The 142,769-nt window shown below is 40.7% G+C and overlaps 10 protein-coding genes across 10 annotated transcripts in view; 5 read left to right on the forward strand and 5 right to left on the reverse strand.

Moving 5' to 3' along the window:
- Positions 1-8,750: 8,750 nt before the first annotated feature.
- Positions 8,751-12,948, reverse strand: LOC116047578 (extracellular calcium-sensing receptor-like). Its single transcript, XM_031296466.1, has 7 exons — positions 12,676-12,948; positions 12,283-12,572; positions 11,721-12,013; positions 10,724-10,929; positions 10,368-10,589; positions 9,859-9,982; positions 8,751-9,765 (listed from the first exon to the last, which is right to left on the reverse strand). Exons 1-7 carry the CDS (start codon positions 12,934-12,936, stop codon positions 8,867-8,869), a joined length of 2,295 nt encoding a protein of 764 aa, XP_031152326.1. The 5' UTR covers positions 12,937-12,948; the 3' UTR covers positions 8,751-8,866.
- Positions 12,949-13,954: 1,006 nt separating this feature from the next.
- LOC116047601 (extracellular calcium-sensing receptor-like) lies at positions 13,955-28,927 on the reverse strand. The gene is made up of 8 exons (XM_031296488.2): positions 28,469-28,927; positions 27,626-27,920; positions 27,240-27,529; positions 26,652-26,947; positions 25,107-25,312; positions 24,750-24,971; positions 18,825-18,948; positions 13,955-14,879 (listed from the first exon to the last, which is right to left on the reverse strand). Exons 1-8 carry the CDS (start codon positions 28,777-28,779, stop codon positions 13,975-13,977), a joined length of 2,649 nt encoding a protein of 882 aa, XP_031152348.1. The 5' UTR covers positions 28,780-28,927; the 3' UTR covers positions 13,955-13,974.
- Positions 28,928-29,421: 494 nt separating this feature from the next.
- LOC116047576 (extracellular calcium-sensing receptor-like) lies at positions 29,422-36,644 on the reverse strand. Its single transcript, XM_031296464.2, has 7 exons — positions 36,362-36,644; positions 35,976-36,265; positions 35,360-35,655; positions 34,246-34,451; positions 33,887-34,108; positions 30,523-30,646; positions 29,422-30,429 (listed from the first exon to the last, which is right to left on the reverse strand). Exons 1-7 carry the CDS (start codon positions 36,620-36,622, stop codon positions 29,525-29,527), a joined length of 2,304 nt encoding a protein of 767 aa, XP_031152324.1. The 5' UTR covers positions 36,623-36,644; the 3' UTR covers positions 29,422-29,524.
- Positions 36,645-38,114: 1,470 nt separating this feature from the next.
- LOC116047575 (extracellular calcium-sensing receptor-like) lies at positions 38,115-51,365 on the reverse strand. The gene is made up of 8 exons (XM_036001678.1): positions 51,244-51,365; positions 50,397-50,691; positions 49,998-50,287; positions 49,473-49,768; positions 48,775-48,977; positions 48,427-48,648; positions 39,197-39,320; positions 38,115-39,113 (listed from the first exon to the last, which is right to left on the reverse strand). Exons 1-8 carry the CDS (start codon positions 51,348-51,350, stop codon positions 38,209-38,211), a joined length of 2,442 nt encoding a protein of 813 aa, XP_035857571.1. The 5' UTR covers positions 51,351-51,365; the 3' UTR covers positions 38,115-38,208.
- A 6,164-nt stretch (positions 51,366-57,529) lies between these two features.
- LOC116047595 (extracellular calcium-sensing receptor-like) lies at positions 57,530-64,333 on the forward strand. Its single transcript, XM_031296483.1, has 9 exons — positions 57,530-57,777; positions 57,984-58,278; positions 58,415-58,501; positions 59,472-59,741; positions 60,089-60,298; positions 60,385-60,660; positions 62,348-62,572; positions 62,665-62,788; positions 63,420-64,333. The coding sequence occupies exons 1-9, from the start codon at positions 57,530-57,532 to the stop codon at positions 64,331-64,333; spliced, it is 2,649 nt and encodes an 882-aa protein (XP_031152343.1).
- Positions 64,334-81,883: 17,550 nt separating this feature from the next.
- On the reverse strand, positions 81,884-92,440 carry LOC116047600 (extracellular calcium-sensing receptor-like). Its single transcript, XM_031296487.2, has 8 exons — positions 92,319-92,440; positions 91,475-91,769; positions 91,076-91,365; positions 90,557-90,852; positions 89,862-90,064; positions 89,514-89,735; positions 82,925-83,048; positions 81,884-82,842 (listed from the first exon to the last, which is right to left on the reverse strand). The coding sequence occupies exons 1-8, from the start codon at positions 92,423-92,425 to the stop codon at positions 81,944-81,946; spliced, it is 2,436 nt and encodes an 811-aa protein (XP_031152347.1). The 5' UTR covers positions 92,426-92,440; the 3' UTR covers positions 81,884-81,943.
- A 6,115-nt stretch (positions 92,441-98,555) lies between these two features.
- On the forward strand, positions 98,556-100,616 carry LOC116047594 (extracellular calcium-sensing receptor-like). The gene is made up of 2 exons (XM_036001522.1): positions 98,556-98,567; positions 99,804-100,616. Exons 1-2 carry the CDS (start codon positions 98,556-98,558, stop codon positions 100,542-100,544), a joined length of 753 nt encoding a protein of 250 aa, XP_035857415.1. The 3' UTR covers positions 100,545-100,616.
- A 2,505-nt stretch (positions 100,617-103,121) lies between these two features.
- LOC116047593 (extracellular calcium-sensing receptor-like) lies at positions 103,122-107,334 on the forward strand. Its single transcript, XM_031296481.1, has 9 exons — positions 103,122-103,333; positions 103,428-103,722; positions 103,988-104,074; positions 104,342-104,611; positions 104,759-104,962; positions 105,047-105,322; positions 105,744-105,971; positions 106,075-106,198; positions 106,421-107,334. The coding sequence occupies exons 1-9, from the start codon at positions 103,224-103,226 to the stop codon at positions 107,332-107,334; spliced, it is 2,508 nt and encodes an 835-aa protein (XP_031152341.1). The 5' UTR covers positions 103,122-103,223.
- A 7,116-nt stretch (positions 107,335-114,450) lies between these two features.
- LOC116047574 (extracellular calcium-sensing receptor-like) lies at positions 114,451-123,136 on the forward strand. Its single transcript, XM_036001674.1, has 9 exons — positions 114,451-114,596; positions 114,854-115,148; positions 115,311-115,397; positions 115,639-115,908; positions 116,555-116,758; positions 116,859-117,128; positions 121,127-121,351; positions 121,455-121,578; positions 122,161-123,136. The coding sequence occupies exons 1-9, from the start codon at positions 114,520-114,522 to the stop codon at positions 123,072-123,074; spliced, it is 2,466 nt and encodes an 821-aa protein (XP_035857567.1). The 5' UTR covers positions 114,451-114,519; the 3' UTR covers positions 123,075-123,136.
- Positions 123,137-140,281: 17,145 nt separating this feature from the next.
- The window catches only part of LOC116047572 (extracellular calcium-sensing receptor-like), a 5,049-nt gene continuing 2,561 nt past the window's right edge, over positions 140,282-142,769 (forward strand). Inside the window, exons 1-6 of the mRNA XM_036001566.1 lie at positions 140,282-140,421; positions 140,516-140,810; positions 140,962-141,048; positions 141,311-141,580; positions 142,118-142,324; positions 142,418-142,693. Of these exons, the coding sequence (XP_035857459.1) occupies positions 140,312-140,421; positions 140,516-140,810; positions 140,962-141,048; positions 141,311-141,580; positions 142,118-142,324; positions 142,418-142,693 (1,245 nt within the window). The 5' untranslated portion in view covers positions 140,282-140,311. The remainder of the gene's footprint in view (positions 140,422-140,515; positions 140,811-140,961; positions 141,049-141,310; positions 141,581-142,117; positions 142,325-142,417; positions 142,694-142,769) is intronic.

Below are 142,769 nucleotides of genomic sequence, written 5' to 3' on the forward strand. Positions count from 1 at the left end.
TGTGGGTTACATCCCTGAATTCAGCATGGTTGCTGAAGAATGGCTTTTTTGGTGCTGAGTTATGCTCAGATGGTCTGTTATGGGTTTCAACCTCTTCTTGCTCTTCCTGTAACTGTAAGTTGCGTTCTGATGGAGGATTCCATGTGACGTAGCTCCCTTCTGACAACCGTCTGCATTTCTAATGCGTTTCTAACGTGGTGAATTCTAACGTGGTTTCCTACTTCCGGTTTTAGTCTGCATGAAATTGAAAGTATGCCAAATTAAATGCATAAAAATAAACTTAAATGCCTGAAGGGCAGAACATTGAGTGTACACAAGGTACGCGAGCAGTACAATGGTCCACATAACGCACCATATGCTCAGAGACTGGACTTAGGTTAGGTAATTGTGGGTGAAGTCTGTCTTGGAAGCGCTCACAAGCCATCCAAGGTGAACACCTTCAGAACACTGTGTGCTGCAAAATGGACGCAGCTCATTTCTTATGCCATGCACAGGGACGATCCATGTAAAGGAGAAGTTCAATGCTCCTATACCGCAACATTATTTGAGCCCTTCTTTCTGTCTCGAAGTCGTAGCTCCTGCCAACAACATAGACAACCTTGGAAGCAAGGTTTTTCAAAGAAACCCAGATGATGACAAACCTGCTCTGTCTGTCGAAGATGGCATTTTCCTTGACATAATGGACAGAGAAGTCTACATTGATGAAGAAAACCACTGGTTGGCACCCATGCCATTTCGCTCACCAAGAAGTTCTCTTACAAGCAACAGAAACCAAGCTTTGAGACGTCTAGGTACCCTGCAGCGCACACTTCAGAAGAAGGTAGATATGAGAGAACATTTTGTTGATTTTATGCAAACGATGTTCGACAATGATCAAGCAGAACCACCACCACCACTGAAGCAAGGTGAAGAGTGTTGGTACTTGCCCATATTTGGGGTGTACCACCCCCAAAAACCGGGAAAGATTTGAGTACTATTTGATTCAAGTGCACAGTTTGAAGGCGTCTCCTTGAATGACACACTCCTTAGGGGACCAGACCTAAATAACACGCTGCTTGGCGTCCTACTGCGCTTTCGTAGAGAACAAGTAGCTGTTACTGTGGATGTTGAGCAGCTTTACTGCTTTAAAGTCAGAGATCATCGGAATTATCTCAGATTCCTGTGGTTCCAGGATAATGACTTTAGCAAGGACATCAATGAGTTCCACATGGATGTGCATGTTTTTGGAAACCTTCACCAGCTGTGGCCATCTATGGCTTGAGAAAAGCAGCTGCACAGGGTGAGAAGGAACATGGTCCAGACGCAAAACAGTTTGTCTTTCGAAACTTTTACGTGGATGATGGACTTGCCTCTGTGTCCAGTGAAGGGGAAGCTACTGACGTACTGAAACGCTTAAAAAACATGATGGCAGAGTCAAACATAAGACTTGACAAAATAGCTTCAAACAGCGACCAGGTAATGGATGCCTTCCCGCCAGAGGAGAGAGCCAAGGACCTCAAAGATCTGGATCTGAGTGTTGAACCTCTGCCTCTCCAAGTCTTGGGGTGAGTTGGAACTTACAGACAGACAGTTTTACGTTCCAAGTGGCACAGGATGTAAAGCCATTCATACGGAGAGGAATACTTTCTGTGGTGAATAGCCTGTATGACTCCCTGGGATTTGTTGCCCCCATTACAATGCACAATGGGACAAACCTTTACCGGCAGATAGGGAAGCACAGTGGAGAACTTGGCATGATTCACTCACTGATCTCAAACAACTCCAAATTCATAGGCCCTACGTACTAGTTTCATTGTCATGTACTCAAAAGAGAGAGATATGCATCTTTTCAGACGCATCAACAACGGCAATAGCAGCTGTTGCTTACCTCAGGGTCAGACACTAATGGCCAGTGCCATGTGGGATTCATCATGGGCAAAGCAAAGCTGGCACCATACCCTGCTCACACTGTCCCACGCTTAGAACTCTGTGCTGCTGTTTTAGCAGTTGAACTAGCAGAACTGATTACAGAATAGAGTGACATCAAACTGCATGGAGTCAAGTTCTACACAGACTGTCTAGGACAGAATAGTCCTAGGTTATATTCACAACACCTCTCTGCAATTCTATGTGTATGTGGCACATAGAGTGACCCGGATCAGGAAGTCCACGAAACCAGAACAGTGGCATCATGTCAGCACAGATCAGAATCCAGCTGATCACAGGAACAGGTTCATTCCAGCATTACCACCACCAAGTAGCTCACCAAGGTCGTCAGTTTAATGAGGGTGCATTTCGCACAGCAGGACTTTGGATTGTTGGAGGCAAGAGTCTCGTTTCCAGGGACTGCCAAAACGTACCTCAGGCCTGTTAAAGAGGTTATTGTACTCCTTTCTGAGAGTGAACAGACTAAGTAGAGAAAGAAGGACTAAATAATAGTGGCACACTTGTTAATATACCAGGCGGGGAGTATTCTGTTATCCCTGTTTATGCTTGGCATATACTGATCTCCACGGACCCAAACGGCAGGACTCAGATTCAACAAAAGGTTTATTTGGGGATCAAAAAGGAGAGAGTAAGGGAGAGGGGACTCAGGGAGAACGGGGAGCTCGAGGGCGAGGAACCCTAGGAAGGAGCACTGGAAGCGGGGAAGCCGAGACGCAGAAGAGGGGAAGGCTGGAAGCAGGCGTGGAGGCAGAGTGGAGCAGGGAGCCGCGAGGAGGGGACCGGTTGGTGAGGCCAGCTGACTGGAGGCAGAATGATGGAGGTAATGACTGCAGAGAATAGACAAACACAGAGAGTTAGGCAGAGGAACGGACAAAGGGAAACATGCAGGATTTCTGGAGAGCTTGGGTGACAGAAACAACGATCAAGCGAAGATGGTGAGTAGATTCAGGGTTTAAATACAGGTCTTGATTGAAGTTGACGACTGGCAGGTGTGTGCGGCAGGAGAGGTGATGACGAGACAATGAGCAGGTGTGTTTGTAGTCAGCTGGCTGGTGCAGGCAGGGGGGAAGGGGAAAAACAGAGAGAGGCAGAGCCAACAGAAAAAACAGCAGGAGACACAGTAGAAGGCAGAGTAGGAAACAAAACAGAAACTCACAGCCAGCTGACCCCAAACATCACAAGAGCTAAGGTATTCTGAAGTTTCGCTTTCCATTCTCCATTTTGTTTTCAGTTGAACAAAGAGTCTAAGCCTAAGCCTTGGAGATGATATGTCCATAAGTAAAGATGCAAACTGTTAGAATGAGTATTTTCATGGTGAAATGAATATGTGAAAAGGAACGTTGTCAGTTGCTAAATGAATATATAATACACATGCTGTTTTTTTGCTTCACTTTTCGGCTTAGCAGCTAGCTTGAAGGAGCATTCCTATTGAGGTCTGTGCTAAGTTAGCTGTACATTCCTATGTTAATACTTACTTGAGTTACTTACCATACTGTATACTTATGCTAGATCAGATTAAAAAAAGACTTAACTTCTATGTTACCTGTGGAGAGAAGTTAAAATACATGTACTGGAAAATGCATGGGCATTCAAGTATAATGTTAATTGCATGAAGTTAAATGTAATTTCATACATGGACCTATTTACAGGTCATTATTTCATATGCATGTGTGCAGTATATTGATACATGCTTTGTATTGTATCTTTCAGTTTTATAGAAACGGCCATCAATAAAGCCACACATCTTCTAAAACACGGTTTATTGGAGTTTCTGTTCGCTATCTGTCTAGCCTTGCCCAGACACGCAATCGTGAGGACAGAATATTATCATATAGGTCTGGTATATCGAAGCTGTCCCTGAGTGCTGTAATGCCTGCCGTTTTGGACGTATTATTAATATAGGTAGTCTATACATCAGGTTTCCCTACACTGTGCGAGAACAGGCCGGAATTATAATTCAATTTGCAGCAATTTCTGAGCGTCTGAGAAGTTTTTTGCTCTTTCCCAGCCTGTCGTCACGTAACGAAAGAACAACTGCCAGGGTCATTAACATACTGATCAGCAATCATGAGGTGCTTTGCATTGACTATTTATGGTTAAAAATGGCCGTGTACAGGGCGGGATAAGAGACTGATTCACGTACGCACACTTGTGGGTAATCTGTGATTCATAAAGGGAATACTGCTTACAGATGTGCGTATGCACAGTTTTATGAATCTGAATTGTTTTTGGTGTACGCCATTTTTGGCTTTTGGGTGTACGTACACTTTTAGTAAGGATCCTATGCACAGTTTTATAAATGAGACCCCAGATCTCTATTCTTGCACCCTTTACAAACCGTACAACCTGCTTTTCCATTATTTCAGTTATATTGCACATATTTGTTATGGTTATATCTTTTTACATACTTTTTATCTTAATAAATCTGTGTTTATATTCTTGACTGCAGCAGTCCTTTGCCTTAATGTTTATTCTTTTTTTAATGGCAGAAGGGCAGGGGGTAAGTATAGTTCTAACAGTAACCGACTCCTTAATTTCATCTGGAAATCAAACAGGGAGGATGGGGAAAGGGGGAAATAGGGGGTGGTGAAGGAGATGGATCCGCAATGGAATTAGCTTTGGTGAGGGGGTAGGGAGGGGTTGAAGAAGGGTTGAGAGTCCTTGTCTCGGCTTCAAGGTGGTCATAGCTAGTAGTAATATACACCCCAGCAACCTATGTGCAAGTCTAACGGTAGGGGGCGCTGTTATGCGTATTGCTTTCTAGCGTTGTGATTGGCCGAGCGGCCGTAGCTGGGTGCGCAACTCATGTTCGTGATGTTTGTTTTTGCTTGTTTTAGTCTGTCCACGTTTCCTGCTGTTTTTTCGCTAGCTTGCTAGCTAACTTGTTAGCTCATTTTTCCCACAGCTATTTTTCCTCCACTAAAAAGATCTTCTCAACAACTACCGTTACTTTTTATTTAATTCTCTTGGCGGAATCAAGAGGAAACATCTTTCAGTCATGTCTACACAGGGTAAGTAAATTAAAAAAAATCAAATGTTGTGTTTTAAGTCTATTCTAAGATATTTCATTCATTCATTCATTCATGAATTAAAACGTTAAAGTGGCATATATGTTTATCTAGTCTGCCTCATTAGTCCTTATCCATGTGTTTTAGCTAACTTAATATATATTCTGGGTGTGTGCGCGTGTGTCCGTGTGTGCATGCGCGTATGGGTGTGTAACAATAAGTTACGGGAGTGAGAAATACAAGGCATCGTGGCTAACACTAATGTTACATAGTTTATGACAAATCGTTTCAGGATGTTCTGTGTGAAATAGTCCTTAACGTGTTTAAAAATGGATGGTTTGTGACTAAAACTTTATCATGAGCTGCTTTAGAGAAGAGTCCCGCACACTGGCCATTACGCAAGCAATAATTTATTTAGAAAAATACGTTTCGGTCTCAGACCTTCATCAGGTAAATCATGAGTAAATCATGAGCTGCTTTAACACATAAGCTCTCGCCATATGATCCATTTTCATCATGATCAGGATTAACAAATCTTAATGTAGCCTAATGTAAAATTTTCATTTTCTTTTGTGCTAACCTTATAAACCAATATGAGGAATAATTTTTATTGTTAGCTGCCATAGTCTGTCCTTGTTATAGTGTTGACTTCCTATATTACCTTCTAAAAGCTGTATTATCAGTAATGGAGCAATCTACTAGAAAAAGGTTGCTTTTAAATCACTAAAATAGGTGTGACAAACCCGTTTTGTGTGCTTCTTAATGCTTTTAGCATTGGGGCTAACACTAATGTTACTTTTACTTTATGACAAGTGTGTTCTGACTGATCTGTCACCTCCAAGCCCCCAGGAAGAGTGCCATGTCTAAAAGCCACCATTGGCTTAGCGGATAGGGGTGATACTGCACCCCATGGCCCAGAAAGACTTTTCACATAGACTTTGCATGGCAAAAGAAACGTCTATATTTCAGCGGATCATTTGTTTCGGGGTATATCAACTTACCAGCCCGAACAATTAAAGGGTCCTTGTTTAAAACGTCACGTTTTTAACATTTTTAACATTCACTAGTAGCGAATCCAGAATTATTAAATTAGGCTTGATGAACGTGCATAAAGGACGCGAGCAGAGCCGCGGGACTGCGCCCGCCCGCTCACATGACTGTTTTCCTGAGGTCATGTAGCTAGCTGTAATACTGGCTATAGCTAATGGGTGTTATATGCCATGTGTTCTATTAATACGTCCATGGTATTATCTTATGAAGTTATGATACATCCGAGGGATGTATGTATGCTGTAAAGCCTGTTAGCTACGTGGATGTAACGTCATTAGCATTTCCCAAACTGGTGGGCTATCGGCTAGCTAGCTAGTTGCTAACATCAGGGGTAGCTAGCATGGCTGTATTAAGATCTATAGCTACATAGCTAGCTATATGCCTACGTAACGTTACTACAGACATAGTGATTACATTGCCTTGGTTCTCTCTTATGATACATCCGAGGGCCGTATGCTGTAAAGCTTGTAACGTGGATGAGAGCTGAAGCCATGGATGAGCTTTGTTCACTAGCTCGCAAGGTTCGCTAGCTAGCTAGTAGCACGACATAATTATTAAATCTCAAACACATGTTAGAACAGTGAGCTGTTTTATTAGGGATTCAGTTCCAATATCACTTTTAACTAGCAAGAAGTAAACAAACAGGTAGTGATTTTGCGGAATAGCATCCGCTTACAATCAGAAGTAATCTATTTGTCAAAAACAACTAGTTACAAACTAACACAATCAATACTAATAATAATAAATTAAAATTGAAGTGCCCCCTCCATGTATTAGCTACCTCAGAGTACAACCACTTTATTTTTATGCGTTGGTAACTTTAGGGTCATCATTCGGCATGATTTCAAACAATAATTCAGAAAAATCTCCGATGAAATTCTTGTTGTATTTAGGAGGTCGATAGATAAGTGCATACAGAACGGGCTGAGATTTGCCTAATTCAAACATTGTTAATTCAAAACTCGAAAAGGTAGTCATTGACAACTGCCTACAGTTGTACTTATCCTTAAAAATAACGGCAAGTCCTCCTCCTCGACCAGTAGTCCTCGGGGGGTTAAAATATGTGCAGTCAAGCGGTAAAAGTTCAGAAAAAGACCTTAACTCACCAACATTAAACCAAGTTTCAGACACAAATAGGAAATCCAAGTTATGCCGGGAAAAGAGGTCCTTTAAAATAAAGGTCTTATTCGCCAGCGATCTAGCATTGACCAGGGCAGCTCTGACAGGAGCAGGGGAACTGGCCGTGCGGGTTACATGACTCAACGACCGAAGATGGCCATGGTTAACACCACATCTACGAGGATGAGGTGAACGCTAGTAGCCGATAATCGGTACCAGCCAGGTGCCGGCAGGATCCAAGGCACGCCAGGAAACATAGCGATCTTGAAGCGAACAAAAGTGACGACGGGTTCCAGGGGCAGGATAATCCGCTAGGTAGGCTTTCAGCTTCACTAGCTGGCCGATGCGTTTCCCACGGCGTCTAGAGCAACTTCTCTCTAGACGCAGGGAAGCCGGACTGCATATGAGGTGAGCAGGTATGTTCAATAGGAAGGGAGGGAGAAAAGTTTTCTGACCATCCCAATCACATTTGGGCGACTTCTCCAATGCGAGACAGTAGTCAAGCAGCGCTTGGCAATCATAAACCAGCAGAGAGTCAATATATTGCATAAACAGTGACACAAACAGTAAAATAACAAACAGTTTGCCCTGCACCAGACAGCCGGCCACATACACTGGTGCCATCTTGGTTTATCTAAGTTAATGGCCATGTATTTCCAACACCTCATCATTCAGAGAGCTAACTGTAAACAATAAAGTCCTGTTTCAGCACTTGAGATTGTTGCTTTACAAGATCATTTGACCATTTAATGTTCAGTATGATGTTTTTCACCGTTGGCTGTGCTGCCACCATGTGCAGTATTGTTTCTGCCAAGTCAGCGACTTTGTCCTTGGGAAAGCAGATTAGTTTTTTTTTGTTTTTTTTTACTGAAAATGCTTTTGACATCTCTTACAGCAGAGTCACCCACCATCAGAATTGAGGCCCAGTCGTTAGCTTTCCCGGTAGCCTTTTACTTTTTGAGTTACTCTCAGTCTTTACCCTGGGCAGCCTTACCCTCTGCAGCAGTGGTGCAAATCTGTTGTCCAGTTGCACACTCAATTTTTGGGGATGTTTTTGTTGCTAATTTTCTCTTTCCCAGCTGTTCACGGCTGTGTCCTACTAAGTACAGTGGTTGAAGAGGTGCTCTGCCTCGATGACAATGAAGGCAAGCTGGTCATATCACAAGTCTCAGGGTGCTGTGCTCTGCTTGTTACTCGTCCTCCCATTGCCCAGGGTTTACTCTGTGGCTTTGCTGTTAGGCTTTGCACAAAGAGAGTTCCAGGGATGACTACCATTTTTTTTTACCACTACCACACATTTATTACCCAGTACACAGCCTCTTTGCAGTGTTGCCGGTGCTACCTAGCCATGTGTTATTCTTTAAAATTAATTTTATATTGCATGATGCTATAACTGAGCTTTCTCATTCTAAATCAAACTTAGATTTGAGTGAACTTGTTTATTAATCCTACAAAAATATTAAAATAGTAATGATTTAATCAAAATGTTGAGAGAAAACTCAGTACCACACATTTTTGTTATGCATTTTGAATTTATTTATTCACAATATTTTATATTTTCAGTTAAATGATGAAAGACTATTTCTAAAATGAGACATATTAAAAGGACATTCACAAAATTGCATTACAATTTGGAAAATATATAATGTAAAAACTAACGTGAATATAAATATTTAAATCCACAAGGTAAAGACTATGCACAGTATAAGCTGTATAATGTATGTTGCCAACTTAACTATTTCCAAACCTCCGCAATCTTAGGATTAATTTTTGTTCATTAAATGTTTCTTGGTGTTCTTCTCGGGCTTAAACAATATGATGAAACACTTTGGAGCAAATATACACAGTATTAGTCCAAAACTGGAGGCCAGAATGGCAAATATCTCCACAGCCACAGTAAATTTTCCAGGAGAGCTGAGATATGCAGGAATAAATGTGATCCAGACTGCACAGAATATCAGCATGCTGAAGGTAATGAGCTTGGCTTCATTAAAATTATCAGGTAATTTCCGAGCTAGGACAGCTAACACAAAGCAAAAGACAGCCAGTAGGCCTATGTACCCGAGCACAGTCCAGAACCCAATAGGTGAGCCTAATGCACACTCCAGGATGATTCTCTCCTTGTATATGGTTAGGTTTTTCATTGGAAAAGGGGGACTAAGAACCAACCAAATAGTACATATTAGGACTTGAATAAGCGTGAAAGACATTACAGTTATTCTTTGCTGTGTAGGACCAAACCATTTCATGACATTACTACCTGGGAGTGTAGCTTTGAAGGCCATTAACACTACTATTGTTTTTCCAAGAACACAAGACATACAGAGGACGAAAGTGATTCCAAACGCTGTGTGGCGCAGCATGCAGGACCACTCAGAGGGTGCTCCAATGAAAGTTAATGAACATAAGAAACATAGAGTCAGGGAGAAGAGCAGCAGGAAACTCAGCTCAGAGTTGTTGGCCCTGACAATCGGGGATGTCCTGTGACGATAGAACACAGCCGCTGTTATAATGACCAGACTGGCGCCACCAACTGAGAATGCAGCCAGGATGATTCCAAGGACCTCGTTGTAGGAAAGAAACTCTACAGGTTTGGGGAGACAAGTGTCTCTCTCTGCATTAGGCCAGAACTCCTTGGGGCAAGGAAAACAATCAGGGGAATCTGAAAAAATAAAACAAAAAGGCCTTTTAGCAGTCGTACTGTGTATTGATCTTGTACAGTACATCGGCTATGGATTAGGAGATAAACAAATACCTGTAGCATTACTAATCTCTCCCTCAGGACACAGTACACAATCGTAACAGCAGATGGGTTTTCCTTTCTGCAGCACTTTACGAGTTCCTGGAGGACAGCTGTCAGTGCACACTGACACAGGAACCTGGCACATAGAGAGAAACAAATTCATACATATTCATGTATGCCCTCAAGCTCTGAGGATTAAAAGATAGGTATTTATTTATTGAACTACATTGACACATTTACATATTTATTTTACATTTATTTATATATTTATTGCCTCATTTATTTATTTTAGGATGTATTCTATAGCCATATTAATTTATTTATGAATTTATGAATTTATTTAATATTGAATAAACTGTAATTCTAAAGTAGATTACGTTGTCAGTAGCCTACTGGTTACAAGCAGGCTCGGTAGTGATTGGAGGAACAGTTACAGTGAACAAAAATTCTTTCAATGTACACATATCAGACCCTACAAGATCACCATATTTATGTAAAAGTATTGCTTTTGGGCTGCTTACTTGTGTGCCACCATCCACCCAGGTGAGGTTTCTGTTGATTTGGAACTTCTGGCCCACTGGCAGTGATGCATCGTATTGCCCTACTGTCACCATCTCAATGCTGCCACTCTCACTTTTTTGCCAGTTAACCACCTCGTATCTGGCCACAGGATCACCGTTGGCATCAAATGACACATCATAACCCTTTCGGGAAAAATTTACTTTTTTCAGCTGAGTAAGAACCTGTAAAGATGAAATAAAGGAAAACAGTGAGGGAGAGCAAGGAAATAACATCAAATAAAATAAATATTTTATGTCAGAAAAGGTACATTATGGAAAAAAAAGGGAATTGGCGTTTTCACTTATTCTCAACTGACCTCTTTGGATTCTATCCTGGTGAATTTGTCACACTGAGTTGTAGAATTTTTTTGCTGACACACTGCTTTATGAATGGCATGAGCTGTTGCATAAACAGCCTTGTATACCAAGTTAGTGATCCGGAGCTGAGATGTGTCAGTGTACGGGCTCTGGAGCGTCTTTATGTCTTCAGTTCCATCACATAATCTCTTGTCTACGGCTGCACCTAAAACACATGACAAAGGCTTTGACAATAATATGTGATATTACATTATTATTCTTCCCTATGTGTTTATTATTAGTCTACCTCCAGCAGGAGGGTTATGTTTTTGGTTCAGTTTGTTTGTATGTTTGTCAACAGGAGTACGGAAAACAACAGGCCTACTTTTCATGAAACTTGGTAGAAGGTTGTATCATGGGCCAGGGAAACCCCATTAAATTGTTGATCAGATCCTAATCACGGGGCAGATACGCTAATTAGTTTTCTCTTTTGTTAACATTGCGAGAAATGGTGGTCTGCATTCTCCAAGCATCCTTCTAGTTGTCTTTGATTTCTTTTTGTTTTTTTAACCTGCTAAACGTGCCTTGTAGAAATCCATATATCTACATTGTTACATTATTTTACAATACATTTCAAAGCACTGTTTTTCAGATTTGCCTTTTTGTTTTTGAATTGTTGCTATTTCAGTTTGTATCTGGATATATATATATATATTTGTTTTTTTTTTTTTTTTTTTAATCGTTATTTATGCTAGCTCACGTCAACATAAATCAGTCATCAGACATTTAAAAAAGGCAACAAATTAATTTAATTAAATACTGACATGATCTGCCTAATGTATTTAAAATAAATTAAATGATCTGATATCACTGTCAGTATGATAGCCTTAATAGAACTAGAAACACAGGAAGCTCCACTCAAACAATAAAAAAAAAAAAACACAAAAAAAACACACGACCACAAGGACACAACTGTGGGTGCCTCTCTTATGTTAAACATAAATACAAATGTCTCACTTTTTCCCAGCCTGCAGTTGAATGCATCCTCCCAGAACTCAGTAAGCACTGGAGAGGCAGCCACTTTAGAAGGAGAGAGATCCAGCAAGAAGTCTCTCAGACCTGGGATGACAGATTTCTGAATGCCAAATCCGATGGTTCCAGCACAGAAGCTGAACCTCAGTATGTCTGGGGCAGTTACCCATTCACTGCCTATCCACTGGCGAGGTGGAAAAGGCTCGAGTGACAGCTCTTCCAGCAGGATCCTCAGGTCTGCAGCGGATGTAAATGCCACAACAACCATAGCTGTTGACCTGGCGAGACATTCAAAATAAATACAGTATACATTTTAAAATAGCTGACAAGAAAGTTAACACAAACAAACATGAGATAGCCTATATGACACTTTAGCAGGCTATTTGGTCTGACTGACCATTTTTATAACAATATCAGTAATACATAAACGTGATGAAAAGAAGAAACATGAACTGAACGTAAAAAAAATCGTCCACCTTACATTTACAGAACATTTTTGTTGTGCTTTTGTGTGCAGAAGGTCAGTGTCAACAAAGGGAAATCATACCTGCGGATAACGTCAGCTACTTTCTGGATCCTGCTACGTGGGTGGGTCCGATAGAAAGATTCTGAGTATTCCACACAGATCCCCTCTCTGTGTGCTGCATCCAGAAAAGACGCCATACCATTATTGCCATAATCCGAATCTGACCGGACAGCACCTATCCAAGTCCAGCCAAAGTGTTTTACCAGCTTGGCCAGCGCGTCAGCCTGGAACTGATCACTAGGAATTGTTCTGAAGAAATTCGGGTACTGCTGCTTATCGGACAGACATGCACAAGTAGCAAAGTAGCTCACCTGAAGGAAAAGAACACGGTAAATATTAACGGGGGACACAAAAAAATCAGCACTGCATGGTCTCTATTCCAATTTTTTTTCTCCAGAAATTCAGAATATTTACTTGAGGAATGTTAAAGGGCCCGATGATGCGTGAGATGCTGATGGATGACGTGGACTCAGACTCACCGACGACAGCCATCACCATACCAGATTGTGAGCAATTGTCGCCGGTGTAAAACACCGGGTCCAGGCCATTTGAAAGCTGGAATGCCACATGCACCGCCACGGGCACAGAGCCACACGCGTCATAGATGTGATAACCGAGTTTGATTCCCGGCAGCAGCTCCGTGCTGTTGTTTATCTCCTCGATGGCGAAGATCATTGCATGTGAGAAGCGCAGTTGACGGCTGCCAATGCTGCACACAGACACTCAAGTCTCTTAATCAAGGACAATCACAAATTAAAGAGAAATAGTTGTAATAATAAAGGGAAATTGAACACCAAAATTCAAAAGATTAAATATGAGTCAAAAATGTACAAGAATCCTATTGCACGGTTAAAAAATAGTTATCGCCACACATTCTAACATCCTTTTATCCCCCACTTCACCCTCTTACTAACCTTCCTGTACATCTTAGTGGCTCAGGCATGCTGGCGTAGTTATTCTTCACTGTGTCTGTGTTGTAGTGTATAGAGAAAACACCCCCAATAACGTAGTCACCATCCATTGAGAACACAGGGAGACGAGTGGTACCCTGGAGCTTACATTTCACTGATGAAGCCTGTGTGCTGACCCCAGCACCAGTCCTATCCTCTGTAAGCCCAGCCCTTTGTTTAACACCATCCTCAGAACCATTCAAGGCAAGAGCTGAGTTCAGCTCACACAAACCCAGAGACAGGATCAGGCCAATACAGAGAGTGGAGAGCTCCATCCCTCAACTGTGAGCATGTGGGCATGTGTGTTTTATAGATTTTCAGACCAAACCTTCCCTCCTTCTACTGTACGTCAGTTTACTTTACATCAGAGAGAGGATGGCCCTATCCAGTCCTACCTTTTCATCTACTTGGCATTGATTTAGCTTATATTAGAGTTAAGCGTAACAAATGCGCGCCTTCAATCCCATTAAAAAAATATGCAGATACAGAAATAATATTTAAAAGGAAATTATTTTATAATAAATGAAAGTTTATTTTGTGAATTTAGACTTTATTTATTCACTTCATTTTTATATTTTCAGCCCATGATGAAAGAATATTTATGAAATACGTCAACATTAAAAGGACATTCACAAAATGACAATTAAGAAAATATTAAATGCAAAAATAACCTATTATAGACAACAAGGTGAAGACTTTGTTGGATGTGCACAGCATACATACTGTATGTTGCCATCTTAACTATTTCCAAACCTCAGATGTCTTAGGATTGATTTTTGGTCATTAAATGTTTCTTTGTGTTCTTCTCTGGCTTAAACAATATAATGAAACACTTTGGAGCAAATATACACAGTATTAGTCCAAAACTGGAGGCCAGAATGGCAAATATCTCCACAGCAACAGTAAATTTCCCAGGAGAGCTGAGATATGCAGGGATAAAGGTGATCCAGACTGCACAGAATATCAGCATGCTGAAGGTAATGAGCTTGGCTTCATTAAAGTTATCAGGTAATTTCCGAGCTAGGACAGCTAACACAAAGCAAAAGACAGCCACTAGGCCTATGTACCCGAGCACAGCCCAGAACCCAATAGCTGAGCCTAATGCACACTCCAGAATGATTCTCTCTTTGTATATGGTTAGGTTTTTCATTGGAAAAGGGGGACTAAGAACCAACCAAATAGTACATATTAAAACTTGAATAAGCGTGAAAGACACTACAGTCATTCTTTGCTGTGGAGGACCAAACCATTTCATCACATTACTACCTGGGAGTGTAGCTTTGAAGGCCATTAACACTACTATTGTTTTTCCAAGAACACAAGACATACAGAGGACGAAGGTGATCCCAAACGCTGTGTGGCGCAGCATGCAGGACCATTCGGAGGGTGCTCCAATGAAAGTTAATGAACATAAGAAACATAGAGTCAGGGAGAAGAGCAGCAGGAAGCTCAGCTCAGAGTTGTTGGCCCTGACAATGGGGGATGTCCTGTGACGATAGAACACAGCCGCTGTTATAATGGCCAGACAGGCACCACCAACTGAGAATGCAGCCAGGATGATTCCTAGGACCTCGTTGTAGGAAAGAAACTCTACAGGCTTGGGGAGACAAGTGTCTCTCTCTGCATTAGGCCAGAACTCCTTGGGGCAAGGAAAACAATCAGGGGAATCTGAAAAAAATAAAACAAAAAGGGTTTTTAGCAGTTAAATAATAACAATAACAATAATAATAATAATAATAATAATAATAATAATAATAATAATAATAATAATAATAATAATTAGGGCTGTCAATCGATTAAAAAATGTAATCTAATTAATTACATACTCTGTGATTAATTAATCGAAATGAATCGCATACATAATTAACGGTGCCTGAACTGATACTTTTTAAGAAAGTAAAAAAAGAAAAGAAAAAAAAAGGGTACTAAACAACAGTCGGTGACATTAAAGAACGGCTTGTTTATTGCTAAGGCCATATAGTCAAAATTAAATGATTTAATAATAATGTAATAACTATAACAATAACTTATTTCACTAGTAAATTGCTGTTGAACGACAAAAACAACCACCAGGTGGGAAAAGGACATTTACAATTACTTCAAATGCACCACGAGGCTGTAGTTTACCAGTTTCATTTTACGCACCATCTGTGTTGTTTCTCCGACCGGTGTTGAATCCTCTACAGTAAAACACAGTCAAACTTTACACCGTTTAGCGTTAGCTGTCAGCATTTTAACCATTTTTAATCCAGCTACTAGCTAGCGGTAGGCTAACGTTAGCTGCTGTCAAGTATAGTGTTAACTAGCGTCACGTGCAGCGGTGTTTGTGTTGCCTGTATCGTCTTCAGAGCATCAGAGAGAAGCGCAGACATATCAGTGGCACCAGATTTTGGTAGCCAGGATTGGCAGGAAGAAGATTTTTACAAGTAAATGTTCCAATTAATGATCCAGGCAGCACATTCTCGTCTCCCTCCTTCATTTTACAGTCGAATGGTGGCTAGAACGGCTCCGGGTCAAACGTCAATATGGAATGGATTAATCTGCGTTATTTTGACAGCCCTAATAATAATAATAATAATAATAATAATAATAATTGTTTTTGTATAGCACCTTTAAAGACAATAGTTTACAAACTGCTTTGACAGGAGAAACAAAAGCACATACAAATCAATTAACGATAGTTACGTATTGTAACTCCAGATTCTATGAGTCCATGCCATCCTCTAAGAGCTGTTGCTATTGGGTTTATCCTTTCGAGCATGCGCAGTCGTGAAGATTTCTTTCGCGCCTTTGTGCCCTGCACGGGCCTCTATTACGTCCACAGTTACTGTATATTACAGTTGCGTGACCATAGAACTGCTCCCAACTTCAGCATTTTTCTTCAGCCAACGTTGGTGAAGCAGGTGGCCTGAATCTTAGAGGGCTATGCCTATACTCATAGAATCTGGAGTTACAATACGTAACTACTGTTCTATTTCCTATAGGCTGAAGCTGATGTAGTCAATGCCACCTGCACCACAAGGTCCACAAGCAGAACATAGACTAATACTTCTTCCTATTTGCAGCATGTGGAATAGGCGCTTCATAATGCACCGATTGAATTGAGACAGGTCGAGAATGGGTAGCATTCCACCCGTCTTTTTCGGTGTGAGAAAGTAACAGGGATAGAAAGCGTCGTTCTCTTCTCCTGAAGGGATGCGGGGAAAAAAGCATCCTTTGCCTAGCCGGGTCTGACATCAGAGCGTATCTCCCCTGAGATGACACGGTTGTTTTCAACACACCAGCCAAACGAGGTGATAAGCTTTGACATCCATGCATTCCTGGGTAGCAAGTTTTCCCACACAGCTTCGACAACGGCGCTATGCTGGGGATGGCGGGGCAGTCATCGAGTCAGAGCTCACCCCATCCCGCTCAGACGGCCGGGGGTGAGGAGTGACTGTGTAGCACCGCACATTCTGAGTAGGCGCTCGCTCCCGCTGTTTACAAAGTGTGGGAGTGCCTGGGCTCCGCCTATGACACACATGTGTGCAAGGCGTCAAAGTCGTTATCTGAACTCGAGATAGCATGATCATTTTCACCACGCTGGTAAGAACCAGGGGAGGGCTGGCGAATTGAAGCGTATAGCCGTTTGTATGCTTCTCCCCACAGCACAGCGTCTTGAGAGGAGGCGCGCCCATATCCATGTGTTGTCTATTGCCATAGCAATAGAGAGCGCTGAGCCCTTCTCGCGCTGTGAGAAGCGAGTGCCCGGTCATCACGGCCCAAGGTAGGGCGTAACCGACCTCTCTCCATCCGCTCAGACGGCTGGGGGGAGCTGTGTGTGTGTGTGTGTTTACATAGCAGCGAGTATCATGCCCTCCCGCCGCTGTGAAAAAGCGGTAGTTCGATTCTCACAAGCTGTCCACTCAGCCCTCTCACCATTCCGCGTAATCAGCTGGGAGGTCGAGAAAGAAAACTGAGTAGGCTATAAACACGCACTCTGAGTGGGTGTTTGAGCTTGTTAGTTCTGCCACAGTGTGGCTGGCTCCAGCCGCGTACTGCATGTAGGCGTGGCAGCGAGCCTGTCTGCATGTGTGTGAGAGGAAACTTGTGGTTCAGTGGCCGCAAAATGTTCAAAAAGGCGGACTGACTAAGAGGGAAAACTGCTTTATTAAGGGAACTGTGTGGCCCTTAAAAGTGCCGTTATGTTTCCAACTCCAGCTGGAGTGAGACACGCGTTCCCGGCGTCCCGTCGCTGTCACTGCCGCCACCATTTGCGGATCGGCGAGTGGGACAATAGATTGAGCCGACATCTCGGTGCCGCTGTTGTGGCCCAAGTGCCGCTCTCCAGGAGGTGTGTTTCCGCATCCCCTCCACACTACCTACAGCTCGTGGCTGCCCCAGCCTTAGCGGGGAACCGCCAAAGCTTAACGGTCAGCAGAGCGATGTTGTTCTTTGTCGCAGTCACCCAGGCGGTACATAGGTACGTGCAGTCAGTGGAGCGAGCATGGACCTGGTTCGGGGAGACGGCGGTGTGGATTCCAGTTGGCCGAAAAAAGGGGCCATCGGAGGCAGGATGGAGGCCAAGCTCTACCGCAGTGGCGGGAACGCTAGGAACTTTGTTTTCGTGTCGCCTTGAGCCGTGGTGAACGGTGCTTAGCGAGACATCAGAGCCACCCGTCTCCCGGAATCAGGGAATGCTATTTAGCATTTACACAGGTCGAGAACAAGACCCTCAGCGCCCGCCGCGGAGGAGAAAAGCCACCAGTGCGGTGCTTCCCTTCTGGAAAATAAAAAGGACACAGTCGAGTGGTGGGCTCCGTAATCCTCTGCTGTTTCGAGCTCCAGTTCTCCCAACGGGGAGGAGAGAGAGCCGGCAAGAGAACCTTCTTCGGGGGGATTGAGTCAGTGAACTCGTGCCCGCCAAAGAGGTACCTTCCGGGATGTCCGGGTGTCGCCGCTGGTGGTATCCTTACTTTACCCGACTGTCCAGCCGGCTGCCATCATCTGTCGCTTCGGTTCCTCCGTCGGTAAGCGGGCACAGAACTGTTGGCGGCCAGCGGGGTGCCAGCCCGGGAAACGGGGCCGAGGTCCGTCTCGCAGCTCGGATGGAGATCTGGCGGCCGGATGTAGCCTGGGCACAAGGGCGCGAAAGAAATCTTCACGACTGCGCATGCGCGAAGGGATAAACCTAATAGCAACAGCTCTTAGAGGGCGAAGCCTATACGAAATAAAACATACACATCATTGTAATGTGAGAATAGAAGATGGGGCAGCTTTAAAGGACAGAAAGAGAATATGTTTTTTGATTTTGGAGATGGAGAAAACAGGACTAAACAGCTTTATTGATGTGTGGGATGAATGTGAAGTCTGAGTCAAAAATGACACCTAAATTGCTGGCAGTTGGCTTGACATTACTAGATAGTGGACCAAGGCTGTTGGGACTGGTGATGGTGTTGGGCGAATAGTATTATTTCAGATTTAGAGTTGTTCAGTTGGAGAAAGTGTTGGGCCATCCAGTGGTTTACATCTTTAAGGCAGCCTGAGACAGCATTCAGGCTTCAAATTCAAAAGGCAAATTGTTGTAATGTATATTTGATGATGTACTGTAGATATTTGGAGAAAAACAAATACCTGTAGCATTGCTAATCTCTCCTTCAGGACACGGTATACAATCATAACAGCAGATGGGTTTTCCTTTCTGCAGCACTTTACGAGTTCCTGGATGACAGCTGTCAGTGCACAATGACACAGGAACCTGGTACATAAAGACAAACAAACAAACATATTAATGTGTGCTACAAAGCTCTGAGAATGAATGGATAGGTTCACATTTTTTCAAGTCTGTCTGAAAACAATAAGATGTGTCCTGAAAATGTTAATCATCACTGTAACCAAACTGTAATTGAAAAAGACCACCACTTTGAGCAGACTGGATTTTACAGTGTCTCTCACTCTCCCGGTCAGCATTAGCTCGCTCTACCTGTACTAGTAACGTATCAGCATGCGGTAAGGTCTCTGCTCCTCGGCTTGGCTTGGACACAGCGGCCTTGAGCGAGAAGAAAGGCGATAACCTGAAACGCTCTCACACTTTCTGTTTTCTCCTCGTTGGATTACGTTTGTGGACACTACTGTATGCGTGCATCAATAAGTAAGTGTCCTGTGGGTACAATGTTATGTAGGATCTGTGAATGTACGTTAGCAACAGTATGCTAATTCACGAGTGTGCTATTCTATGTGTGAGCTAATATTGCGCATCTGTTCATGTGCGCTGCAAGAGTCACGTTTCTGTTTAGCATTGTTCAGTGCAACTATAACCTATAGTTTAATCTCAGTAACGATGGTATGTAAACTTATATACTGTCGAACGTCCCACTGTACTGCTATTACGCAGATCACGGAAAGCTGATTGAGTATCTACTTTACGGCACCGTAGTTAAGTGAATGTGGGTCAAGTTGTAATGTACAGCCCTACCAGCAGGCAGCAACATAGCCATGGTAATGCAGTCTGTTTACAGAGGGCATTCAAGTCAAGCCCCCAGGAACAGCGCCGTGTCTTAAAGCAACCATGGGCTTAACGGCCAACTGTGGAACTGCACTAGCCTGGCTCCGCCCTCCTACGTACTTCCGCTCAATTTTTATTTCCCTTCAGTACTCCGTCTGGGTTTGCGGTATATTCTTGGGTTTTCTCCAGCCAAATCTCTGGCGGTCCAATCAGTGAACAGAGGGAGTGGCTGAGAACGATGACGTTGAGGTCGTGACGTGTGCAGCTAGTTTGAGTTGTAGTAATGGCGGCGGAGAAAGATGTGGTCCGTTCCAGAAGTTAAAGCCTGAGCAAGATCAGTCTTTGCTGAGTTTTGTTGGTGACCATGATGTTGTGGCCCTCCTCCCCACGGGATTCGAGAAAAGTTTGATTTTCCAGCTCGCTCTGTTAGTAGTGAAGGAGTTAGCTAAGGCGAACGCTAGTGATGCTAAGCCGATAGTCTCCCCTCTTGTTAGTCTGGTCCTACCATAGACTGTATATAAGAATGGACCAACAGATCCCGTTGCTCTGGACGGAGACCAGCGAAGGCCTTTAGAAGCACTTTTCCGGTGAGCACTGAGCGTTACTGCGCAGCCTCCAACTGAGAGACGACGTAAATGTGACGTGAGCAACGTTTCTGAAAGTTGGAAGTCTTCTGGTAGCTGTGCCAAGAGAAATCTCAATCATTCTGAATATTGCAGAGACGGAGAGCGTAGGTATATGTAAGGAGATAACATGGACACAGGCTAATTCTTGCTAACTCAAATGCTAGTTAACATTAGTAATTAAACTTAAACAGCTAATGTAAGTCCAAACTGCCTGCGAGCTTCTCCTGTACTATACGGTAATTTCTCTACTATGAGACAGTAAGTCGCGTGGTTATGACACAATCGTTAGCCTATTTTTACAAAAACATCTACTACGGAGCCATAACGTGAGGTATAAGGTAATGGAGCCTTTTATACATTGTTGTGTTTCTTTAGAAGTAAACAATGGACAAATAGAGTCTTTAAAGGCTTCAGATGTAAAGTTATTCGCTGTCAAAGTGACGTCAAAATGAATGGCAGTCAATGGAATGCTAACGTCGGGTGATCGCTTTGTAGCATCAAAATGGCGCCATAGGAGGTTCGAGCTCTGAAGCGAAGCTTACCCCCTTGGGTCCTACCAGACAGTACGTAGGAGGGCGGAGCCAGGCTACCAGAGTGGCTCTGGGCAGATCCAATAGTTTTAAACTTCAACAGAGTACCCGCCTTCAAGGAAGTTAACACTTGTCAATGGAGAGTGGCCAGACTTTCTGTACAAATGAAATGTACGAGAGTCTGGTAGGAACAGGCTAGAACTGCACCCCTCTGGCCCAGAAAGACTTTTTCTATAGACTTTGCATGGCGAAAGAAACTTCTATATTTCAGCGGATAATGTTTTTGGGGGTACATCAACTTACCAGCCCGAATACTTAAAGGTTCCTTGTTTAAAACGTCATATTTTTTACATTTTTAACATTTACTAGTAGCCAAATGCAGAGTTATTAAACTAGGCATGATGAACGCGCATAATGAATGCGAGCAGACCCACAGGACTGCGCCCGCCTATGTCACCCTGCACTGCGCACGCTCATATGACGGTTCTCCTTAGGTCCTGTAGCTGTAATAATGGATATAGCTAATGGTTGTTAATTCACCATGTGTTCTATTAATACATCCATGGTATTATCTTATGATACATCCGAGGGCTGCATGCTGTAAAGCCTGTAACGTCGATGAGGGATGAAGCCATGGCTGTATTAAGAGAAGCTCTACTCACGAAACTGCAGGCTAACCTTAGTAGCTAGCGCTAGCTAGTAGCACGACATAATGATTACATCTCCTTGTTTGTCTAAATACATCCATCGTTTATGATCAGGAACAACGAAAACACATTGTTTAACGTTAGACAATGAAACTGTGAGTTCATGAGTTTGCCACGTATACCATGTATTAAGAGAACGAACTATACTTGTAAGAGACACGAGAGATAAGCTCATGAACGAGCATGTTGCTACCGGTTGCTACGACAACACAAACAAACTGTTGCTAGTGCGCATGTCCATCATGACGTCATGGGCCAGTCAACGCGGAAGATCTGAGCTCCATGATTGCTTTATGCGCTTTTGAGCAGTTTCGTTGGAATGAACGGGGCTTCCCACCAACTCCAGTTCTCTTAATACATCCATGATTCAACTATGTCTGATTTGTTTCTATGTTAACTGTTAGTGCATATGCCAATAGATGGCAAGGATTTAGATATACAGATATACTGAATGCTATCTATTTCATTTGGGATTTAAAGTGCTCATATTATGCTTTTTGGCTTTTTCTCTATGGCGTTATATATGTGTCACATTCCTGAGCGAGTAATTGTATGTTTTGAGCACAGAGAACTATATTTTGCAAGCGCATTACATTGCATTTTGAACAGAAATGTACACTCGCAAAAAACAATTCAGTTTGAGTAAACAAAAACCTATTTCGTGCACAATAAATGTATTTGCATGTCTTTCTCTGCTCGCAGGTAGACGCTGCTGCGCTCCGGTCATGTCTCCCTCGCTCTCAACCTCTTCTCTCTACGCGCTCAACTCTAGACACGCTCGCTCAGATTTTCACAGCGTTACAAGTGTGCCACAAAACCAACCAATCGCAGAATCAAAAGGTCAATTCTGATTGGCTGTTCGTCTCCAATTAGATCGCAAGTAGCAGGAAACAAAAATCTAGGAGGAACAGTCTTTTTCAGTTTACACCTGTTGGTACAGCAAATATTGACTACAGTGGAGCTGTTCGACTAATGTTACTGGATTAAAATACATTTCGGTCAGTATTTTGTATTATTGACTTATATCACAGAAATGTCTTAATATTTGTGTGTACTATAATGCCGTTGTTTTCTTTGACTTATATCTCCTTGTGTGTTTAACGTTAGTTTGACTCATCCTTCACAAGCAATCTAGCTAGCTCACACACTGCAGCCCGCATGTCCTCTGAACAGGCCTCGCAGCGCTAGGTCTCGCAATGCGAGACTGAACAGCAGTAGACCTGTCACACTATAGCCACATGTAGCTAAGTAGTTTTTAATACTTTGGTTACATTACTGTATTTTATTAACCTGAATTATGTTGCTATATTAGCTTGCGAAGGAGCTATCCGTTGCTAACGCTAATTTATCTCAAAAAGCAGAAACGTTAGCTAACTACTGCCAAGATATGATTTCACTAGAGACCAGAGAGGTGTTGTAAGACTCATCAAGTGTTGTCATGTGTTTACACTGTCTTACAATGAAACCATATCTTGGCAGTAACAATAGTTAGCTACTGCTTTTTGACATAAATTAGCTAGCTAACGTTAGCGTTAGCATCGGATAGCTACTTTGCAAGCCAATAAAATATATAGCCTTGGCAAACAGAATTAAGGTTAATAAAACACGATAACTATGTAACCAGTATTACAAACTTCTTACAAGTGGCTGGATTGTGACATTTTAGGTGTGTTCGGATGAATACGTTGGATGCATAGCTGGACTTTAGCCATGCTGGGCTAATGTTAGATTGCTTGTGAAGGATGACGTTAGTCACACACGGAGATATGTAATTCAAACAACGGTATTGTGATTAACACAACTATTAAGGCATGTCTGTAATATACCGGTCGGTCAATAATATAAAATACTATAGATCAGTGCTTTCCAACCCTTCTGGTCTGAGGTACCCCCACAACCCTGTCATATAAACTCACATACCCCGCCCTATCAATTCCCAATGTATTCACACTATTTATCATATTAAAGTGAATATTCTTACATTTTCATGCAATTGAACTGTAAACATTTAGGTTGGTTTGGTCAGAAATTCTACTAGCTAGCTAGGCCTTTTACTTGAAGTGTGGTTAATGTTTCAAAATTCATCCATTACTTTTAGCTAATCATTTCAACTGTTAGTTAAGTCAGTAGGCCACTTTTAGCTGTTTATTTCTACCATTGATTACTTCGCTATATGTTTAAACATGTGTTGAGCTGTTTTAGCTGATATATTGTTTTAAATCAATCATAATTCAATTATTTTAATTAGTTAAGCTGCTCCACAATCTTTCCAAGTACCCACTGGCTACAGCAGAGATACCCCTTGCTGGGGCATCACGGCAGGTGTTGCGTCAAAGACTGTTTCCCTGTAGATGTCTTTCCTGCTACTTGCGATCTAATTGGAGATGAACAGCCAATCAGAATTGACCTTTTGATTCTGCGATTGGTTGGTTTTGTGGCACACTTGTAACGCTGTGAAAATCTGAGCGAGCGTGTCTAGAGTTGAGCGCGTAGAGAGAAGAGGTTGAGAGCGAGGGAGACATGACCGGAGCGCAGCAGCGTCTACCTGCGAGCAGAGAAAGACATGCAAATACATTTATTGTGCACGAAATAGGTTTTTGTTTACTCAAACTGAATTGTTTTTTGCGAGTGTACATTTCTGTTCAAAATGCAATGTAATGCGCTTGCAAAATATAGTTCTCTGTGCTCAAAACATACAATTACTCGCTCAGGAATGTGACACATATATAACGCCATATTTCCCTTTCCTTTATTGTGTTATATATCTTTTTTATGCATGTAATAGGTTTACAAAGTGAAAAAGCCCAAATAACCTCTAAATACAATTATGAACCTGAAAATGAGCATAATATGAGCACTTTAAAAACGTTCAATGTACACATATCATACCCTTTCACTATCAAGGACCACACCATCAACCAAATATGTTATAATTTCATTGCAAGATTTTTATTGAAATGCCGAAAGAGGCACAGTTGAACTTTACTCCGAATAGATCATACTCTGATGGAGACCATGAAGTCTGTTTTTAAGATTAGTAGTACGAGCAGTACTCTTTTGCGAGCAATGCGATGTTGCGTGGTCTGCCGGAAAGGCGCGGTTGAGGTGTGGCCCTGCTCCCCAAATTCTGCTACGTAGCATTGATTAAGATCACCATTTTAATGTTAAATTATTGCTTTTGGGCTACTTACTTGTGTGGCACCGTCCACCCAGGTGAGGTTCCTGTTGATACAGAACTTCTGGCCCACTGGCAGTGATGCATCGTAGTGCCCTACTGTCACCAACTTAATGCTGCCACTCTCACTATTTTGCCAGTTAACCAGGTCGTATCTGGCCACAGGATCACCGTTGTCATCAAATGACACATCATAACCATTTTGGGAAAAATGTACTTCCTTCAGCTGAGTAAGAACCTGTGAGGATGAAGTAAAGGAAGACAGTGAAGGAGTGAATTGAAATAATATAAGATAAAATTAATATTTAATTTCTTAAAAGGTACATTATAGAAAAAAAGGCATTCGGGTTTTCACTTATTTGTTTCGACTGACCTCTTTGGACTCTATCCTGGTGAATTTGTCACACTGCGTTGTAGAATTTGTTTTCTGGCACACTGCTTTATGAATGGCATGAGCTATTGCATAAACAGCCTTGTATACCATGTTAGTGATCCGGAGCTGAGATGTGTCAGTGTACGGACTCTGGAGCGTCTGTATGTCTTCAGTTCCATCACATAATCTCTTGTCTGCGGCTGTACCTAAATACACATGAAAGAGGCTTTGACAATGATAATACATTATTTATCTGTATGTGTTGGTTATTAACTCCACCACGGCAGTTATGTTTTTGGTTTGTCTGTTTGTCAGCAGGAGTACGGAAAACAACAGACCTATTTTCATGAAACTTGGTGGAAGGTTGTAGCATGTTCCAGGTAAAAACATATTCAATCTGGAAGCCGATCAGAATTACAGGGCGGATACACAAATTATCTGTCACTTTCGTTAACATTGCAAGATAAGGTGGAGGTTTGCGCTCTCCAGGTGCCCTTCTAGTTCGTTTTGTTTTTGTTTTATTTTACCTGTCTAATTTATTAGTAGAACATTATTTTACATTACATTTCAAAGCACTGTTTTGCAGATATGTCTTTTTCTATTTAACTTTTTAAAAAGTTGCTGTTTGAGTTTGTATCTTGCCCTACTTTAGTTTTTTTTAACCTTTATGTATTGTAGCTCACAGTGACACAAATTAGTCTTCAGACAATAAGTAACATCTTTAAAAGTCAAAAAAATATGTTGCTTTAATTAAATACTCACATTATCTGTTTAAATGTTTTTTTAGATAAATAACTAATCTGAAATCAGTATAATAGCCTAATTAGAACTACATCCATACTTACATAGCCTATATAGTTTAAATTAAGACTAATTTGGGCAAGTTTGGCCAGTGTTCCCTTTGATTTAGCTGCAATGGCATTTCACATGCTCATGCGTATTCTCTTAATTTGAAAGTGCTGTAAAATCCTAACCGTAATGGCTACAAAAAGTATTTAATCTTAGTTTTACGGCAATATAAAGCACAGCGCTGGTAAACTTCGTTATTAAATTACATACGCAGTTAAGTTTTTATCTACGAAGAATTACAAGAATTACAGTTCTTCAACATCAACATTTACTCTTGGCCCGTGGCCTTCCATCCAGATACATTTTGGCCCTTCATCTGAAAGATTTTTGGCTCCTCTGCTGTAAATGATACATGCTGGCAAGTACAATTTGTAATCTTTATGTAGCTTGGTGGCCTGAAGACTGTATAAACTGTGTCCTTGTCTTCAGGGTAAAAATGTTGACATTGTGAAACTATTGCAGCCAAGTTCATACAAACAACAGAAAGCATCATATTAAGTGAAATGATTCACAGAGATGCACCTTATACCCATCAAATTTCTTTTGTTCAATATCAATACGTCTCCCTGTTAATCTGGGGTTTGGCCTAAAGGCAGCGGTGGACATTTAAACACAGGAAGCTCCACTCAGACAGACAATCAAAAAAACAAAACATGAGTGTCTATCCTCTGGTAAACATAAGAAACACTTTCTCACTTTTTTCCAGCCTGCAGTTGAATGCATCCTCCCAGAACTCTGTAAGCACTGGAGAGGCAGCCACTTTAGAAAGAGAGAGATCCAGCAAGAAGTCTCTCAGACCTGGGATGACAGATTTCTGAATGCCAAATCCGATGGCTCCAGCACAGAAACTAAACCTCAGCAATTCTGTGTCTGTTACCCAGGCTTCACTGCCTAGCCACTGGCGAGGTGGAGAAGGCTTTAGCGACAGCTCCTCCAGTAGAATCCTCAGGTCTCCAGAGGATGTAAATGCCACAACAACCATAGCTGTCGACCTGGAGATAAATGATATTGTATTGTATTATATTAGTAGACCTATTAATATAAAATTAACAGTTTTAAATACTTCAAACCTATATTTTACTGTTTGTGGTGTTTGAAATGTACAGTATTGATCTCACTAATTCTATTTTTATAACGATACCAATAAAAATAAATGTGATGAAAAAAAAGATACATTTCCAAATTGTCACTGAGATAATAAAACAACTGTCCATCTTATATTCAACTTCACATTTATGTGGTTTTGTGTGCAGAAGGTCAGTGTAAGCACAGGGAATATCAAACCTGCGGATAACATCAGCTACTCTCTGGATCCTGCTACGTGGGTGGTTCCGATAGAAAGATTCTGAGTATTCCACACAGATCCCCTCTCTGTGTGCTGCGTCCAGAAAAGACGCCATACCATTATTGCCATAGTCTGAATCTGACCGGACAGCACCTATCCAAGTCCAGCCAAAGTGTTTTACCAGTTTGGCCAGTGCATCAGCCTGGAACTGATCACTAGGGATTGTTCTGAAGAAATTTGGGTACTGTTGCTTATCGGACAGACATGCACAAGTGGCAAAGTGGCTCACCTAAAGGAAAACAAAAGTGTAGTTATTTAACAGAACATTCAAGAAAAACAGCACTGGTTATTTCAAAGAAAATTTAAAATATTTAGCTTAACCTACTTGAGGGATGTTAAAGGGCCCAGTGATGCGCGAGATGCTGATGGATGGCGAGGACCCAGACTCACCAACGACAGCCATCACCATACCAGATTTTGAGCAATTGTCACCGGTGTAAAACACCGGGTCCAGGCCATTTGAAAGCTGGAATGCCACATGCACCGCCACGGGCACCGAGGCGCACGAGTCGTAGATCTGATAACCGAGTTTGATTCCCGGCAGCAGCTCCGTGCTGTTGTTTATCTCCTCGATGGCGAAGATCATTGCGCGTGAGAAGCGCAGTCCACGGGTGTTAATGCTGCACACAGACACTCATGTCACTGTTTGAATTCAGACAAGGACAATTCACAATTTTAACAGAAATACATAATAAAGGAAAACTGCAATTCATAGTTATTGACAATAACTTATAGATACACATCTGTGAACCAAATACAGTATACTCAACAGTATACAATCAAAGAGCTGGAAAACCAAAAACACAGGATTAAATATCAGTCAATAATTCATAAGAATCTCAATGCACGGATTATTAATAATCAACTAAAGTTTTAATTTGTTTTAGGTCTCTTAAATATGTAGGCTATAAATCAATTGTTAAAACATTTTTCAGTTAATAAACAAAAATGCTTAATTTTGATACAGTCAAATTAATATTTTTGTGAATATAATACCTGCAATATATATATAGCTAAATACTGAATTGGCACTCAATGTGAAATTATTTTTTTTTTTTACGTTTTCAGTCCAACACAAAACCTGCAACACAATTGTAAGCACATCAAAACAATTATATTGCCACACAGTCTAACATCCTCTTATCCCCCACTTCTCCCTCTTACTAACCTTCCTGTACATCTTAGTGGCTCAGGCATGGTGGTGTAGTTATGCTTCACTGTGTACATGTAGTAGTGTATGGACAAAACACCACCAATAATGAAATCACCATCCATTGCGAATGCAGGAAGACGAGTGGTACCCTGGAGCTTACATTTCACAGATGAAGTCTGAGTGCTGACCCCAGCACCAGTCCTATCCTCTGTAAGCCCAGCCCTTTGTTTAACATCATCCTCAGAACCATTCAAGGCAACATCTGAGTTCAGCCCACACAAACCCAGAGACAAGATCAGGCCAACACAGAGAGCAGAGATCTCCATCCCTCAACTGTGAGCATGTGGGCATACTGTATGTGTGCTTTATATATTTTCTGACAAAAGCTTCCCTCCCTCTACTGTACCTCAGTTACTGTACATCAGAGAGAGGATGGCCTTATCCAGTGGCCTTTGATTAACTCTCGTCTAAGTTTTTTTTGTGGGCTGCATGTACAATATAATGTACATTTAGTGTCTATGTCTCTTTTCTACAATTGTAGAAGTTATCATAGTAAACACATATCTTCCTACACATATCTTCCTAATGCTGTTCAACCCTTAAACCTTTTCCTGCTTTGTTTTAGCTCATATTACAGTTCATTTTGTTATTTATCAACCTCGACCCTATTTTCCCATGCATTTGTGTCTAACTTATGTGTGTTTTGCTTTGTTTTATCTTATATTACAGTTAAGCCTAACAAATGTACACCTTTAATCCAATATTAATTATTGTGGATATGGAATATTATTAAAATACAAATTATTTTATAAAAGAAAAGAACCACACATTTATGTTATGAATTATTTACTTTATTTATCAACCTAATTTTATATGTATATCCTATGATAAAAAGAATATTTGTATGTAAGACAATAACATTTCAAAAGGACATTCATAAAATGACAATTAAAGAAAATTTTGAATGTAAAAATAAAAACAATTTAAGTCAGCAAGGTGAAGACTTTGTTGGATGTGCACAACATACATATTGTATGTTGCCATCTTACCTATTTCCGAGCCTGAGATGTCTTAGGATTGATTTTTGTTCATTAAATGTTTCTTGGTGTTCATCTCTGGCTTAACCAATATGATGAAACACTTTGGAGCAAATATACACAGTATTAGTCCAAAACTGGAGGCCAGAATGGCAAATATCTCCACAGCAACAGTAAATTTCCCAGGAGAGCTAAGATATGCAGGGATAAAGGTGATCCAGACTGTACAGAATATCAGCATGCTGAAGGTGATGAGCTTGGCTTCATTAAAATTATCAGGTAATTTCCGAGCTAGGACAGCTAACACAAAGCAAAAGACAGCCAGTAGGCCTATGTACCCAAGCACAGCCCAGAACCCAACAGCTGAGCCTAATGCACACTCCAGGATGATTCTCTCCTTGTATATGGTTAGGTTTTTCATTGGAAAAGGGGGACTACCAACCAACCAAATAGTACATATTAAGACTTGAATAAGCGTGAAAGACACTACAGTCATTCTTTGCTGTGGAGGACCAAACCATTTCATCACATTACTACCTGGGAGTGTAGATTTGAAGGCCATTAACACTACTATTGTTTTTCCAAGAACACAAGACATACAGAGGACAAAGGTGATCCCAAACGCTGTGTGGCGCAGCATGCAGGACCACTCAGAGGGTTCTCCAATGAAAGTTAATGAACATAAGAAACATAGAGTCAGGGAGAAGAGCAGCAGGAAGCTCAGCTCAGAGTTGTTGGCCCTGACAATCGGGGATGTCCTGTGACGATAGAACACAGCCGCTGTTATAATGGCCAGACAGGCACCACCAACTGAGAATGCAGCCAGGATGATTCCTAGGACCTCGTTGAAGGAAAGAAACTCTACAGGCTTGGGGAGACAAGTGTCTCTCTCTCCATTAGGCCAGAACTCCTTGGGGCAAGGAAAACAATAAGTAGAATCTGAAAAATAAAACAAAAAAGGGCTTTTAGCAATCGTAATGGATATTTAATCTTGTACAGTACATTGGCTTTGTATAGGAGAAAAACAAATACCTGTAGCATTATTAATCTCTCCCTCAGGACACAGTATACAATCATAACAGCAGATGGGTTTTCCTTTCTGCAGCACTTTACGAGTTCCTGGAGGACAGCTGTCAGTACACACTGACACAGGAACCTGGCACATAGAGAGAAACAAACTCACGCACATTCAGGTGTGCTCCAAAACTCAGGATTAATTTATAGGTTCACATTTTTTTCAAGTCTGTTTGAAAATAATACTCATACGTCAGCATATGTACTAAAATGTTACATTGTCACTGTAACCAAGCTGTAAGCCCTATTAAAGCCATTTCAGTGTAATTGCTGGGGGACAAAATATACAGTCTTCTGTGTAAACATCCAGCAATCCAGTTAGTTCTTTTAGCAAAAATTACTTCTTTGTGTTACTATCCCTCTGTTTCAGTTCAGCAATGGAACACTTTCCTAAAGGGGGAATTTCTTAGTAAAATGTCCTAATAAAAATACCCTTACATCATTTCTGACATTAAAATTGTATTACGATTAGATCTTTCTAGCCATTATGGACAGGAGGAACAATATCAGTAGCTGTCAATATACACATATCATACTATTTCACTAGCAAGGACTACATTTGAACAATTTATCAATAAAAGAGTATTCATTCGCGAAGCGTGATGCCGCTAGTTCCGTTTGCTGACGCGTTGTGGGGAAGCTTCGGTAGGGAATCTACGGAGAGGAGAAAGGTGATGAAGAAAGAAACAGCATAGGAGGGAGGGGCACAGAATGTGAGAGTAATTGAGAGAAGAGGGTTAGGTGGGTATTTATAAGAATGCCGGAAGAGGCGCGGTTAAGCTGTAGCCCTGCTCCCAAAATTCTGCTAGGTAGCTTCAATTCACTAGATCTTTGTGATCTGAACAAATGTAGCAGTGAAACGATGGGGGACCAACTGTTCATGATTTGTATTACAGTTAGCGCTTTGGGATGCCACTGCAGGAAACCGAGGTAGTGGCTCCAATCCTGAAGGAGTGTCCAGAGTAATGAACTGGAGAAATGCCAGCCGAGGACACTTGTGCAGACTCAGAGATGAAGAGAGGATCTGTCACCATTATGCTCTGGAGTAGCTGGTAGTTTGCAAGAGTCTCAAAAGGATTTAATGATGATAGGACTTTGGGTAAAGGCGAGTATAAGCTGACCGGATTGATTGGCTTAGTTTGCTTTTAAGTTAGCTTCAGTTTCAATGGTACTGATATGTGTTTTGCTGGGCATCACGGAATGGGCGTGGAAACAGTAATGGTGACGAGATCAAACAACAGAAAGTTTAAATTGTACTGGTCGTAAAAGTAGCAGAAGCGCTATCATGCTAATCAGTGAGACAAGAGGGTTGAGGGTAATAGGCTATTAGTGATGTAGTTTTGGGAGTCAACGATCAGGCACAATGGGCAAGATTTTCACGTTGAAAGTCAGTGTCAAATATGGAGGAACTGGTGTTGGGTGAGTGTCTGCAAGAAGGGACGAGATTCAGAACTTGCAAGCTCAGGTGTTTGTTCTGCTGGGAACTATCTTCCATTGTAGAAACCCCCAAAACTGGCAGAAGGAGCTGCATTTGTGTGCAGATGGATGTCGTGTGGGTGAGTCAGTTACAGTTTGTTTGTCATGGAAGAGGTTGTTGCATTCCAGATGGTAAGAAGGCTGAGCCAAGAATCAGATAGGCACAGCTTGAGCTGTCAGGGTAGATGAAATTCACAGGTGAGCCATGAAGCTTTCTTTGACTTTCTTTGTGAGCAGGTGGCTCATCTGGCTCGCTTATAGCTAATTGAAGACTTGCATTTAAGAAAGATGGATGGTTGTGCAGAGATTCCAGGGTGGAAACCTTCTGTAAACCACTTGATGAGGAACAAGTTTTGCAAAGTAGGGTTGTAGGGGCGTACAAGGCAGGCATGGCATCCAACAGAGAAAGAGTGAATGTGAAAGAAGCAGCATTGAAACATATTGCATGGTGGAAGTTAGTAGGGGAATGGGGGGCACTGGCAGCCCAGTCCTAGGAGTGGGCTGGTGGTGGGCGCTTACATCCTGGTACCAGGAGCGCCAGCTAAAGAGAGCTGCTGCAGTTACTGAAGGTTAGTCTGGATCAACAGAAGGCGAAAGGCGAAGCACTGCTACTTCTGCTACTTGGGCGGAGTGATATGCTTGCACCTGAGAAGCACCGAACAGAGTGTAGAAATGCTTCGCTTTTCTGAGACTATAGTTCCCAGTTTGTATACAGTTAGAAGATGGCTGTGTCTCATGTGACCTTGTTATTTGTACACGCTGTGACTATACAAATCACAACATGTAAATAGGAAAATGTTGGCGTTATTTTGTCACTTATTTGGAGCAGTAGACTAGTTGGAACCAATTACCTTCAGGATCCGTGCTAGGCTAAGCTACCGGTGGAGCCGTCAGAAAGAGCTACAACGCGCACGGAGATGAGAAGGGTATGTATGGACTTATCTAACTCTGGGGGTTACGGTGAATAAGCTAAAGTCCCAATAAGTCGGCGTGTTCCTTTAACACAACTTGATAGGGAAAAAGAAATCTTCGTCACGACACATCTCTCATCCAAACTCCGACTGTCTCAGTCTCTCAGTCCGTCTCTCATCAACTGCTCTCGATCTTTCTCTTAATCACTCCTGTGCTACCCCCACAGGTAAGCCACATTCACCTCAGCCTGGCAACCAATATAATTTCAATCGTGGTGGGAGCTCCGGTTATTTGTCACCACCTGCTGGCTTTATTGAAGTACTGACACTATGACCAAATATTCCTTCCTCTGATTCAGAGGAATATTAAGTCAGTACAATCAAAGCACAAAGGATTGGCATATGCTGAAGCTGTTAAAAAGAAATAAAAATGTATTAAAAGAATGGAGAGAAACGACGAAATGGCAGCAGTACAAGAGGAAGTGGAGCAGATGAGAAATAGAGATGGTCAGAATCTGCATAGACGAGAGGATTTTTGGCTAGTGTTGGGTGTTCAATAGTTGATGTATTGATAGTCTTGCTGGACATGGTAAGGAAAGATGAACTTGACCAGATATAGACCAAGGAAGAGACTTGTGGCTTGCTGTAATGGAGATGGAGGTGGCGGAGAAGTTTTCGACTTCTGTTGCTGGGACTGCCTAGCGTTTCGTCCGAATAGACCATCATCTGAGGGGGATCATGAAGTCTGTACTCAAGATGAGGTGAGTGGATGGTTGATATTGCTTGTAGGATTGAAGAAGTATGCTTTTATGAGCGAGGCGATGCATGGTCTGCTGGCGCGTTGAGTTGTGGCACCTGCTTCCGAAAATTCTGCTAGGTAACGTCAGTTAAGATCACCAAATTTTTTGTTAAATAATTGCTTTTGGGCTGCTTACGTGTGTGCCACCATCCACCCAAGTGAGGTTCCTGTTGATATGGAACTTCTGGCCCACTGGCAGTGATGCATCGTAGTGCCCTACTGTCACCAACTTAATGCTGCCACTTTCACTTTTTTGCCAGTTAACCAGGTCATATCTGGCCACAGGATCACCGTTGGCATCAAATGACACATCATAACCATTTTTGGAAAAATTCACTTTCTTCAGCTGAGTAAGAACCTGTGAAGATGAAATAAAGGAAAACAGTGAGGGAGAGAAATTAAATTATAATTTCAAATAAAATGAATATTAAATGTCATAAAAGGTACATTATAGGAAAAAAAGGACATTGGAGATTTCACTTATGTCCAACTGACCTCTTTGGACTCTATCCTGGTGAATTTGTCACACTGAGTTGTAGAATTTGTTTCCTGACACACTGTTTTATGAATGGCATGAGCTATTGCATAAACAGCCTTGTATACCATGTTAGTGATCCGGAGCTGAGATGTGTCAGTGTACGGACTCTGGAGCGTCTTTATGTCTTCAGTTCCATCACATAATCTCTTGTCTATGGCTACACCTAAAAACGCGACAGAGGCTTTGACAATGATATTACATTGTTATTCATGCAAATGTTTATCATTAGAGCAACCAAGGAGGTTATGTTTTTGGTTCAGTTTGGTTGTCTGTTTGTCAGCAGGAGTACGGAAAACTAATGGCCTGCTTTTAATGAAACTTGGTGAAAGATTGAAGCATAGGCCAGGAAAGAACCCATTCAATTCTGGAGTGGATCGGAATCATGGAGCAGATACACAAATTATTCATCACTTTCATTTATATTGCAAGATAGGGTGAAGATCTATGCTCTCTGAGTGCCCTTTTAGTTCTTTTGCCAAACGCGCCTTGCAAAAACTCATATCTACATTGTTCTAATGTATTAGTAAAACATTATTTTATATTGCATTTCAAAGCACTGTTTTGCAAATATACCTTTTTCTGTTTTTGTTTTAAAATAGTTTTTTAACCCTTTAAGTACTCCAGCTTATGTTAACACAAATAAGTTATCAGAAAATAAGCCACATTTATGAAAGGCAAACAAATAGATATTTTCCTTTAGTTAAATACTGACATGATTTTTTTTAAATGTGATTAAAATGAATGATGTGAAATCACTGTCAGTACTGTATAATAGCCTAATTAGAGCTACTTACCTACTTACATAGCCTATATACTGTAAATGATACATGCTGCAAGTACAATTTTTAACTTTTAGCTTGGTGGCCTAATATCATACAAACCACAAACATCCTGATATCAAGTGACAGTCTTTGTTCAATATCAATACTTTTCCCTGTTAATCTGGGGTTTGGCCTAAAAACAGCTGTAGACATTTTAACACAGGAAGCTCCTTTCAGACAATCAAAAACACAACACAACACAACCACAAGTGAGTGTCTCTTCTATATTAAACATGAACAACTTTCTCACTTTTTCCCAGCCTGCAGTTGAATGCATCCTCCCAGAACTCAGTAAGCACTGGAGAGGCAGCCACTTTAGAAGGAGAGAGATCCAGCAAGAAGTCTCTCAGACCTGGGATGACAGATTTCTGAATGCCAAATCCGATGGCTCCAGCACAGAAGCTGAACCTCCGCATGTCTGTGTCTGTTACCCAGGCTTCACTGCCTATCCACTGGCGAGGTGGAGATGGCTCAAGCGACAGCTCCTCCAGCAGAATCCTCAGGTCTCCAGGGGATGTAAATGCCACAACAACCATAGCTGTCGACCTGGAGAGAAATTATAGTGCATTGCATTACGTTAGTATAAATACAAAATGTACATTTTTAAAGAGGCATCGAGAAACTTAACACAAACATGAGATACTTTACTTTTTGTGGTGTGTTGAATATACACTATTTGTGTCAGTAATTCTATTTTTTATAATGATATCAATAAAAAAAGTGAAAACATACAGTACATTTCCAATTTGTCACTGAGATAATAAAATAATCTGCCATTTTATATTCAAGTTAACATTTGTGTGGTTTTATGCGCTGAATTTCAGTGTTAGCACAGGGAACAAAAGCACAATCAGTGCAGTAGAAACCTGCGGATAACGTCAGCTATTCTCTTGATCTTGCTGCATGGGTGGTTCCAATAGAAAGATTCAGAGTATTCCACACAGATCCCCTCTTTGTGTGCTGCGTCCAGGAAAGACGCCATACCATTATTGCCATAGTCTGAATCTGACCGGACAGCACCTATCCAAGTCCAGCCAAAGTGTTTTACCAGCTTGGCCAGCGCGTCAGCCTGGAACTGATCACTAGGAATTGTTCTGAAGAAACTCGGGTACTGCTGCTTATCGGACAGACATGCACAAGTGGCGAAGTGGCTCACCTGAAGGAAACAACAGTGTTACTATTTAACGGGAGAGACAAGCAAAAACAGCACTAGTCTATTAAACACAGTATAACAGAAATCCAAAATATTTACTTGAGGAATGTTAAAGGGCCCGATAATGCGCGACATGCTGATGGATGGCGTGGACCCAGTCTCACCAACGACAGCCATCACCATACCAGAATGCGAGCAATTGTCACCGGTGTAAAACACCGGGTCCAGGCCATTTGAAAGCTGGAATGCCACATGCACCGCCACGGGCACCGAGGCGCACGAGTCGTAGATTTGATAACCGAGTTTGATTCCCGGCAGCAGCTCCGTGCTGTTGTTTATCTCCTCGATGGCGAAGATCATTGCACGTGAGAAGCGCAGTTCACGGGAGTCAATGCTGCACACAGACACTCATGTCACTGTTTGAATTTTGACAAGTACAAGTCACAATTTTAACAGAAATACATAATAAAGGAGAACTGCAATTCATAGTTTTTCACAATAAGTTATAGCTGCACATCTGTGAACCAAGTACTATATATAGTACTATATAGTGATACTTTATCACACAGGTACAACACAAAAATTCAAAACACAGGATTAGATATCAGTCAAAAATTCACAATAATCTTAATGCACAGATTATCAATCAACTCAAACGTCTTGATTTGTCTTTATCCTCTTAAATATGTATACTGTACATCACTGCTTTTAGTTAATAAATAAAAAGGTTATAAAAATGTTATAGTTTGACTATTTCATATAGTCAAACTATAACATTTTTATAACCTTTATATATATATATATATATATATGGCTTAATATTGTGTCCAATACAAAGCTTTGCAACACAATTGTAAGTACTGTACATCATAGAGATCAATGTCTATCCCGACACAGTCTAACTCCTCTTATCCCCTACTTCTCCCTCTTACTAACCTTCCTGTGCATCTTGGAAGCTCAGGCACGGTGGTGTAGTTATGGTTCACTGTGTGCATGTAGTAGTGTATGGAGAAAACACCACCAATAACATAGTCACCATCCATTGCGAATGCAGGGAGACGAGTGGTACCCTGGAGCTTACATTTCACAGATGAATTCTGAGTGCTGACCCCAGCACCAGTCCTATCCTCTGTAAGCCCAGCCCTTTGTTTAACATCATCCTCAGAAGCATTCAAGGCAACATCTGAGTTCAGCCCACACAAACCCAAAGACAGGATCAGGCCAATACAGAGAGCGGAGATCTCCATCCCTCAACTATCTGGTTGTGGGCAGACTGTATGTGTGTTTTATAGATTTTCAGACAAAAGCTTCCCTCCTCCTACTCTACGTCAGGTAAATTTACATCAGAGAGAGGGTGTGCTTATTCAGTGGTCTTTGTTTAACTCACGTCTAAGTCTTTTCTGTGGGCTGCATGTACAATATAATCTGCATTCATGTCTCTTTTCTCCACTTGTTATTATTGTAAACACCAGATGTCTTCCTAATTCTGTTCTACCCTACATTTTTTTTGCTTTGTTTTAGGTCATATAACAAGGGTAATTTTGCTATTTATCAACCTGGACCCTTTTTTCCCATTCATTTGTGTCTAATTAATGTGTGTTTTGCTTTGTTTTATCTTATATTACAGTTAAGCCTAACACATGTGCACCTTTAATCCAATATTACATAATGTGGATATGGAAAATCTATTGAAATACAAATGATTTTATAAAAGAAAAAGAACCACACATTTATGTTGTAAATTTTTTACTTTATTTATTAATCTAAAATTGAAACATGATAAAATATTTTTACAGCAAGACAACATTTTAAAAGGAAATTCACAAGATGACAAAGAAAATGTATGTAAAAAGATAACAATTTGAATCAGCAAGGTGAAGACTGTTGGATGTGCACAGCATACATACGTATGTTGCCATCTTAACTATTTCCAATCTTCCGATTTCTTAAGATTGATTTTTGTTCATTAAATGTTTCTTGGTGTTCTTCTCTGGCTTTAACAATATTATGAAACACTTTGGAGCAAATATACACAGTATTAGTCCAAAACTGGAGGCCAGAATGGCAAATATCTCCACAGCAACAGTAAATTTCCCAGGAGAGCTGAGATATGCAGGGATAAAGGTGATCCAGACTGCACAGAATATCAGCATGCTGAAGGTAATGAGCTTGGCTTCATTAAAATTATCAGGTAATTTCCGAGCTAGGACAGCTAACACAAAGCAAAAGACAGCCAGTAGGCCTATGTACCCGAGCACAGCCCAGAACCCAATAGCTGAGCCTAATGCACACTCCAGGATGATTCTCTCCTTGTATATGGTTAGGTTTTTCATTGGAAAAGGGGGACTAAGAACTAACCAAATAGTACATATTAAAACTTGAATAAACGTGAAAGACACTACAGTCATTCTTTGCTGTGGAGGACCAAACCATTTCATCACATTACTACCTGGGAGTGTAGCTTTGAAGGCCATTAACACTACTATTGTTTTTCCAAGAACACAAGACATACAGAGGACGAAGGTGATTCCAAACGCTGTGTGGCGCAGCATGCAGGACCACTCAGAGGGTTCTCCAATGAAAGTTAATGAACATAAGAAACATAGAGTCAGGGAGAAGAGCAGCAGGAAGCTCAGCTCAGAGTTGTTGGCCCTGACAATCGGTGATGTCCTGTGACGATAGAACACAGTCGCTGTTATAATGGCCAGACAGGCGCCACCAACTGAGAATGCAGCCAGGATGATTCCTAGGACCTCGTTGTAGGAAAGAAACTCTACAGGCTTGGGGAGACAAGTGTCTCTCTCTGCATTAGGCCAGAACTCCTTGGGGCAAGGAAAACAATCAGGGGAATCTGAAAAAAATGAAACAAAAGGATTTTAGCTTTTAGCAGTTGCATATTTTATGTCGTAGATGTGCATTAGAAAAAGAAAATACCTGTAGCATTGCTAATCTCTCCCTCAGGACATAGTATACAATCATAACAGCAGATGGGCTTTCCTTTCTGCAGCACTTTACGAGTTCCTGGAGGACAGCTGTCAGAGCACACTGACACAGGAACCTGGCACATAAAGACAAACAAACTTACATGTATTCATGTGTGCTTTGAAGCTCTGAGGATTAAGAGATATAGCTTCACATTTTTTCAAGTATGTCCTAAAACAATACTCACATGTCAATATGTGTACTGAAAGTGTTATTAGTCAGTGTCCCTAAACTATAACCCCATCCTAAAGCCATTTCAGTCCAAAATCAAGCTTTACCTAAACAGAGTCTATATCCACGACGTTCTACTTCTGGGATTGCTCCGGTGCCGCAGGAAATTCCGTCGGATGCATGTCTTTTTGCCAATGTTCGTTTCCTTCCACTTTCTTTGTGTTGGAATTTTAAACTCCGGTGGATTTATGAGGACTGTGGTTAACTGCTCCTCAGATCTCTGCAGGGTAAATTGAGACAGCTAGCTAGACTGTCTGAGTTTTCTGTTGCACGACTAAAACAACTTTTGAACATTCACGTTCCACCAAAACAAGTTCCTTCCCGAGACTATTTAGCAGCGGCTCTGTGCGGAGCGCCCATGATGATTGCAATTGGTTTAAAGAAATGCCAATAGACCAGAGCATGTTTTTCTCCCATCCTGGAATGCTGTGTGGACTCGCCAACCCTCCTCCGCAGCGCTGTGGAGGAAGGTCTGGCAATGCGAGACTAGTCTAAACTCGACAAATTAAATGATTCATTCTAAGTTACAGTCTTTTAAAAATTCACTTTTTATGGCGTCAGGATTATGTCATATCTTGCGGGCATTATCAAACATGCTTATGAGCAAAATATATAATTTCACACCAAATCAACAATCAAGAGTTGTACAGGCAGCTGCGAGTAACAGAAACAGAAGTAATGTTCTTATGACGTGGTGTATGATATAGCCATAGACATAATGTGTGATTCCATTCTACCAACATGTTAAAAATGCCAAAAAACAATAGTATTTGGTTAGTTGACTTTATATTTCTGTAATGGATAAATCATACCGGCAGTTCAGCAAGGGAACACTTTTTTTGAAAAATATAAAGGGGTACTGTCATACAAAAAAATACTGTAACGTTGGACTGATCTCTACCTTGTATGGATAGTAGGAACATGGACCAAAAACACATATCACTAGGTTACGTTGTCATCTTGGTTCTCTCAGTGAAGAGGCTATCTCTCCACTGTTACATATTCAATATGTGCGGGAAATAATCCACTGTTGTCAGGTACATGGATACTCCTTTAAGACATCCCGGCTTGCCCGGCCATGCACCTGTGCTGGATTGGAATCACTGATAATCTGATTGGAACCTTCTCTGAGCGGCCTAAAAGCTAGAGAGATAGTCTCTTTACTCAGAGAACCAAGGTTACAACGTAACCAAGCTTTCTTTGTCGTATTGAGACTATTTCTCCACCATAATCTGTTACATAATCCATATGTACAGGGAACTCTTTACGTGAGGAGACAGTGCTTCCCAAGCCCAGTTAGTGAAACAAGTAATAGACAGACTAAATGTATCCTATTGTCTCCCTTCTTGTTGTAGGAGAGCCTGTGAGGGTGGAGGCAGGGTTTTTGCAGAGTGTGAGAGGTGCCAACACAGTCACTGATTTACGGAAGAAAAGGGTTATGTAACGCAACATCAGACTATAATGATATAAACGGTATTGTCTTATCCCATATCTTGTTTGAAATTATATCAATATACTGTGGTGACCCACAATATAGAGACATTCACTGGAGGTTGCTGCTCCTTTAAGTAGGGAGCTCACTGGGACGAGGGGGCGTTGTTGGGACACTTTCAGGCTGTGTAACCTGGCTGTGTGTGCTGGCTGTGTAACCTGGAAGTGTAACCTGAAGCTGTACGCTGTGAATTAAGAGTGGGAGTAAACAGACTCCTGAATTAAACTTCTCTGTCTCGTTTGTGCCACACTCCCACATTGGTGACCCTGACGTGAGCCGAGATCATGTCAACGGACAATATTGACAGCTTTGGGGCCGGGCCGGCTCCGGCACCAAGCGGAGCTAACGAGGAGGCTAATGTTGGCGCTAGAATGTATGCCGCAACGGTAAAGTTGCCGGAGTTTTGGCAGCATAGCCCCTGGCCCTGGTTTCAACACATCAAAGCCCAGTTCCAGCTGAGAGGAATAACACAGGACATAACGGCAGCATTGGATGCCTCTACGACGGCTCGAGCATGGGGCTGCTGGAGGCTCCACCGGCTGCGGGCAAGTACGATGAGCTGAAATTGAGAAAGCGGATCGTCTATTGACACTTAACGGCCTGGGAGATGGCAAACCGTCCGAGCTGATGGAGAGGATGTTGGCCGTTTTGGGGTCGGCAAACCCCGCTTTCCTGTTCACGCATGTTTTTCTATGACAACTCCCGGCTTCTGTGCGCACTGCCTTGGCCAGCTCTCCCCTCTCATCAACCAAGGATTACCGTGGCTTAGCTGTGGAGGTGGACAGCAAACCAGCAGCAGTTTGTGCATGTGCTGCTTCCTGCACAGACTTTCTCTCTGCCTTTGGAGGACACATTTGGCACCGCGGCTGCGGTTCGGCTGGGATTTTGTTATGGCCACTGTGAGTGTTCCTCTCCTGGGGGCGGATTTTCTGTGTGCATTTAGGCTGCTGGTGGATGTAACAAACTGCCGCTTAATTGATGCCTTCTCTTTTGCTACATACCCATGCATCCTAGAAGGGGCAGAGACACTCGGCCTGTCTAACATGCTTGCGGCAGGGATGTGTACCAACGCCTCCTTGCAAAGTTCCCTGACCTCACCACGCCCACGTTTTCAGCAGCTGTGGCCAAGCATGGGGTAGAGCACCATATTACTACCACCGGATCCCCAGTCTATGCGCGCGCTCGGCGCCTCGATTCAGCTAAGCTTGCAATCGCCAGGGAGGAGTTTGCAACCATGGAGTGCCTGGGCATTGTGCGCCGCTCCGACATGACCCACATGGTTACTAAGACGGATGGCAGTTGGCGCCCCTGTGGCGATTTTCGTCACCTGAACAACGCCACGACCCCCGACCAATACCCAGTTCCACATATTCAGGATTTCTCTGCTCACTTGGCAGGGACCAGCATTTTTTCCAAGGTGGACTTGGTGCACGGATACCACCAGTTAGCGGTCCACCTACAGAATGTGCCCAAGAGGGTGGTAATTACGCTGTTTGGACTTTTTGAGTTTCTGAGGATGCCGTTTGGACTTAAAGGCGGGACATGGCGTTCTTGTTTGTTTACTTGGACGATATTTTGGTGGCCATCGCATCTGCAGAGGACCACCTGGTACACCTCCAACAGTTGTTTGACAGACTCAGTACGCATGGACTCATTGTCAATCCGGCCAAGTGTCAGTTCGGCCTGTCGTCCATCGATTTCCTGGGACACCGTGTTTCCCCACAGGGGGCTGTTCCACTACCTGCCAGTGTGGACGCTGTCTCTAGTTTTCCACGCCCCTGTTCCATAAAGTCCCTACAGGAATTTTTGGGCATGGTGAACTTTTATAATAGGTTCATTCCCCACGCGGCTCACCTCATGCACCCTGTGTATGAGGCCCTGCGGGGCGGCGGGCCTAAGGATGAGGTGGACTGGACCCTGGGGAGGAACTCGGCTTTCAATTGCGCTAAGGCTGCATTGGCTGAGGCCGCTCGATTGGCGCACCCGTCTCCTGACGCCCCGGTTGCCCTTACGACTGATGCGTGGACTTCTTTGCTGTGGAGGACCAAACCATTTCATCACATTACTACCTGGGAGTGTAGCTTTGAAGGCCATTAACACTACTATTGTTTTTCCAAGAACACAAGACATACAGAGGACGAAGGTGATTCCAAACGCTGTGTGGCGCAGCATGCAGGACCACTCAGAGGGTTCTCCAATGAAAGTTAATGAACATAAGAAACATAGAGTCAGGGAAAAGAGCAGCAGGAAGCTCAGCTCAGAGTTGTTGGCCCTGACAATCGGTGATGTCCTGTGACGATACGACCCGTAAACACACGCACAAGCGCACTACCCAGTCACACTCTCCCATAAGCTCTCACTCCTTTACAAATAACTCTGCTAACCCACAGACCAGCTATATCATTCCAGTAAGAACCAATAATATCAGTAATCAGAGGTACAGCGCTACACGCTCCTCTGTGCTTCCTTTGGAGCAGCCACCCATTCATAATCCCATAACTACGGTGTCTGTCCCCTGACTGAGATCAGTAAAATCAAACGTAAACCAACGAGGTGCTATACTCAACAACCTAATTGGAATTAAAACAACCACTGCAACGATAGAACAGAATAGGAGAATCAAATGTGGACTATTAAATATTAGATCTCTGTCTTCTAAAGCAATATTGGCAAACAATTTGATATCAGATAATCAAATTGATCTATTCTGTCTTACCGAAACATGGCTAGGCCATGAAGATATGTTAGTCTAAATGAAGCCACTCCTCCCAGTCATAATAATACTCAAATTCCTAGAGACTCAGGCCGAGGAGGGGGAGTTGCAGCCATATTTGACTCAAGCCTGTTGTGCATTAAAGATATAAAAACTTGGATGACCTACAATTTTATGATGTTAAAGCCCATGTTTATTTTCTAATGAATTTGCGCAATTTGCTTGTTGGTAATAAACATTTAAACTGTTACCCAACAACATCAAATACAATGGATATCACAAAATGGAATAAAATACGAAAAAGTAGTACTATTTTACAGCGGTTTGCAATGATTCTCTTTTCCCCCACAATGCATTGCATTACGTCACGTTGGGGAGACGACAGACGAAAGCCCTGAAAAAGTTCTGTTCACTGTTTATGGTCTCGGTCTGTGCCACTGGTGTTGCAAAATATGGCTTTTGGTCTCGACCGAGTCCATGTGTCTTTATTATGTGTATAATAATATTGGAGGGAAAGTGAACCACAGCTTGGACGGGGATGCTGTTCGGCTTTTCACAAGTTTAGACAGCTAGCTACGCCGACGTTTGCTAACGTTAGCGCAACAGCGTTAGCCTAGACTGCTAGCTAGGTAAATATTACGACTGCCTTCGGAGTTTCCTATATCTGCATCCACGTTGTCAACATAAGATATGTGGCGTTAGTGCTCCTTTTGTACCATAATTTTATTGAATGAAATGTTAAGCTTCTCTCCTACGAGGTGGGTGGGTTTTTGTTACATACAAAGCTAACTGGCTATAGTTAGCCTGTATGCTAGCGGAATTAGCTAACGTTGCGTAACCAGCCAGCAACTTCGGCAATCAGCAGTAGTTTCGGTGAGCTAACCACGACAGTATTGTCGCCCACAATCAACCTCTGCTGCTAAAAGCAGTCAATTTGCAGTGCACTATAGCCAGTTAACTTTGTGTATAACGTAGCTAACAAAAATCCACCCATCTCGTAGGAGCGAAGCTTAACATTTTATTCAATACAATTATGGTACAAAAGGAGCACTAACGCCACGTCTTATGTTGACAACGTGGACGCAGATATAGGAAACAACGAAGGCAGTCGTAATATTTACCTAGCCGTCTAGGCTAACGCTGTTGCGCTAACGTTAGCAAAACATCGGCGTAGCGTTAGCTAGCTAGCTGTCTAAACTTCTGAAAAGCCGAACAGCATCCCCATCCAAGTAATAAATCAACACAATGCAAATATGTTGTTACTGGAGCTAGTAGGGTCCATCAAAACGTGAAATATCTAATCGAAAATGTGTTTACAACATCGGGGGATTTCACAGGTGAGACTGACTGGCAAGTTTGCCCATAGCTAGCATGATGCCTTCTATTTCTAGATCTAAATAAGTTTACTGGTACTTATCTGAACTAACGACATGATCACTGTCACTAGATATAAAGAAAACATTGACTTTCACTCTTCACTGACAGTAAAAACACCTCTTCCTCATCCCAGTCAGTCACCATAGTTCTAGTACTAGACTGAGGCACATCTCCCCAATGTGACGTCATCACCGAATTGCGTTAAAAAACCCACTAAACGACAAAAACGGCGAAAACTGGCCTTTAACACTATTTGGAGACATTTTTAACAATGATATACATATGTTGAGTGCTTTATGTACCCATTAATCAACAGTGGTGGTTAACCTGCAACATGGGCTTTAAACTCAAACAAAACTGAAGTGATTGTGTTGGGCTCCAAACACCTCCGAACTTCATTATCTAAAGATATAGCTACTCTGGATGGCTTTGCCCTGGCCTCCAACACTACTGTTAGAAATCTAGGAGTTATTTTTATCAAGATTTATCCTTCAACGCCCATCTAAAACAAACCTCAAGAACAGCCTTTTTTCATCTTCGTAACATTGCCAAAATTAGGAATATCCTGTCGCAAAACGATGCTGAAAAACTAGTCCATGCATTCGTTACTTCTAGGCTGGACTACTGTAATTCCTTACTATCAGGATGCTCAAATAAGTCCCTTAGGACTCTCCAGCTGATCCAGAATGCTGCAGCACATGTTCTGACAAGAACTAAGAAAAGAGATCATATTTCTCCTGTATTAGCTTCTCTGCATTGGCTTCCTGTATAATCCAGGATTGAATTTAAAATCCTTCTCCTGACCTACAAAGCTCTAAACGGTCAAGCACCTACATATCTTGAAGAGCTCTTAGTACCTTATTGTCCCACTAGAGCACTACGCTCCCAGAATTCAGAGCTTCTCATGGTTCCTAGAGTCTCTAAAAGTAGGATGGGAGCAAGAGCCTTCAGCTATCAAGCTCCTCTCCTGTGGAACCAGTTCCCAGTCTGGGTTCGGGGGGCAGACACCATCACCATATTTAAGAATAAACTGCAAACACTCCTCTTTGATAAAGCTTATAGTTAGGGAGCGAATAGAGTAGAGGGAGGCAGGCCAGTACAGCCCGATCCGGTTGGGGAGAGTTCTAGCCCGACCAGGCTCCTCTCCTTAACCTGCCTCTCTTAGTTATGCTATTATAGGGAAGTTCCTTCCTTCCTGTGACACACTGAGCTGCTCTCTCCTCTCTCTTTCCATTTGTGTGCATCCTTGCCCCAGAAATGCTTGTTACTAACCTAGCTCTGGGGAGTTTACTCCCCGGAGTCCTTATGTTTCTTTTCCTGCCCAGAATATTCTCTTGGATTAGGGTGGCACCACGATCTTGGTTGGAGCTGTCACTGTGGTCCAACGCTCTGCAATGCCCTGCAGTGTCCGGCTGCGTCCGGCTGCGTCCTGCCAAGTGTCTGCGTCTTGCTACGTCCACCCATGCTGTGCTGTGCCACGCTACATCCTGTAACGCCCTTCAGTGCCCTGTTATGACATGAACTACTACGACTACCATTTGTAGTCACTGTTCCATTATCTTTGTGACTATTATTGCCACTGTTCAGCACATCCCCAACCAGCACTGTCAGACACCACCTACCAAGAGCCTGGGTCTGTCCGAGGTTTCTTCCTAAAAGGGAGTTTTTCCTCGCCACTGTCACATTAGCCACTGCTAATGCTTGCTCTTGGGTGAATTACTGGAATTGTGGTCTAGACCTACTCTATCTGTAAAGTGTCTCGAGATAACTCTTGTTATGATTTGATACTATAAATAAAATTGAATTGAAATGAATTGAATTGAACTTCAGTGTCTAGCAATAGGCTATGCCAGAAAAGGGAGACACAAAGCCGTCATAACCGGGAGAACACCAGAAACAGCTGAACTGTTTTTGCTTTGTTTTTGGAACAAGGGAAACAGCAATCCTAGGAGGATGCATGCAGTCAGGCTCTACACTACTGTACAGGAAAGCTTGTTCTTGCTGTTTGGATTTACTGCTGTGACACACTTTCCTTCTCTATCTTTGAGATATACTAACGCAGAATGCTCTCACGCACTGCACACTGACTCAGGTAAAGATCAAACAATCTGCATAGGTGCTTAAAGGACAATTCCGGGCAAAACGAACCTAGGGGTTTTTACCAGATGTGTACCCACTCTGTCGCTCTCTGGGACATGTTTTCATGCTAATCGAATGTGTTTTTAGCTTGAAAGATGCTAGCGCGGACCACTGATTAGCTTACAACGCTAGTATTCGGGGCACAGGGAAAGTAAAAACAAATCGCTATTTATGCCACTAAAAAGGCTCAAAATATCACCACACTTCAACTGTAGCATAATGAGGGTCCCTAAATGTTAACCGAAGCATTGAGAACTTTGTAAGTGTACAGACAGTTTATTGAAAAGATACATTATAAAGACACTCGCGTTCATGTTTACATGCCGCCTCCGTCTTGAAAACCAGTCATGACTTACAGCTGGCGATGCAAACTAAAATCAAAAGCAATTTGCTCAATATATCTGAAATAATCGCACTCTGCATAACTTGTCAAGTACTTACTCAGTGGATAACTGTCCATCTGGTCCCTCCGGTCTGGGTCGCCTTCTCCAATTTATTTTCGGGACATGGAAACAAGTTTCAAGTACAGCCCTGTTTATCAGAGAGGGGAAATCTTCAGACTGTACAAAACACTGCGTCTCTTGGGTGTCGCAACGCAACAGGTCCCACTCCATGCAACATAGACACTCCTGTTCGGTGGCCATAGCTTCACAATGTCCGCAGGTACACCACCAGTTTCCCGAAGTACGAGGCTGTGTTGCGGCATTGACTACCGGTAGCTCTCTGTCGTAGCCCTTTCACAGAGCTCCCGCAGCTCTTCGTTCAATAAACTGTCTGTACACTTACAATGTTCTCAATGCTTCGGTTAACATTTAGGGACCCTCATTATGCTACCGTTGAAGTTTGGTGATATTTTGAGCCTTTTTAGTGGTATAAATAGCAATTTGTTTTTACTTTCCCTGTGGCCCAAATACTAGCATTGTAAGCTAATCAGCGGTCCACGACACATTCGATTAGCATGAAAACATGTCCCAGAGAGCGACAGAGTGGGTACACATCTGTTAATAACCCCTAGGTTCGTTTTGCACCGGAATTGTCCTTTAATAGATAACCGTGAGGGGTGGCCGGGCAAGCCAGTGTGTCTTAAAGATGTATCCACGTACCTGACCTCAAGGTGACCATTCCCTGTACATATGGAATATGTAACAGTGGGGAAATAGTCTCAATACGATAGAGACTTCAAGATTGCAAAATGTGAACATGTAAAATTATTGCTTTTAGGCTCCTTACTCGTGTGCCACCGTCCACCCAGGTGACGTTCCTGTTGATAAGGAACTTCTGGCCCACCGGCAGTGATGCATCGTAGTGCCCTACTGTCACCAACATAATGCTGCCACTCTCACTTTTTTGCCAGTTTACCAGCTCGTATCTGGCCACAGGGTCACCGTTGGCATCAAATGACACATCATACCCATTTTGGGAAAAATTTACTTTCTTCAGCTGAGTAAGAACCTGTGAGGATAAAGTAAAGGAAGAAGAAAATAAATAAAATTTAATTTAATTAATACTTAATCTCATAAAAGGTACATTATAGCAAAAAAAGAGCATTAGGGTTTTCACTTATTTGTTTCAACTGACCTCTTTGGATTCTATCCTGGTGAGTTTGTCACACCAAGTTGTAGAATTTGTTTTCTGGCACATTGCTTTATGAATGCCATGTGCTATTGCATAAACAGCCTTGTATACCATGTTAGTGATTCGGAGCTGAGATGTGTCAGTGTACGGGCTCTGGAGCATCTTTATGTCTTCAGTTCCATCACACACTCTCTCATCTGTGGCATCTAAAAACACACAGAAAATTTTTTGTTTGTTTATTTAACCCACCAAACATGCCTTGCAAAAACTCATATACCTATATTGTTTATTTATTTCAAAATAAATACATAATCTGAAATCAGCATCAGTATGATAGCCTAACTAGAATTACATACATACTTTTACATGCAACTGATACATGCTGGCAAGTAATTTATTTATTAATCTGTATTTAGCTTGGTGGCCTGGAAACTGTCTTTATAGCTATTTTGGGCTTGTGTTCAGGGCTTGTTGTGAAACCACTGCAGCAAAGATAATAAAAAAATCTCCAAGACAGCAGAGTGCCTGAATGATCATCATATCAAGTAGAAAAAAAAATATTTACAGAGATGCACCTCATGTCCACCTCAGGCCTTTCTTCAACAAAAACCTCCACTCAGACAGACAGACAATACATAACAACGCATCACAACAACAAAAACACAACTGTCCTATATTAAAAATCAGCTAAACTGTCTCACTTTTTCCCAGCCTGCAGTTGAATGCATCTTCCCAAAACTCTGTAAGCACTGGAGAGGCAGCCACTTTTGAAGGAGAGAGATCCAGCAAGAAGTCTCTCAGACCTGGGATGACAGATTTCTGAATGCCAAATCCGATGGCTCCAGCACAGAAGCTGAACCTCAGCATGTCTGGGTCTGTTACCCAGGCTTCACTGCCTATCCACTGGCGAGGTGGAGAAGGCTCAAGTGACAGCTCTTCCAGCAGGATCCTCATGTCTGCAGGGGATGTAAATGCCACAACAACCATAGCTGTTGACCTGGAGAGAAATCATGGTGTATTTTATTACATCAATGTAAATATAAAATTAAGGTTTTTAAATATGTATCGAGATAGGTTTTTATAAAATTATCAGTGATAAATATGAGAGTAATAAACATGATGAAAAAAATACATTAAATATTTGAAATACTTCCATCTTATATTTGATGAAACATTGTTGTGGTTTTGTGTGCAGAAGGTCAGTGTCAACACAGGGAACATCAAACCTGCGGATAACGTCAGCTACTCTCTGGATCCAGCTGCGTGGGTGGCTCCAATCGAAAGATTCTGAGTATTCCACACAGATCCCCTCTTTGTGTGCTGCGTCCAGGAAAGACGCCATACCATTATTGCCATAATCCGAATCTGACCGGACAGCACCTATCCAAGTCCAGCCAAAGTGTTTTACCAGCTTGGCCAGCGCGTCAGCCTGGAACTGATCACTAGGAATTGTTCTGAAGAAATTTGGGTACTGTTGCTTATCGGACAGACATGCACAAGTGGCAGAGTAGCTCACCTAAAGGGAAATAACAGTGTAGGCTAATTATTTAACAGGACATACTGTACATAAAATAAGCACTGGTCAATATTAAACACATCATTTGCCAGCAATTCAAAATATTTACTTGAGGAATGTTAAAGGGCCCGATAATGCGCGACATGCTGATGGATGGCGAGGACGCAGACTCACCAACGACAGCCATCACCATACCAGATTGTGAGCAATTGTTGCCGGTGTAAAACACCGGGTCCATGCCATTTGAAAGCTGGAATGCCACATGCACCATCACGGGCACCAAAGCGCACGAGTCGTAGATGTGATAACCAAGTTTGATTCCCGGCAGCAGCTCCGTGCTGTTGTTTATCTCCTCGATGGCGAAGATCATTGCGCGTGAGAAGTGCAGTTCACTGGGGACAACACTGCATACAGACACTCTTAAACTTACATATGGCGAGGACAATTCACAATTTTAGCAAAGACACACAATAAAGAACTGCAATTCATAGTTATGGACAGTAACTGATAGCTGCACAACATCTGTGAACCAAATATAGTATACATTAAAGAGTTGCCTAAACAGCAAAGATCAAAACACAGGATTAGAAAATTCACAGGAATGTTAATGCACAAATTAACAGTAGTCAACTAAATCTAAAGTCAATACTATATAAATGTAAATACTATAGAAATTAAGTATAAGTATAAATATGTTGTTAAACACACTGATATATTTTCAGTTAATAAAATAGTAGTGATTTCTTTTCTTTTTCAAGTCACACATACAATATTTTTGTGAATATAATGCCTGCCATTTATATGGCCAAATACTGAATTTGCACTTAATGTGAAATAATAGTTATTCTTTGTTTTAAAGTTCCCAATACTACAGTACAAAAAAGCTTTGCAACATGATCGTAAGCACATCATACAAAGCAAAACATTTCTATCCCCCACTTCTCCCTCTTACTAACCTCCCTGAGCATCTTAGTGGCTCAGGCATGGTGGTGTAGTTATGCTTCACTGTGTGCATGTATTGGTGTATGGCAAAAACACCTCCAATGACATAATCACCATCCATTGAGAATGCAGGTAGACGAGTGGTACCCTGGAGCGTACACTTCACAGATGAAGTCTCACTATCCTCTGTAAGCCCAGCCTTTTGTTTAACATCATCCTCAGAACCATTCAAGGCAAGAGCTGAGTTAGGCCTACACAAAAACCATGACAGGATCAGGCCAATAAAGAGAGTGGAGATCTCCATCCCTGAACTGTCTGCATGGGCAGAATGTGTTTTCACTGGTTTATATAGATTTTCAGAAAGAAAGCGTCCTTCATTCTACTCTACGTCAGCTTTCTGCACATCAGAGACTAAATGCACTTTCTCGGTGGTCACAAGACTTATGCTTTCACTCTGATATATTTGAAAATAGCTGCTCTATAATCTGACTCAACTGCAAATAATCAGCATTTAACTTTTGAGAATGGTTCATTGCATTTTTAAGCAAACCATCATCAACCATATTTAGCATTACATAGTATATCTAAATTTAAAAAAGTATTGTAGCTGAGCCTGGATGTTAAATTAAGCCATGCCAAAGGCACACAGTGTGGTACAGAATGAGTAAAATAACAGGCCAGCATAAAATTGAAAACAGGCCCATCTTCCTACACTCTCTCTTTAGGAGTTTGATCATTGGATTTTGTTTCTTTTGGATCTTTCTGCTTCTCAGCAACCCTTTTATGTTTAAATAGAGCAATAACATCCATAATGTTATCCATTTTTGAGTTAAAATTATCCATTAAATTGTCTACTGAGTCTGATGGTTGACTCAAGGTTTCTAAGAGTGCATGTTCAAAGAGAGCACCAGTGTTCAGTGTTCTGAATTTGCGGGGACATAAATACATCAAAGAAGATGCAGAAATGATCAGACAATGCCAAATCCTTGACATCTATAGTGATGTTGAGGCCCCTTGTAATAACAAGGTCAAGCATATGACCATGAGAATGTGTTGGCCCCTGTACATGTTGTGTTAAGTTAAAAGTGTCAATTAGTGTGAGGAATTCGCTGGCATAATTGTTTTCTGGATTATCTACATACAAATTAAAATCCCCAAACTAAAATGATGAGACAGTCAAACTCTAAACAAATGGCTGTCAACAGTTCACCTAGTTCTTCCAGAAAAACTTTAGCCGAGTGTTTAGGGGGCCTGTAAATGGTAAGTAATAGAATTTGAATTTGAGGAGAGAGCAAGAGCAAATGAAACATGAGCTGACATATTCCAGACTTCCAGGCTAGTATATCCTCAATATACACAGTACACAACTGCTTTTTACACATCTGGTTAATGCTCAACTGCATTACATTGTCTCAGTACCTGTACTCCGTGCAATGACAATAATGTTGAATCTAATCTGATATAATGTAAAATTGTCATAAACTGCCACCCAGACAAAATAAAAGTTGCATGTAGTTTTGGTAAGGGATTAACTGAGCAACAAAAAGATCCAGTGAGGTAACCTGTCTTGCATGCTCATGTGTGCATCTGCTACTGAATTCAAATGTAAGGGGGCCACCCAGGTACTGTAATCTAAAGCCAAATACTAATTTAAAGGCTCACGCTACTACCATCTAGTGGACCTTTTGAGTCAGACTTAGAATATATGACAGTGAATCAGATATGTTAAGAGATGAAAAACGGTTCTGTGGTTAGTTTACATGAATGTGAATACTATAATGAAACACACCTAATAATTAATTAAATAAATGAATTAATTAATTAATTCATGAAAAATAAGAATTGAGATGAAGGCTACATATTGTACATGTTGCTCTAGTGTTATGAGTACAGAGGAACCATGTATAGGTTTTACCACTCTCTGCAGAAGTGCACATGTGTAGCCTATATTGACACAAATTGTCAGTGATAAGGAGGGAACAAACAGGAGAAGCTGTCACAAATTTAAGATGGCTTGGCAAGTTGATGTACCTAAAAACACCACATAACCATGTAAGGGAATCATTGTTTGACTGCTTGTGGTATCAACACTGGGAATAGACCTGAAAAAAACCTTAAATGTCCCAGATACAGTGTGTATCAACCTGTGTTTGGTAACTTATATAATGAGACACCATCAAGGAGTCAATGGCCGACATTTCATACAGAGGCCCAAACAATCAGAAGGAGTCGCTAATGCAGTAGTCTACATCCATGACGTTCCACTTCCGGGTTTGTTCCGTTGCCGCCGTAAAATCTGCTGGATTTCATTCTTTTCAGCCGGATGTCCGGTACATTCAGCTTTCTTTGTGTTGGAATTTTAAAGGAGAATTCCGGACAATTTTTACGTTAATCTTGATCGCTATAGCTACGCGAATACTTTCGATAGAAAAAACCCCGACCCGAATCAGTGCAAGGAACACGGAGTAGCTGCAGCTACGTACTGCAAGCGTCCCCTGACCTAAAACGGCAGTTGTCGGGGCAAGTTTTAGAGTGCCTTTGTGCCTCTTAACAAACACAAAATGCAATTAATGTCTGTGCCACATGAACAGGGCCCTTACGTGTCAACAAGATGCGTTTTCAACTCAGACATTGTTTAAATTCTCCTACCCTGGTCCCTGTCTCAATCCTGCCGGTAGCTAGCTTGCCCTGCTAGCTGATAGCCGTTAGCCATTAGCCGTTAGCTGCTAGCTGCCGTCCAGTGAGTGTATTCAGTCCCAATAACAATCCACAGAGCGGCGGTGGTGTGGTGGATGTCCTGCATAGGACAGATCATGCCTTCGCAGCAAAAAGTTTAGATTATTTCCCCCTCAAAAATAGGTAATTGAGCACTGTAGTGGTTATGACCATATCAGTGACTAACTACATTGAAACGGGATAAACGATGTCTGTGGCTTGCACAGTAATAGCATTACTGAAGCCTAGCTGTAGCCTCGCGCTGTCTCCTCCACAACAGCAGTGTGCAGATCGTCGTCCTTATTTATTTGAACCCAAGTATACAGACGAAAAACTAGCCTCACAAGAGTTGGAAAGAATGAGACAGACAGAGGGGCAACAGGCAGATGAACTTGCTGCTCCAAGCGCAAGCTAAAGCTAGCCTTCAGTAACTGGAGGACATAGCAACACCACCGCCGCTCCGTGTTTTTTTTAGGGGGGAATACACTTAAAGACGTGACATGACCTGTCCTCTGGAGGACATAGCCACACCACCGCCGCTCTGTGGATTGTTATTGGGATGATTATCACAGAAGCCTGTCTGAATACACTCACCGGAGGGCAGCTAGCAGCTAACAGCTACTACCGCACTACTGTTTTTTTTAGGGGGGAATACACTTCAAGACGTGACATGACCTGTCCTCTGGAGGACATAGCCACACCACCGCCACTCCGTGGATTGTTATTGGGATGATTATCACAGAAGCCTGTCTGAATACACTCACCGGAGGGCAGCTAGCAGCTAACAGCTACTACCGCACTACTGTTTGTTTTAGGGGGGAATACACTTCAAGACGTGACATGACCTGTCCTCTGGAGGACATAGCCACACCACCTCCGCTCCGTGGATTGTTATTGGGATGATTATCACAGAAGCCTGTCTGAATACACTCACTGGACGGCAGCTAGCAGCTAATGTATGAAGGTAAATATGGTGCAAAAAGGGAGAGCTTGTAGAATACAATGTGAGAACTTGCAGAACAAAAAATCTGAAATTGTATGTTAAAATTTGCACTTGTAAAAATTTAATTTGCACTTGTAAAAGTAAAATTTGCACTTGTAAAAAATATTCACACACGTGATCTGAATGTGAAGTCACAGAAAAAATATTCACAAATGTGTAGATTGATATTTACATGAACACAATGACAGCTGCAAACTTATAATGCAACATTTACTCGTATACTTTTTTTTTACTCTGGTTCATTTTCCATCACAACCACAACTCAGTGATTACAACCTCTCGAATCTGTCACTGCAACTTCACATATGTGCTCTCTCGCATCACAAAGTGGCCAATCTGCGCACCTCGACTTTCACAACACTCTTGACGATACATTTGGTGCAAAACTAATTTGTACCTGTGGACTTAGGCTGTGGAGCTCTGAGCTAACAGAACGGGAAAAGCAGGGTTTCTATCGCCAGATGAGGGACAACTCTGTCTGGCTTATTTATGTAGCATGGAAACTTGGTGGAATAGCATGCTAGCGTTAGCTAACTAGCAGCCAGCCCGCTTCTAAATAAATACCTTTTAATTATCTAAACACTTTTTAACAGTCAAACTAAAACACTGGCGGTGAGCTCCACGGCCTGCAGCCGCAGACGGACCGTCATCAGTGGGTAACAGGTGCCAAGTTTCGCATCCCTGCCGAGAATTGCATCCACTAGGGAAAATAATGATTTTATAAGGCAAAGTACTGTTTAAAAACTAGGCAATAGTAAATCTCTTTGTCATGTTCATCAATAATGATTAGGATTTTAGAAGGTTTAGAGACATCAATGTTTTATCATACTCTGTAGTAGCATTTCCTTGCTACCTAGATGCAATTTTCGGCAGCAATGAATTCTGCAGAAATTATTGTTTCTGCCCAAGCGGGTGCAATTCTTAGCAGGGATGCACAACATCAGCAAAGCAAGCTCTGGTCATGGCCGGGGGATGGGCCGCTGCTACCGGATGTGGGGCTCTCCGTGTCCCGCTGGAGCTCCGACTGCAGGTCGAGGTCAGCAGCGAAGCTTTCTGGCAAAAGCAGTGTTACTACGCTGGTCGATCCCCACTGATGACGGTCCGTCTGCGGCTGCAGGCCGTGGAGCTCAGCGCCAGTGTTTTAGTTTGACTGTTAAAAATGTTTAGACAATTAAAAGGTATTTATTTAGAAGCGGGCTGGCTGCTAGTTAGCTAACGCTAGCATGCTATTCCACCAAGTTTCCATGCTACATAAATAAGCCGGACAGAGTTGTCCCTCATCTGGCGATAGAAACCCTGCTTTTCCCGTTCTGTTAGCTCAGAGCTCCACAGCCTAAGTCCACAGGTACAAATTAGTTTTGCACCAAATTTATCGTCAAGAAGTGTTGTGAAAGTCGAGGTGCGCAGATTCGCCACTTTGTGATGCGAGAGAGCACATATGTGAAGTTGCAGTGACAGATTCGAGAGGTTGTAATCACTGAGTTGTGGTTGTGATGGAAAATGAACCAGAGTAAAAAAAAAAGTATACGAGTAAATGTTGCATTATACGTTTGCAGCTGTCATTGTGTTCATGTAAATATCAATCTACACATTTGTGAATATTTTTTCTGTAACTTCACATTCAGAATACAGGTGTGTGAACATTTTCTACAAGTGCAAATTTTATTTCTACAAGTGCAAATTAAATTTTTACAAGTGCAAATTTTAACATACAAGTTCAGATTTTTTGTTCTGCAAGTTCTCACATTGTATTCTACAAGCTCTCCCTTTTTGCACCATATTTACCTTCATACTAATGGCTAACGTCTATTAGCTAGCAGGGCAAGCTAGCTACCGGCAGGATTGAGACAGCGACCAGGGTAGGTGAAGTTAAACTATGTCTGAGTTTAAAACACATCTTGTTGACACGTAAGGGCCCTGTTCATGTGGCACAGACATATTCATTGCATTTTGTGTCTGTTAAGAGGCACAAAGGCACTCTAAAACTTGCCCCGACAACTGCCGTTTTAGCTAGAAAGTACTCGTGTAGCTATAGCGATCAAGATTAACGTAAAAATTGGCCGGAATTCTCCTTTAAACGCCGGTGGATTTATGAGGACTATGGTTAACTGCTCTTCAGATCTCTGTAAGGTAAATCCAGACAGCTAGCTAGACTATCTGTCCAATCTGAGTTTTCTGTTGCACAACTAAAACAACTTTTGAACGTAGGATGCCAATGAATGGTAAGAACACAGTGTGGCTGCAGGAAACAACTAAACACACTTGGTGGGTACAGGGCCGGAGGCCCAAGAAATCAGGGAATCCCTAAACCAGAGTATTTTAACCTCAATATATTTCTAAAGTGTTAAAAAAAAAAATCATCATTCCATGAACTTCCTAATTCCTTACCTGATTATTATTATAATAATTATATTATAATTCTAGTGGTATGTCCTGCCCACACTGCTGGCTGTGTCCTGATAGGTGGTGTGAAAGATTAAACAATGACGAAATGGACTTGAAGAGGATTTCAAAAACCTGCATATAAAATAAAGTAACCATGCATCAAGATTAGAGACAGGGGTGAAGGGAGGAGAGAAGTTATGGGGGCATTTTATGACACATACTTACTCTTTAGAGTCTATCCGATCTTGCTTTTGTTCTCTACTTCTTTTTTCTTCTCTGTGTCTTCCGCTCTTTCCTCATCTTGTAAATTACGGAGACAGTTTCACCTGAATGGGTTGCACAAGGCTGGTGACGTGGTTCTGGGTGGGCTGTTTGAGGTCCACTACACCTCAGTCTTCCCTGAGTGGACATTCACTTCAGAGCCAGAACAGCCTACCTGCAAAGGGTGAGTTTCACACACATGCATAAGACATGCAGATATGTGTCATGCATTGTAATATGGTTAATCAGATGTTGAGATGTATTAAGTTTAAATTGCAGCTCTAAAAAAGACATATTAATACAGGATGTTTTGATAATGTGGATATGATGGTTGTATACTCGTGTTCTCACAATATTTATAGTGGTTAATAGAGACATTTTGTCTTTTAGCTTTGACACTCAAGGGTTCAGGCATACCATGACGATGGTCTTTGCTGTTGATGAGATCAACAGTAACTCCAATCTGCTACCCAATTTGACTCTGGGATACAGTCTTTATGATAACTGTGGTGCACTTGTTATTGGATTTCGTGCTGCTTTGGCACTCGCCAGTGGTCAAGAAGAGCAGTTCCTGCTTCAGGAAAACTGTTTTGGGACCCCTCCAGTCCTCGGGATTGTGGGTGATTCCTACTCAACATTTACTATTGCCACCTCCAATGTGCTAGGTTTATTCAGATTGCCCATGGTGAGCTTATATTTATTCTGTGCTTTTTATAGGCTGGTTAAGAATTAAGATGGGTCAAATATTTTAAATGGGTCTATTGACCTATTGATTTAGATACTGTACACTGCCTGTGCGCATATTGTCTGTCTCATTTCAGGTGAGTCATTTTGCCACATGTTCCTGTCTGAGTGATCGGCAACGGTTTCCATCCTTCTTTAGAACAATCCCAAGTGACGCTTTCCAGGTGAAATTATTAGCAAAAATAATAACTTTAATGTTTTAAAGGGAGTACAGCAAACTTGATAATATGATGGTCAAGATGATGATTAATAATTGTATTTCAGTTTATTTCCATACATGAAAGAAACAATTATTTCCCACAATTTGCCATGGTAGCTGACCGAAAAAGGAATAGGCTGATGCCAAGGCTTATTTTTGCCTATCCTATAATCCAACAAAACTAAATGAAACTAAATACTTGAATACAATCCTAGTAATTTTACAATTTAATCAAATTACTTCATAACCCGTAATTATTTAGATTTTAAAGCTTTTTTGAAACTCAACAGAGACGTACACATTTTCAACTCATCATTTAGTGCATTCCATAATTTAACCCCCAAAACTGAAACACATCTATATTTTACATTAGTCCTCACTTTACCAGTTTCAAAGCTAGAGAACCGTCTTAAATCATAATTACCTTCTCTTAAATAAGAATAAAAAAATGAATACAGACAGGAAGGCCATTGTTCACAACTCAAAAAGTATTTCCAAAGTTTTTAAATATACAACATCTGGAAATTTTAAGATCCCGGAACTTATATTAATAAAAAAAAATATTAGTTAATTCATAATAACAAGCTTTATATATTATTCTAATCGCTCTTCTGAAGTTTAATTAGGATCTATATTTGTTTTCATATGCATTTCCCTATATTTCTGCACAGTATGACATATATGGCATTACAAGTAAACAATACAATATATGCAGACATCCCTTACTTTATAAAGAACAGCAATAGATTTAGATAATTTCCTTTGAATATAATCTATATGTGGCTTCCAACAGCGTTTATACTCTATAATCAAAATAAGTCTCCACAATAAAACAAAGTCCCATATTAGGCCATAAGGAAATGCATGCTTTGTGGATAGTTAATGAAAAAAGATAGATTGAGATGATAATGCAGAATATTCTCTTATCTACTCAGGTGCGTGCTATGATTCAGATTCTAAAACACTTCGGCTGGACTTGGGTTGGCCTTCTGGTCAGTGATGATGACTATGGACTCCATGTGGCTCGATCCTTCCAATCTGATCTGGTTCAGGCTGGTGGAGGTTGTTTGGCCTACGCAGAGGTTTTGCCCTGGGGCAATGACCCAGCAGAACTTAGGAGGATTGTGGATGTGATGAAGAAATCAACAGCTCGCGTGGTCATGGTGTTTGCACATGAGATCCACATTTATAAACTGATGGAGGAGGTTGGGTTCAAATTACAAAATCATTAATGAATCTATGTTTTGACTGTAAACTAAGAAATGTTGAAACAGTTCATGTTTTGTTGTGTCTACATTTGTGTCCTCAGAGTTAGAACCTAGCAGGTGCATAGATAATTAGCATAAAACATGAAAAATAAATAGGTACACCTTTACAAAAGGCATGAATTCCTTTTTTTCTCCCTGCTGCTGTAGCAAACTTAAAGACAAATGAAGTAAAGAATTGTATATATTATCACAGCATTATTGTACTCAATTAAGTGCATGTTACAAAGATTATATTTGTTTTTTTAGATGTCTGAAAGAATTTTGTTTTAAAATGCAATACACAGGTGGTGATGCAGAATGTGACAGGCTTACAGTGGATGGCCAGTGAAGCTTGGGCATCAGTTGATGTACTCCAGACGCCTGACTTCATGCCGTACCTGGGTGGCACACTGGGCATTGCCATCCGTCGAGGAGAAATAGCAGGGTTCAAGGACTTCCTTTTAAGAATACACCCTAATCAACACCATAACAACTACGGAAATAGTTTAGTGAGGGTTTATTCTTACAATCTGACTGGAAATTGCAGCAGTACATATTGTCATTATTTCTGTTAACACTCAATTTTCTTTACACATTTCAGGTAAATCAGTTTTGGGAAGACATATTTCAGTGTAAATTTGCACCACCTCCAGCCGGTTGGGTGGAGGCTGGGAGAGCACTATGCACTGGACAGGAGGTTCTACATAATGTGGAGAGTGAGTTGTTTGATGTTTCAAACCTGAGGCCAGAGTACAACGTGTACAAGGCTGTGTATGCCCTGGCGTATGCCATCGATGACATGCTGAGCTGTGTGCCAGGGAGAGGGCCTTTCAGTGGGCACAGCTGTGCTACTTTGCAAAGACTGGAGCCATGGCAGGTGTGATATCAGTTTATACTCCACCTGTTTGTTTCCAAATACAGCTGCTACACCTTAACGGACAATTCCGGCGCAAAACGAACCTAATGGTTAATAACACGTGTACGGAGTCGACCGTTCTCTGGGATATGTTTTCATGCTAATCAAATGTGTTTGTAGCTTGAAACAAGCTAGCGCGAACCACTGATTAGCTTACAACGCTTGTATTATTGTATTGTATTATGTATTATAACAAATCGCTATTTCTATACCATTAACTAGTGTTAATTTCGTCAGGCGAGACAAGACTAAATATGTTCGTCAACGACCTTTTTTTCCATGACTAAGACGAGACAATGATGAGACTGCGCCAATGTCCAAAAACGCTAAGACTAAATTAACATGCATTATTGTTGACGAAAAAACGAGACTAAAATGTTTTGCATAAAATAAAAACTACAATCATCTCTACTTTTTCATCACAGGGGTATCTCAGATTCCAACACCGAGACGTACTGTAGCTGCCGTTGTCTGAAAAACAACACATATGTTGCGTTCACTTGAAACTCGCCTCGCCAGCCTCGTGCTGCATTCAAAGTTTAACAAAAATTTGTTATTTAAAAAAAGACTAAAATGTTTTGACTAAAACTTGACTAAGATATATTGAGTTCTCTTTTGACTAAAACTTGACTAAAATGACGAGACTTTTAGTCGACTAAAACTTGAAAAAGATATGTGAATGACTAAATATGACTAAAACTAGGACATTTGGCACAAGACTAAGACTAAATTAAAAATAGGTGACAAAATTAACACTACCATTAACAAGGCTCAAAATAGCACCACGCTTCCACAGTAGCATAAGGAAAGGTCCCTACATGTAAATCGAAGCATTGAGAACTTTGTAGACAGTTTATTAAAAAGATAGTTTAGAAAGACATTAGCGTTCTCGTATACAGGCGGCCGCCATCTTGGGAATACAGTCATGAGCAGTCGAACGACGACCACCGTGCAACCAGTAACCACTAACAGCTCAAACACAGTGTTCGTGATTCGACTGCTCATGACTGTTTTCCAAGATGGCGCTCATATGTAAACATAAATGCTACTGTCTTTATAATCTATCTTTTTAATAAACTGTGTACACTTACAAAGTTCTCAATGCTTTGGTTTACATGCAGGGACCCTCATTATGCTACCGTTGAAGTGTGGTGCTATTTCGAGCCTTGTTAGTGGTATAAAATAGCGATTTACCATCTGCCCCAAAAGGTAGCGTTAGCAGCTAACCACTGGTTTGTGGTAGCTTGTTTAAAGCTAGAGATGCATTTGATTAGCATGAAAACATGTCCCAGAGAACGTTCGACTCGGTACACATATGTTATTAACCCCTAGGTTCATTTTGCGCAGGAATTGTCTTTTAAGGTACTATCTGAATGTAGTTTTTCAGTAGGAATGTTATTCAAAAACATTAAGTACTGGTTGCAGTGAAGTACATGTGGACTACAGGACCCTGTGATATCACTAACCATACCCATCAGTGATGCTGGGTGTGGTCAGAGGTGAAACAGACTTGAAACTTTCAACCAGAGAGGTGTTACTTGAATAAAGAATATTTTATAATTGATAGCTATTTCTGATCTGATACATATATGGATGGAGTTTGTTAAATCTTTGTTACGTCTGTTTTATTTCTCTCACACATTTGAAGCTGGTGTATTATTTGGATAAAGTTAATTTCACCACACCGTTTGGTGATCAAGTGACATTTGATGAGAATGGTGATGCCTTACCAATTTATGATGTCATGAACTGGCTGTGGCTCCCTGATGGAAAAGCAAAGATTCAGAATGTGGGTGAGGTTAAAGAGTCAGCCAAAGGAAAAGAACTCACACTTGATGAAGCTAAAATCTTCTGGAACTTTGAATCCAAACAGGTTACTTATGCTTGTTGATTTTGTTGATTTTTGTCCAGTAACAAATAACAGCATCAAATGGTGTAGATCAGTGATAACTCTTACCCATACAGCCACCCTGGTCAGTGTGCAGTGAGAGCTGTCCTCCAGGTACCCGCATGGCCAGAAAGAAGGGGGAACCCGAGTGCTGTTTTGACTGCATCCCTTGTTCTGAGGGAAAAATCAGCAACAAAACAGGTTGGTATTTATTTTAAAATACCCAGGGTTCAGTGGTGGAATGTAACTAAGTTAATTTACTCAAGTACTGTACTGAAGTATAAATCTGAAGTGCTTGTACTTTAATTGAGTCTTTTCTTTTCATGCCACTTTCTACTTCTACTCCACTACATTTCAGAGAGAAATATTGTACTTTTTACTCCACTACATTAATCTGACAGCTTTAGTTACTAGTTACTTTACAAATTAAGATTTTTGCACACAAAAAACATGTAGTTAATAAAATACGATGTTTTAATATACATTTAACTACCCAACAATATATAGGCCAACAGCTGAAATGATTAACCAATTAAACACATAGTTGATGAACAGAAATGTTTTAATCGTTTCCAGTTTCTAAAAAGTAAGGATTTTTCTGCATTGACTACTTTTACTTTATACTAAGTACACTTTTTCCAATGATACTTACATACTTTTACTTAAGTAACCTTTTCAATGCACTTTTATTTGTAACAGACTATTTTTGCATTGTGGTATTAGTACTTAAGTAAAGGATCTGAATACTTCTTCCACCACTGCCTAGGTTTCCCTATATATCCTTTTCATATAATGTAGATATTTATCTTAATGTTTGTTCTCTTCTTGTCAGACTCCATGGAGTGCACCAGTTGTCCAGAGGATTTCTGGTCGAGCCCCCAGCGTGACCACTGTGTTCCTAAGAAAACTGAGTTCCTCTCCTATCAAGAGCCTCTGGGTATCTGCTTGACAACCGCCTCATTGCTGGGCACATTTATCTGTGCTGTTGTCCTGGTAATATTCATCTATCATCGCAGTACACCCATGGTACGCGCTAACAATTCAGAACTGAGTTTCCTGCTTTTGGTGTCACTTAAGCTATGTTTCCTGTGTTCACTGCTTTTTATCGGCCGTCCAAGTCAGTGGACTTGCCAGCTAAGACATGCAGCATTTGGGATCAGCTTTGTACTTTGTGTGTCATGCATCCTGGTTAAAACCATGGTGGTTCTGGCAGTGTTCAAGGCCTCCCAGCCAGGAGGAGGAGCCAGCCTGAAGTGGTTTGGTGCTGTGCAGCAGAGAGGGACAGTTCTGGTTCTTACTTCTATTCAAGCAACAATTTGCACTGCCTGGCTTGTCTCCTTCTCACCAGTGCCTCATAAAAACACTCAATACTACAATGATAAGATAGTGTATGAATGTGTAGTCGGTTCTACAATTGGTTTTGCAGTGTTATTGGGTTACATTAGTTTACTTGCTATCCTCAGCTTCCTGTTAGCATTTCTGGCGAGGAATCTACCAGACAACTTCAATGAGGCCAAGCTCATCACTTTTAGCATGCTGATCTTCTGTGCTGTGTGGGTTGCCTTTGTTCCTGCTTATGTCAATTCTCCTGGCAAATATGCAGATGCAGTGGAGGTATTTGCCATCCTGGCCTCAAGTTTTGGCCTTTTAGTGGCACTGTTTGGACCCAAATGTTACATAATCCTGCTGAGACCTGAGAGAAACACAAAGAAAGCTATCATGGGTCGAGGTACCACAAAGTCATAAAGCAGCACTTATGATACTATCTGTACTTTACATCTACTTTTTATTGTTCTTTTAACTTCAGCAACTTAGGAAAGTTTTTTGACATGTAAGAAACAAGCAGAATGTAATGGAAAGAAATAAAGCTATCCAAGAACAAGTCTTCCATAATTATTGACTTTTTGCCTGATTATTTATTCTTTCCTGGGATTTTAAAAAGGAACAAAAAATGTGTTCAAGTAGGTAGTTGTACTACTGTCTGTCGACATAAAAATACTTTTATTCCACATGGCCTGGCACAAGTGTTTAACTCACTTAACTTTTTGATTACTGTAATTTTTACTGTTGAGAACTTAAACCAGCTGGGTTGTAAATAAAAGAAGTGTTAGTTATCTCCTTGTTACACTTAATGAAATTATGTTGTTGTTTCCCATAGTTTCCATTAGTTCCCTCTTATTAGAGGATAACTTTGGGATATCTACAGGGTATGCAGGCTGTTTTCTAAAGTAGTGTTAGTTTCCCCTTTGTAAGACTTAAGTAGCCACATGCATCTGTTTTGGTCTTATAATACATCCATAGGTTTACCGCTCCAGCGGAGAGGATGGCCCGTTCAGCCAGCAGTTAAATTTATAAGAATTTGTCAAAATTTCAAGATTCCCAGCAAACGATAACGAAGATAAACAGTTAGACTACAAACAGACAGCTTTTGTTTTAGCTTGTTTGTAAAAATTTGCTATTTGCAGAGTAGAGCTGTGTTTGCGTAAAACAGTGCGGTGGACAAGAGTGGACTGAGCAGACAGAGCCGATTGAAATATCACTTTCTACATGTTTATGCCTGTCTATACAGGTGAGTGCATTGATAAGTATTGACTTTTTACTCACAAAAGTTTTATTGTAGCCTACTTACAGTAATGAGACTAGCGTGAGTTGATCTGCCCAGCGGCCACTGGTAATCCTCTTTGTATCGTTCCCAGTCAGATACTGCGTGTTTTAATGCACACACATCTCGGCTCAGCTGTGTGTGTGGAGCGCAGGCATCGCTGTACAGAATCCCGGCATGTGAATAGAGATGCAAATACAGGGGCTGGGTTTGTGCTCTACCTGTGTAATGTTACCTGCTGTAAATGCTTGAAATGCTAAATAACAGAACGCATTTTTTCCTCTTCACATTTTCTGAATTCATGATTATTCTGCGGGCCAGACTAAACGCTTTGGCGGGCCGGATGTGGCCCGCGGGTCGCCAGTTGACGTTGGCTGACATAAACCCAGAGACAGGATCAGGCCAATACAGAGAGCAGATATCTCCATACCTCAACTATCTGGATTGGAATACTGTAGTTGTGTTTTCACAGGTTTATAGATTTTCACACTAAGACCACCCTTCTTCTATCGTTCGTCAGCCTTGTGTATCAGAGAGAGGATGCCCTTACGCAGTGGTCTTTGCTGAAATCCTGTTTAAGCCTTTTGTGTGGGCTGCTTGTACAATATATTCTGCATTCATTGTACCAAGCAAACCCTGGTCTGACAAATTACATTCATTAACCTGACCTATCGAGGAAACAAGGAATACAGTAGTTAGCCTGACTTGGTATTTTTTAATTTGAAAAAGTACTGTAGCAGAGTCTGATGGTTGTTAAACTCTCCTCTTGGCCTTTGACACCTGAATTGGATAGTTTGATTTGATCGATTTCATGGTTTTATTGTATGGCTGTCTTTTCATGTTTTTCCTCCTTACATGCATTTGTTGTGTTTAATACTACTCTCTATTGTTGTGCCTCTTTATACTACGTATTCTAACAGTGCTGTGGTCGAGCTGCTGTTAAGCTCGGTGCGTCCCATAGAGGCGCTAAAGGGTGCCTTTTGCGTCATTATTTGATGACTTGGGAATGAGAATGGGTTGCCCAAGCATGTCTTCACAGTGGGCTACCGTTGTGCCAAAAAATGATCATCCACCAAAAACTGATTGCTGTATACTCAACATAGAAACATGTTAGATGAACGCCCAGGCTTGTGGGCTCCCCAGCACTTTGTGTCACGATTGTGAGTTTCTGTTGTTAGTGTTTACTGTTTTATTTTGAAGTCTCTGTTTTTCTGCCTTGTCATGTCTTGTTTGACTTCCTGCTTTGTGTTTCCCGCCTTTGTGATTGTCTGCCCAGCCCTGATGTGTTACACCTGTTCCTTTCCCTTGTTTCACCTGTTCCTTGTTTAACCTTGTTACCCTGTGTATTTAGTCTCATTTCTCAATCCCAAGAATGCAAAGAACGGACTTGTGTTCTTGGGAAGAACATTCTTGCTGGTTGTACCTGGAGGAATGAACTCGCAAGTTCAGAAGCACACAAAACGCTGATGACAGTTTGAGATGATGCGTTCTTCCTATTATTGCGCAACACCCCCAGCACAGAGGCTACCTGCAGTGCTCCAAAATAACAGCTAGAAATAAAAACCACAACAATATAATCACTTTGTATTTAAACAAGCTCCAGATAAGAAAACCTCATAAATTTACAACTATTGCAATAATATTGAAAAATAAAACGTATTGAGCTTTCATTTTTTTTGTTTATGGTTTAGTTCAAACACCCCTTACTTATTCAAAAGAGTGGAACGCGATCCCTACTATTATTAATATATCAGTTTAAGTCAGTTTAAATAAAAAAAAAAAGGCCTATGCACTGGCGTGTCGTAGGCATCCCTATTAGTGTTATGTGGAATTATCATTTCTATATTATTGTAGTGCACTGTATATGCCCAGGGACAACAGATGGAAATTAGCAATTAAAATTATAAAGGTTGGTGTCTCCCCTCTAGTCTGCATAACATGTCATAGCATGTTACCACTTTATGTAGGCCTACAGCTGTTCATTTATCGTACAGACTGAAACTCAACTTCTAATGAATCAGAAAACAAGTACACCAAAAAAACTACTAAATACTAAACTAAACACTAAATCTAATGTATATAGCCTATGTCATAATTTAAACAAGTCTCCCGAAGAGAAATGGGTACCTCTCTCTACCCTGCTTCTGCCTGCTGCGCTGTGACCGTGTGTGTGTGTGTGTGTGTGTGTGTGTGTGTGTGTGTGTGTGTGTGATGGCCGGCCAGCGAGGTTGTCAAGCCCGCAGGCGCTTGTGGAGTTTAACTCAGAAAAGGCAGTTAACCACAGGTTCCCGTTAATCTTATGATGGACATGTGTTGTGATAGTTAAACAAATGATCAGTCAACGGCAAGCCTCTTAATTACGAGACCGGTCTGAGAGACCTCCAGCTTACAGCAGGGTCTCCGAGCGTGCCTGTCCGGGCTACGAGCTAGCGGCCCCAGCAGGCGCTAGCTGGCTGTCACGTCACTTTATGGAGCTTCTCAACTCCGAAAACTTTGAAGCAAATTGTCAATTCGGCAACAATTTTCGCAAGACTGCCTATATTCGAAATCTAAACAGTTAATTTCTCGCCCAAAGCGTTCTCGGAAGTGAATTTAGTGATGAATAAGATGGCGAAAATTGTTAAAATTGTCCCTTTATTAGTCTGTCTTTGTACCGGAAACCCGACCCTTGTTTAATGCTGAATTGAATGTTGGGATACGGGTGCTCCCAAGTTCATACAAGTTACCAACCAATGCATCCTCGGTAAAATGGCCGTGTCAAGAACATTTCTGGGAATCTTAACTGTTCTTAGTGAAATGCGAACTTGTGTATTGGGACAGTACTTTGGCAACACGAGATGACGTTTCACAGGGACACAAGAACACAACCATAGAAGAACACAGATTGAGAAACGCCCTCTGTTTCCTTGGTGTTTTGTCGGATCATTGTTTCTGTATGTCGGGTTCTGTTGTGTCGTGCTTCTCTTGTCTTGTAAGGTATGTTGTCGGTGTTCCACTTTGTTTCCATGTTCCTGGTCTTTTTGTACTCCTCAGGTTTTTTTGGAAACATATTTTGCCTGTGACTTCAGGACACCTTTTGTTGTACCTTTTGCTTATTAAATCTTTGAACGCTACTCTGCTCTCGTCGCCACTGCATTTGGGTCCAAGCCTCACCTCCCCCCTGAAAGAATGATCCGACCACAAATGGACCCAGCAGTTTTTGAGCCTTACGTTTACCCATTGGACTCCGATGGTAAATTTATGATAACATTTTTTTCCCTGTCTTTATGAGGAGGACCCCGTCGTTGCTAGGCACCTTATGGAGGTGCACTGGCAGGCTACGGAGCAGGAATTTGGCCTCCCTGTCTCCAAGCCTGTCTGTCCTCCAGAGCCTCAGCGAATCAGCCTTCCAGAGCCTCAGCAGCCCCGTCTCCCAGAGCCTTCATTTACCATACTTCAAGAGCCTTCTTTGCCCGGTGCATCAGCGAATCAGCCTTCCAGAGCCTCAGCAGACCCGTCTCCCAGAGCCTTTATTTACCGTACTCCAAGAGCCTTCTTTGCCCGGTGCCTCACAGATTGTGCCGTTTTCCGGCGCCTCAGAGACTGTGCCTGTGTCAGGCGCCTTGGAGACTTTGCCGGTACACGTTTCCTCAGAAACTTTGCCATTATCCGGCGATCCAGAGACTCCTGTTCCCCGTGTTCTGTCGGCGGCTCGGCCGACTCATGTTCCTGTTGCCTTGTCACAGGACCCTGGCCCAGCTGTCCCTTCGCCTGGCTCCAGACCAGCTGACTCATCGCCTGTCTTCCGCCCAGCTGACTCGTCGTCTGGCTTCGGCCCAGCCGATCCGTTGCCTGGCTTCGGCCCAGCGGACCCGTCGCCTGTCTTCGGCCCAGCGGACCCGTCGCCTGTCTTCGGCCCAGCGGACCCATCGCCTGTCTTCGGCCCAGCGGACCCTTTGCCTGTGTTCAGCCCAGCTGACCCGTCGCCTGTCTTCAGACCAGCTGACCCGTTGCCTGTCTTCAGCCCAGCTGACTCGTTGCCTGGCTTCAGCCCAGCTGATCCGTCGCCTGGCTTCAGCCCAGTCGACCCGTCGCCTGTCTTCGGCCCAGCGGACCCGTTGCCTGTCTTCATCCCTGCTGCCCCTTCACCTGCCCGGCCTGCCCAGCCGCCAGAGGGTGTCAGCCTTCACCGGCCTGCCAGGCCTCCCAAGGGACTCTGCCTTCGTCAGCCTGCCTGGCCTCCAGAAGGTCTCCGCCTTGGCCGTCCTGCTCGGCTTCCAGAGGGTCTCTGCCTTCGCTGTCCTGCTCCGCCTCCTGAGGGATTCCGCCTTTGCCGCCAGCCGCCAGAGGGGCTTTTCCTATGCCGCCGGTGTCCTGAAGGGTTTCGTCTTCGCCGCCGGCCTCCAGCGGGTCTCCGCCGTCCTGCTTGGCCTCCAGAGGGGCTCCACCTTTGCCGTCCTGTCCGGCCTCCTGAGGGGGTTTCGTCTTTGCCGCCAACCTCCAGAGAGTCTTCACGGTCCCGTCCGCCCTCCCAAGGGACTCAGCCTTCGCCTTCGCTGCCGGTCTCCAGAGAGTCTTCACCGTCCTGCTCAGCCACCAGAGGGGTTCTTTCTTCGCCACTGCCAGCACCCCTTGTTCCCAAGCCTTGCTCCTGTTTTTGTTCGCCCTTTCTGTGCTCTTTGCCCTTTTGTGGACAATTTTTCTTTTTCTTTTTTGGGCCATCTGGGAGCCTTCCCTTAAACTCTCGCCAAAATGCAACCTACTAAAAACACTAAGAAGGCTCGACACAACATGAAACTTTGCTCGAAGTATCACCAGGGGCTGTACACCTTAACGAAAGCATTGACAACATTGTTTGTGTACCCAAAGTTTACTAAAAAGAAAGGTTTTGTACAACTCACCATAGGTCTTGTTGTTTCCGGCCACAGCCATTTTATCAGTCAAAAACAATCGATTTCCGAATGCAACATAACAGGGAGGAAAGTAAAGATGCTTAGTTCCATATAAATGCAAGGATTATTTCTTGTTTTGTCGTTATTGAAAAACAATATTGACCTCGTAGTTGAAAAAGGAGCCTCATTTGGAGTCCGTTCATTCGCATTCAGATATCGACTCGTTTTGACTGCCGAGGTGGTAGCGGCCGGAGACTGTGAAACAACTAGACTTATGGTGAGTTGTTCAAAACCTTTCTTTCTTACGGTAGATCCATAAAAAGAGCCTTAGCGGTGGGAGGGGGGCCGCCTGATGCGGAGGAGAAAGCCGCTGCGGCGGGGCTCCTGCCCGCTCAGGAGACGGAGAGAGCCGCAGTGGTGGGACTACGTCTTCCCTCTCTCTCTCTCTCTCTCTCTCTCTCTCTCTCTCTCTTTCTCTCTCTCTCGTTCCAGCCCTCCCAGTGGGGAGGGGTGAGAGCCGGCAAGAGAACCGTCTTCGGGGGGATGTGAGTCAGCGGACTCGTGCCCGCCAAAGAGATCCCCTTCCGGGATGTCTGGGTGTCGCCACTAGTGGTATCCTTACCTTACCTGACTGTCTGCCCGGCTGCTATTGCCTGCCGCTACAGTTCCTCCGTCGGTAAGCGGGCGCAGAACTGCTGGCGGCTGGCAGGGTGCCAGCCCAGCAAGCGGGGCTGAGGCACGCCTCGCAGCTCGGTCAATCGGTACACTGGCGGACACCGCAGTTCTTCAAAGTCTTCAAACTGCTTGTCGCTGAAGAAAAATAGGGAGTAGGGGTCTCATTTTTAAACGTGGCGTACGCACAAAACGGGGCTGAAAATGTGCGTACGCCATTTCCCACGCAAAGGTTGTGATTTATAAAAAACGAACTTGATGGGAGAATGTGCGGTCCTCAACACAAACTCTGACCCATGCGTACGCACATTTTGGAGACAATGGGAATTGGTGACGCAGATGGTGAAGTGGTGAACTGAAGTCAGACTGCAGAAAGTAAATGTGGCAATAACGATTACTCGTAATATTTTCAAGTACATTTTTTCACTCCATATCATCCACGTTATCATGAAGATTAAATCTTTGCGCTTGTACTGAGCTTGTACTCAGTGATAATAGTTCCATAAACACCTTGTAAAATCCAACTCAAATCTTAAATCAATTCGTTCTTAATATTTAGTCTGCACTGTCCCACCGTCACAGAGTCCACTATGGAGCGCAGGAAGAGGAGATGGCCCGACTGCATGGAATACAGGATAGCATTTAAATACCGCTTTTGGCATACGCCATTTTTGGCTTTTGGGTGTACATACACTTTTAGTAAGGATCCTACGCACATAATAGTTTTATAAATGAGACCCCAGATCTCTGGTCTCGCAGCTGTAATATACAGTACAAACTCGGTGGCTCCTCCTTTTTTGGCTCTAGTCTCTATCTTTGTCATGCCCCAACATTTACATAGGCTACACCACTGATCTGAGATCCGGTAGTCTTCTGAATAGGTCGCGCAGATCTCAGAAATTGTATACATTGTTCATCTGCTATTTTATCACTAAATTCACTTCTGAGACTTTTTTATGCGAGAAATCAACTATGTAGAGATCAAATATGTGCCGTTTTACGGAAATTTATGTCTAATTGCAAATTTTGTCCAACTGTGTGTCTGAATTCAGCGGCCGGTGCTGCCTGTGTTGCTGCCTCGCCGCCCGGCCTGCCCTCCTTCACAGACCCCGGCCTGCTGTGAGGTAGATGGAGCTCCGTCACGGCTGGTAGCCCACGGCACTCCATACCCGCGCAAAGTCACCGTTTTTTGGGTTAATGGACTACCAAACGCCGCTGCCCTGACAGAGCTCCAGGGCCTGCAGCTCCCCTCTTCCTGCTAAATGGCCGGTGTGTGTGAGTGAGCGGTCAGCGAGCTTGTTATGCACGCAATCTCTTACCACAGGTTCCAGTTAATCTTATAATGGATATGTGTGTTATTTAAACAAGCGATCGGGGAAATAAACGCCTCTTGTCCGCGAGTCTCATTGATAGAGCCTGCGGCTGGATGGAGCTCTATCAATGAGAGCTAGCTAGCCTCCTCTTAGAATTCCTCTGAAATTCTAGCTTTATAAGACCGTGGGGTAGATGTTATATAAGTGGTGTGACGAAATTCAAACTGTAAATATACTCTAGTTATGCCGAAAGTGAAGCTAACTAGCCGCGATCTGTACACATAGGATTGAAGGGACAGTAGCAGCTAACGAAACCCCTAATGTTCACAAAAATGCATTAAATTGAAATCGGACACCATTGTTAGCTTTACATGACCTTGGAGTAGCTGTAATATAAGTGGCATGACAAAATTCAAACTGTAATTAAAGCTGCAAGCAGCAATGGATGGGCCCTCGCGTCTCTGCGCGCGTCGGGGATACCGGCGGATGCCGCTCCTTGCGACCGTGCATTCGCGCGGCACTCAGACACTGCAAATCGTCAACAATGAAAAGGGAACTCCCTGCCGAGTTCAACGATGCCTGAAACAAGACTCTACGTCATACGGTTCATTAGCTGTGAAAAGGGGGCATGGCTAAAGCATATGGGGTGGGTCAAACCATCACCAATTAAAAATGAAGACTGCTGAGGTCAATGATACCTCACATAAGACTCTATCATAAACGGGTCACCATTTATGAAATGGGGCGTGGCTTAAGCATAGGGGGGTGGGCCAAACCATCACCAATGAAGAAGGAAGTCTTTGCTGAGTTCAATGATACCTCACACAAAGGTCTACATCAAACGGATCATTAGTTATAAAAGGGGGAGTGGCTAAAGCTTAGGGGGCGGGTCAAACCATGACCAATAAAAAAGGAAGTCTCTGCTGAGTTCATTGATACCTCACATAAGACTCTACCATAAACGGGTCACCAATTATGAAAGAGGGCGTGGCTAAGCACAGAGGGGCGAGCCAAACAATCACTAATGAATAAGGAACTCTCTGCTGAGTTCAATGATACCTCACACAAGGGTATACCTTAAACGGTTCAAATGTTGAGAAAGGGGGCGTGGCTTAAGCATAGGGGGCGGGCCAAATCATCATCAATGAAGAAGCAACTCTCTGCTGAGTTCAATTACACAAATTACTCAAATGTTATGAAAGGGGGCGTGGCCTGAGTAAGTGGGCGTGGTTAAAGTATAGGGGGCAGCTCAGTATCACATGTAGACCACACATTCTAAGTTTCATGTAAATCGGATGATGTTTGTCATATAAGGCGCATTTCCTGTTGCCAGCGGGGGCGCTATGACCAAAAGTCAATTTTGTCCTGTAGGTGTCCTCAGGCGTGGACCCTTGTCAATCGTGGCAAATTTCGGGCAGATACGACAACGTACACTCAAGTTACAACAATTTATTTGTTCATCGCTAAACACTCAAAATGGCCGCCACGCCCACACCGTCTGACGAAAAGTTTTTTTTTTAATAACTTTTCATCTTTAAGGTGTTGAGAAGATACAGACCCAGTTTGAAGTCCATCGGATGAACTCTCTAGGAGGAGTTCGTTAAAGTATAGCACCTTGACTTTTAGGCCTACTTCCTGTTGCCACTAGGGGGCGCTATGACTTTAAGTAAATATCGGCCTTTATTTGTCCTCAGGGTTGGACTCTTGTGAATCCTGAAAAGTTTCGAGCCAGTCGGACAATGTACACTCGAGTTACACCCACTTCCTGTTTTGGCGGCGAAACGCACAAAATGGCCGCCCCGCCATGGCCACGCCCTATGACGAAAAGTTTTTCTTTTAACAACTTTTCATCTTTACTGTCTTAAGATGGTACAGACCGAATTTGAAGTTGATCGGATGAAATCTCTAGGAGGAGTTCGTTAAAGCACGACATGTGGAAATGGCCAAAATTGCACTAATTTCGAACTTTGAAATCAAAATGGCGGACTTCCTGTTGGGTTTAGGGTATGGATCTAATGACGTTTGTTGTACATCTTGACATGATACATATGTGTACCAAGTTTCGTGAGTCTACGTTAAACGCACTGCAGGGGCTCAATTTTTTTAACTTTCTAGGGGGCGCTAGCGAGCCATTTTTGCGCGGTTATTCCCGAAACCATTAAAATATGTAAATTATCTTGATGACGAATGAAGACTGGATGCGCCCGCCACATTTGGTGAGTTTTTGAGTATGTTAAGCCCCTCAAAAAGCCAATTAAATTGGTGTAATAATAATTCCTTCAGTTTCAATAGGGCCTTCGCCGCTCGGGCTGTAAATATACTCTAGTTATGCCGGCAGCTGGCAGCCCTGAGCCCCGGTAGTGCAGTAACCGAGGAAACGGTGACTTTCACTGGATATGGAGGTACCGCTTTCTCGTCAGACTGTGTGGAGCTCCTAAAGTCCGACACGTCTTACCAAATTTGCAATTAGCCACCAATTTTCGTAAAACTTCCCATATTTGAACTTTATATAGTTGATTTCTCGCATAAAAAAGTCTCAGAAGTGAATTTAATAACGACATAGCAGACAAACAATGTATAACTTTGCAGTTTCTGAAACATGAGACCTGCTGTCTCGTCTCCAATGTGTTTCTATGTGGTTCGCTCAAACCAATCAGCGCACAGCTCATCTAAATATTCATGAGCATACCATATTTGGAAGAAAAGCTCTTGTTCCAAATAGGGCCATATTCACAGGGTAGTTAAGGGCCCATAAAATAGAATTCGGGCAATTTTCAGCCCAACCAATGTTACATACTCTATTAGGAGACCTTAAGGAACAGTGTGAAATACCCCATATAATCATTCTATCACCCCTTTAAAACACATCCTGGACTATTATCCCTGGCCATTGCACATATTATTCTGTGAACTTTTGCACATGGCTGGTCAACATTTTTCCGCACCCTTTACAAACCGTACAGCCTGCTTTTCCATTCTTTCAGTTATATTGCACATATTTGTTATAGTTATATCTGTTTACTAGAGTTGAGCCGGATACTCGGCTGAAACGAGTATCCGGTACGGATAAAGCACTTTTGCCGAGTACGAGTATTATATGAGTAATACGAGTCAATATCTGTGCTCGGATTGAATAAAAATCCTCATTGGGTAGTTGACTGTGTCTGCGTTCTGTGATAGGCTAGTCGTCACAGCGCCCCTCCCCTACACACATACAGATTTATTGTGTTGCTGTGTGTCCCCCGCTCTGCTCACTCACACAGAACAACTCTCTCTCTCTCTCTGTCTCTCCCTCAGTCACTCAGGTTCGCGGGTCTTTTCCGTTAACGTTGAGGGTTTCTTCAGCTTCAGGTTTGTTTTTTACTTCGGTTTGTAGTACTTACTTATTAACCAGTAGAGATCTGGTAAACGTGGGGTTTGTTCAGACGTGGTGCTTGGTAGAATGCGACTCGCATTGCGTCTCTGCCTGTCGGAGATTTTTTTTCTTTTTTAAACCGTCAGCTGGCTCTAAACAGATCTGAAAAACAGCGTCGGACTATTTGATCCGTAGAACACAGTCCCCCCCCGCCCCCCTCTCTCTCTTTCTCTCTCTCTCTCTGTTACTCACTCACACACACTCACACACACACACACACACACACACACACACACACACACATACCTGAGGCCTGTACTACGAAGCGAGATTTGGCGTTAACGAGCTAACTTCAGGCTCAACCCAGGGTTTTCTGTACTACGAAGGTGGATCATTTATGATCGGGTTCAGTCGCCGTGGTAACTTATGCTGAACGTCTAACCTGGTCGGGAGCAGGTTAAGTTGGAGATCAGAGATCAACCGGTATAAAAGCACCGCCCACTGACCAATCAATACTCGACTGATAACGGCGTCACCGTTCTTAGAAGATCAGCTGGAGCTCCGTGGAGAGAGAGAGAGATGTGCGCTCATAAAAGTTAAAACATTTAGAGACCGACAACCCCGTTAACATTCCCTGATGGGTATCTTTATGAAAGATAGATTTTCAGCGGAGGGAATTACTTATAGGCTATTTGTTGGATTCTTTAGCCGTGTGTTGCCAATGCGCACATCGGTTTAAATTATGTTCTTGTGTTTTTTTTTTATTTTCTCTCACAGCGTACCACTGCTGGGGTTGCAACTGAAATAAAAGCCTAAAGCAACGACAGTTTATGGAAAGCAAAATTGTAATTATGGTCAGATCTTGTGCCTGACTGATGGGGAAGTGACCAGTTTAGTTTAATGTATTGTAGTGGGTGTACTGTACTGTATATTGGCCAGAATCTGCCTTTGGGGGAGGAGGGGGGCATATCATAGTGGGGGGTCTGGGTGTCCTCCCCCAGGGAAGTTTTAAGCATCAACGACTTCATTTCCTGCATTACGATACACTTTTATGCACCAATTTATGGTGAAATACCTCTATTGAACCTATGTGAAGAATAAAGCACAGATGACAATTCAAAATATATCAAACATATAATGGAAAGTATGTTGTTACGTGTCATTGGGCATTTTTAAGTGAGTATATGGAAATCCTGGAGCTTACTATCACGTGGACTACACCACTGGATATTGATAAGCTAAACGTTGTGATTTACGCATAACAGCGTCGGCTTTTTTGCCAGCTTTCCATCCTGCGTTTTGCCTGTAAAACCGTGTCTGTGTTCCTCATATTTATGTAGAATAATAGTTTGCTATTCTTATGTAAAATATGCAGCTCTGGTAGATGTTTGCGATTGGTCGTGGTGCGCAAACACCGCCTCTTTTATGTGAACGCGCGCGCCGCTGGATTGGGAAACCCTGGGTTGACTGAACTAGTTGATAACCAGCGTCGTGATACAGGTTATGCGGGACCACGGTTGTTAGGTTAGGTGAAGCCGGGTAACTGAAAGAAATCCAGGACATTGTAGATTCGTAGTACAGGCCTCTGGTGTGGAAATAAAAAAATAAAAAAATCACACTGATCATAAAAAAATTAAAAGTTAAAAAAAGAAAGTTATGTTGAGTATGAAAACTCTTGTTCATTACATTTTACTTCATAATTGCAACCGCATGTGTTGTATTCATTGTTCTTGTTCTGTATATACTAGTTTGTTTGTTATTGTGATCAAAACCATTGATCTGAAGCTCAAAGCTGATGCTGTCATGTAAATAGTTTTCTAATCAGCAATAAATATAACAATTTCTGATCAACCCATATCAATTGCATGCTTAAAATAACATACCGGTTAAAGCCCCACCCATTTCAAGACAACCCGACCCACTTCCGGGTTAAGTCCCGCCCACTTCCGGGTTAGGCCCCGCCCAGTCCGAGTACAGATACAGATAATTCATATGGTTAACAGATACAGATAATGCTGTACTCGCTCATCCCTACTGTTTACTTACTTTTTTTTATCTTAATAAATCTGTGTTTATATTCTTGACTGCAGCAGTCCTTTGCCTTAATGTTTATTCTCTTTTTAATGGCAGAAGGGCAGGGGGTAAGTATAGTTCCAACAGTAACCAGCTCCTTAATTTGAAAATGGAAATCAAACAGGGAGGATGGAGAAAGGGGGGAGAGGAGGAATAGGGGGGTGGTGAAGGAGATGGATCCGCAATGGAATTGGCTTTGGTGAGGGGGTTGAGAGTCCTTGTCTCAGCTCCAAGGTGGTCATGGCTCTCCTCAGGTGGGGGCTGAGATGGATTTCTGCCATGCTGTTAGGTCCTCCTCTTGTTTGGATTCATCTCAACTCCTCTTCTGAATGGCGGTAGATGACCACTTATGAATCCAATCCAATCCAATTTTATTTGTTAAGCACATTTAAAACAACCAGGTTGACCAAAGTGCTGGACATTGACATGATTTCGGAGAGAGTATAAACACACGAGTAACAAAACAAACATCTAAAACAAGTAACAAATTGGAAAATGAAAATGCAGACTACAACTCTCAAGCAGGTTTAAAGGCCAATGAATACAAGTGAGTTTTAAGTCGTGATTTAAAAATGTGAAGGCTGGGGGCCAATCTGACATGCAGAGACAATTCATTCCACAGCCTTGGGGCCACAACTGAAAATGCTCGATCACCCCTATTTTGAGCCTTGAGGACCTCAGAGGAGCATGCGGCTTCAGTAGTTCAGCGATATAAGCTGGGCCTTGACCATAAACAGCTTTCAAAACTAACAACAGAATCTTAACATGTATTCTAAAGCAAACCGGTAGTCAATGAAGGGAGGCAAAAACAGGTGTAATTTCAGCTTGTTTACGAGTAAGGAGTCGAGCAGCAGCATTTTTAACCATTTGTAATCTGGAGAGGGAGGCCTGGCTAACACCTACATATAAAGCATTACAGTAATCCAGTCGAGTTGTGATAAAAGCATGTATAACCCTCTCAAAATCAGTGAAAGATAAAAATGGCTTCAGTTTGGTAAGCAGCATGAGTTGAAAGAAACTAGCTTTTACAACATAATTTATCTGCTTCTCTAGTTGAAAATAACTATCCATCTTAACACCAAGGTTATTTACCATAGACTTGACATAGGGTGTCAGGGGACCCAGGTCCAATTGGGAGGCACCAAGAGAACTGCTGAGTCTAAATATCATGACCTCGGTTTTACTTTCATTAAAATGTAAAAAGTTTAAAGCCATCCAGGCTTTAATGTCCTAAAAACAATCTAACAGTCTTTTTAGGGAATTATCACCCTTACTTTTAATAGGCAAGTAGATCTGTGAATCATCTGCATAAAAATGGAAACTGATGTTATGCTTCTTTAAAATGGATCCAAGGGGAAGCAAATGAAGGGAGAAGAGAATCGGCCCCAAAATAGAACCCTGAGGAACTCCAGATGTCAGTGGTGCTGTGGGTGAAGTAGCGCCACCAAAACTAACTGTGAACACTCTCTCTTCTAGTGCAGTGCCTTTAATCCCCACGCTGTGCTCAAGACGAGAGATAAGAACACTGTGGTCGACAGTGTCGAATGCTGCTGTGAGATCTAAAAGCATAAGGATTGCAGAATCTCCAGAGTCTGTTGAGATTAAAACATCATTAAAAACTTTTATAAGTGCAGACTCTGTGCTATGAAATGCTTTAAAGCCAGACTGGAGCACCTCAATGACACCATGCAGATCTAAAAAAAGATTGTAACTGCACGAGAACTGCCTTCTCTAAAATCTTAGACATAAAGGGAAGTTTAGAGATCGGATGATAATTTGCAAGAACTAAGGTGTCCAGATTTGGCTTTTTGATAAGGGGCTGCACCACTGCCTCTTTAAAACAAGGTGGCACATAACCAGAAGTAAGACTGCTATTAATGATTGCTTGGATGTGTGGTCCAATAGTGGGCCTCACCTCTTTAAAAAGACGAGGTGGGACAATATCAGTAGGACAAATTGAAGGTTTTAAATGTGTAACAATATCATTAAGGGCCGAGAGGGATACAGGCTCAAACTTAATGAAGACTGCTGCGTACACTGTGGAAATGGAAGGGTCAAAGGCTGGAAATGAAATGCTAGCTCTAATGGTGGTGAGACATTTTTTACAGGCCACAGAAGACTCTTCCTGCTTTGTGGATTGGGGGGTATGAAGAACAGAGTTGATTGTGCTAAAAAGAACATGAGGTTTATGGCAATTTTTTTCAATAACATCAGAGAGGTATTTAGCCTTTTCAGCTTAACAATTCTTTGATAATTACGCCAGCGATCCTTTAGGATATCGTAAAATACCTGCAATTTATGTTTTTTCCATTGTCACTCAGCTTTCCTACAATTTTGCCTAGTAGCTCGAATTAAGTGATTTATCCAAGATTCAGAATTAGGCTTGGAACGGCTGGGTTTTAGTGGTGCAATTCTGTCGAGAATTTTTGTACAGGTGAATGAAAAAGAGGAAATCAACTCATCTGTACCTAGACAAGCGGAGGACCCTATAGTCTCCATAACAACATTAAACGTTTCGGAGAATTGGGCAGCAGTAGCAGGTTTAATTATCCTGCAGAAACGAGGCAAAGCGAATTGCTTAACAGTATTGGTGGGAAGGGAAACGTCAAATAAAACAGGTGCATGGACAGAAAAGACAGCTTTGTGTATTTCGATATTTAAAATAGGCAAACTGCATGACAACAAGGTGTGGCCATGGATCTGTGTTGGACCACATACAAACTGTGTAAGGTTAGAAAAAGAGCTTGACTCACCAACATTCAACCAAGTTTCAGTCATGAATAGGAAATCCAAGTTATGCCGGGAAAAGAGGTCCTTTAAAATAAAGGTCTTATTCGCCAGCGATCTAGCATTGACCAGGGCAGCTCTGACAGGAGCAGGGGAACTGGCCGTGCGGGTTACATGACTCAACGACCGAAGATGGCCATGGTTAACGCCGCCTCTACGAGGATGAGGTGAACGTTGGCGAGGATAGTCCATATCCGAGCCGATAATCGGTACCAGCCAGGTGCCGGCAGGATCCAAGGCACGCCAGGAAACATAGTGATCTTGAAGCGAACAAAAGTGAAGACGGGTTCCAGGAGCAGGATAATCCGCTAGGTAGGCTTTCAGCTTCACTAGCTGGCTGTTGCGTTTCCCACGGCGTCTAGAGCGACTTCTCCGGACAAGGGAAGCTGGACTGCGTATGAGGTGAGCAGGTATGTTCAATAGGAAAGGAGGGAGAAAAGTTTTCTGACCACCCCAATCACACTTGGGCGACTTTTCCAACACGAGACAGTAGTCAAGCAGCGCTTGGCGATCATAAACCAGCAGAGAGTCAATATATTGCATAAACAGTGACACAAACAGTAATATCACAAACAATTTGCCCTGCACCAGACAGCCGGCCACATACACTGGTGCCATCTTGGTTTATCTAAGTTAATGGCCATATATTTCCAACACCTCATCATTCAGAGAGCTAACTGTTCAGCAGATCAATAAAGTGATGTTTTTCACAGTTGGGTGTGCTGCCACTATGTGCAGGATTGTTTCTGCCAAGTCAGCGACTTTGTCCTTGGCTAAGCAGAGTATTTTTTTGTTTTTTACTGAAAATGCTTTTGACATCTCTTACAGCAGAGTCACCCACAATCAAAATTGAGGCCCAGTCGTTAGCTTTCCCGGTAGCCTTTTACTTTTTGAGTTACTCTCAGTCTTTACCCTGGGCAGCCTTACCCTCTGCAGCAGTGGTGCAAATCTGTTGTCCAGTTGCACACTCGATTGTTGTTGCTAATTTTCTCTTTCCCAGCTGTTCACGGCTGTGTCCTACTAAGTACAGTGGTTGAAGAGGTGCTCTGCCTCGATGACAATGAAGGCAAGCTGGTCATATCACAAGTCTCAGGGTGCTGTGCTCTGCTTGTTACTCGTCCTCCCATTTCCCAAGGTTTACTCTGTGGCTTTGCTGTTAGGCTTTGCACCAAGAGAGTTCCAGGGAGGACTACCACTTTTTACCACTACCACACATTTATTACCCAGTACACAGCCTCTTTGCAGTGTTGTTAGTGCTACCTAGCCATGTGTTATTCTTTAAATTAATTTTATTTTGTATGATGCTATAACTGAGCTTTCTCATTCTAAATCAAACTTAGATTGATTGAGTGAACTTGTTTATTAATCCTACAAAAATATTAAAATAGTAATGATTTAATCAAAATGTTGAGACAAAACTCAGTACCACACATTTTTGTCATGCATTTTGAATTTATTTATTCACATTATTTTATATTTTCAGTTAAATGATGAAAGACTATTTCTAAAATGAGACATATTAAAAGGACATTCACAAAATTACATTACAATTAGGAAAATATTTAATGTAAAAACAAACGTGAATATAAATATTTAAATCCACAAGGTAAAGACTATGCACAGCATAAGCTGTATAATGTATGTTGCCAACTTAACTATTTCCAAACCTCTGGAAAGTTAGGATTAATTTTTGTTCATTAAATGTTTCTTGGTGTTCTTCTCGGGCTTAAACAATATAATGAAACACTTTGGCGCAAATATACACAGTATTAGTCCAAAACTGGAGGCCAGAATGGCAAATATCTCCACAGCCACAGTAAATTTCCCAGGAGAGCTGAGATATGCAGGGATAAATGTGATCCAGACTGCACAGAATATCAGCATGCTGAAGGTAATGAGCTTGGCTTCATTAAAATTATCAGGTAATTTCCGAGCTAGGACAGCTAACACAAAGCAAAAGACAGCCAGTAGGCCTATGTACCCGAGCACAGCCCAGAACCCAATAGCTGAGCCTAATGCACACTCCAGGATGATTCTCTCTTTGTATATGGTTAGGTTTTTCATTGGAAAAGGGGGACTAAAAACCAACCAAATAGTACATATTAAGACTTGAATAAGCGTGAAAGACACTACAGTCATTCTTTGCTGTGGAGGACCAAACCATTTCATGACATTACTACCTGGGAGTGTAGCTTTGAAGGCCATTAACACTACTATTGTTTTTCCAAGAACACAAGACATACAGAGGACGAAGGTGATCCCAAACACTGTGTGGCGCAGCATGCAGGACCACTCAGAGGGTGCTCCAATGAAAGTTAATGAACATAAGAAACATAGAGTCAGGGAGAAGAGCAGCAGGAAGCTCAGCTCAGAGTTGTTGGCCCTGACAATCGGGGATGTTCTGTGACGATAGAACACAGCCGCTGTTATAATGGCCAGACAGGCGCCACCAACTGAGAATGCAGCCAGGATGATTCCTAGGACCTCGTTGTAGGAAAGAAACTCTACAGGCTTGGGGAGACAAGTGTCTCTCTCTGCATTAGGCCAGAACTCCTTGGGGCAAGGAAAACAATCAGGGGAATCTGAAAAAATGAAACAAAAGGATTTTAGCTTTTAGCAGTTGCATATTTTATGTCGTAGATGTGCATTAGAAAAAGAAAATACCTGTAGCATTGCTAATCTCTCCCTCAGGACATAGTATACAATCATAACAGCAGATGGGCTTTCCTTTCTGCAGCACTTTACGAGTTCCTGGAGGACAGCTGTCAGAGCACACTGACACAGGAACCTGGCACATAAAGACAAACAAACTTACATGTATTCATGTGTGCTTTGAAGCTCTGAGGATTAAGAGATATAGCTTCACATTTTTTCAAGTATGTCCTAAAACAATACTCACATGTCAACATGTGTTATTGGTCAGTGTCCCTAAACTATAACCCCATCCTAAAGCCATTTCAGTCCAAAATCAAGCTTTACCTAAACAGAGTCTATATCCACGACGTTCTACTTCCGGGATTGCTCCGGTGCCGCAGGAAATTCCTCCGGATGCATGTCTTTTTTCCAATGTTCGTTTCCTTCCGCTTTCTTTGTGTTGGAATTTTAAACTCCGGTGGATTTATGAGGACTGTGGTTAACTGCTCCTCAGATCTCTGCAGGGTAAATTGAGACAGCTAGCTAGACTATCTGTCCAATCTGAGTTTTCTGTTGCATGACTAAAACAACTTTTGAACGTTCACGTTCCACCAAAACAAGTTCCTTCCCGAGGCTATTTAGCAGCGGCTCCGTGCCGAGCTTAGCGCCGCCCATGATGATTGCGATTGGTTTAAAGAAATGCCAATAGACCAGAGCATGTTTTTCTCCCATCCTGGAATGCTGTGTGGACTTTCCAACCCTCCTCCGCAGCGCTGTGGAGGAAGGTCTGGCAATGAGAGACTAGTCTAAACTGGATAAATCAAGTGATTAATTCTAAGTTATTGTATTTTAAAAATTCACTTTTATGGCGTCAGGATTATGTCATATCTTGCGGGCATGATCAAACATGCTTATGAGCAAAATATATCATTTTACACCAACTCAACAATCAAGAGTTGTACAGGCAGCTGCGAGTAACAGAAACAGAAGTAATGTTCTTATGACGTGGTGTATGATATAGCCATGGTTACATTCTACCAACATGTTAAACATGCCAAAAAAACAATAGTATTTGGTTAGTTGGCTTTATATTTCTGTAATGGATAAATCATACCGGCTGTCCAGGCTAACAACAGTCATGTTAGCTAAGGCTAGCTCTAATGTTAGGGATAAGGAAATATTGCGTAGGATATACAGATTTCAAAAGCAGTGTACATATCCCAACAAATGAACGGATAAGAGACACTTATATATTTCTTTATTTACGGTGCTATCTTGCGCTACATCGCTAATAAAGACAGAAAAACTCTTGATTGTTGAATTGGTGAGCGAAAAGTAATATCAGCGTCAGTGAAATTATATAATTTGCTTTTGAGCATGTTTTTTTGTGGTCACAATTTTCTCTAACCCTGTGATGCAGTTCAGCAAGGGAACACTTTTTTTGAAAAATATAAAGGGGTACTGTCATACTAAAAATACTGTAAAGTTGGACTGATCTCTACCTTGTATGGATAGTAGGAACATGGACCAAAAACACATATCACTAGGTTACGTTGTCATCTTGGTTCTCTCAGTGAAGAGGCTGTCTCTCCACTGTTACATATTCAATATGTGCGGGAAATAATCCACCGTTGTCAGGTACATGGATACTTCTTTAAGACACCCCGGCTTGCCCGGCCATGCACCTGTGCTGGATTGGAATCACTGATAATCTGATCGGAACCATCTCTGAGCGGCCTAAAAGCTTGAGAGATAGGCTCTTTACTCAGAGAACCAAGGTTACAACGTAACCAAGCTTTCTTTGTCGTATTGAGACTATTTCTCCACCATAATCTGTTACATAATCCATATGTACAGGGAACTCTTTACGTGAGGAGACAGTGCTTCCCAAGCCCAGTTAGTGAAACAAGTAATAGACAGACTAAATGTATCCTATTGTCTCCCTTCTTTTTGTAGGAGAGCCTGTGAGGGTGGAGGCAGGGTTTTCGCAGAGTGTGAGAGGTGCAAACACAGGCACTGATTTACGGAAGAAAAGGGTTATGTAACGCAACATCAAACTATAATGATATAAGCGGTATTGTCTTATCCCATATCTTGTTTGAAATGATACCAATATACTGTGGTGACCCACAATATAGAGACATTCACTGGAGGTTGCTGCTCCTTTAAGTAGGGAGCTCACTGGGACGAGGGGGCGTTGTTGGGACACTATTTCAGGCTGTGTAACCTGGCTGTGTGTGCTGGCTGTGTAACCTGGAAGTGTAACCTGAAGCTGTACGCTGTGAATTAAGAGTGGGAGTAAACAGACTCCTGAATTAAACTTCTCTGTCTCGTTTGTGCTGCACTCCCACTTTGGTGACCCTGACGTGAGCCGAGATCATGTATAAAGCGGATCGTCTATTGACACTTAACGGCCTGGGAGATGGCAAACCGTCCGAGCTGATGGAGAGGATGTTGGCCGTTTTGGGGTCGGCAAACCCCGCTTTCCTGTTCACGCATGTTTTTCTATGACAGCTCCCAGCTTCTGTGCGCACTGCCTTGGCCAGCTCTCCCCTCTCATCAACCAAGGATTACCATGGTTTAGCTGTGGAGGCGGACAGGATTTTCCTCGCAAACCGGCAGCAGTTTGTGCATGCGTTGCTTCCTGCACAGACTTTCTATCTGCCTTTGGAGGAAACGTTTGGCACCGCGGCTGCGGTGGCTGCTCGTCGCCAACGGGATAATGGACTGTGCTATTACCACAACAGGTTTGGAGCCAAGGCTAAGCAGTGCCGTCCGCCCATTACTACCACCGGATCGCCAGTCTATGCGCACGCTCGGCGCCTCGGCGCCTTGATTCAGCTAAGCTTGTACATAAGAGGGCGGTAATTACGCTGTTTGAACTTTTTAGGTTTCTGAGGATGCCGTTTGGACTTAAAGGCGCAACGCAGACATTCCAGAGGCTGATGGACTCGCGGGACATGCCGTTCTTGTTTGTTTACTTGGATGATATTTTGGTGGCCATCGCATCTGCAGAGGACCACCTGGTACACCTCCAACAGTTGTTTGACAGACTCAGTACGCATGGACTCATTGTCAATCCGGCCAAGTGTCAGTTCGGCCTGTCGTCCATCGATTTCCTGGGACACCGTGTTTCCCCGCAGGGGGCCATTCCACTACCCGCCAGTGTGGACGCTGTCACTAGTTTTCCACGCCCCTGTTCCATTAAGTCCCTACAGGAATTTTTGGGCATGGTGAACTTTTGTAATAGGTACATTCCCCACGCGGCTCAGCTCATGCACCCTTTGTATGAGGCCCTGCGGGGCGGCGGGCCTAAGGATGAAGTGGACTGGACCCTGGGGAGGAACTTGGCTTTCAACGGCGCTAAGGCTGCATTGGCTGAGGCGGCTCGATTGGCGCACCTGTCTCCTGACGCCCCGGTTGCCCTTACGACTGATGCTTCGGACTATGCAGTTGGAGCTGTGTGTGAACAATGGGTGGGCGGGGCCTGGCAGCCGCTGGCTTTCTTTAGCAAACAGCCTGAACCGGCCAAATGACAACGTTCCTCAAAAACAATCTTCCCCCACCGAATGGTAAGCAATATTCCTCTTCTTTTCCTTGTCCATCTGAAACCGATACTGGCTGTTTTGTTCCCGCCACCGGCCATTCACGCCCCCCCCCCACTTCTCGTCCGCACTTCCCCCCAAACACAATAATTATTGGTGACTCGATCACCCGGTATATAGGTTTTTTTAATGCTGTCACACACTGCTTTCCTGGAGCCAAAATTGCAGACATTCTGGCTAAAGCTGTGGACCTGATACCCTCACTCCCGACCTCTATTAAACGCGTGGTGGTCCATTGTGGACATAACGACATGTCCAATCAGCAGATTGACCGCACAAAGAAAGACTTTGGCACTCTCATTGAAGCTTAAAAAAGCACTGGGAAGTTGATTTTTATTTCTGGCCCACTTCCATCTCGAGGTCGCGGAGTATGCCTGTGACTGGGAAGTGCACAAGCGCACTTCCCAGTCACACTCTCCCATAAGCTCTCACTCCTTTACAAATAACTCTGCTAACCCACAGACCAGCTATATCATTCCAGTAAGAACCAATAATATCAGTAATCAGAGGTACAGCGCTACACGCTCCTCTGTGCTTCCTTTGGAGCAGCCACCCATTCATAATCCCATAACTACGGTGTCTGTCCCCTGACTGAGATCGGTTAAATCAAACGTAAACCAACGAGGTGCTATACTCAACAACCTAATTGGAATTAAAACAACCACTGCAACGATAGAACAGAATAGGAGAATCAAATGTGGACTATTAAATATTAGATCTCTGTCTTCTAAAGCAATATTGGTAAACAATTTGATATCAGATAATGAAATTGATCTATTCTGTCTTACCGAAACATGGCTGGGCCATGAAGATATGTTAGTCTAAATGAAGCCACTCCTCCCAGTCATAATAATACTCAAATTCCTAGAGACTCAGGCCGAGGAGGGGGAGTTGCAGCCATATTTGACTCAAGCCTGTTAATTAATCCTAAACCTAAACTAAATTATAACTCGTTTGAAAGTCTTGTTCTTAATCTTCAACATCCGATATGGAAAACATTACAGCCAATTATATTTGTTGTTGTTTACCGAGCGCCAAGCCCGTATTCTGAATTTTTATCTGAATTCTCAGTTTTTGTCATGTGTAGTCCTAAAGTCAGATAAAATAATTATTGTAGGTCATTTTAATATCCATATGGACGTTGACAGCAATAGCCTTAGTACTGCCTTCAACTCATTACTAGATTCAATTGGTTTCAGTCAGAGTGTGCATAAGGCCACGCACTGATTTAACCACACCCTCGACCTTGTGCTGTCATATGGCATCAAAATATAAAAAAAAAAAAAGATTAATAGTAATTCCACAGAATTCTTTATTATCAGACCATTTTTTAATAACTTTCGAATTCTTACTACCCGACTAACGAAATTAAATAAAAGCTTCTACACTAGATGCCTATCTGACTATATCTGACTGTGCTATAGCTAAATTTAAGGAAGATATTCCAACAGCATTTAACTCAATATCATGCTTTAATATAACAGAGGACCTTTATGTTAACTTTAGTCCCTCCCAAATTGATAATTTTGTAGACGGTGCTACGGCCTGCCTATGGACGACTTTAGACTCTGTTGCGCCTCTCAAAAAGAAGATGACGAAGCAAAGGAAACTAGCACCTTGGTAGAACTCCCAAACTCGCAAATTAAAACACATCTCACGAAAACTTGAAAGTAAATGGCGTTCCACCAAATTGGAAGAATCTCGTTTAGATTGGCAAGACAGTCTGAAAAATGATAGAAGGGTACTCAGAAATGCCAGATCAGACTATTACTCAACACTAATAGAAGAAAATAAGAACAACCCAAGGTTTCTTTTCAGTACTGTAGCCAGGCTGACAGATAGCCACAGCTCTACTGAGCCATCTATTCCCCTAGCTCTTAGTAGTGACGACTTCATGAGTTTCTTTAATGATAAAATTATAACAATTAGGGCTATAAAAATAAAAAGGCTCAAAATATCACCACACTTCAACTGTAGCATAATGAGGGTCCCTAAATGTTAACCGAAGCATTGAGAACTTTGTAAGTGTACAGACAGTTTATTGAAAAGATACATTATAAAGACACTCGCGTTCATGTTTACATGCCGCCTCCGTCTTGGAAACCAGTCATGACTTACAGCTGGCGATGCAAACTAAAATCAAAAGCAATTTCCTCAATATATCTGAAATAATCGCACTCTCCACTTCCTCAGTGGATAACTGTCCATCTGGTCCCTCCGGTCTGGGTCGCCGTCTCCAATTTATTTTCGGGACATGGAAACAAGTTTCAAGTACAGCCCTGTTTATTAGAGAGGGGAAATCTTCAGACTGTACAAAACACTGCGTCTCTTGGGTGTCGCGACGCAACAGGTCCCACTCCATGCAACATAGACACTCCTGTTCGGTGGCCATAGCTTCACAATGTCTGCAGGTACACCACCAGTTTCCCGAAGTACGAGGCTGTGTTGCGGCATTGACTACCGGTAGCTCTCTCTCGTAGCCCTTTCATAGAGCTCCCGCAGCTCTTCGTTCAATAAACTGTCTGTACACTTACAATGTTCTCAATGCTTCGGTTAACATTTAGGGACCCTCATTCTGCTACCGTTGAAGTTTGGTGATATTTTGAGCCTTTTTAGTGGTATAAATAGCGATTTGTTTTTAATTTCCCTGTGCCCCGAATACTAGGGTTGTAAGCTAATCAGCGGTCCGCGCTAGCTTCATTCAAGCTACAACCACATTCAATTAGCATGAAAACATGTCCCAGAGAGCGACAGACACATCTGTCAATAACCCCTAGGTTCGTTTTGCACCGGAATTGTCCTTTAATAGATAACAAATAGATAATAAATTAAATAATAAAATAGAGGGGTGGCCGGGCAAGCCAGTGTGTCTTAAAGATGTATCCACGTACCTGACCTCAAGGTGACCATTCCCTGTACATATGGAATATGTAACAGTGGGGAAATAGTCTCAATACGAGACTTCAAGATTGCAAAATGTGAACATGTAAAATTATTGCTTTTAGGCTCCTTACTCGTGTGCCACCGTCCACCCAGGTGATGTTCCTGTTGATAAGGAAATTCTGGCCCACCGGCAGTGATGCATCGTAGTGCCCTACTGTCACCAACTTAATGCTGCCACTCTCACGTTTTTGCCAGTTTACCAGCTCATATCTGGCCACAGGATCCCCGTTGGCATCAAATGACACATCATACCCATTTTGGGAAAAATGTACTTTCTTCAGCTGAGTAAGAACCTGTGAGGATAAAGTAAAGGAAGAAGAAAATAAATAAAATTAAATTGAATGAATACTTAATTTCATAAAAGGTACATTATAGCAAAAAAAGAGCATTAGGGTTTTCACTTATTTGTTTCAACTGACCTCTTTGGATTCTATCCTGGTGAGTTTGTCACACCAAGTTGTAGAATTTGTTTTCTGGCACATTGCTTTGTGAATGGCATGTGCTATTGCATAAACAGCCTTGTATACCATGTTAGTGATTCGGAGCTGAGATGTGTCAGTGTACGGGCTCTGGAGCATCTTTATGTCTTCAGTTCCATCACACACTCTCTCATCTGTGGCATCTAAAAACACACAGATAATTTTTTGTTTGTTTATTTAACCCACCAAACATGCCTTGCAAAAACTCATATACCTATATTGTTTATTTATTTCAAAATAAATACATAATCTGAGATCACCATCAGTATGATAGCCTAATTAGAATTACATACATACTTTTACATGCAACTGATATATGCTGGCAAGTAATTTATTTATTAATCTGTATTTAGCTTGGTGGCCTGGAAACTGTCTTTATAGCTATTTTGGGCTTGTGTTCAGGGCTTGTTGTGAAACCACTGCAGCAAAGATAATAAAAAAATCTCCAAGACAGCAGAGTGCCTGAATGATCATCATATCAAGTAGAAAAAATATTTACAGAGATGCACCTCATGTCCACCTCATACCTTTCTTCAACAAAAACCTCCACTCAGACAGACAGACAATACATAACAACGCATCACAACAACAAAAACACAACTGTCCTATATTAAAAATCAGCTAAACTGTCTCACTTTTTCCCAGCCTGCATTTGAATGCATCTTCCCAAAACTCTGTAAGCACTGGAGAGGCAGCCACTTTTGAAGGAGAGAGATCCAGCAAGAAGTCTCTCAGACCTGGGATGACAGATTTCTGAATGCCAAATCCGATGGCTCCAGCACAGAAGCTGAACCTCAGCATGTCTGGGTCTGTTACCCAGGCTTCACTGCCTATCCACTGGCGAGGTGGAAAAGGCTCAAGTGACAGCTCTTCCAGCAGGATCCTGATGTCTGCAGGGGATGTAAATGCCACAACAACCATAGCTGTTGACCTGGAGAGAAATCATAGTGTATTTTATTACATTAATGTAAATATAAAATTAAGGTTTTTAAATATGTATCGAGATAGCTTTTTATAACAATATCAGTGATAAATATGAGAGTAATAAACATGATGAAAAAAAAATACATTTCCAATCTTCAATCTTATATTTGATGAAACATTGTTGTGGTTTTGTGTGCAGAACGTCAGTGTCAACACAGGGAACATCAAACCTGCGGATAACGTCAGCTACTCTCTGGATCCAGCTGCGTGGGTGGCTCCAATCGAAAGATTCAGAGTATTCCACACAGATCCCCTCTTTGCGTGCTGCGTCCAGGAAAGACGCCATACCATTATTGCCATAATCCGAATCTGACCGGACAGCACCTATCCAAGTCCAGCCAAAGTGTTTTACCAGCTTGGCCAGCGCGTCAGCCTGAAACTGATCACTAGGAATTGTTCTGAAGAAATTTGGGTACTGTTGCTTATCGGACAGACATGCACAAGTGGCAAAGTGGCTCACCTAAAGGGAAATAACAGTGTAGGCTAATTATTTAACAGGACATACTGTACATAAAATAAGCACTGGTCAATATTAAACACATCATTTGCTAGCAATTCAAAATATTTACTTGAGGAATGTTAAAGGGCCCGATGATGCGCGACATGCTGATGGATGGCGAGGACGCAGACTCACCAACGACAGCCATCACCATACCAGATTGTGAGCAATTGTTGCCGGTGTAAAACACCGGGTCCATGCCATTTGAAAGCTGGAATGCCACATGCACCGTCACGGGCACCGAAGCGCACGAGTCGTAGATGTGATAACCAAGCTTGATTCCCAGCAGCAGCTCCGTGCTGTTGTTTATCTCCTCGATGGCGAAGATCATTGCACGTGAGAAGCGCAGTTCACGGGGGATAACACTGCATACAGACACTCTTAAACTTACATATGGCGAGGACAATTCACAATTTTAGCAAATACACACAATAAAGAACTGCAATTCATAGTTATGGACAGTAACTGATAGCTGCACAACATCTGTGAACCAAATATAGTATACATTAAAGAGTTGCCTAAACAGCAAAGATCAAAACACAGGATTAGAAAATTCACAGGAATGTTAATGCACAAATTAACAGTAGTCAACTAAATCTAAAGTCAATACTATATAAATGTAAATACTATAGAAATTAACTAAGTATAAGTCAGTTGTTAAACACACCTATATTTTCAGTTAATAAAATAGTAGTGATTTCTTTTCTTTTTCAAGTCACACACACAATATTTTTTGTGAATATAATGCCTGCCATTTATATTGCCAAATACTGAATTTGCACTTAATGTGAAATAATAGTTATTCTTTGTTTTAAAGTTCCCAATACTACAGTACAAAAAAGCTTTGCAACATGATCGTAAGCACATCATACAAAGCAAAACATTTCTATCCCCCACTTCTCCCTCTTACTAACCTCCCTGAGCATCTTAGTGGCTCAGGCATGGTGGTGTAGTTATGCTTCACTGTGTGCATGTATTGGTGTATGGCAAAAACACCTCCAATGACATAGTCACCATCCATTGAGAATGCAGGTAGACGAGTGGTACCCTGGAGCGTACACTTCACAGATGAAGTCTCACTATCCTCTGTAAGCCCAGCCTTTTGTTTAACATCATCCTCAGAACCATTCAAGGCAAGAGCTGAGTTAGGCCTACACAAAAACCATGACAGGATCAGGCCAATAAAGAGAGTGGAGATCTCCATCCCTGAACTGTCTGCATGGGCAGAATGTGTTTTCACTGGTTTATATAGATTTTCAGAAAAAAAGCGTCCTTCATTCTACTCTACGTCAGCTTTCTGCACATCAGAGACAAAATGCACTTTCTCGGTGGTCACAAGACTTATGCTTTCACTATGATATATTTGAAAATAGTTGCTCTATAATCTGACTCAACGGCAAATAATCAGCGTTTAACTTTTGAGAATGGTTCATTGCATTTTTAAGCAAACCATCATCAACCATATTTAGCATTACATAGTATATCTAAATTTGAAAAAGTATTGTACCTGAGTCTGGATGTTAAATTAAGCCATGCCAAAGGCACACAGTGTGGTATGGAATAAGTAAAATAACAGGCCAGCATAAAATTGAAAACAGGCCCATTAGTATTGCAGGCTATAATAGAAACAAAGAACTAGCTGCACTTTTTTATTTAAAATGTGATACCTATGACTTCACAATTCAACTTAGAGAAATGTGAGTCTTCCCCTTCCACATAGTCAAACCAGATGTTTGATGCTCATGATGATAAGGGATAATTTCAGACAATTAAAACAAATTAGAGCCCAGGGCCAGATTATATCACAGGAAGACTGTTTAAGCATTGTTCAGAACAGCTATGTGAGGTGTTCTTTTACATATTTAGGATGTCTCTGGAGCAGCGAAGGGTTCCAAAGTTATGGAAGGAGTCCATTGTCCCGGTGGCTAAAAGACTTGTGGCTAAATTACTTTAGACCAGTGGCACTGACTTCACTGGTCATTAGTCATTTGAAAGGCTGGTCAAAAGGGAACTTTTGGATAATTGTCTCTTGTTAAATAACATACATAAGGTAGGAATTTGGGGTAAACTAAGTAATCTTGAAATTAATAAATTACCAATCTTAAAACCTATATTTTAAACCTATATGCTGGAGTAGAGTTCACAGAATGAATGTTGAGCTGACAAATCTGCTACATTTGAGTTGAAATGCCATAACAATTTGGACTGCTCTAACTGCAAATTAATGACCCCAAACAATGCTTGCATAGTAAATGTAGTAGCATAGAACAGCTGAAGGTATTTTAAAAACCTAAAAGATTTGGGGCTTCAGATAAAACGTTCAGGGCTGGAGCCCCAGAAGTCATTGTCTGTCATTGTGCTAAACCTGCCCCATGTGGGATAAACAGTTGTGATCAGTCCGTCCAGGTTCTCATCTGTCAAATCTGTTTAAATGGTAGGTGGGCCAGAAATATCTGCAAGTCAAGTCAAGTCAAGTGAAGTTTATTTATATAGCACATTTCATGCCTGTGAACAGCCCATTGCAATAATCAACCCTACTGGAAATAAAAGCATGAATCAGTTTCTCTAAGTCATCTTTTGACATAAAACCCCTAAGTTTGGTAATGTTTTTGAGATGGTAAAATCCTGATTTAGTAATTGCTTTCATGTGGCTGTTAAAATTTAGATCGCTGTCTATGAGGACGCCAAGATTTCTAACAGTATCCTTTGTTTTAAGTCCTTTTTTGTTGAGAATGGTGGCAATCCTATCTCTTTCCTCCTTTTTACCAAAAATTATTGCTTCAGTTTTGTCTTTGTTTAGCTGGAGGAAGTTCTGAGACATCCGCTGATTAATTTGCTCAATACAATGACAAAGAGAATCAAGAGGGCCATAATCATTAGGTGTCAAAGCTAGGTATATTTGGGTGTCGTCAGCATAGCTATGATAGGAGATAAGATTATTCTTTAAAAGTTGTCCAAATGGGAGCATATAAAGGTTAAAAAGCAGTGGACCCAAAATTGAGCCCTGGGGGACTCCACAGGTCAAGGACGTAGGTGCTGAGGTGCGGTTGCCAACGGCACCAAAAAAACTCCTGTCTTGCAGGTATGATTTCAGCCACTTAACAACAACACCTGATAAGCCAACCCAGTTTTCCAGTCGGTGGAATAAAATGCTGGATTTCAATGTCAACTAAGTGAAATTCAGACATCAAGTTAAGTGCTCCCCTTTTTGTCACTGGTGATTCAAGGTTCTGAGTGATTAGCGTTTCAGATGATATGCTCATTGATGCAAACTCATTGCACTTTCCTGTTGAAACAAGCTTGGGTCCTAATTGTGAAGGGGGATTAGTTAACTTTTCGACTGTTGAAAAAAGTACTCGAGCATTGTTCATATTCTTGCTAATGATGTTGGAAAAGAAAGACTGTCTTGCTTTGCATGTTTCAGAGTTGTATTCGCGTAGCATCTCTTTGTGTATTTGAAAATGGATAAGTAGTTTGGATTTACACCATTTTCTTTCAGTCTTCCTACACTCTCTCTTTAGGAGTTTGATCGTTGGATTTTGTTTCCATGGAGCTTTCTGCTTCACAGTGACTCTTTTATGTTTAAATGGAGCAATAACCTCTATAATGTTAACCATTTTGAGTTAAAATTATCCATTAAATTGTCTACTGAGTCTGATGGTTGACTCAAGGTTTCTAAGAGTGCATGTTCAAAGAGAACACCAGTGTGATCATTTATGATTCTCTTTCTTACCATCACACAACTGTTCTGAATTTGCGGGGACATAAATACATCAAAGAAGATGCAGAAATGATCAGACAATGCCAAATCCTTGACATCTATAGTGATGTTGAGGCCCCTTGTAATAACAAGGTCAAGCGTATGACCATGACAATGTGTTGGCCCCTGTACATGTTGTGTTAAGTTAAAAGTGTCAATTAGTGTGAGGAATTCGCTGGCATAATTTTTTTCTGGATTATCTACATACAAATTAAAATCCCCAAATTAAAATGATGAGACAGTCAAACTCTAAACAAATGGCTGTCAACAGTTCACCTAGTTCTTCCAGAAAAACTTTAGCCGAGTGTATAGGGGGCCTGTAAATGGTAAATAATAGAATTTGAATTTGAGGAGAGAGCAAGAGCAAATGAAACATGAGCTGACATATTCCAGACTTCCAGGCTAGTATATCCTCAATATACACAGTACACAACTGCTTTTTACACGTCTGGTTAATGCTCAACTGCATTACATTGTCTCAGTACCTGTACTCCGTGCAATGACAATAATGTTGAATCTAATCTGATATAGTGTAAAATTGTCATAAACTGCGACTCAGACAAAATAAAAGTTGCATGTAGTTTTGGTAAGGGATTAACTGAGCAACAAAAAGATCCAGTGAGGTAACCTGTCTTGCATGCTCATGTGTGCATCTGCTACTGAATTCACAAATGTAAGGTACTGTAATCTAAAGCCAAATACTAATTTAAAGGCTCACGCTACTACCATCTAGTGGACCTTTTGAGTCAGACTTAGAATATATGACAGTGAATCAGATATGTTAAGAGATGAAAAACGGTTCTGTGGTTAGTTTACATGGATGTGAATACTATAATGAAACACACCTAATAATTAAATAGCTAAATGAATGAAAAATAAGAATTGAGATGAAGGCTACATATTGCACATGTTGCTGTAGTGTTATGAGTACAGAGGAACCATGTATAGGTTTGACCACTCTCTGCAGAAGTGCACATTTGTAGCCTATATTTACACAAATTGTCAGTGAAAGGAGGGAACAAATAGGAGAAGCAGTCACAGATTTAAGATGGCTTGGCAAGTTGATGTACCTAAAAATGCCACATAATCATGTAAGGGAATCATTGTTTGACTGCTTGTGGTATCAACACTGGGAATTGTTAGAATATATTTTGTGAAAGTGTTAAGAAGAGGTTTTTAAAGTTCATGTCGCTCCATTGTTGCCCCTTTTCCTGGGTTATGAGAGGCCATCTGGACTTACAGTAATTAGACATTAGAAAGGGAGTGTGGGATAGGCCTGAGAGAAAAGTTCTTCTCTCATCGGGGGAGGGGGGGCCAACAATAGGTCAACGATTTGTGACACTGTATGGAAATGACCTGGCTCTCATGAAACTCCTTAAAGTTTGCAGGACATTAAAACACAGGTGTTCAAAATCCAACAATAGCGACTTGTCTCTTCTGAGCTGAGAATGAGAAGTCAAGGTCATGTTTTTATACAGTGTGTTATAAATTCGTTAGGAGCTGGCTAGAGCCAGAAGATCTGGACTGGATCCAAACTGATGAGAGCACCACCAGGGATGGGACAGAAATGGATAAATAGACAGTATCTTAACTTAGCAGCATCTGATGCTGGGGGAGACTCTGTTGGTCCGTTAGGAGAGATAGACTCTGTCTTGCAATATCAGATCCGTGTACACGTACTTGTATTCTGCATACCTCATTTGGTCCGGACTTTCGGACTTTTCAGTTTGATCCGAACCAAAATTAGAGGTGTGAAACCTCCCCCGGACCACGGTCCGGATCAAAAGACCAAATTTTGGTCCGACCAAAAGAGGTGGTCTCGGTCCGGACCAAACTGAACCATGGTCCGGTTCGTTTACAGTGTGAAAGCATTTTTTGGATGGTTCGGACTTTCGGACCAAATAGAAGAAGCTCTGGCAGGCTCTCCTTGTGTTACAAGACCGGGGAATAGCTCCTTTAAGGAATAGCTTGGTGCTTAGTGTGTAGGCTACATGAGAGAGTGAGAGTGACGGTGAATGCGCTCAGAGCAGACAGCTGTCGGCTATCAGAGCAGAGAATACATCAGCAGTTTATTTGTTAAGTGGTAGTAAATGTACAGTGTAGGTTTTCGTTTGTCTCTGAATAAATTCTCCAGAAAGTTCCAGTGTCTTGCTTCTCAACATCACAACAAAACAAAAAGAGCCGCGGCAGTAGGGGAGAGCAGCAGTCAGCTGAAAAAACTCCTACACAGAGAGAGGAGACGAGAGGACGGGGAAGCCTGTCTACAAACCAATCAATTATAAGTATCTGGAGACGCAGCTCACGTATGTGATGACGGCAGGACGTAGTTTTGTCACGTATAGATCTTTAGTGCGCTTGCATAACTGCAGTGTGAAACCAAAACTTACCGGATCAAATGTATACAATGTAACAAAAACACTTTCATGTGTGAAAACGCCCTAAAACTAGACTAAAATGACGAGACTTTTAGTCGACTAAAACTTGACTAAGATACCTTGAGTTCTCTTTTGACTAAAACTAGACTAAAATGACGAGACTTTTAGTCAACTAAAACTTGAAAAAAGATATGTGAATGACTAAATATGACTAAAACTAACAAGGACATTTGGCACAAGACTAAGACTAAGACTAAATTAAAAATAGGTGACAAAATTAATACTACCATTAACAAGGCTCAAAATAGCACCACGCTTCCACAGTAGCATAAGGAAGGGTCCCTACATGTAAACCGAAGCATTGAGAACTTTGTAAGTGTGCAGACAGTTTATTAAAAAGATAGTTTAGAAAGACAGTAGCGTTCTCGTATACAGGCGGCCTCCATCTTGGGAATACAGTCATGAGCAGTCGAACGACGACCACCGTGCAACCAGTAACCACTAACAGCTCAAACACAGTGTTCGTGATTCGACTGCTCATGACTGTTTTCCAAGATGGCGCTCATATGTAAACATAAACGCTACTGTCTTTATAATCTATCTTTTTAATAAACTGTGTACACTTACAAAGTTCTCAATGCTTCGGTTTACATGCAGGGACCCTCATTATGCTACCGTTGAAGTGTGGTGCTATTTTGAGCCTTATTAGTGGTATAAAATAGCAATTTACCATCTGCCCCGAAAGGTAGCATTAGCAGCTAACCACCGGTTTGTGGTAGCTTGTTTAAAGCTAGAGATGCATTTGATTAGCATGAAAACATGTCCCAGAGAACGTTCGACTCGGTACACATATGTTATTAACCCCTAGGTTCATTTTGCGCAGGAATTGTCTTTTAAGGTACTATCTGAATGTAGTTTTTCAGTAGGAATGTTATTCAAAAACATTAAGTACTGGTTGCAGTGAATTACATGTGGACTACAGGACCCTGTGATATCACTAACCATACCCATCAGTGATGCTGGGTGTGGTCAGAGGTGAAACAGACTTGAAACTTTCAACCAGAGAGGTGTTACTTGAATAAAGAATATTTTATAATTGATAGCTATTTCTGATCTGATACATATATGGATGGAGTTTGTTAAATCTTTGTTACGTCTGTTTTATTTCTCTCACACATTTGAAGCTGGTGTATTATTTGGATAAAGTTAATTTCACCACACCGTTTGGTGATCAAGTGACATTTGATGAGAATGGTGATGCCTTACCAATTTATGATGTCATGAACTGGCTGTGGCTCCCTGATGGAAAAGCAAAGATTCAAAAAATGTGGGTGAGGTTAAAGAGTCAGCCAAAGGAAAAGAACTCACACTTGATGAAGCTAAAATCTTCTGGAACTTTGAATCCAAACAGGTTACTTATGCTTGTTGATTTTGTTGATTTTTGTCCAATAACAAATAACAGCATCAAATGGTGTAGATCAGTGATAACTCTTACCCATACAGCCACCCTGGTCAGTGTGCAGTGAGAGCTGTCCTCCAGGTACCCGCATGGCCAGAAAGAAGGGGGAACCCGAGTGCTGTTTTGACTGCATCCCTTGTTCTGAGGGAAAAATCAGCAACAAAACAGGTTGGTATTTATTTTAAAATACCCAGGGTTCAGTGGTGGAATGTAACTAAGTTAATTTACTCAAGTACTGTACTGAAGTATAAATCTGAAGTGCTTGTACTTTACTTGAGTCTTTTCTTTTCATGCCACTTTCTACTTCTACTCCACTACATTTCAGAGAGAAATATTGTACTTTTTACTCCACTACATTAATCTGACAGCTTTAGTTACTAGTTACTGTACAAATTAATATTTTTGCACACAAAAAACATGTAGTTAATAAAATACGATGTTTTAATATACATTTAACTACCCAACAATATATAGGCCTACAGCTGAAATGATTAACCAATTAAACACATAGTTGATGAACAGAAATGTTTTAATCGTTTCCAGTTTCTAAAAAGTAAGGATTTTTCTGCATTGACTACTTTTACTTTATACTAAGTACACTTTTTCCATGATACTTACATACTTTTACTTAAGTAACCTTTTCAATGCAGGACTTTTACTTGTACTTTTACTTGTATTTTTGCATTGTGGTATTAGTACTTAAGTAAAGGATCTGAATACTTCTTCCACCACTGCCTAGGTTTCCCTATATATCCTTTTCATATAATGTAGATATTTATCTTAATGTTTGTTCTCTTCTTGTCAGACTCCATGGAGTTGTCCAGAGGATTTCTGGTCGAGCCCCCAGCGTGACCACTGTGTTCCTAAGAAAACTGAGTTCCTCTCCTATCAAGAGCCTCTGGGTATCTGCTTGACAACCGCCTCATTGCTGGGCACATTTATCTGTGCATTTGGGATCAGCTTTGTACTTTGTGTGTCATGCATCCTGGTTAAAACCATGGTGGTTCTGGCAGTGTTCAAGGCCTCCCAGCCAGGAGGAGGAGCCAGCCTGAAGTGGTTTGGTGCTGTGCAGCAGAGAGGGACAGTTCTGGTTCTTACTTCTATTCAAGCAACAATTTGCACTACCTGGCTTGTCTCCTTCTCACCAGTGCCTTATAAAAACACTCAATACTACAATGATAAGATAGTGTATGAATGTGTAGTCGGTTCTACAATTGGTTTTGCAGTGTTATTGGGTTACATTAGTTTACTTGCTATCCTCAGCTTCCTGTTAGCATTTCTGGCAAGGAATCTACCAGACAACTTCAATGAGGCCAAGCTCATCACTTTTAGCATGCTGATCTTCTGTGCTGTGTGGGTTGCCTTTGTTCCTGCTTATGTCAATTCTCCTGGCAAATATGCAGATGCAGTGGAGGTATTTGCCATCCTGGCCTCAAGTTTTGGCCTTTTAGTGGCACTGTTTGGACCCAAATGTTACATAATCCTGCTGAGACCTGAGAGAAACACAAAGAAAGCTATCATGGGTCGAGGTACCACAAAGTCATAAAGCAGCACTTATGATACTATCTGTACTTTACATTCCTTTAAGAGTGATCTACTTTTTATTGTTCTTTTAACTTCAGCAACTTAGGAAAGTTTTTTGACATGTAAGAAACAAGCAGAATGTAATGGAAAGAAATAAAGCTATCCAAGAACAAGTCTTCCATAATTATTGACTTTTTGCCTGATTATTTATTCTTTCCTGGGATTTTAAAAAGGAACAAAAAATGTGTTCAAGTAGGTAGTTGTACTACTGTCTGTCGACATAAAAATACTTTTATTCCACATGGCCTGGCACCAGTGTTTAACTCACTTAACTTTTTGATTACTGTAATTTTTAAAATAAAAGAAGTGATAGTTATCTCCTTGTTACACTTAATGAAATTATGTTGTTGTTTCCCATAGTTTCCATTAGTTCCCTCTTATTAGAGGATAACTTTGGGATATCTACAGGGTATGCAGGCTGTTCTCTAAAGTAGTGTTAGTTTCCCCTTTGTAACACTTATTCACAGGATAACTACAGGGTATGAAGCCTATCATCTGAAGCAGTGTTAGTCCCTCCTAGTAACACTTAATTAAAGGATAACTACACGGGCTGTAATCTAAAGCAGTGTTAGTTCCCCCCCTTGTTACAGGATAACTACAGGGCATGCATTCTCATGAACAGGTTTGTAAGATATACGAAAATGTATGCACGTATAACCATGAATCTAGCTCATTTATATAGCTCACGTTACTGTATTGTAAGTTACTGGGTTAACAGTTAATTTAATATTATATGTGGCGTTTTCTTTTTTCTTTTTTTTTCTTTTTTTTTTGGGGGGGGGGGGACAAGTTCCTTCCCGAGACCATTTTGAAGAGCCACACTCACTGTGTTTGGAGTTTAGCGTTTATCGGTGTTTTAAGCCCCCAGCGTCTCCTTCCAGGCAGCGCTACCTGGAAGGCACTAGGATTAGGCAACGTTTATGGTTAGGGTTAGGGTTAGGGTTAAGGTTAGGGTTAGGTGCCTTGAAGACAGCGGTTGCTGCACTGCCTTGAAGTCGATTAGGCAACGGTTATGGTTATAGTTATGGTTAGGGTTAGAGTTAGGTGCCTTGAAGTCAACGGTTGTTGGGGGCTTAAAACACCATTGAGCGAGTTTAGCACAGCCTAAGACGATTGTGATTGGTTTAAAGAAATGCAAACAACCCCTGACTGTTTTTCTCCTATTCAGGATTGTATGCTCCTGTTGCCAGACCTTTCTCTCCAGCGTTGTGGAAATAGGTCTGGCAATGCGAGACTATGGGGGCTGTAATCTAAAGCGGTTTTAGTTCTCTCCTTGTTACACTTTATTACAGGGTAACTACATGGTATATAATCTAACTTTTAAGATTACAGCCTTCCTTTACAAAGACAATATAAAATGACAAAAGCCTACCTTAAAAATAAAGTACTGCATTAATTAAATAGAAATATAAACTTTTATGTAAACTGGAGGGGTTTGCATCTTTATAAGACCATCCGATATGTATCTAGACACATACAATACGGTTTAGGCACAATACATTTTCATATGGACCACTTCAGTGCGATTCGATTCGTTGTTGAAAAGACTTGGTGCAATTCAATGAGATATGATTCCACCTGATAGATAGTTAATATTTGTTTAACTGTATATTTTTTCCCTGATTGCCAAGACTTGAGAGAACAATTTTTAAAAGCCAAAAGTCTTGTTCATTATTTTTGTTCTGTGTGATTTTAATACATCTCCGTGAGATTTAGTTTTTTTCTTTTGTCTTCATAGACATACAACAATTTATACATTCATGTGACATCCCTGCATAGTTGGGCTTCTGTGATTGGTCATGCCAGAGAGCACTTCCAATAGTTAGGCACACTATATGTAGCTTCACCTGATCTAAGGTTTAAATAAGAAGATAAAAGTGCATCATGATTTAAGGGTCATTGTTGGTAGTCTCAATTGCTGCATTTGTAACTAATCTTTTAGACCTTTAGATTGTATTTTCCACTCTGAAATTAGGTTTATTATGGCAAATATAAATTTTCCACTAAACACACATCAAAACATACACAGAAGACTAACCTGATATTGTCACAACTTCAGGAATTATACTCATAGTGTGAACATACAGTAATTATCCTTTGCTGTATTGCTTTGTTTGGGTTTATTTTTCATCTCCACAGTGCTTTCAGTGTTTTCCCTATGTCAATTTGAGGTAAAAGACGATTCATGTCATTTCATTTAGCATAATACTTTGTGTTTGACAGACAGAAACTCAAGATGAGCTCCAAATTCACAATAACAAAATAATTTAGACTTTTAACATTAAAGCAATTAACAGAAAATATAACATATAAATGATGTAATCATGACATAGAGCTAATTTGATACGTATAAGCACCACCCCCACATGACTGCCCGTACCATAGGAGTGACAGGGGGGTGTGAAACTATGACGAAAACCACCAAAGGAGATGACAAAGCTCTGCATATAAAATTAAGTAACCGTGCATGAAGCTCAGAAAGAGCGTCAGGAAGAGGGCAGTTATGGGTGCATTTCTAGACACATTTTTGTTCTTGTATGTCTACCTGATCTTGATTTTATTCTCTTCCCCCTTTTTCTTGTCAGAGTCTTCCTCTCTCCTCTCATCTTGTAAATTAAGAAGGCAGTTTTATCATAATGGGATGCACAAGCCTGGTGATGTTATTCTGGGTGGGCTGTTTGAGGTCCATTACACCTCTGTCTTCCCTGAGCTGACATTCACCTCAGAACCAAATCAGCTCAACTGCCAAGGGTAAGTTTCACACACATATAGCAGACATTATGCGCAGATGATCATAAATAATGTATTGCTTTTTAGTGGTTGATTAAGACATTTTATGTGTTAGCTTTGACCCTCCAGGGTTCAGGCATGCCATGACCATGGCCTTTGCTATTGATGAGATAAACAAAAACTCCAACCTGCTACCTAATGTGACTCTGGGATACAGTCTTTATGACAACTGTGCTACACTTGTAATTGGATTAAGTGCTGCATTGTCATTAGCCAGTGGTCAAGAAGAGCAGTTTCTGCCTCAGGAGAACTGTTTGGGGACCCCACCAGTCCTGGGAATTGTGGGTGATTCCTTCTCAACATTTTCTATCGCCACCTCTGATGTGATAGGTTTATTCAAATTGCCCATTGTGAGTTTACTTTCTTTAGTACTGCTGTTTTTACTGTGCCAATTGAAGGCTGAAGGTATTTCAAATTTTCAAATGAAAATGAGGATAGGACCTATACATTAAAGCTTAGCTCCAGCTTCTCCAACAAACCTTTTTGTGGTAAGAAGTGATCTTTTTGTATTAGGTTTTATAATGGTGGATTTTTAAATAGGGGAAATTATTTGAATGTTTCAACTGATTGGCATGAGAAGTAAAATCTGTTTGTAAACTGTATGTTTCTTTATAGGTGAGTTACTTTGCTACATGTTCCTGCCTCAGTGATAGGCGAAGGTTTCCATCCTTCTTCAGAACAATCCCAAGTGATGCTTTCCAGGTAAAACTCTGTTTTAGAAATAACAAATCCAAAACATGGTTTACAGGGAGTTTAATGAGATGTCCTGAATCTCCCTCAAGCAAATACATATTTTGCTTGTACTGTATTTGATTTGTGCATCATTGATGCAAATATATGGATTTAGAAGAAAGAGCATAATGCGTTCAAGTAATTGTAAGTTTGAGTCGTGAGACGTGAATAGCTATTTTTTTCACTGAAAGGTTATTCCAACCTGTGCACTAATCCTTCTGCTCTCTATTCAATTAGGTGCGTGCTATGATTCAGATTCTAAAACGCTTTGGCTGGACTTGGGCAGGTCTGCTGGTCAGTGATGATGACTACGGACGTTATGTTGCCCGATCCTTTCAATCTGACCTGGTTCAGTCTGGAGGAGGTTGTCTGGCCTACTTAGAGATATTGCCCTGGGGTGACAATCCTGCTGAACTAAAGAGGATTGTGGAAGTGATGAAGAAATCCACAGCTCGTGTGGTCATTGTGTTTGCACATCAGATCCACATGATTCAACTCATGGAAGAGGTATCTATCTATCTAAAAAATATGAATAAATAGATATCTATTCATATTTTTTGTTATATTGTACTGATTCAGTGGTACAAAGTAGACTAAATTATTCTACAGTATGTCAGTCTGAAAGAAATATATTAAATAAAATGCAATGAACAGGTGGTGAGGCAGAATGTGACAGGCCTGCAGTGGATGGCCAGTGAAGCCTGGACAGCAGCTGCTGTGCTGCAGACCCCCCATCTCATGCCATACCTGGGTGGCACTCTGGGCATTGCCATCCGCCGCGGAGAAATACCAGGGTTAAGGGAGTTTCTGTTAGGAATACTGCCTGAACTACATGACAAAATTCATGGAAATAGCATGGTAAAGAGTGTAACATTACATTCAGATCAGTAATTGCAATTTACAATATTGATATTTCTGTTAAGACTTTTAAATACATTTCAGGTGAGGCAGTTTTGGGAATACACATTTCACTGTAGATTTGCACCACCTCCACTAGGTTGGGTGGAGGCTGGGGAAGAACTATGCACTGGACAGGAAGATCTAGAGAATGTGGAGACTGAGTTTTTGGATGTTTCTAATCTCAGGCCTGAGTACAATATTTACAAGGCTGTGTATGCCCTGGCGTATGCCATCGATGACATGCTGCGCTGTGTGCCAGGGAGAGGGCCTTTCAGCGGGCACAGCTGTGCTACTTTGCAAAGACTGGAGCCATGGCAGGTATGGTATCAGTTTACACTCCACCTGCTTAGTTTTTTTAAACAGCTGAAACAGCTGAGGTTTCCTTAATACATTTTATTTTGGGAAAAGAAGAAATTATTACAATAACTATGCATGGCATTAGTAGGCAGGTTTGAAAATTCCTGTATATCTTTGAGTAGACAATAAAATGCTTAATCCTAGAAGCTGAAAGAGAACACAAAATTAATTTCTTGTGACAAACATAATTAATTAATTGATAGCAACAATGTTTGATCGAATTTAGAGAGCTTACATTTCATGTGTTTAGAGCACTATATTTTACATACTTGCATGACTAAATCCACAATCTATCACAAAGAACATCTGAAAGTATGCACACAATCAAGAACAAGGAATTGTTTTGAGTCTATGACATAATCTGTATTGTACCCCTATGTAGCTAATGTTTTACTTGGAAAAGGTTAACTTCACCACACCATTTGGTGATCAAGTGTCATTTGATGAGAATGGTGATGCCTTACCAATATATGATATTATGAACTGGCTGTGGCTCCCTGATGGAAGAACTAAAGTTCAGAGTGTGGGGATTGTTAAAAAGTCAGCCACCAAAGGTGAAGAACTCACACTTGATGAAAACAAAATCTTCTGGAACTTTGACTCCAAACAGGTTACTTCTTTTTATTGTTGTATTTACCTCAGTACTGTATTACACACAAAGCAGAATCAAAAAGTGTAGAATAATGGTTATATAACTCTTACTATCCCTTCAGTCACCACAGTCAGTGTGCAGTGAGAGCTGTCCGCCAGGTACCCGCATGGCCAGAAAAAAAGGGCAGCCTGTATGCTGTTTTGACTGTGTCCCTTGCTCTGATGGAAAGTTCAGCAATGCAACTGGTTGGTATCATTATAAAACTATATGTTGAATTGTGGAATATGAATTTGTTTTCAGAAACTCCCCTTCTTGGTGCCCATGATGTAGACAAAATAAAACACATTCCTGCCACTGCAGACACCACAAGTGCAATTCCTGGCATTGGTCGCCCATCAAACATTACTGTCAATGTTCACAGGTGAGAGGGACAATATCCTTGATGCTCTGTTCCCCTATTTCCATAGACTCCATGGAGTGCAGCAGTTGTCCAGAGGACTTCTGGTCCAATGCCCAGCGTGACCACTGTGTCCCTAAGATAACAGAGTTCCTCTCCTATCAAGAGCCTCTGGGTATCTGCTTGACCACCGCCTCGTTGCTAGGCACATTTATCTGTGCTGTTGTCCTGGGCATCTTCATCTATCATCGCAGTACACCCATGGTACGCGCCAACAATTCAGAACTGAGTTTCCTGCTTTTGGTGTCACTTAAACTATGTTTCCTGTGTTCACTGCTGTTTATCGGCCGTCCCAGGCTGTGGACATGCCAACTGAGACATGCAGCATTTGGGATCAGCTTTGTACTTTGTGTGTCATGCATCCTGGTTAAAACCATGGTGGTTCTGGCGGTGTTCAAGGCCTCCCAGCCAGGAGGAGGAGCCAGTCTGAAGTGGTTTGGTGTTTTGCAGCAGAGAGGGACAGTTCTGGTTCTTACTTCTATTCAGGCAGCAATCTGCACTGCCTGGCTTGTCTCTTCCTCACCAGCTCCTCATAAAAACACTCAATACCACAATGATAAGATAGTGTATGAATGTGTAGTTGGGTCCACAGTGGGGTTTGCAGTGTTACTTGGTTACATTGGCTTACTGGCTATCCTTAGCTTCCTGTTAGCATTTCTGGCGAGGAATCTTCCAGACAACTTCAATGAGGCCAAGCTGATCACTTTCAGCATGTTGATCTTCTGTGCTGTTTGGGTTGCCTTTGTTCCTGCTTATGTCAACTCTCCAGGTAAATATGCAGATGCAGTGGAGGTATTTGCCATCCTGGCCTCCAGTTTTGGCCTCTTGGTGGCACTGTTTGGACCCAAATGTTACATAATCCTGTTGAGACCTGAGATGAACACAAAGAAAGCAATCATGGGTCGAGGCACCACCAAGACATAAAAACTAACTCTAGTAAATAAAAAAAAAATTAATTCAGTCTGTATTTTAAATGTATTCAACAGTGATCTGCTCATGAAATGACACAAAATAAGTAAAGCTTTCTTTACATAGAGGAATAATGCCAGAAGATACTACAATATATAAATAAATGTTAATTAAAAATGTAGTTGTCTATTGTTTCTATAATTTCCATCATTGCCTGTTTTGCCTGATTGTATTTCCTTGGAATTGAAATACTAAAAAATATGTTGAACTAACAGAACAATATGTCTGTGAATGAGTCAATCATACAATACACTACAGGTCATAACCATCAAAGATGTAAAATGAAATCTTCTTATTTGTGACTCGTGTAGCTGCTGCAAAGAATAGCACCACGAAAACTTTTGTTATTCTTGAATTGTTTATTGAGCTCACTAGTTTATTAATAAGCTGCTTTAATTGTGATTTTTGGCCACTTGGGTGCAGAAGAACAATCTCAAAACACAACACGACTAACATAATATCAACATATATAATCAGACCGTATTCCCAAGAAGAATAACAAAAGTAATTTAAGCAAGTGCCCCAAAATCAGAAATGTTTAAGTTTAGTTCAAACGGTCCTCAAGCAGTCGAAATATCTATGACAGGAGCAACGCAACATGTCTTTTGTTATGGGAATCCATAAAGGTTTTCAATATTTCACATTTGAAGAGATACATGGTCAGTATACTTTTGCGTTCATTCATTATTCTATTTTTGGAAGTGAAATGGAAAACTAAAATCAAGTGGTATTTGAGTTTTCAAAAATCTGCAGTCACTAATTGAATGAAAAGTAGATTTTTTTTTTTTTTATAATTTAGGATTTAAAAAATAAATATTGATCCCTTTCTCATTTCTATGTATCAAATGAATATTACTTTGGATTAATATAAAAAGGGAAAATGCAATACTGAGAGAATGTCATTCAAATGAATTCCTAAGGATGGGCCACCTGGTGATGCTGTTGACTTGGAAGAACTAGGCTATGACCTGGCGGGGTTAATCTTTTTGAATTCTCTGATGGGGTGATTTGAATGACTAGCATGGCTTCTCTTGAGGCGTACGCTGATATAATTAATGATATGTTGAGAAGGCATGCGACTCATGCTGACATTTCACAGCACCTTACAGACATTGGCGTGGGACGTGGATGCTCTGTGATGAGTGTGCAAAGATTTTGTGATGGTCACACACTCAAGCGGGGAAAATCTGATGTGCAATTGGAAGTAGATGTGTCGACAGCAGTTGCCGAGGTAAGCAAGTGTCACAGAAAAAACAAATTGCCTTCTGTGTAGACAGGCTTCTTAACTTTGTTCATCTTCTGTAGACTGGACCGACCTTCGGCGGAAAATTGATGACTGGCTATCTGGCAGCTAAAGGAGTTTTTGCTGCGGAGAATCTTGTTGGACGAATTCTGCGTGGAATTGAAAGACCCTACCATGAAGCGAGATGCAGAGTAGGCTATACCCAACTCTAATTTGAATATTAAAAAGAGTTAACATAGTCGGATTATTTTATATATTTTTTTATATATATTTTATATTTAGTGTAATTTAAATGAAGCATTCTGTTCAATATTTAAGGATAGCTACCTTGATCTTCTTCGTTTGCCATTCTGCAATTCCACAAATTCGTTCTCTGCTACAGCAAGGACTTTGCGGGCATTCTGCTTCCAATAGATGGAACCTGTGGGGTGGGAACAATCATTAGTATATTATTATTATTATTATTATATATATTAGTATACTTTTCAATAATAGGAAATACACAGGACATTCATAATATACAAATGAGGTGTTGACCATTAATGTTGTACCTTCTACAAGATAGAAATTACCTAATAGTGTGTTTGGAATGACTTTAGCAGTGTTTACACTTAAAACAAAGCATGTTTCCTCTAGAGGTACTGAGTAATATGGGTGTGTCTTTGGAGGCCTGAGGAAACACAGTTACTAGTTAAACGCTTTATAAAACCTGAATAGTAGACTATCATTCATGAATATGTCAGTTACATACTCTTTTCTATAACGTATTCTTGATGTCCAGTGTTTGTACCTTCATTTAAACAATTAGACTTTGTTATGGCATTTTCACACAAATCACACAATGTTGGCAGAATTTGCCTGTTTTCAAATATTATGACCAGTGGTTCATCTAGGTGATTTTACACGTAATGTATTTTAAGTACCAAAATGACTTTGCATATAGGCTATACATTTATAATCTGAGGATTCACCAGAAAAAAAAACATTAATACCATTTTGTTAACATTTGATTTGATGAAAATTAAAGTTGGATCTTTAATGTGCACAATGTTGAGTTTGTTGTGTGTATATGTAAGGGTTAGTTAAACAGATCGGACTGTAGATAACAGAAAACATGGGAAAGTGGAAATATTTGACTTTGTGTTTAATTAAAATACTTTTAAAAGGTTAAAGCATGGCATGATGTGATTTCACTGGCTCTGTGGAGGTGTTTTCATTTTTATTTGCTTGTAGCAATTGTTTTCTTTATTGAATTTTAATTAGATTTGAATGAATGAAGTAACACTCTGGCCTGGGTCTCCACTTTAAGGAATTATATTCCAGCCAATCATAGCTGCAGTTATGAGGATTCAGCAAAAAAAAAAAAAAAACATTCAAACCATTTTGATGAGATCTATACTTGGATCTTTAATGCGCACATGTTGTGGCAACCTGTGACGCTTGTTGAGTTTGTTCTATGTACATGTAAGGGTTATTTAAACAGATTGGACTGTAAATAAGAACAGAAAACATGAGCATACATGTTTAGTACTCTACACATTGTAATTGAAAACCAATGAAAAAAATTACTGTACCTCTTGTTCTTTCAGAATCAAGAATTTCGTTCCCCTGTGCGTCTGTGAGGATTAACGGGTCATAGCTCTGCCAAGAGTATCTTGGACTTTGCTGAGTATGCCCTGTACAGTGGCCTCACTCTCCATGAAATGGATCACCACCATTCTGCTTGGTCTTAGTTTGGCATTCACCAAGTGTGCAATGAATATAGATCTAGAATATATTCAAAAGAGTGAAGAAATACAATATGACATAAAATATTGTCTTCAAATATTCTGTGCACAACTTCATAACATTTTGAAAATATTCACCCAAAAAGTATACTAAAGAAGAGAGACAATATGACAGACATCTTGGAGGAAAATATAATGTGTAGCCTTATGTTTTCAAGTTCATTTAAAACAATAAATGAAACTCAACATACCTCTGAAAAGAGCGAGTCATTGCGACTCTTGGAGGAAACGTTACAGCTGCAGAGGTAGCGGGTGAACCAGCAGCAGCACTTGGGCGTGAAAAAGAGAAGTTGCTGGGTGGCGCCTGCGAACGGGGGTGGTGGAGGCGCTGGCAGTGGTGCTGTGCTTGCATCTGCAGTTGCAACTTCTCCGTGAACTTCGTAATGAGCACGTATTGTTAGCTCGAAGGTGTTGAAGCTCCCCGTCGATGACGGGAATATGGCTATGTTTGACTCATCCATTAAATAAAGGCTTTGTGCTGATACCAACGTTATTAATGAAAAATCAAAGTTATGTCTTGCTAGCATGTAAAGTAGTCAGGCATAATAGCCATGGTAAATTCAGTGTGAAAAATCCCTTTTAAATCTATCAACCTAGCTATATAAGATGTAAGCAGGATCTTCAGGAGGAGCTAGCATAACGTTACATTAACGTTACCTAGCTAGGCTAGCGAATTGTCTACCGGTAGCTGGTTAGCAAAAAGCAATGTTAAAAAATCTTATTTCTAAAATTACCTGGAAAATTCTTCCAATTTTGTCCTGTGTCATATCATCCTCTCTCATATTGGCCCTTTTGTTTTCTTTAAAAAGGATATAATGGTCCATGGTAGCAAGCTCACAACACTTCAAGCAGTTTGGCTATGATCTCACGAACGATTGAGTGCACTGCACGTGCAAGTTCAGCCACTTCCGGGTCAAAACAGAAAATTAAAAAGTAAGAAATACAAAGTAAATGTTTTAACATTTATTTTGTATTATAGTTTTAAACATTATATAACTACAATGTATTATAAAAGAAAAATAAAGCCATTTCTGTTTTTTTTCTTTTATTCTTATGAATCAGAAGACCAAACTGACACCTTTTCCAGAATTTGATTTCACTTCCAAAAATAGAATAATGAATGAACGCAAAAGTACACGGACCATACATCTCAATTGAGTGGTCACAGGGAGAGGCAGACAAACGTCTGCTTCAATTTAAGAATAAAGTGTCATATTGATCACAAGTTGGAAATCAGTCTATATATTGTGTATTTCAATGCCTTAAATATTAAACTACAATCAGAAAAGAAATTTAAACCTTGATGTAGGACATTTTTAACTGCTTACTGCTTTAAATACTTTTAGAAGTTCAAGAACAACATGAGAGGGATACTACTAAATATATATTTGTAATCAAGAAACCCTATAACAACAACGCAGATATTTCAGTTATGGCAACCTTTATGAAACAGCATTGAGACTAATTCATTATTTAACAATTATCTCTCAAAAATCATGTATGGTTTGGGAACTGAATTAGTGAAGATGGGAGTAACTCATTATTCACTACATCCTGAACTACAGCAAGTAGTTCCTGTACAAACCATTATAAGTTATTATTTTAGATCCCTCCACTTTTACCAAGTTGAAAATCATTTCCCAAGGAAATAGAAATTGCTAGTGATTCCGTTCAGGTGCATTCAGGATGTCAATTTAAAGCTCGGATTTTCTCTATTTTTAGCGATACCAAATGTCATGTCATGTTTTCATCACAACTTATATTTACTAAGTTCAAATTTTTAAGACTTTATTGCTAAATTACTTTGTAATAAGACATAGTTTCGACAACATACAATTGGTTCATAGATTCTGAAATCTAATGTTTTCAAAACAGATAATATCCATATGTTCTATAAATAGACAATTATGAAAAAGCATTTTATTTTTAATTACACCGTGGGTTGCCCCGGTACCAGAGGCTCTGGGCTTCAAGAGGTTAACAGAAACTGCAGTTGCATGCAAGCATAAAAAGATCCTCAAGTTTAAATAAGCAATGAGTGGTTATTATTAAATTTGGCTCTAAATTAGTAATTGAATCAATTTCTTTACTTTTAGCTTTTTAAATCCTTCAAATATGTAATCTGGGGGTAACCACTTCCTCTGGAGTACAATGTATGTATTATATTCATAGTTTTTTCTAGTATAGAACAGTGAAAAGTATTGAACCACCTGTTGAAAGGCAACAGAATACAGGAAAGTATCTACTGTGTTCAAAATGTTCTTTTTTTCAATTGTCAAAATTGTTTTTTGATTCTTAAAGCAAAATACCTGTTCATGTGGCATAGATTAATGGGCACAATTCCATACCGTCCCAGACTGTGGACTTGCCAGCTGAGACTGGTAGCATTTGGAATTAGCTTTGTTTTTTTGTCTCATGTATTCTTGTAAACAACATGGTGGTTTTGGCTGGAGGTGGAGACAATCTCAAGTGGTTTGATGCTGTGCAGCAGAGAAGAAAATGTGTTGCTCTTACCTGCATTCAGGCAGCAATCAAAAGAATACAAGTATAATAATAATTAAATAACAGTAACAGTAAAATGAGCCAACTAATCTAAATAAGTGTGTATTCATAAATGGTTTTACTTCTAATACTAAAAGCAATAAAGACATGCTTGTATAAAAAGCATTTTTGCCTGATCACATTCCCTAGGACTTTGAAAGTTTTTCTGTTTCCACCTAACTAAACCTCAGAGAAGGAATAAACAAAAATAAAGAGTAATGTAGTTGTGTGTTTAAACAGGTTACCCATGATGGATGGGTATCCTTTCTGCAAAGTAAGACAAGCAGCTGTGGGCAGCATCAGAATCAGCTTATGTTTTAGGAAAATATTGATATTTAGTTTAGTCTGACACGTTTAGGAAAACGTTTCTATATACCTAAGACAATAATTAAAATACATCTTGTATTGAGATACAATTGTCTAAGCCAAGAAGCATGTCTCATCCATCTTGGTCTTATATTATCACCTGAAAAGCAAGTTTTTTTTTTAATCTTTACAACATCATGTAAAGAGTTTTTGCATTTTAGACAAAAAGCAAATATCATCTGCATATAATGCAATTTTGTGACTTTGTATTCCTAAATTGATACCTTTTGATGAATTGATATCATTTTGAGTTCTAGCTTCTCATTAAGTGGCTTATTTGAATGAGCAAACAGTAGTGGCCTTGGTGGGTTCCTCTTTCCATTGGGAAACTTGAAGAATACAAAAGTACCTAATAATAAAATCCTCTGATGCTAAAACTTGGTAAGCATTTGATATTTGGTATGTATTTCCATTCACTTGCAAATGTTTTTAACATAAATAGAAATGAGATTTCTTCTGAGAGGACACGTCTAGCTTGTACAGTATGATCTTTGATTCACCATTAAGCATTACAAAAGGCATTGTCAAACTCCCTCACAAACATATGGTACATACATAGTTCTATTGACAAAATAAAATTATTGGATGTGTAATACCGAGTAAATGAAAGTAAAAGTGAAAAAATAAAAGAAGAAAAATGATATTGCTCACATTAGAAAAAGGGATGAAAACAATTGACTCCTAATCAATGTTCTCTAGTTGATTAAAATCCCCAGACATTTCAGAAATGTATTTACATAATAAAAAAGAGGGGGCTTAATTTTCCAATAGAAAAACAAACGAAGTAGCCTAAACATTAAAGTAATTTAAAAATGTATAATTTGGTCCAGGACTTGCTAAAGCACTTGCTGATATGGCATAGCATCACGTTTAATAGGTTAAAATAAAATAATTAATTTGCTATGTATGTCCTGCCCACATAACCTGAACCCTGATGGGTGGTGTTAAAAGTTAAACAATGACGTAAAGCATGCAAAGGGAATATCATAGCCCTGCATATAAAATTCAGTAACCTTGTATGAAGAATAGAAACTGTGTGAGGAGAGGATGGCAGTTATGGGGGCATTTCTTGACACATATATGCTCTTGTGTGTCTACCTTATCTTGTTTTCTTTCTCTTCATCTCTTCCTTCATCTTGTAAATTACGGAGAAAGTTCCATCTTAATGAAATCCACAAGCCTGGCGATGTGGTTCTGGGTGGGATGTTTGAGGTACACTTTACCTCTGTCTTCCCTGAGCGGACATTTATCTCAGAGCCAGAACAGCCCAGCTGCGAAGGGTAAGTTTCACACACATGCAGCAGACAGCATGGGTCTGCTCAGAGTATTCATGATAATGGGGAGCGAGTAAAATCATTTTAAATGACAGTTTTAGTGATACTTTAGAAAAATAGTATCAAGATACAGCTGTGAAAAGTATAATATGACAACAGTGTAATATGTTATTAACATAGATTTAGATTTTTTTGTAAATATCTACCCAGTTCTCAGAATGACATTACTTTGTAGTATTTAATAGTGACATTTTGTTTGTTAGCTTTGATATTCTAGGGTTCAGGCATGCCATGACCATGGCCTTTGCTATTGATGAGATCAACAAGAACTCCAACCTGCTACCTAATGTGACTCTGGGATACAGTCTTTATGATAACTGTGGTGCACTTGTTGTTGGATTCAGTGGTTCATTATCACTGGCAAGTGGTCGAGAGGAGCAGTTTCTGCTTGAGGAGAATTGTTTAGGGACCCCTCCAGTCCTAGGGATTGTGGGTGATTCTGCCTCAACATATACTATTGCCATCTCCAATGTGCTAGGTTTATACAAAATGCCCATTGTAAGTTCCCTATCCTGTCATTTGTATTGTTGAATTTGTATATACTGTATTACAAATGATGTCATCTTTAAAAGTGACACATTGTTGAAATGAAAATATTTAGACTGGCTCTGACTTGCATGAGATGGGTAACTTGAGTTTATGCTGTATGTTTCTTTACAGGTAAGTTATTTTTCCACATGTTCCTGCCTGAGTGATCGGAAACGGTTTCCATCTTTCTTTAGAACAATCCCAAGTGATGCTTTCCAGGTGAAACACTATTACCAAGTTGAGAACTGCAAACTACGTCTGTTTCTGGCAATACAGCAAGCTTGTAGAAATTGTCCCACATGAAATAAACCTTTGCTTTTATCCTAATTAACTGTGCTTCAATTGGGAAAACTATATAAATATGTAATTTATGTTACACTAACTGAAGTTAGTTGGAGATGTCATTTTAATAGAATACTAGTCTGTGCACTAATCCCTTCGCAACAATATATCCACCTAGGTGCGTGCTATGATTCAGATTCTAAAACACTTTGGCTGGACTTGGGTCGGCCTTCTAGTCAGTGATGATGACTATGGACTCCATGTTGCCCGATCCTTTCAATCTGACCTGGCTCAGTCTGGTGGAGGTTGTCTGGCCTACTCAGAGGTTTTGCCTTGGGACAGTGACCCGAATGAACTCAGGAGGATTGTGCATTTGATAAAGATATCAACAGCTCGTGTAGTCATGGTGTTTGCACATGAGTTTCACATGATTCATCTAATGGAAGAGGTTAGAATTAAAATATAATTTAATGTTGAAATCCATTATGTTTTTTTTAAATGTAATATCATTAATTATTTCTATTGTTTATTTGAATCTACTGACCGAAATACTGTCAATTACCATCAAATCAAACCTATGTTTCAATCAAACACAATTATAAAACAGTAAATTGTAGTTCCATTTGGATCCTATTCAGGTCAAACTGTTTGATAATGTTACCTGTTTCCATGCCAAATAATTCATCCTGTGGAAGATTCAGCTCAACTTTTTGCTTGAAATATTGAAATATCTTTGTGAATTTCCATCAGGGGTGAAGGCGTGAAAGGACTACTCCCTAACAGTGAAAGTGAAGCTTATGAAAAAATGAAATCTAGTTTTAAACTTCAGTTATGCATTTTGAGAAAGCTCAAATCACCCATTATGCATGACAAAACAGAGCTTATTTAAATCACTTTATAGTTACTGCTACTTTTTTAACATTAATTGCAATATGCATAAAGTGGGCATCTTTCACTTACAGCTTTGTAACATCTGTGCTTATATGACAAAAAAGCCAAGACAATGGAATTGTTGTAGAAAAATCAACATTTAGTACAAAACAAACTATGTTTTCAACAAATGTGTAACCTGTTTCATATAATGCAATGCACAGGTGGCTCAGCAAAATGTGACAGGCCGACAGTGGATAGCAAGTGAAGCCTGGACAGGAAGTACTGTGCTCCACACACCCCTCCTCATGCCATACCTGAGCGGCACACTAGGAATTGCTATTCGTCGTGGAGAAATACCAGGGCTCAAAGACTTCCTCTTACAAATACATCCTGGCCAATATGACGAAAGCTATGGAAATAACATGGTATGAGTTGAATCTTATAAATTGGTCCTACATAAATAATAATAATTAATAAATAATATATTGTAATTTCTGTTAATAATAACTTTTTAATATGTTTCAGGTGACACAGTATTGGGAATACACCTTTCAGTGTAAATTTGTTCCAGCAGGTTGGGTTGAAGCTGGGGGAGCACTATGCACTGGACAGGAAGATATTGAACATGTGGAGACTGAGTTTTTAGATCTATCTAACCTCAGACCTGAGTACAACATATACAAGGCTGTGTATGCCCTGGCGTATGCCCTCGATGACATGCTGCGCTGTGTGCCAGGGAGAGGGCCTTTCAGCGGAAACAACTGTGGTACTTTGCAAAGACTGGAGCCATGGCAGGTGTGATAACAGTTTACACTCCACCTGTTTATATTTCCAAATACAGCTGCTACACCTTAAGGTACTTACTGACAACCCAGTCTCACGGCAGTTCGGGATGGCTTCACGAAAAGAAATCTCTTAGATCGTGATACCATCACGATATTGTGAAGATTTACGTGATGGGGTCATGTTTTTTAAACTAATCTATTTCTATGGGAAGCATCTTTCATGATCACAGCACGACTCTTTCTGCCAGTCTGGCTGCAGCAGAGAAGCTGGATACAGCTTTGCTATTATTGGTATTTTTAGCCCAATAACCACTGTTTTAATCAACATTTATTCACTAGATCTTATCATGGTTTATATGTATTTCTTTTAATGTTATTATTTCGGCCTATTTTGGCCAGGGAAGCTGGATTGCTTTGTTGTTTATTGATATTTTTAAAACTATAACACTACATCTATCAACATTTATTTAGATGTTATCATGGTATGCATTTCTTTATTTTAATAATATTATTTCGGTCTTATTACCGGTGAAATATTACAGTAAATAAGAAAGAACAGTAGGCTACGATATGAGCCGAGCTGGGCTCATTCAAAGCCGATATCCCACAATGCAACGCGGGCATTCATTTCAGAGAATCAGACAGCGATCAGCGGGTCTTTAACGCCAGTATTGCTTCAATGTACATATATAATCAGTGGTTTTGTCACCAGCAACAACACGTTGCTCAGTTTTGTTCCAGTAAGTTATGCACTGTAATAATGTTTAAAAAAATCAACTGAAGACTCCAGAAGTGACGTAGAAATTACCGCTCCGCGTCTGTGAAAGATTGCACGTTGCACGTTGTATGTGAGAATTTATACAATAAAACTACCAATAATGATAAAATAGTGTTTTATGCTAAGCACTTTGATTTGCCTTGTCGCAGAAAAATACTAGGCCTATATAAAAAACCTACAGTTCAGTGTTTAGAAATACAGCCTAATGGTTTGTTTGACTAATAGGCACTTGTTTTGACTTGTAAGCTACTGTTTTTTATTTATTTAGGCCTACAAAGAGAAGCATTTTTTATTTTGTTTTCCATGCATCGTTATTTAAAACACAATTTTCTAATTTTGCAGTTGATGAATGTTAATAGCAAAGACTAAAGGGAAAAAAAAACATGAGCATATTTATGTGTGGGACTTAGTTTTATTTAACATTACACTGCATTATTAGTTCTTTTAAATAAATGACTTTTTTGAAATAACAATTTATGGTAGACCTAACATATTAATAATTATATTCAGAAGATGATCCTCATATCAATCACCGTGGTTACAGCTTGTAGCCATCCTACCCTTTGTAGCCTTTACTGAGACTACCTTTCCAAAATTAAGAAGGGACTAGTTTTAGGAAGCATTTTCAGGAAAGGATAAGCAGACTGTTGCAGAGGTTTTTGTTCACAAAGTAAGACTTTTGCATATTCTGCTGAAATAGAGACCCGTGTGCAGTGGTGCCATGCCAACAATCTCATTCAACCATTTCACAAACTGAGGAAATGGTCGTGACATGGGTCAGAGGGTATCAGAGGTCGTGAATGATGAACCAATCCATCGGCTCTGCTCTTATAGGCACCTTGGTGTTCATATGGACAACACCTGGCTGGAAGGCCCGTGTTGAAAGTGTGTGTTATCATTTAGACCTGACACTCACAGTGAATCAGAGGGTTTATGTTATACAAGGCTGCATTACAGAGCATTTTAATATGTCAGCATGGCAATATCTAAAAACATCTCATTTAAAGCTTGCTTGTCAGGGGACTGTTTCTCTAGGCAAGCACAGAGAATACGGTCTGATCCATCTTTATTCTCCATGCCAAGTAGCTCTTATCCTCTGGCAGAAGAAATAGGGTACCCCAATGTAAACTAAATATTTCTAAACTATAGCCCTAATTTGGACCTACCACAATTAAAACTTTAAGGCTACAAAGGTTTTGCAATAGCTTCATGATATAGGGTTGTGTGTTGCTCTTGTCACTGTTTGTGAAAGATGAGCAATAGATTGTGGCTGTGTGATGTGCTTCAGTCTGGCTACATATCACTTTATGTTGTTTTTTTTATTGTAAGTATATGTCAGCTGTATGATAAAACAATATGTCAAGTGTTATGTGTGAAGCTTTTGACCTCAAGGCAAATATCCCTCTGGGGACAATAAAGTATCGCTTGCAACCTGGTATCCATGATATGTGAAAATTAAAACGTTGTCGTAGGACTATATCAAACACATCGTTGGAAAGGTCTCAACCTCGACAGTAACATATGTCAGTCTGAAGAGGATGCATTACTCCTTCTTTGAAATATTGACCTCTGAACCTTGAACCCAGTACATGTTTGAAGGTTTGTCATTTAGCAACAGAAGGTGCTACACACATAGGACCAGCTGTTATAGAAAGCTCTGGACCTCAGCTGTCATCTAGATATGGTCTCCAAAGTTTACCCACTGTAAGCACTGTCAAATATGGTAATAAGCTATTTTCACCTATTTAAATATTTAAATTTGATTTTTAAAATCTGATGACACCAGTGTGTTACCCATCACAAAAAACACCAGGGTGTATCCAACATTCTACACTGCCAACTTCTACTTATGAGAAATAAACCAATATATTTAAAAACTACAACTCCCATTTTAGATGTGGCCCAGAACCTGTTACAAAGCTACTGTACTTGTAGTTCTTCCGGGGTGGGTGGCTGGATTTGTTCCTGTGTTTCTGCTGTCTGCCGTGAATAGGCTTCATTCCATTTCAGATTGCTGCTGCCCGCTGGCCGACTGAACAAACAGTACATGAGACAAATACATGAAACTGTATTTTATTATTATTGTTATCTTTATTGTTTAAATCCTCAAATACAACGTTAGACAAAAATATCAATATTACGAATATTATGTATTTGTATCTTTCCTATCCGCCGAGCGGTAATTACTAAGTCACTTCCGGAGTGTTCCGCAGATTTTTTTAAACGTTATTACAGTGCATAACTTACTGGAACAAAACTGAGCAACGTGTTGTTGCTGGTGACAAAACCACTGATTATATATGTACATTGAAGCGTTACTGGCGTTAAAGATCCGCTGATCACTGTCCGATTCTCTGAAATGAATGCCTGCATTGCATTGTGGGATATCGGCTTTGAATGAGCCCAGCTCAGCTCATATTGTAGCTTACTGTTCTGTCTTATTTACTGTAATATTTCACCGGTAATAAGACCAAAATAATATTATTAAAATAAGGAAATGCATACCATGATAACATCTAAATAAATGTTGATAGATGTAGCGTTATAGTTTTAAAAACATCAATAAACAACAAAGCAATCCAGCATCCCTGGCCAAAATAGACCGAAATAATAACATTAAAAGAGATACATATAAACCATGATAAGATCTGGTGAATAAATGTTGATTAAAACAGTGGTTATTGGGCTAAAAATACCAATAATAGCAAAGCTGTATCCAGCTTCTCTGCTGCAGCCGGACTGGCAGAAAGATTCATGCTGTGATCATGAAAGATGCTTCCCATAGAAATAGATTAGTTTAAAAAACATGACCCCATCACGTAAATCTTGGTATGGTATCACGATCTAAGAGATTTCTTTTTGTGATGCCATCACAAACTGACATGAGTCTGGGTTGTTACTGAATGTGATATTGTGAGTATAGAATAATAGAATATATGAAAAAAGAGACATTATATAAATAATGACTAATGAGTTTGGTACACTGGCTATTATTGTCATTTGTTTCTTTTGCAAGTAAAATATGTATTGCTAGACATCGCAGGATAAAACACATTCCCATTTTCTATTGTGCCAGTAATGACTGACTAATGCTATTACTCCAGTAGAAAAAACAACGGCCTGATCTTCAGGTGTGTCTCAAAATTTTGATGAAAAATTATTTTGCTGCAAATTATTTGGGTATGATTCACTTTTGCACTTTTATTTTTTTTGTTTTGTTTTTTTTGCAGCTTGTACATTATTTACAAAAAGTCAACTTCACCACACCATTTGGTGATCAAGTGTCATTTGATGAGAATGGTGATGTCTTACCAATATATGATATCATGAACTGGCTGTGGCTCCCTGATGGAAGAACTAAAGTTCAGAATGTGGGTGCAGTTAAAGAGTCAGCCAATGGAGAAGAACTCACAATTGATGAAGACAATATCTTCTGGAACTTTGAATCCAAACAGGTTAATTCTGATTTTTCAGTCACCTATTTTGTGTTTTATGGGTAAGTCATTATAGCAGTGTAAAGTGGTGTAGAATAACAGATATTAGTTTTTCTGCCTACAGTCACCCCAGTCTGTTTGCAGTGAGAGCTGTCCTCCAGGTACCCGCATGGCCAGAAAGAAGGGGGAACCCGAGTGCTGTTTTGACTGCATCCCTTGTTCTGAGGGAAATATCAGCAACAAGACTGGTAGGTATTCAGTTTTAAAGGGCTCATATTATGCTTTTTGGCTTTTTCCCTTTCCTTTATTGTGTTATATATCTTTTTTGTGCATGTTATAGGTTTACAAAGTGAAAAAGCCCAAAGTCCACCCCAAAGGGACTTGCCATCTCCAACAGAAAACACTGTTCACAAACTGCTCCAAACTGCTCTATTGTAGTCCAGCCTTTACTTCTGTGACGAACGTGCCTCACTTTGTAACACACAGTATAATGCTCGCCTAGCTGCTAGCGTGGCACGCCCTCATACTCTGCTTCTGACTGGCTTGTAGTGCTGACCTAGGCACTGCGCATGTACGACTCCCAACAAAGATGGAATAGAAGTGTGATGCCTCACTCGGTAGCTAAAACAGAGAGCTCAAAACAGGGTGAAAAGAGGAGCTGCAGCAATGTGTAGTACAACAAAAATATGGTGCTTAAAAAAAAATTAAACCATGTAAAACTATTCTGATATAACCTCTAAATACAATTATGAACCTGAAAATGAGCATAATATGAGCACTTTAAATATTGTAGTTTGGAGATAAACTCAATACTTTTCCTATTTTCTTAGACTCCATGGAGTGCACCAGTTGTCCAGAGGATTTCTGGTCCAGCCCCCAGGGTGACCACTGTATTCCTAAGAAAATAGAGTTTCTCTCCTATCAAGAGCCTCTGGGTATCTGCTTGACAACCACCTCGTTGCTGGGCACATTTATCTGTGCTGTTGTCCTGGTAATATTCATCTATCATCGCAATACACCCATGGTACGCGCCAACAATTCAGAACTCAGTTTCCTAATATTAGCATCACTTAAGCTATGTTTCCTGTGTTCACTGCTATTTATCGGTCGTCCCAGGCTGTGGACATGCCAGCTGAGACATGCAGCATTTGGGATCAGCTTTGTACTTTGTGTCTCATGCATCCTGGTGAAAACCATGGTGGTTCTGGCAGTGTTCAAGGCCTCCAAGCCAGGAGGAGGAGCCAGTCTCAAGTGGTTTGGTACTGTTCAGCAGAGAGGGACAGTTCTGGTTCTTACTTCTATTCAGGCAGCAATCTGCACTGCCTGGCTTGTCTCTTCTTCACCAGTGCCTTATAAAAACACTAAATACCACAATGATAAGATAGTGTATGAATGTGTAGTCGGGTCCACAGTTGGTTTTGCAGTGCTACTGGGCTATATTGGCTTACTGGCTATTCTCAGCTTCCTGTTAGCATTTCTGGCAAGAAATCTTCCAGATAACTTCAATGAGGCCAAACTCATCACTTTCAGCATGTTGATCTTCTGTGCTGTGTGGGTTGCCTTTGTCCCTGCTTATGTCAACTCTCCAGGCAAATATGCAGATGCAGTGGAGGTATTTGCCATCTTGGCCTCCAGTTTTGGCCTCTTGGTGGCACTGTTTGGACCCAAATGTTACATAATACTGCTGAGACCAGAGAGGAACACAAAAAAAGCAATCATGGGTCGAGGCACTACCAAGTCATAAAAGTTTCAGTCACAGTAAAATGATCAATTAGTCTGAACCAGTATGTATTTGCATTCATTCAGGAGTGAGCGGCCCTTGATAAGGCCAACGTATAACAAATGAGTAAGCTTGTTTTATTGTAATGAATAAATTGAAAGGAAACTGGAAACAATAAAGAAATGTTTGTGTGAGAAAGATTATTTTCCTTTTTTGCTTCATCTTGTTCCCTAATATTTGAGAGACTTTAAAAACCTTTGTCTCATTTTCCACCTGACTAAGATTCAAAGATCAAATAAAACCACTATACATGTGATTGTTGTAGTTGTTCTAGTATGTAACCCACATAGTATTATTAAAATTTGGAGGAAGCTACTTTTCTTAAAGTAAGCGAAACAGCAGCGATCATCAACACGACCGAACAACTTGAATCATACAGTACATAATACAAATACATAAAACAATATATTTTTTATATTTTTTATTTTATTTATTATTATTTTTATTGTTTAAATCCTCACATACGTGTGACAAACATCAAAATTTTGTTATGTATATTGAAGTGATATTGGTGGTACAGAGCTGTCTGCTTGCTCCCCGATTGTCTGATATGAATGACCGCATTGGATTGTGGGATATAAATGCCCTATTACAGCATACTGTAATATTTCACTAGTAATAAGACCAACATAACAACATTAAAATAAAGAAATTAAAACCATGATACCTGAATGAATGTTGAATAATGTAGGGGTTAGAGTTTTGAAATATCAAATTCAACAAAGCAATACAGCTTATCTGCTGCAGTCCAGATTGACAGAAGAAATACATGGTGCAGGCATGAAGGATAGGCTATTTCTAATTGATATACATTGATTGAATTAAATTTTATTCATAGTATCAAATCATAACAAGAGTTATATCAAGACACTTTACAGATAGAGTAGGTCCAGACCACACTCTATAATTTACAAAGACCCATGTATTTTTAATGTATGACACATGTACTGTTTCATATTTTTATATTTAAGTGGTCAAATAAAATCAATCAATCAATCAACAATTCCAGTAATTCCCCCAAGAGCAAGCATTTAGTGCGACAGTGGCGAGGAAAACCTCCCTTTAGGCAGAAACCTTGAGTGGTGAGGAAAACTTCCTTTTAGGGAGAAACCTTGGACAGACCCAGGCTCTTGGTAGTCGTTGTCTGATGGTGCTGGTTGGGGGTAAGATAATGGAACTATAACTAGAAATAGTAGTTCATGGCACAGCAGGGCATAGCAGGGCGTAGCAGGGCACTGCAGGGTGTAGCAGGGCATAGCAGGGCGCCGAGCAGGACCACGGCAACAGCTGCAACCATGATTTAGGTGCCAGGAGAGAGGATCTCAGTGTGTCAAAGGAAGTCCCCCGGCAGTCTAAAACTATAACAGCATAACTTAGAACTGGTCCAAGGCATACCTGAGCCAGCTCTAAAAGGGTTGAAGTTTGTGCTGAGCATCACGAAAAAATTTTTTATAGGATATAACCTAAAATAATGGAGTCCAATGCAACCCTTTTCAGGGCATATTACATTTTACATTACAGTTCTTCTCTTTAGCATCCCAAATGGACATTTGTTTCTTAAAACTGTAGCAGAATGTACCTGACGGTATACTGTACATATGTGTGGCGCTGCAAAAAAGTGGCGTAAGTATATCTCTTGAAACCAAAAAAAACATCAGCGTGGCCTCCATCACCAGGTTCAAACTCCTCTGAGACATTTCAGCTGAGTTATGAGTCACTTCCTGTTTGGAAAGTTAATAAAAATGTTTTTACTCTTCATCTAAGAAGAAGACAGAAACATGTTGGCACTGATTTCTTCCTCTGATACATTTTAATGAGTTTAGGCACAGGCTTTTATCCATAAGAGACTTCTTTATGAAAGAGAAAAACAGAAATGGCAAAGGTGGTATTTGAATTCACAACCTTCAGACTGTGGAGCATTTTCTTTTCCAGTTGAGCTCTCAGGAATCTAACAAATCATCTCAATGTTTCAACTAAGGTTCAACTATACAGAGTCGCTTCATTTCTGTGAAGCAGGTTTTAGGTTATTTAATGGATAGATAAATGCATTACACTATATTAAAGGGTTTGAAATGTTATCACTTATGTCTTGGAAAGTGTTAAGGGTTTTTTCAGGTATTATCTGCATATTTAAGATATTTTAATGGATTATCTGCATGTTTAACAGTTGTTTAAGGGCCAACAAAAGGAAAAGATAAGGTTGATAAAGGTGAAGTATAAAAAAAGTCATAGTATACTATGTCGAAAAAAGTGATAGTATAGTATGTCAAAGAAATTCTGGAAGAACATGCAAACTCCACAAAAAAAGGGACTGCAAGGACTGGAAATTGAACCTGGGTCAGAGTCTGCACTGCCTGCTAGGACTGGAAATTGAACCTGGGTCAGAGTCTGCACTGCCTACTAGGACTGGAAATTGAACCTGGGTCAGAGTCTGCACTGCCTACTAACTGATGCCATTTGGAGCAGTGCAAACCACTGAGCAACCTTGCTACCAAAAGAAGTATGTTAAAAACAGTCATAGCATAATGTCTTGAAAAAAGTGATAAAAAAGTGATGAAAAAGTCATAGTATAGTATGTTGAAAAAAGTGGTGAAAAAGCCATAGTCAAAAAAAGCCACTGTACAGTTTGTCGAAAAAAGTGACAAAAAAAAGCCACGGTATAATATGTCAAAAAAAGTCATAAAAAGTCATAGTATAGCATGTCGAAAAAGATCACAATATAGTATGTCAAAAAAAGTCATAGTATATAGTATGTCGAAAAACGTCATAGTATAGTATGTTGACAAAAGTGATGAAAAGACCATAGTATAGCATTTGAAAAAATGTCATAGTATAGTATGTCGAAGAAAGCCATAGTATAGTATGTCGAAAAAAGTCATAGTACAGTATGCCGAAAAAATTATGAAAAAAGCAATAGTAGAATATGTCGAAAAAAGCAATATTATGGTATGTCGAAAAAAAGTAATAAAAAAGCCATAGTATAGTATTTGAAAAAATGTCATAGTATAGTATGTCGAAGAAAGCCATAGTACAGTATGTCCAAAAAAGTGATGAAAAAAATCATAGTGTAGAATGTTGATAAATGCCATAGTATAGTATGTCAAAAAAGTCAGAGTATAGTATGTTGAAAAAAAGTGATAAAAAAGTCAGAGTATAGTATGTTGATAAAAAGTGGTACAAAAGTCATAGTATAGTATGTCAAAAAAAGCCATAGTTTAGTATGCTGAAAAAGCCATAGTATAGTATGTCGATGAAAAGTGATAAAAAAAGTCATAGTATAGTACGTCGAAAAAAGTCATAAAAAAGTCATAGTATAGTATGTCGAAAAAAGCCATAGTATAGTGTGTCGATAAAAAGTGATGAAAAAATCCATAGTATAGTATGTCGAAAAAAGTCATAGTATAGTATGTCAAAAAAAGTCAGAGTATAGTATATTGATAAAAAGTGGTAAAAAAGTCATAGTATAGTATATCGAAAAAAGCCATAGTATAGTATGTCGATAAAGGTCATGGTATATATAGTATGTCGAAAAAAGTGATAAAAAAGGCCACAGTATAGACCCTTTGTACGTGACGTCATGCTCCACTCGCGCGAATTATGAACGCCATGACGGACGGTGGAAGAGCTATGCTGTAGATGGATGGCAATCTAAACTCGTGTTTGTGTTCTCACGTTCACAATCTGCAGAGTAATCCTCACCAACACAAGCATGCAGAGTAATCCTCACCAACACAAGCATGTGTATGTATTGCCTTTCTGTTTTAAATGAGTGATAAATAAAATGATCTTCAACCAGCTAGCTGCCGTGCTAACCAGCTGTCCTGCTAATAGGTCCAACCCGTTGATGACCCACATAACTAGCTAACATCGGTTATTCACTGACCTAGCTACATATCCAAAAAAAAAAGCTGTTCCCTTGATCATTTAACTTAACACACATACAAAAAATATCGGTTAAATTAAAGATGACATGGCACGGAAACTAGCTTCAAAAAGAAAGCAAGAAACGAGTTAACTGCGGGTCTGCGGAGCTCCTACCCCAGCTAGCTGACAAGCTAGCTGCAGCTAGCCTTGGACTGCTCACTAGCTGCTGCCCATCACGTCGTAATATCCACCGGTCAAATCTAAACATAGGCTACACAGCGAATATAATCACAGATAAGAAGATGGCTAGATGTTACAATTATGTGTGGTTACTACTGATCATATACACTCCGTGATTTACTGCATGGATTAACGTGTGATAGATAATTAATAACTGCACCTCCCAGAGCTGGGATGTGTTCAGGTATGCATTAGAAAGTTGCATTGGCACACCCAGTGAACAACTGTATGTGGGTAGCCACGACCGACCATGTCCTCTGAAAACATGGGCTATGTGTTATATAAATTTGTACTTAAGTAAAGAATAGATGTTAATACAAAATAAACCCTAGATTGATGTCTTATATTTGCCATTATGAGGGACTTCCCCCCGCCGTTAGCATAGCATTGCGTACCTGTAACCCAGCCAGCTACAAAGAACTGGTAAGCATCTAGACTTTTAAAAGCTTTGAGATCAGCACCAGTATGGGGATACCCCATTTACCACATAGTGGTACAGATCGTGTGGACAGAAGTCGGGCAGACTCAGCGATTTAATGAGGTCCGTGAAAACGGAGGGAGAAAGAATTAAGGTTCGGTATCCAATCCTGCTATCTCCAACTTCTCCAAATACCGCTCTTTGTGACCACCTACCTTGACTGATAACGACACGACAACTTGTTGTTCAATAGAAGAAGCCATAAAGCCATAAATACAGTTTATTTAGTGTTATGTATTTCAAACTGATTGAAACTATGAAACTTTCTGCTCGTCTACTACTGTTTAGCCTGTGCTTCCGCCATCCGTCATGGCGTCGTCACGTGGTCGTGGTCACATGTTTGCAAAGGGTCTATAGTATGACGAAAAAAGCCATAATATAGTATATCGGTCATGGTATACAGTATATAGCATGTCGAAAAAAGTGATAAAAAAGGTCATAGTATAGTATGTCGAAAAAAGTGATAAAACAGCAACAGTATAGTATGTTGAAAAAAGTGGTGAAAAAAGCCATAGTATAGAATGTCGATAAAAGCCATAGTATAGTATGTCGAAAAAAGCCATAGTATAGTATGTTGAAAAAGCCATAGTATAGTATGTTGAAAAAAGCCATAGTATAGTATGTCGAAAAAAGCCATAGTATAGTATGTCAAAAAAGTCATAGTATAGCATGTCGAAAAAAAAGAGATGAAAAAGTCATAGTATAGTATGTTGAAAAAAATGATAAAAAAAAGCCATAGTATAGTATGTGGAGAAAAGTGGTGAAAAAAGTCATAATATAGAATGTTGATAAAAGCCATAGTATAGTATGTTGAAAAAAGCCATAGCATAGTATGTCAAAAAAAGCCATAGTATAGTATGTCGAAAATAGTCATAGTATAGTATGTCACAAAAAGTGATACAAAAGTCATAGTATAGTATGTCGATAAAGGTCATGGTATATATAGCATGTTGAAAAAAGTGATAAAAAAAGCCATAGTATAGTATGTTGAAAAAAAGTGGTGAAAAAAGCCATAGTATAGTATGTCGAAAAAAGTGATGAATAAAGTCATAGTATAGAATGTCGATAAAAGCCATAGTATAGTATGTTGAAAAAAGCCATAGTATAATATGTCGAAAAAAGTGATAAAAAAAGTCATAGTATAGAATGTCGATAAAAGCCATACTATAGTATGTCAAAAATAGTCCTAGTATAGTATGTCGAAAAAGGTCATAGTATAGTATGTCGATAAAAAGTGATAAAAAAAGTCATAGAATAGAATGTCGAAAAAAACATAGTATAGTATGCCAAAAAAAGCCAAAGTATTGTGTGTCGAAAAACGTGATGAAAAAACGCCATAGTATAGTATGTCGAAAAAAGTGATAAACAAGCCATAATATAGTATGTCGATAAAAGCCATAGTATAATATGTCGAAAAAAGTGATCAAATAGCCTTAGTATAGCATGTCGAAAAAAGTGTTAAAAAAGCCACAGTATAGTATGTCGAAAAAAGCCATAGTATAGTAAGTCGAAAAAAAGTGATAAAAAAGCCATAGCATAGTATGTCGAAAAAAGTGATAAAAAAGCCATAATATAGTATGTCGAAAAAGGTCATGGTATATATAACATGTCGAAAAAAGTGATAAAAAAGCCATAGTATAGTATGTCAAAAAAAAAGTGATAAACAAGCCATATTATAGTATGTCAAAAAAGGTCATAGTATAGCATGTCAATAAAAACTGATCAAAAAAAGTCATAGTATAGTATGTTGAAAAAAGCCATAGTATAGCATGTCGAAAAAAGTGATAAAAAAGCCATAGTATAGTATGTCGAAAAAGGTTATGCTATATAGTATGTCGAAAAAAGTTATAAAAAAGCCACAGTACAGTATGTCAAAAAAAGTGATAAAAAAGCCATAGTAAAGTATGTCGAAAAAGGTCATGGTATATATAGTATGTCGAAAAAAGTGATAAAAAAGTCATAGTATAGTATGTTGAAAAAAACTGGTGAAAAAAGCCATAGTATAGTATGTCGAAAAAAGTGATGAAAAAAGTCATAGTATAGATTCTATACTATGACTTTTTTCATCACTTTTTTCGACATACTATACTATGGCTTGTTTATCCCTTTTTGACATACTATAGTATGTCAAAAAAGGGATAAACAAGCCATAGTATAGTATGTCGAAAAAGGTCATAATATAGCATGTCAATAAAAAGTGATAAAAAAAAGTCATAGTATAGTATGTTGAAAAAAGCCATAGTATAGCATGTCGAAAAAAGTGATAAAAAAGCCATAGTATAGTATGTCGAAAAAGGTTATGCTATATAGTATGTCGAAAAAAGTGATAAAAAAGCCATAGTATAGTATGTCGAAAAAGGTCATGGTATATATAGCATGTCGAAAAAAGTGATAAAAAGCCATATTATAGTGTGTATTAAAAAAGTGATAAAAAAGCCATAGTATAGTATGTTGAAAAAAGTGGTGAAAAAAGCCATAGTATAGAATGTCGATAAAAGCCATAGTATAGTATGTCGAAAAAAGCCATAGTATAGTATGTTGAAAAAGCCATAGTATAGTATGTTGAAAAAAGCCATAGTATAGTATGTCGAAAAAAGCCATAGTATAGTATGTCGAAAATAGTCATATGTATAGTATGTCGAAAAAAAGAGATAAAAAAGCCATAGTATAGTATGTTGAAAAAAATGATAATAAAGCCATAGTATAGTATGTGGAGAAAAGTGGTGAAAAAAGCCATAATATAGAATGTTGATAAAAGCCATAGTATAGTATGTTGAAAAAAGCCATAGCATAGTATGTCAAAAAAAGCCATAGTATAGTATGTCGAAAATAGTCATAGTATAGTATGATGAAAAAAGTGATGAAAAAAGCCATATTATGTATGTAGAAAAAAGTGATAAACAAGCCATAGTATAGTATGTCAAAAAATGTCAAAGTATAGTATGTCACAAAAAGTGATACAAAAGTCATAGTATAGAATGTCGATAAAAGCCATAGTATAGTATGTCTAAAAAAGTGATCAAAATGCCATAGTATAGTATGTTGAAAAAGGTCATGGTATATATAGCATGTTGAAAAAAGTGATAAAAAAGCCATAGTATAGTATGTTGAAAAAAAGTGGTGAAAAAAGCCATAGTATAGTATGTCGAAAAAAGTGATGAATAAAGTCATAGTATAGAATGTCGATAAAAGCCATAGTATAGTATGTTGAAAAAAGCCATAGTATAATATGTCGAAAAAAGTGATGAAAAAAGTCATAGTATAGAATGTCGATAAAAGCCATAGTATAGTATGTCAAAAATAGTCCTAGTATAGTATGTCGAAAAAGGTCATAGTATAGTATGTCGATAAAAAGTGATAAAAAAAGTCATAGAATAGAATGTCGAAAAAAAACATAGTATAGTATGCCAAAAAAAGCCAAAGTATTGTGTCGAAAAACGTGATGAAAAAACGCCATAGTATAGTATGTCGAAAAAAGTGATAAACAAGCCATAATATAGTATGTCGATAAAAGCCATAGTATAATATGTCGAAAAAAGTGATCAAATAGCCTTAGTATAGCATGTTGAAAAAAGTGTTAAAAAAGCCACAGTATAGTATGTCGAAAAAAGCCATAGTATAGTAAGTCGAAAAAAATTGATAAAAAAGCCATAGTATCGTATGTCGAAAAAAGTCATAGTATAGTATGTTGAAAAAGTGATTTAAAAAAGCCATAGTATAGTATGTCGAAAAAAGCCACAGTATAGTATGTCGGAAAAAGTGATTAAAAAGCCATAGTATAGTATTTTGAAAAAAGTGATAAACAAGCCATGTATAGTATATAAAAAAATGTCAAAGTATAGTATGTCACAAAAAGTGATACAAAAATCATAGTATAGTATGTCAAAATAAGTGATCAAATAGCCATAGTATAGTATGTCGAAAAAGGTCATGGTATATATAGCATGTCGACAAAAGTGATAAAAAAGCCACAGTATAGTATGTCGCAAAAAGCAAAAGTATTGTGTCGAGAAAAGTGATGAAAAACGCCATAGTATGTATGTCGAAAAAAGTGATAAACAAGCCATAGTATATGTCAAAAAACTGTCAAAGTATAGTATGTCACAAAAAGTGATACAAAAGTCATAGTATAGTATGTCTAAAAAAGTGATCAAAATGCCTTAGTATAGTATGTCGAAAAAGGTCACGGTATATATAACATGTCGAAAAAAGTGATAAACAAGCCATAGTATAGTATGTTGAAAAAAGCCATAGTATAGTAAGTCGAAAAAAGTGATTAAAAAAAGCCATAGTATAGTATGTAAGTAATGTTGTGTGGAGGCAGGGAATAGTGGACCCAAACATGAGATGAGGCAGGCAGGCAGGAGAAGGTTGTACTCGAAGATTTAATTAACAAAAAGGCAGGATACAAAGGATCCAAAAAGCAGAAAAAACACAAGGATTCAAGAACTGGCAGGGACGCAAAATACACAGACACGAAGGAACTGGACACAAATGGATACAAGCTGACGGCACAAGGACACAAAACAATCTGACAAGAGGCAAAGGGAACACAGAGGTTAAATACACGAGGTAATGAACAAATGAGGGACAGGTGATACGACAGGTGAAACACATCAGGGCGGGGCAGGGTAATCAACAGAGGCGGAAAACACAGAAAGTAAAACTAGACATGACAAGACAGAAAACAGACTATCAAAATAAAACAGGAAACAGAACAGGAATGCACAATACAAAGAACTCAGCTAAAGCAGAATAAACAGAAACACAATGAACAGGGGAATAAGGAACAGAAATAACAGGAATATACAAAACCAGAAAACATATACAAAATAGGGGCAGAAATATACAGAATAAAATATACAACAACCAGGAACATACAGAAATAAATAATACAGGCAACAGAAACAGGTAACCAAAATGTCCCAACCATCACAGAGCCCCCTCCTCAAGGGGCGGATACCAGACATCCAAAAAAAAGTAAATCCCGGAGGGCGTAGAGGAACTGAAGGGGAAAACAGTGAAAAAATTTCAAAAAACAAAGAGTCCAAGAAACCAAAAACAACCCAAGGAGGGTGGAGAAAGTCCGGGGAAGGAAAAAAGTCCATGGAAAAACAAAAAAGGTCACTGAGGAGACAGGGGACAGAGAGCTCTAGGGCACAGGGGACAGCGCACTGGGGCACAGGGAACAGAGAGTCTAGGGGGCCACTCGGGGAAGCAAAGGGGCCACACGGGAAAGCAGGCGGGCCACTCGGGGAACAGAGCGGGGCCACTTGGGACGAGGAACAGAGAGGGGCCACTCGGGCCACCGGTGATGAAGGCAGAAGCCTTCAGGCGGCCAGCGACGAAGGCAGAAACCTTCAGGCGGCCGGTGACAAAGGCAGAAGCCCTCTGGCGGCCGGCGACGAAAGCAGAAACCTTCTGGCCACCGGCGACAAAGGCAGAATCCTTCAGGTGGCACTGGACGTCGAGGGCACTGGACGTCGAGGGCACTCAGACGGCCGGGAAGGACGTCGAGGATTCTTAGGTGGCCGTCGCCGCAGACGAGTCCCTTCGGGCGGCTGAACAGGATGACGAGGGCAGCGCCCCTCCAGGGGCCGAGCAGGTCGGCCAAGGCGGAGCCCCTTGGAAGGCTGCGCAAGTGAAGGGGCAGCTGGACTGGGACCAGGCGACAGGTCAGCTGGGCTGGGACCTGGCGACGGGTCAGCTGGGCTGGGACCTGGCAACGGGTCAGCTGGGCTGGAGTCAGGCGGCCAGGCAACTGGGGCAGAGGTTGACTGGGGTGCCGACAGGACACGAGGGGCAGGAGTCGGTCTGGCCGCCGACAGGACACGAGGGGCAGGAGTCGGCCTGGCCGCTGACAGGACACGAGGGGCAGGAGTCGGACTGGCCGCTGACAGGACACGAGGGGCAGGAGTCGGCCTGACCGACACAGGCATAGTCTCTGGGGGGCAGAACAAAGGCAAAGTCCTTGGGGCCGGAGACCGGCGAAGTCTCAGGGGCGGTCTCAGGGGCGCCGAGGACCGGCAAAGTCTCAGGGGCGGTTAAAGCCAGTTCAGGGGGGCTAGACACCAGCCGGGATTCAGGGGGCGGATAGCCAGCCAGGGATTTGGGAGGCTATTAGCCAGCTGGGGATCAGGAAAGCTGCTAGTCAGCTGGGGATAAGGAAGGCTGCTAGTCAGCCGGGGATCTGGAGGACTGCAAGCCAGCCGGGGATCAGAAGGGCTGCTAGCCAGCTGGGGATCAGGAAGGCTGCTAGCCAACCAGGGATCAGGAAGGCTGCTAGCCAGCCGGGGATCAGGAAGACTGCTAGTCAGCCGGGGATCTGGGATCAAGGACAACCTGGGGACACTAGGGAACTCGGGGACACTAAAAAACTCGGGAATGCTAGGAAACTCGGAAACACTAGGAAGCTCGGGGACAATGGAAAGCTCGGGGAAGTTGGGCAGTGCTGGGACACTGGGCAGCTTGGGGACACTAGGGAGCTCGGGGACACTAGGAGGCTGCAAGCTAGCGGGGAATCTGGGAGATGGCTAGGTAGCAAGGGCTCAGAGAGGCTACTAGCTAGCTGGGGCTCTGAGAGGCTGCTAGCTAGCCTAGATTCAGGGGGGCTGCTAGCTAGCGGGGAATCTGGGAGGCTGCTAGCCAGCAGGGGATCAGGGAGGCTGCTAGCTAGCCTGGGCTCAGGAAAGCTGCTAGCTAGTTTGGATTCAGGGGGGCTGCTAGCTAGCTGGGACTCAGGGGGGCTGCTAGCTAGCTGGGACTCAGGGGGGCTGCTAGCTAGCCGGGACTCAGGGGGGCTGCTAGTCAGCCAGGGCTCAGGAAGGCTGCTAGCTAGCCTGGATTCACGGGGGTTGCTAACTAGCCTGGATTCAGAGGGGTTGCTAGCTAGCGGGGAATCTGGGAGGCTGCTAGCCAGCGGGGAATTTGGGAGGCTGCTAGTCAGCAGGGGATCAGGGAGGCTGCTGGCTAGCCTGGGCTCAGGAAGGATGCTAGCTAGCCTGGGTTCAGGGGGGTTGCTAGCTAGCGGGGAATCTGGGAGGCTGCTAGCCAGCCGGGGCTCAGGAAGGCTGCTAGCTAGCCTGGATTCAAGGGGATTGCTAACTAGCCTGGATTCAGGGGGGTTGCTAGCTAGCGGGGAATCTGGGAGGCTGCTAGCTAGCCTGGGCTCAGGAAGGCTGCTAGCTAGCTTGGGTTCTAGGTGGCGGCTAGCTGGGTCAGAGTATAGTATATCGAAAAAAGTGATGAAAAAAGCTGTAGTATAGTATGTCGAAAAAAGTGATAAAAATGCCATAGTATAGTATGTCGAAAAAAGTCATAGTAAAATATGTTGAAAAAAGTGATTAAAAAAAAGCCACAGTATAGTATGTCGAAAAAAGTGATGAAAAAACCATAGTATTATGTGTCGAAAAAAGTGATGAAAGCCATAGTATAGTATGTCGATAAACAAGCCATAGTATAATATGTCGAAATATTTCATAATATAGTATGTCAGAAAAAGTGATAAAAAAGTCATAGTATAATATGTTTAAAAAAGTGATGAAAAAATCCATAGTATAGTATGTTGATAAAAGCTATAGTATAGTATGTCGAAAAAAGTGATAAAAAAATCATAGTATAGTATGTCGAAAAAGTCATGAAAAAGTCATGCTATAGTATGTCAAAAATAGTCATAGTATAGCATGTCGAAAAAAAGTGATGAAAAAAGCCATAGTATAGTATGTCGAAAAAAGTCATAGTATAGTATGTTGAAAAAAGTGGTGAAAAAACCATAGTATTATGTGTCGAAAAAAGTGATGAAAGAAGCCATAGTATAGTATGTCAATAAACAAGCCATAATATAGTATGTCGAAACATTTCATAGTATAGTATGTCAGAATAAGTGATGAAAAAGTCATAGTATAGTATGTTGAAAAAAGTGATGAAAAAAAACGTAGTATAGTATGTCAAAAAAAGTCATAGTATAGTATGTTGAAAAAAGTGGTGAAAAAAGCTATAGTATAGTATGTCGATAAACAAGCCATAGTATACTATGTCGAAAAATTTCATAGTATAGTATATCAAAAAAAGTGATAAAATAGTCATAGTATGTCAATAAAAGCCATAGTATAGTACAGTGATCGTCAACTGGCGACCCGCGGGCCACAGAATAATCACGAATTCAGAAAATGTAAAGAGGAAAAAATGCGTTCTGTTATTTAGCATTTCAAGCATTTACAGCAGGTAACATTACACAGGTAGCGCGCAAACCCAGCCCCTGTATTTGCATCTCTATTCACATGCCGGGATTCTGTACAGAGATGCCCGCGCTCCGCACACACAGCTGAGCCGAGATGTGTGCGCGTTAAAACACGCAGTACCTGACTGGGAACGATACAAAGAAGATAACCAATGGCCGCTGGGCAGATCAACTCTCGCTAGTCTCGTTGCTGTAAGTAGGCTACAATAAAACCTTTGTGAGTAAAAAGTCAATACTTATCAATGCACTCACCTGTATAGACAGGCATAAACATGTAGAAAGCGATATTTCAATCTGCTCTGTTTGCTCAGTCCACCGCGCTGTTTTATGCGAACACAGCTCTACTCTGCAAATAGAGAATTTTTACAAACAAGCTAAAACAAAAGCTGTCTGTTTGTAGTCTAACTGTTTATCTTAGTTTGCTGGGAATCTTGAAATTTGGACAAATTCTTATAAATTTAACTGCTGGTTGAACGAACCGTCCTCTCCGCTGGAGCGGTAAATCTATGGATGTATTATAAGACCAAAACATATACATGTGGCTACTTAATGTGCACGTGAATGACGCGACCATTATGTTTGCGTTCTTCATTCTTGATGATGATGCTGGTTGTATTATTTTGCAACAACATTGTTTCATTGCAAATGGGCATAGGTGACGAATGCATAGCCTGCTTATCAGTCCGTTCATCATTAAAGCTGGGCTTTTCCACGTCAACTTTTCGCTTCAGCCTCTTTGACACTGACATTCTTACCTGACTACAGCCGTTTCTTTCTGCAAGCATTTTCCACCAATCAGGACGCTGCATACTACAACCATGTTTCCCAATCACAGACTTTAACCATCATTCCTCAGTGAACTGCCTCATAGTCTGAGATCTTTTTCTAGTTAAAGAGCCAGTTATCATTATGGAGTTTCCATGTTTTTTAGGAGTTTGCTCACACTAATACATGTAAAAAAAAAAATATATATATATATAGCATTTCGAACAAAAAAAGGCGTATTAGGAAGTTCGGCCCCTGGAGTGTCTGAAAAATGTAGTTGATGACCCCTGGTATAGTATGTCCAAAAAAGCCATAGTATAGTATGTCGAAAAAAGTGATAAAAAGCCATAGTATAGTATGTTGAAAAAACTGATAAAAAAGTCACAGTATTGTATGTCGAAAAAAGTGATGAAAAAAATATAGTATAGTATGTCAAAAAAAGTGATAAAAAAGTAATAGTATAGTATGTTGAAAAAAGTCATAGTATAGTATGTCGACAAGAGTATACCAACTCGAAAAAAGCTTTAGCATAGTATGTCAAAGGAACTCTGGAAGAACATGCAAACTCCACATACAGTAAGTGGGTTACCCCAGACTGGGTATCAAAACTGGGTGAGATCCTGCAGTGTCTATTTGCTGGTGTTAGTATCAATGCAAACCACTGAGCCATCATGCACACCAAAGGAGGTATGTTAAAAACAGTAATAGCATTGTATGTTGAAAACGGCATTAAAAAGTCATAGTATAGTATGCCAAATAAAAGTCATAGTGATAGTATGTCAAAGAAAGTCTGGAAGAATATGCAAACTCCACAGCCCAGTCTGGGAATCAAACCTGGGCCACAGTCTACAAGCTGGTGCTATTGGTGGGGTGAAAACCACCGAGCTACTGTGCTATCAAATAACGTGTGTTGAAAACAGTCATAGCATAGTATGCTGAAAAAAGTGATTAAAAAAATGTAATTGTATAGTAGGTCGAAAAAAGTCTGCAAGAACATGTAAACTCCACATTAAAGGGTCAATCTGGAATGGGAAACAAAACTGCGTGTGAATCTGCAGTGCCTATTTGTTGGTGCTAGTAGGAGCAGTGCAAACCACTAAGCCACTGTGCACACCAAATGAAGAATGTTAGAAACAGTCATAGCATAGTATGTTGAAAACGGCATTAAAAGTCATAGTAAAGTATGTTAAAAGAAGTGATAAAACGTAGTACACTATAGTGTGTCGACAAAAGTCATAGAATAGTATGTCGAAAAAAGTCATAGTATGGCAAAGAAAGTTTGGAAGAACATGCAAACTCCACAAAGAAATGACCCTCCTAGACTGGGACTTGAACCTGGGTCAAAGTCTGCAATGCTTCCTTGCTGGTAGTGGTTGGAGATATGCAAACCACTGAGCCACTGTTCTAGCAAATTAAATGTGTCCAAAACAGTCATAGCATAGCATGTTAAAAAAGGTGATAAGACGTCACAATATAGGATGTTGAAAAAAGTAAAAGCATAGTTTGTCAAAGAAAGTCTGGAAGAAAATGCAAACTCCAAAAAAAGTGCCACCCCGGACTGTGACTCAAACCTGAGAGAGAGTCTGCATGGCGCTTGTTATTGGTGGAGGAGCAGTGCAACCCACTGAGCCAGTGCACACAACAAGTAATGTTGAAAACAGTTATAGCATAGTATGTTAAACAAACTGCATTAAAAATTAATAGTATAGTATGTTAACAGAAGTGATAAAAAAGTCATAGTATAGTATGTCGACAAAAGTAATAATATAGTATGTCAAAGAAAGTCTAAGCTACCACGAGCTAATTTTAGCTAACGTTAGCTAGCATGTCAAACGGGGCTAGTCAGTCTTTCAACGGCTCTGGGGCTAGTAAATCAGCACATAGGAGAATGTAAAGTCGCACATCAACTAAGCAGGTAGCTACCTGATACAACTATAAAATAGCAAGGTGACCAGTAAATCTACAGCAGACGACTACCCCTGGCTAATACACAATTATATTTTGTTCTCCCTTCTCCTTCTTTAATGTGAAATTCTGTTTGAATTTCCAAGATAGAAACACATTCCTGCCCTGGCTCTGTGTGCCGGTTCCGGCTCCATCTCTACCTCCTGCTGCTCCTCTTCCGACTCCATTGTGACTGATCATGCAAATAGCTCATTTTTTCGTTTTCATATTGAGGCTTCTGGGAAATGCATGGAGTTGCCTTAATTTATTTAGAGAGTGAATAAACTCGTGAAACAGAGAAGTATCGTCATGTAATCCATTGATTTCAATAATGTAACTGTATTCTAAATACCAACTATTTAAATTGTAACTGTAACGGAATACAGTTACTCATAATTTGTATTCTGAATACGTAACGCCGGTACATGTATTCCGTTACTCCCCAACATTGGTCATTGTATAGGATGTTGAAAAAAGAAATATCATAGTTTGTCAAAGAAAATCTGGAAGAATATGCAAACTCCACAAAAAAGTGCCAGCAAGGACAAGGAATCATACCTGATTCAGAGTCTGCAGTGCTTACTTGCTGGTGCTAGTAGGAGCTATGCAAAGCACTGAGCCACTGTGCACACCAAATATAGTATGTTGAAAACAGTCATAGCATAGCATTTTGAAAAACAACATTAAAAAGTCAAAGTATAGTATGTTAATAAAAGAAGTGATAAAAAAGTCATAGTATAGTATGTGGAAAAAAGTCATAGTGATAAAAAAGTCATAGTATAGCATGTTAAAAATAGTCATAGTATGATATGTGGAAAAAGTAATGAAAAAGTCCTGGTATATAAATGTCAAAAAAAAGTGATACAAAAAATCATGGTATAGTATGTCAAAAATAGTCACAGTATATTACATCGAAAAAGTCATAAAAAAGTCAAATAGTATGCCAGAGAAAGTCTGGAAGAACCTGCAAACTCCACAAAAAAAGGGCCAGCCAACACTGGGAATCAAATCTGGGTCAGAGTCTGCAGTGCTTACTTTCTGGTGCTAGCCACCATCCCACCAAATAACTCATTTCATAGTCATAGTCATTGCTCCATTGACTTACAAAGTAGAAAGAGAAAAGCTTAATATTTTAAAAGTATAAATGGTGGAGAAAAGTATGCCGAATTAGTAGGGGACTGAAAATTGTACGGAAAAATCAGATAACAATACTGTGATTGCTGCTAAATTAGCATTAACACAATGAAAAAAAAATTAATAATAAACTAAAGTGATTTCAAAAATATATATATTATGGTTCATGGCTTATATTTTCTGAAACATAGTTTTACATTAGTATTTACATTGTGTTTAACATGTTACATTAACATGATTAAGTTGATTTGGGTTATGTCCTGTCCCCATAGCCCTGATGGGTGTTGTTAAAGATAAACAGTGATGTAAGGCATGCAAGGGGGATGACATAGCCCTCGATATAACATTAAGCAACCTCGTACAAAGAATAGAAACAGGTGTGAAGGGAAGAGGGTAGTTATGGGGGGTTTTCTTAACATATATTTGCTCTTGTGTATCTACCTTTTCATGATTTTTATCTCTTGCTCCGCTTTATGTTCCATGTCTTCCTCTCTTCCCTCATCTTGTAAATTACGGAGAAAGTTTCATCTTAATGCAATGCACAAGCCTGGCGATGTGGTCCTGGGTGGGCTGTTTGAGGTCCACTACACCTCTGTCTTCCCTGAGCGGACATTTACGTCACAGCCAAATCAGCCCAGCTGCCAAGGGTAAGTCTCATAAACATGTAGCAGACAAGATGCACAGATGACTATAAATAATGTAATATGTTTTAGTGGTTAATAGTGATGTTTTGTGTGTTAGCTTTGACCCTCCAGGGTTCAGGCATGCTGTGACCATGGCCTTTGCTATTGATGAGATCAACAAAAACTCCACTCTGCTACCTAATGTGACTCTGGGATACAGTCTTTATGACAACTGTGCTACACTTGCTATTGGGTTCAGTGCTGCAATGTCATTGGCAAGTGGTCGAGAAGAGCAGTTTCTGCTTCAGGAGAACTGTTTAGGGGCCCCTCCAGTCCTGGGGATTGTGGGCGATCCCTTTTCAACATTTTCTATTGCAATCTCCAATGTTCTAGGTTTATTTAAACTGCCAATTGTAAGTGTTTTTGTATTTAATTTATTGTGTCCTTTTGACGTGCTGTGTTTGAATTAATAAAAAATTGTTATAATGAGTAAAATGTTTTGAATGTGTCTACTAACTTGCATGAGATGCACAACCTGTGTGCATTATGTGTGTTTCATTATAGGTAAGTTATTTTGCCACATGTTCCTGCCTGAGTGATCGACGAAGGTTTCCATCTTTCTTTAGAATGATCCCAAGTGATGCTTTCCAGGTAAAACACTATTAGCAAAATAAAAACTGCATACATGTCTAAGTAAAGCATAGCAAACTTGAAAATAAGTCTTGCCAATTCAACAAATCTTGTGTGCATAAAATATATTTGCTCTTTGTATTACTGAAAAGACTATATGTAAATAGATGAAAAGCTTAATGGATAAATTACCTATAATTTCATCATGAGACATGTAGGGGTAAATTTCCACTAAATAAATATTCCAGCATATACACTATCCCTCCATTTTGTATTCACTCAGGTGCGTGCAATGATTCAGATTCTAAAACGCTTTGGCTGGACTTGGGCAGGTCTGCTGGTCAGTGATGATGACTATGGACTCCACGCTGCCCAATCCTTCCAATCTGACCTGGCACGGTCCGGTGGAGGTTGTCTGGCCTACTCAGAGATTTTGCCCTGGGGTGACAACCCAGCTGAACTAAAGAGGATTGTGGAAGTGATGACAAAATCCACAGCTCGTGTGGTCATCGTGTTTGCACATCAGATCCACATGATTCAACTCATGGAAGAGGTTGGGGGATGAAAATACATTGATATTTATGAATCCATAGCATGACTCCATCAAATATTTTTTTTTCCTGTTGATGTTAATTCACCTGTTTACACCTCATTCTGTGGTTCATTATTTGTTAATTTTTTTAATTAATAAAATTAGCATTAGAAAACAGAGAATCATTTGTAATTGAGATTTAAGAACTTTGGAGGGGCATATGTATTGTTGCCCATTGCAAAATACGGCAACATTTGTGCAGATATTTATGCTCATCTGTATACCTATTTTATACATTTACTACTCCTATATGCTATGTACGGTTTACTCCATTGACTATTACTCAGCTGTTTTTAAACATAGATCAAAATTAGCAGACCGTGATTTAAATAAATCACCTTGCTCTGGACAATGTAATTACATCTGTACTTTTATTATGAAAGGAAACTTTACTAGAGATTAATTGTGTAGTTTTGGTTGTAATTTATTAAATGTTGGGAAATAGACTGTAATTGTTTCACAGAAATCTGGAAAAGGTTAGTTTTATGCAATGCACAGGTGGTGAAGCAGAATGTGACAACCCTCCAGTGGATTGCCAGTGAAGCTTGGGCATTACTTGACGGACTCCATACACCGGCCTTCATGCCATACCTGCGTGGCACACTGGGCATCGCTATCCGTCGTGGAAAAATACCAGGACTCAGGGACTTCCTATTAAGGATTAATCATGTCCAACACCTCAACAACAGCTATGATAATAGCATGGTGAGAGTTTTAACCTTACAATCTGATGAGGAACTGCAAGAATTATATATTGATATTATTTCTGTTAACATATGTTTTCTTAATGCATTTTAGGTGAAGCAGTTTTGGGAGTACACATTTCAGTGTAGATTTGCACCACTTCCAGCAGGTTGGGTGGAGGCTGGGGGAGAGGTATGTACTGGACTGGAAGATCTAGAGAATGTGGAGACCGAGGTTTTGGATGTTTCTAATCTCAGGCCTGAGTACAATATTTACAAGGCTGTGTATGCACTGGCTTATGCCCTTGATGACATGCTGCGCTGTGTGCCAGGGAGAGGGCCTTTCAGCGGGCACAGCTGTGCTACTTTGCAAACACTGGAGCCATGGCAGGTGTGATATCAGTTTACACTCCACCTGTTTATCTTTTGAAAACAGCTGCTACACCTTGAGGTACTTACTGAACACA

Source organism: Sander lucioperca, chromosome 5 (assembly GCF_008315115.2).
Source record: "Sander lucioperca isolate FBNREF2018 chromosome 5, SLUC_FBN_1.2, whole genome shotgun sequence".
In the NCBI taxonomy this organism is placed as follows: Eukaryota; Metazoa; Chordata; class Actinopteri; order Perciformes; family Percidae; genus Sander; species Sander lucioperca.

What these genes read in the sequence shown, in the direction of transcription:
- LOC116047578 (XM_031296466.1), bottom strand. Translation starts at nt 12,936, where the DNA reads ATGATCTTCGCCATCGAGGAGATAAACAACAGCACGGAGCTGCTGCCG. An exon ending in CCAGGATAGAATCCAAAGAG is followed by an intron (nt 10,590 to 10,723) that starts GTCAGTTGAGAA and finishes TCATCTTTACAG; the next exon opens with GTTCTTACTCAGCTGAAAAA. An exon ending in AGAGATTAGTAATGCTACAG is followed by an intron (nt 9,766 to 9,858) that starts GTATTTGTTTAT and finishes TTATTTTTTCAG; the next exon opens with ATTCCCCTGATTGTTTTCCT.
- LOC116047601 (XM_031296488.2), bottom strand. Translation starts at nt 28,779, where the DNA reads ATGGAGATCTCTGCTCTCTGTGTTGGCCTGATCTTGTCTCTGGGTTTG. An exon ending in CCACTAAGATGTACAGGAAG is followed by an intron (nt 27,921 to 28,468) that starts GTTAGTAAGAGG and finishes GTCTGTGTGCAG; the next exon opens with CATTAACACCCGTGGACTGC. An exon ending in GGCCCTTTAACATCCCTCAA is followed by an intron (nt 27,530 to 27,625) that starts GTAGGTTAAGCT and finishes GTTTTCCTTTAG; the next exon opens with GTGAGCCACTTTGCCACTTG.
- LOC116047576 (XM_031296464.2), bottom strand. Translation starts at nt 36,622, where the DNA reads ATGATCTTCGCCATCGAGGAGATAAACAACAGCACGGAGCTGCTGCCG. An exon ending in GGGTGGATGGTGGCACACAC is followed by an intron (nt 30,647 to 33,886) that starts GTAAGCAGCCCA and finishes TCTATGTGCCAG; the next exon opens with GTTCCTGTGTCAGTGTGTAC. An exon ending in AGAGATTAATAATGCTACAG is followed by an intron (nt 30,430 to 30,522) that starts GTATTTGTTTTT and finishes TTTATTTTTCAG; the next exon opens with ATTCTACTTATTGTTTTCCT.
- LOC116047575 (XM_036001678.1), bottom strand. Translation starts at nt 51,350, where the DNA reads ATGGATGGTGATTATGTCATTGGAGGTGTTTTTGCCATACACCAATAC. An exon ending in CCACTAAGATGCTCAGGGAG is followed by an intron (nt 50,692 to 51,243) that starts GTTAGTAAGAGG and finishes GTCTGTATGCAG; the next exon opens with TGTTGTCCCCAGTGAACTGC. An exon ending in CCAGGATAGAATCCAAAGAG is followed by an intron (nt 48,649 to 48,774) that starts GTCAGTTGAAAC and finishes TTATCCTCACAG; the next exon opens with GTTCTTACTCAGCTGAAGAA.
- LOC116047595 (XM_031296483.1), top strand. Translation starts at nt 57,530, where the DNA reads ATGGGGGCATTTTATGACACATACTTACTCTTTAGAGTCTATCCGATC. An exon ending in TTTATAAACTGATGGAGGAG is followed by an intron (nt 59,742 to 60,088) that starts GTTGGGTTCAAA and finishes TGCAATACACAG; the next exon opens with GTGGTGATGCAGAATGTGAC. An exon ending in AAAGACTGGAGCCATGGCAG is followed by an intron (nt 60,661 to 62,347) that starts GTGTGATATCAG and finishes ACACATTTGAAG; the next exon opens with CTGGTGTATTATTTGGATAA.
- LOC116047600 (XM_031296487.2), bottom strand. Translation starts at nt 92,425, where the DNA reads ATGGATGGTGACTATGTCATTGGAGGTGTTTTTGCCATACACCAATAC. An exon ending in CCACTAAGATGCTCAGGGAG is followed by an intron (nt 91,770 to 92,318) that starts GTTAGTAAGAGG and finishes GTCTGTATGCAG; the next exon opens with TGTTATCCCCCGTGAACTGC. An exon ending in AGAGATTAGCAATGCTACAG is followed by an intron (nt 82,843 to 82,924) that starts GTATTTTCTTTT and finishes TCATTTTTTCAG; the next exon opens with ATTCCCCTGATTGTTTTCCT.
- LOC116047593 (XM_031296481.1), top strand. Translation starts at nt 103,224, where the DNA reads ATGCACAAGCCTGGTGATGTTATTCTGGGTGGGCTGTTTGAGGTCCAT. An exon ending in TGATTCAACTCATGGAAGAG is followed by an intron (nt 104,612 to 104,758) that starts GTATCTATCTAT and finishes TGCAATGAACAG; the next exon opens with GTGGTGAGGCAGAATGTGAC. An exon ending in AAATTCATGGAAATAGCATG is followed by an intron (nt 104,963 to 105,046) that starts GTAAAGAGTGTA and finishes AATACATTTCAG; the next exon opens with GTGAGGCAGTTTTGGGAATA.
- LOC116047574 (XM_036001674.1), top strand. Translation starts at nt 114,520, where the DNA reads ATGTTTGAGGTACACTTTACCTCTGTCTTCCCTGAGCGGACATTTATC. An exon ending in TGATTCATCTAATGGAAGAG is followed by an intron (nt 115,909 to 116,554) that starts GTTAGAATTAAA and finishes TGCAATGCACAG; the next exon opens with GTGGCTCAGCAAAATGTGAC. An exon ending in AAAGCTATGGAAATAACATG is followed by an intron (nt 116,759 to 116,858) that starts GTATGAGTTGAA and finishes AATATGTTTCAG; the next exon opens with GTGACACAGTATTGGGAATA.